At 43.3% G+C, this 144,179-nt stretch overlaps 2 protein-coding genes and 1 pseudogene across 7 annotated transcripts; 1 reads left to right on the top strand and 2 right to left on the bottom strand.

The window, feature by feature from the left end:
- Positions 1–26,856: 26,856 nt before the first annotated feature.
- Positions 26,857–27,082, bottom strand: LOC144502111 (U2 spliceosomal RNA; annotated as a pseudogene).
- Positions 27,083–74,272: 47,190 nt separating this feature from the next.
- On the bottom strand, positions 74,273–94,107 carry LOC144501709 (soluble calcium-activated nucleotidase 1-like). 4 transcript variants are annotated; one of them, XM_078225660.1, is made up of 5 exons: positions 93,136–93,331; positions 82,235–82,280; positions 79,424–80,080; positions 77,004–77,207; positions 74,273–75,106 (listed from the first exon to the last, which is right to left on the bottom strand). In XM_078225660.1, exons 3-5 carry the CDS (start codon positions 80,055–80,057, stop codon positions 74,736–74,738), a joined length of 1,209 nt encoding a protein of 402 aa, XP_078081786.1. In that variant the 5' UTR covers positions 80,058–80,080; positions 82,235–82,280; positions 93,136–93,331; the 3' UTR covers positions 74,273–74,735. The 4 variants fall into 4 exon arrangements, with proteins under 4 accessions (XP_078081786.1, XP_078081787.1, XP_078081785.1 ...); XM_078225661.1 differs by lacking the exons at positions 82,235–82,280; positions 93,136–93,331 and adding an exon at positions 93,682–94,107; XM_078225659.1 differs by lacking the exon at positions 82,235–82,280.
- Positions 93,579–140,869, top strand: cog1 (component of oligomeric golgi complex 1). Of its 3 annotated transcripts, XM_078225657.1 has the most exons (15): positions 93,666–94,122; positions 97,030–97,274; positions 101,616–101,797; positions 102,023–102,193; positions 103,444–103,600; positions 112,256–112,466; positions 117,604–118,404; positions 121,450–121,596; positions 125,391–125,552; positions 126,761–126,888; positions 126,999–127,107; positions 128,714–128,823; positions 130,138–130,216; positions 135,059–135,115; positions 138,280–138,418. In XM_078225657.1, the coding sequence occupies exons 1-14, from the start codon at positions 93,808–93,810 to the stop codon at positions 135,074–135,076; spliced, it is 2,835 nt and encodes a 944-aa protein (XP_078081783.1). In that variant the 5' UTR covers positions 93,666–93,807; the 3' UTR covers positions 135,077–135,115; positions 138,280–138,418. The 3 variants fall into 3 exon arrangements, with proteins under 3 accessions (XP_078081781.1, XP_078081782.1, XP_078081783.1); XM_078225655.1 differs by lacking the exon at positions 135,059–135,115 and having other exon boundaries at positions 93,579–94,122; positions 138,280–140,869; XM_078225656.1 differs by lacking the exon at positions 135,059–135,115 and having other exon boundaries at positions 93,594–94,122; positions 102,023–102,178; positions 138,280–140,869.
- Positions 140,870–144,179: the final 3,310 nt, after the last annotated feature.

Genomic DNA, 144,179 nt, shown 5'->3' with positions numbered 1-144,179 from the left:
AATGTATTGTAGTTAATCTTTTCTTGTTTAATAAATGTTTTATTCTTTCATCAAAAGTTAATTGGCAGTCTTGGGACTCTGTTGATCCACATCTCTAAAAAAAATAAAAGTTATGTGGTGGAATCGTAGTGGATGGGACACAGACCATGCAAAGGTGCATTGGCCTCAGGCGGGATTTTCCAGTCTTGCGGCAAACAGAAAATTGCACCCATGATCTATCGAACTAGAATTCTCTTCTGGGACCTGACTGTTCAGTAATAGCGTCGAGTGGCTCTATCCGTTCTAAGACTTGCAGCACAAAGAGAGCAGAGATATTTGGCCAGTGGCTTGAAGGTAATTGTGGTTCTTTGCCTGGTTTTGGAAGGCTGATGACTTTGGACATACACCAGGGTTTAGACAGTGTTCCTTCACAGATAATTGCCCTTGAGAAGCTGCCTTCTTGAACTGCTACCGCCCTTACAGTGAAGATAAGTGCTGTCAGGTATGGTGTACTCGGACTTTGGCTCAGCGATAATTAAAGAATGGGAATGTATTTCCAAGTTCAGATGGTGAGTGACTTGGAGGGGAAGTTGGAGATAGTCATGTGCCCATTGTCTTTGTCTTTGTCCTTCTGGGTGGTGAGGTTGTGAGTTTGGAGGAGCTGTTGAAGAAGCCTTGGCAAGTTGCTTTGTCTTACAGATGGTGACAGAGTGAATTTGAAGGCACATGGAGCTGTTTTTAAATTCTTAAAGAAGAATTGGCTTGAAGTTGAACCTCAGTGCACCTGTTTAACTAGACATTACTGCATGGTGGCACAGTGGTTGGCACTGCGCTGCACAATGCCAGAGACCCAGGCTCAATTCTGACATTGGGTCAATGTCTGTGTGGAGCTTACACGTTCTCCCTGTGTCTGTGTGAGTTTCTTCCAGGTTCTCTGGTTCCTCCCACAGTGCAAAGATGGGTTTGGTTAATTGACCATGATAAATTGCCCCTTAGTGTCAAGGGGACAAGCAGGGTAAATATTTGGGATTATGGGGATAGGGCCTGGGTGGGATTGTCATTGATGCAGGCTCGATAGGCTAAATGGTCTCTTCTGCACTGTAGGGAATCTATGATAATACAGTCAGTATGTATGATTTTAATAATCTGGAATTACACCAACATTTTTTATCCCATTGGTATTTTAGCTGCACTCAATTAATAGCTCACATCAGCGAGAGTGAAAGCAATATTCCATATGTTTTTAATGTTACTCAACCATAATTGCGGCATTGTGGATTGAGACATTAGAGTGTTCCTATTTTATTGTGTTTATGAAAAAGTTCTTTGAAACCCACTCATGTTTTGTCTCTGCGACTTGGGAAAAACCGTGGGAATGAATTACCAGGAATGTCTCATCCATATTTATAATAGACATGCAGATAAAGAAATATCAGTTTAGAAAAATCTAACACTGTACAAAGACAGGCTGCAAATGTCACAGCTAATAGCAGCAGTGATAAATAGTCATAGGGTCATAGAGATTTACAGCATGGAAACAGGCCCTTCAGCCCAACTTGTCCATGCCACTCTTTTTTTTTAAACCCCGAAGCTCGTCCCAATTGCCTGCATTTGGCCCATGTCCTTCAGTACGCATCTTACCCACGTAACTCTAAACACTTTTTAAAAGACAAAATTGTACCCACCTTTACTACTACCTCTGGCAGCTTGTTCCAGACACTCACCATCCTCTGCGTGAAAAAATTGCCCCTCTGGACACTTTTGTATCTCTCTCCTCTCACCTTAAACCTAGTTTTAGACTCACCTACCTTTGGGAAAAGATATTGACTATCTAGCTGATCTGTGCCCCTCATTATTTTATAGACCTCTATAAGATCACCCCTCAGCCTTTTACGCTCCAGAGAAAAAAGTCCCATTCTATCCAGCCTCTCCTTATAACTCAATTCATCAAGTCCCGGTAGCATCCTAGTAAATTTCTTCTGCACTCTTTCTAGTTTAATAATATCCTTTCTACAATAGGATGACCAGAACTGTACACAGTATTCCAAGTGTGGCCTTACCAATGTCTTGTACAACTTCAACAAGATGTCCCAATTCCTGTATTCAATGTTCTGACCAATGAAGTCAAGCATGCTGAATGCCTTCTTCACCACTCTGTCCACCTGTGATTCCACTTTCAAGGAGCTATGAACCAGGACCCCTACCATTAACTGAGTAAGTCCTGCCCTGGTTCAATCTACCAAAATGGATCACCTCGCATTTATCTAAATTAAACTCCATCTGCCACTCGTCAGCCCACTGGCCCAATTGATCAAGATCCCGTTGCAATCTGAGATAACTTTCTTCACTGTCCATTGTAACACCAATCTTAGTGTCATCTGCAAACTTACTAACCATGCCTCCTATATTCTCATCCAAATCATTGATATAAATGACAAATAACAGTGGACCCGACACTGATCCCTGAGGCGCACTGCTGGTCACAGGCCTCCAGTTTGAAAAACAACCCTCTACAACAACCCTCTGGCTTCTGTCATAGACTGTACTAGCTGCAAAAACATCCTCAAATTTATATCCAGAACTACACACATGCCACGTTGGATTTTACCCACTCAGGTTGAGAGACAGAGAAGGGAAGGCATTTATGAAGTATTGAGAGAAAGCAGTGGGTACCGTGCCCATCAGCTTCCTGCTGCCATAGAGTTCTGTCAGTGCCTGGAAAGGGGGAGGACAGCCTTTCCATCCTGTGGCCAATTGTGCCACTGAATTGGCTAATTAATGGCCCATTCCCACTACCAGTGGCCTTCTGTTGCTTGAGGTAACCGCTTGGTAAACTCTGGCAACTTCCCTTTGGGCTCAGTTGGGTGGGTGGGTGGGTGGACGGAGCTTCTAATCTGGCACTCCATGGGTCACAGAAGGCATTGGCTGCTCTCATGGTAATGCTGCCCTTTCCCTCATCAATTCCCCTCCTCAACCTAGCCAGGGCTGCCTGACTGACCCCAGCAAACCACTAGGGTGGCCGGTGGCACAGTGGTTAGCACTGCTGCCTCACAGCACCAGGGACCTGGGTTCAATTCCTGGCTTGGGTCACTGTCTGTGTGGAGTTTGCACATTGTCTGTGTGGGTTTCCTCCGGTGCTCCGGTTTCCTTCCACATTGACCGTGCTAAATTCTCTCTCAGTGTATCTGAACAGGTGCCAAAGTGTGGCGACGAGGGGATTTTCACAGTAACTCCATTGCAGTATTAATGTAAGCCAACCTGTGACACTAATAAATAAACTTTAAAATAATGATCTGAATATTCCTAAAAATTCCAATGTTACTGAGGAGTAGGACTGCAATAAAATATCCTCTAAATGGCTTGAAGCTACTGAGAATATGCAACTAAGAAGCTTTCAAAGGCATGACATCAAAGCATATTGCCTTTATATTAGAGATTTATGGCTATTTTCCACAATTAACATCATTCTACATATATATCATCTCTTTTCCTTGCTTATAGCTCTCATCCTATTAAATACTGAAAGTATTCTGGCAGATTAGCTTTAGTGCTTGAGATGGTACTGATCTCATTTGTTAGATCTCAAATTTCTTCTACATGTTTTTGTTCCATTTTTGTCTTTCATCCCTAAACCCCAACCTGAACTATTTAAAGTTGGCGTGCAGCCACTTTTTAAAAGCTCCTTTTTTCTCTGTCTTTGTGATAAAGAGAGGACCCTCCTTTGCTATTTTGAGAACCACAGACTGTCTGCTTTAAGTTGTAAAATGTAAAGGCAATTATTACTATGTTCCTATCAGGTAATATAATAGTTATTACAATAATGGTATGGCGCTCTATCTGACGGGGACCCGTTCACAGAGGGAGAGACCCTGGATGTCTTTGTAAGAATACAAATCTACAATTCAAATGTCAATGAGGGAAGGTAGACCTGAATTAAGTGGCTCACAAAAGATAACTACCAGGAGACTTTACATTTATACTATTATAGAATCCCTACAGTACAGAAGGAAGCCATTCAGCCCACTGAGCCTGCACTAACAACAACCCCATATATTTACCCTGACACTAAAGCACAATGTAGCATGGCCAATCAACCTAACCTGCATATCTTTGGAGTGTGGGAGGAAACCAGGGCACCTGGAAGAAACCCATGCAGACACGGGGAAAATGTGTAAACTCCGTACAATTACCCAACACCAGAATTGAACCCGGGTCCCTGGCACAGTGAAGCAGCAGTACTAACCACTGTGCTACCGTGTCACCCTTGTTTTAAACCTTGTGGGCGGCACGGTAGCACAGTGGTTAGCACTGCTGCTTCACAGCTCCAGGGATCTGGGTTCGATTCCCGGCTTGGGTCACTGTCTGTGTGGAGTTTGCACATTCTCCCCGTGTTTGCGTGGGTTTTCTCCAGGTGCTCCGGTTTCCTCCCACAGTCCAAAGATGTGCGGGTTAGGTTGATTGGCCATGCTAAAATTGCCCCTTAGTGTCCTGAGATGCGTAGGTTAGAGGGATTAGCGGGTAAATATGTAGGGATATTGGGGTGGGGCCTGGGTGGGATTGTGATCGGTGCAGACTCGATGGGCCAAATGGCCTCTTTCTGCACTGTAGGGTTTCTATGATTTCTAACCTGTAATGGCACCTTATATCAAATACCCACAAATCTTGCTTGACCATTGTAGGTTTCAACAAATGTGATAATATAAATTAGAGAAACATTTGCAAATTGACAATTAGATCAGAATATCAGAATGAAAGTTTCTGTGGTTAAGTGGCTTGAATCCTCAGTATTGGCTCACCTTAATTCATAATTGACCGACTCCCATCTGTGGAATTAATTGACATCAGGTGCCTCATTTGCCACAAGAGGAGTAAACAGCATTTGTCATTTAACGCAAGTATCACATCAATGCTAATAATGTTTTTGAAGTTTTTTTGAAGTTGCCAAGGATTTTGTTGCCGTGAGGCCTGATTTACGGTTAAGAAATGTGACAGGAATGATTAAAAAAAGGAAGAAAAACAAAAATGTGGTTATCTGATAGTTGAATAAATTGAATGTGTATATTTTGGAAGGGAAATAGTCACATTGCTAAAGGATTAATCCTTCAGATCAAATTATTCTTTGCACCCACAACTTATGTGCAATACTGATGATGTCGATACTAAAGAATTGTTATGAGGGTAATGAGTCAAATCAATTAGATTATTATCCAGAGTTACAGCATGGCAATGCCATTGCAAGTAAGCTGATCTCTCATTTTAATTTAAATGCAAAATTATCTGTGGTGAACGTTGCTGTCCACTTCATTTTCATTCCATGCCTGATGATTGTACTTTTCACTTGGTTATTTGTTACATCCTTTTAATTATTTCCCCCTGCTTTCAGGTTCCTTGGCATGAATCTCCAAGAGGAGACTTCAGCCCTCTGTCAATGGAAGGTAGTGGGCTGGCACCCATCATATTTTGTGTACCCCAACCCCCCCTCCCCCCACGCCCAGCCGAAAATATGTCTGATTAGGGGGCCATATGATCTATAGAACTGTTTGTGTAACATTCATGAGAACATTAGAAGTAGAAGCAGGAGGAGACTATAAAACTCTTTGACCCTGCATCGCCATTCAACAAGACATGGGCTGAACTTTGACCTCAATTCCACTTTCCTGCAAGATTGTCTGATCTCATTCTTCTGAACTCCAGAGAGTATACGCCCAGTCTCTTCATTTCTCATCAAAGGACAATGCTCCTTTCTATATTTACCGTCACCTGAACTCCTCCCACAATTTTTCTAAAGCCTTCTCTACAACTTGAGTTATTTAATTTGCTAGGACCCTGGTCCCAGTGCAGTTCAAGTGACATAACATAACATAGAACATAGAAACCCTACAGTGCAGAAGGAGGCCATTCGGCCCATCGAGTCTGCACCGACCACAATCCCACCCAGGCCCTACCCCCACATATTTTACCCGCTAATCCCTCTAACCTACACATCCCAGGACTCTAAGGGGCAATTTTTAACCTGGCCAATCAACCTAACCCGCACATCTTTGGACTGTGGGAGGAAACCGGAGCACCCGGAGGAAACCCACGCAGACACGAGGAGAATGTGCAAACTCCACTCAGACAGTGACCCGAGCCGGGAATCGAACTCAGGACCCTGGAGCTGTGAAGCAGCAGTGCTAACCACTGTGCTACCGTGCCGCCCTCTGTGCTACCGTGCCGCCCTAGTGACGGTTTCACTATCCCCAGCACAGTTCTCAGTGCCCCCATGAATTCATAGAATCCTACAGTATAGAAGGAGGCCATTCGGCCCATCGACTCTGCACCAACCACAATCCTACCCAGGCCCTATCCGCATAACCCCATGCATTTATCCTAACCAGTTCCCCTGTCACTAAGGGGCAATTTAGCATGGCCAGTCAACCTAACCTGGACTGGACATGAATTCTCCCACACCAATTTTTGAACCACACTTTCAACTCTTTGATATTATTCATCCTATGCCAATTTGTTCATGACAACCAATATACTCTCAAAGCAGGTCGGATATTGAAATATTTAAGGAGGCACTGTTCCTTCACTTTAGGAAGATTTTTATGGTTAACTCATGGAGGCCAGGTTTTTGTGGCCTCAAAAGAAGTATATGATTCGAAGAGTATGAGGCAAACTGAATCCATCAGATACGTGTCTTAGCAACAATGCTTGTGGGTTAGGAAGAGCAGGATTGCTTCCTCCCTGCCCAACAAGCTAATTCTATCCCCCCACAATCTCCCTCTAACACGGTCATCAATACCCACCTCCCCATCAATCACTACCTCCCCCGATGACTGATTCAGCTGAATGATTTCCGACTCTCTATCTTTATGTCCCCCATTTCTTCGCAACCTCTGAACTCCTCTCTGATCTCTCTTTCACATTGCCTCCCCACCTGATTATCATTCCCCAATCCTCCCTACCAACACTCCACCACAACTATCCCCAACCACTACCACTGTCTACAAGTGCCTGGGCTGTGCCCTTTTCTGGAGCCATATCCCGAACAGGCAATGGAGTTTGTCAATCAGATTGACTTCAAGGTGAGGATTCTTCCACACCCTGGAGTTAAAACTCCATAGCATTGAGAGAACCTGAACTACAGGTTTCCTAACCATAACATTATGGGCAGCACAGCAGCACAGTGGATAGCACTGCTGCCTCACAGCCTGGGACCTGGGTTCAATTCCAGCCTTGGGTGATTGTCTGTGTGGAGTTTGCACGTTCTCCCAATGTCTGCATGGGTTTCCTCTGGGTGCTCTGGTTTACTCCCACAGTTCAGAGATATGCTGATTAGGTAGATTTGCCATGCTAAATTGTCCCTTAGTGTCGGGGGGATTAGCAGGATAAATATGTGGGATTACAGGGATAGGGCCTGGGTGGGAATGTTGTCGGTGCAGGCTTGATGGGCCGAATAGCCTCCTTCTGCACTGTAGCGATTCTATGATTTTATAACTCCTCCCTGCCTCCTTCCCCCATCTCAGTAAATATCAAGGGCATTGTGCTGGTAAAGAATGGAAGAAAACATGCAAGTGATTAGAATGTTGATTTTAAAACCAAGATCGTGGAACTAAGTATAAAAGAAGACAAAACCATACCACATGTATTTTTCTGTAACATTTTAATGAGTACTGTAGTGGGGTAAATAGCGCTGGTTATTATGAAAAAGCAAAGTGAACCAGTCGAGTTGGAAGTGGGGGAACTTCAGCTAAATGAGAACCATGTTGAAAATGATGAAAAGGATAATCTGTGTGGTGACTATTCATAAAGATACCAATCAACAATTCCTCAGGGGCTCCACTAAGTGCAGTAAGGACAGTGTCTGGAACAGTTGAAAAGATAGAGATTGAGCTTGTGCCATCATCATGATAAGCATGAACGGAAATCCACGGCAAAGAAATTATTTTTGGAATGAGCACTGAAGGTACTTCAGAATAATGGCAGTAATTTTACAGACTGAAGATGGAAAAGCAAACTGTACTGTTTAGAGAGGTAATTGTTGGACATTCTCTTCAGTAAAAGCATCGTTTCAATTATTTACGTCTGATTAGATTTCATGGATTTACAATGATCATCTCCATTTTGGATTGAATGGTCCGTGATACTAAGAAAGGAACTTGCATTTCTATAGTGCCTTATACGTTTCTAGGATATCCCAAAATGCTTTTCAACCAATGGGTCACTTTTGAAATAAAATCCGTGTTGTGCAGGCAAACTTAGCAGCCATTTTGACACAGCGAGGTCCAATGTATGGCAAAATAATGATTGATCTATTGATGTTGGTTGAGAGAGGAATGTTGATCAGGACACCAGGAGAGCTCTTTGCTTTTCTTCAAATGGTGCAGTGGATCCTCTGCGCCAGGCTTGTCCAACCTGTTCATAGAATCGTAGAATCCCTACATTGCAGAAGGTGGCCATTTGGCCCATCAAGCCCGCACCAACACACCCAGGTCCTATCCCCGTAACATCACTTATTTACCCTACTAGTCCTCCTGACACTAAGAGAGAATTTAGCGTGGCCGATCAATCTAACATAAGAACATAAGAACATAAGAAATAGGAGCAGGAGTAGGCCATCTAGCCCCTCGAACCTGCCCCGCCATTCAATAAGATCATGGCTGATCTGACGTGGATCAGTACCACTTACCCGCCTGATCCCCATAACCCTTAATTCCCTTACCGATCAGGAATCCATCCATCCGCGCCTTAAACATATTCAGCGAGGTAGCCTCCACCACCTCAGTGGGCAGAGAATTCCAGAGATTCACCACCCTCTGGGAGAAGAAGTTCCTCCTCAACTCTGTCTTAAACCGACCCCCCTTTATTTTGAGGCTGTGTCCTCTAGTTTTAACTTCCTTACTAAATGGAAAGAATCTCTCCGCCTCCACTCTATCCAGCCCCCGCATTATCTTATAAGTCTCCATAAGATCCCCCCTCATCCTTCTAAACTCCAACGAGTACAAACCCAATCTCCTCAGCCTCTCCTCATAATCCAAACCCCTCATCTCCGGTATCAACCTGGTGAACCTTCTCTGCACTCCCTCCAATGCCAATATATCCTTCCTCATATAAGGGGACCAATACTGCACACAGTATTCCAGCTGCGGCCTCACCAATGCCCTGTACAGGTGCATCAAGACATCCCTGCTTTTATATTCTATCCCCCTCGCAATATAGGCCAACATCCCATTTGCCTTCTTGATCACCTGTTGTACCTGCAGACGGGCTTTTGCGTCTCATGCACAAGGACCCCCAGGTCCCTTTGCACGGTAGCATGTTTTAATTTGTTTCCATTGAGATAGTAATCCCATTTGTTATTATTTCCTCCAAAGTGTATAACCTCGCATTTCTCAACGTTATACTCCATTTGCCATATCCTCGCCCACTCACTCAGCCTGTCCAAATCTCTCTGCAGATCTTCTCCGTCCTCCACACGATTCACTTTTCCACTTATCTTTGTGTCGTCTGCAAACTTCGTTACCCTACACTCCGTCCCCTCCTCCAGATCATCTATATAAATGGTAAACAGTTGCGGCCCGAGTACCGATCCCTGCGGCACGCCACTAGTTACCTTCCTCCAACCGGAAAAACACCCATTTATTCCGACTCTTTGCTTCCTGTCGGATAGCCAGTCCCCAATCCACTTTAACACACTACCCCCAACTCCGTGTGCCCTAATCTTCTTCAGCAGCCTTTTATGGGGCACCTTATCAAACGCCTTTTGGAAATCCAAAAACACCGCATCCACCGGTTCTCCTCCATCAACCGCCCTAGTCACATCTTCATAAAAATCCAACATGTTCGTCAAGCACGACTTTCCCCTCATGAATCCATGCTGCGTCTGATTGATCGAACCATTTCTATCCAGATGCCCTGCTATCTCCTCTTTAATAATGGATTCCAGACCAGCATGTCTTTCGGGAGAAAACTGGAGCATCTGGAGACAATCCACATAGACATGGGGAGAACATGCAGACTCCACACAGACAGTCACCCAAGGCTGGGATTGAACCCGGGTCCCTGGCGCTGTGAGGCAGCAGTGCTAACCACTGTGCCACCAAGCCGCTCGGTGTGGGGGGATAAGGGGGGCACATTTGCACATTTTTCTCAGTCAGTGAGAACATTTCAGAAGATAAGGTTTGGTGGAACAATAAGCAAAATTTCAAAAAAAGGTTGGGGTTGTAAGGAAATAAATAAGGAATAATTGATCAAAAGTACATCAATGTCACACAATGTCACATAAATTAAGTTGAAATAGAGTAAGGCAGACTCATACTCACCTGATACATTGGGTGGGATTCTACGGCCTCGCTTGGGCGAGATCAATGGATCTATGCATCAATTCTGCTGTCGGACGCTCACTTGCACCGATTCCGTGACGGGTGAGGTGGTAGAGTTCCGGCCATTCACTCAGTCTATTGCACTCACCCCCACTTCCCCCTCACGCACTCACTCTCACTCCCCCACACACACACTGTCACACCCTCACTCTCACTCCCACACACACACACACTGTCACACCCTCACTCTCACACACTATCACACCCTCACTCTCAATCCCCCACACACACTGTCACACACTCACTCTCAATCCCCCACACACATTGTCACACACTGGACACAATTTTCCCAAAAAATGACTAGGTGTCATAACGGCGAGAAAACCGGAGCGATCCGCGCTCTCATTGGGGCGGCACAGTGGCACAATGGTTAGCACTGCTGCTTCACAGCGCCAGGGACCCGGGTTTGATTCCCGGCTTGGATCACTGTCTGTGTGGAGTCTGCTTGTTCTCTCTGTGTCTGGATGGGTTTCCTCCAGGTGCTCCGGTTTCCTCCCACAGCCCGAAAGACGTGCTGGTTAGGTGCATTGGCCATGCAAAATTCCCTCTCAGTATCCTGAACAAGCATCGGAGTGTGGTGACTAGGGAATTTTCACAGTAACTTCATTACAGTGTTAATGTAAGCCTACTTGTGACTAATAAATAAACTTTAATTTAAACTTTTTTAACATTGTCACTCCAAGCAAATGAACTAGCCTGTGATTGATTGAGCGAGCCCTGAACATTTTTAAAAGCATTTTTAAAAGTTCTGTCAGGGAAGTTTTGGAGTTGAACGGTTGTCTACATGACAACAGTGAAGCAGGCCACATGAAAAGGTCAAGCAGGCCAAATCCTCAGACAAGCCTGCTCCACATCCATCTGAGCAGGTAGACACAGATTTAGTTTAGAATCTAATTTGAAAGATGGCACATCGGACCATGCAGCACTCTCACAGTAGTGTATTTTAGTGTCAGCCTAGATCATGTGCTCAAATGCAATAACAGCTTACATTTAGACACCGCCTTAGACAAAGGGAAATCTCCCAAGGCACTTTACAGTAGATTTGGCACCGGGTCAAAGAAAAGGGAACTAAAAGTTTGTCCACAGAGACAGATCTGAAAGGATGAGAGAGAGAGGCTTAGAGAGGGAATACCAGAGTTTAAGGCCTGGTCACTGAAGGCATGGCTACCAACAGTGGGGGCAAAGGGAGTGGGGTTGCATAAAGACCAGAGTTGAAGGAACGCAGAGTTCTCAGAAAGCTATAACATTGGAAGAGGTTGCAGCAACAAAGAGGAGAGAAGTTATAAAGTCATGAGAATTTAAATTGGATGTATTTGAGGTCATAAATGAGACCATTACTCGTGCATTTAATAGAAGCTAAGTTTCAAGAGAAATTTTCAACAAACTGTTGACTTGTGATCCTTAAAATACTCCTTGGGTTTTAAAACTTGACATTGCAGTCTGACATTTTGCAATGCATTATAAATATAGTTTGTCTGCGAATGAATTATAGTAGAAATTGGAGTAAAAATATTTTTTTTGTACAATGTCCATCACATTGTTGTCAGAAATATAGGTAAAACAGAGATATGAAATATTGATAGAATCGTAAGAGTTTAGTGCAGAGGGGAGAATATTCAACCCATTGTATCTGGGGCAGGTATCTGAAAGATCTCATTCCCCTGACCTGACCATAACCTTTTAAATAGTTACTCAAATATTTATCCACTTCTTTACGAAAAAGCTATGATGAATTTTATTTTCATCACTCTCTCTACTGGATCGTATCCTATCCTAAAGGACCTTCTGAGTAACTGTTTCCATTACGAGTCAATATTGCCAGTAGGGGGGTGAACATTGCAGGGGGTGTGGTGAACATTGTTGGTAGGGAGGGGGATGGGTGAACGTTGCCGGGGCTGGGGGACAGCGAACATTGCTGGATTACTTGGCGGGGAGGGGGGGGGGGGGGGGGAGGTGTGAACACTGCTAGGGGGGCTAACAAAAGTGGCTAGGGTGGCAACATTGTTGGGGTGGAGTGGTGAAGCATTGAGGGGAGCAGCACAGGAATATTGCCAGCTCTGCCGTTGTGCTTTGCAAGTCCAGCTGATTTGCTTAGAGCTACAAAAAACAGGGTGAGTGCAGCACCAACAGCTCAAGTCTCCGTGGCTCTGACCATCTTATTCCACGGTCGTTGCAATTACAGAGCAAACCAGGCAAGGTAAAACTGGCAGTCAGAAGTTTAAACTTCCTGCGTAAGGACCCAGATGTGCACACTTTGGAACTTCTTCAGGTCTCAATGCGCATCAGTGATATAAGTTGAGTCAGAGGCCTCTCCTCATGTTGGAAAATTTAGGGCACTGTCTGTGTGTCTGATCCCTGAAGTTTCCATTCTTTTTAAAGCTCTATTCATTGGATGAAATTACAGATATGTCTGTTCTCTCTGACACTAGTTAAGCTTGATTTTTCAGGCTTAATTAATTTCCCCGGCTGAAGGTCAGTTAACCTTCTCGTAGACAGACAGCTACATCTGTGGTATTATCAATAGGTACATTAAAGGAATTCATCTTGAACCCATGAGTGCTATCAAAATGATATGTAGGAGCTGCGTTTATGTTTATGCTATTAACAAACAGCAAAGTCATCCCCAAGGGTTTGTGGTTATGAGCTACCCTGAGACTCAAGCTGAAGAATGACTCAGTTCCTTTAAAGATTACATAAGTTTTTCCAACAGATTTTGATGATCATGAGCATAGTTGGCAAGAGTTACTAGTTGTCACATCTGGGCTATGTGCAAGATTGATTTGAACTAACAAATGGCTCCCCTGGAAGATAAACAAATTATACAGAATCTGCACTGATAGAGAAATAACTGTGCTTAAAGTAACACGATGTGGAGATGCCAACGTTGGACTGGGGTAAACACAGTAAGAAGTCTCACAACACCAGGTTAAAGTCCAACAGATTTATTTGGTAGCAAAAGCCACTAGCTTTCGGAGCGCTGCCCCTTCGAAGGGGCAGCGCTCCGAAAGCTAGTGGCTTTTGCTACCAAATAAATCTGTTGGACTTTAACCTGGTGTTGTGAGACTTCTTACTTAAAGTAACACCTCAGCTAAATATATCAATTCGAGCAACCATAGATGTTTAATATGCCTCCATTATAATTTATTTAATCAAGGCTTCAGAGAAACACCATGCGTTCTCACAAGTTCTGTTCCAACTATGAGGACATGTATCCTCATAAATGCTAACATTTTTTGATTGTGATAAACAGTGCAATATTTGGAAATTAAAATCAACAAATTTTCCACATTAAATCCCTATTTTCAATGCATTCAAGGGAAAGGCTTGTGTGCCATATGACCCTGAAACCACATTAGAATATCATAGAATCCCTACAGTGCAGAAGGAGATCATTTGGCCCATTGAGTCTGCACTGATAACAACCCCACCCTGGCCCTATCCCCATAACCACATGTATTTACCCTGCTAATCCCCTGACACTAAGGGGTAATTCAGCATGGCCAATCCATCTAACCCACTCATCTTTGTACTGTGGGAAGAAGCGGGAGCACCCGGAGGAAACACACGCAGACATGAGGAGAACATACAAACTCCACACAGATAGTGACCTGAGGCAGGAATTGAACCCGAGTCCCTGGCACTGTGAGACAGCAGTGCTAACCACTGTGCCACCGTGAGGCCCTTATATTTGGCATGGTGTACAGGGACTTCCAAAATAAATTTGATAAAGTGCCACAAAACAGACTCCTGAGCAAGCTATGAGCTCATGAAATAAAAGAGACAGGAGCAACATAAATACAAAGAGGTGCTGCGTGACAGAAAACAATGAGTCATGGTTAATGGATGTTTTTGAGACTGGAGGAAGGTGGAGTTCCGCAGGAGTCTTTGCTTGGAGCCCTGCTTTTCCTGATATATATTAATTACCTAGATCTTGGTGTACAGGGTCACAAATTCAAAACTTGTGGAAAGTACAAAATTTGGTACCATTCTGAACTGTGAGGATGTGTTGTAAACTTCAAAGGACATAGAGAGGTTGATGGAATGGACAGAATGCATTGAAAATAGGGATTTAATGTGGAAAATTTGTTGATTTTAATTTCCAAATATTGCACTGTTTATCACAATCAAAAAGTGTCAGCATTTATGAGGATACATGTCCTCATAGTTGGAATAGAACTTGTGAGAATGCATGGTGTTTCTCTGAAGCCTTGATTAAATAAATTATAATGGAGGCACATTAAACATCTACGGTTGCTCGAATTCATGTATTTAGCTGGGGTGTTACTTTAAGCACAGTTATTTCTCGATCAGTGCAGATTCGGTATAATTTGTTTATCTTCCAGACATTGGCAGATGAAACTTAATGCAAAGAATTGTGAAGTGGTTCATTTTAGTCACAGGTAGACAGGGTGGTGAAGAAGGCGTTTGGCACACTTACCTTCATTGGTCAGAGCATTGACTACAGTTAGGACATTATGTTACAAATGTAAAAGACATTGGTAAGGCCACATTTGGAGTACTGTGTTCAATTCTGGCTGCCCTGCTATAGGAAGAATGTTGTTAAAAAGGGTGCAAAAAAGAATTACAAGGATGTTACCGGGATTGGAAGGTTTGAATTATAACAAGAGGCTGGATAGGCTGGGACGTTTTTCCCTGGAGTGAAGGAGGATGAGGGGGTGGCCTTATAGAGGTTTATAAAATCATGAGGGGCATAGATAAGGTGAATAGCCAAGGCCTTTTCCCCATGGTAGGGGGGTCCAAAACCAGAGAGCATAGGTTTAAGGTGAGAGGGGAAAGTTTTAAAAAGGACCTGAGGGGTAACTTTCTCACACAGAGGGTGGTTCATATATGGAATGAGCTGCCAGAGTAGGTGGTAGAGGCAGGTACAATTACATTATTTAAAATACATTTGGACAGGTACACGGATAGGAAAGGGTTGGAGGGATATGGGCCAAACGCAGGCAAATGGGACTAGTTCAGTTTTGGAAACCTGGTCGGCATAGATGAGTTGAGCCGAAGGGCCTGTGTCCGTTCTGTATATCTCTATCTCCATCTCTAGTGGGAAGAACGTGGAGAGGCAAAATAAAACAAAGGGTACAATTCTAAAAGAGACATAGGTGTAAAAGTGCAGAAACCATTGAGGATGGTAGGACAGGTAGAGAGATTGGCTAATAATGCATTAAGTAAATAGGCTTAGTAGGAGTATAGAGTACAAAAACAAAGAAGTTTTGTTAAAGTTGTCTGGAATACTGGTTCAGCATCAAGCGCAGGATTGCTTCAGGTTCTGGGTACCATACTTTAGAAACAATGTTAAGGCATTAGAGTGCAGGAAAAAAAATCACGAGAATGGTTTCAGAGGTGACAAATATCAGTTATGTAGATAGATTGGAGAAGAGCAGTTGGGAGAAGGCTGAAAAGAGATTTGATGGAGGTATTCAAATTCATGAGGAGTCTGGGCAGAGTGGAAAAAGAAGAACTGTTTCCATTGGTGGAAGGATTGAGGACAAGATGGGACAGTTTTAAGGAAAATAGCAAAAGAAGCAATGACGACATGAGGAACAGGATCGAGCATGCAATACCTAAGGGTTCAGTGAAAGCAGGTTCAACTGAGGCATTTAAAAGGGAATTGGCTTATTATACAAAAAAGGAGGATATGCAGGGCTATGGGACGAATGTGGTAGAGTGGCACTAGGTGAGTGGCTTCTTGGGAGAGCCAGCACAGACATGAAGGGCTCAATGGTCTCATTCTGTGCTGATGTAAGCTGTGAAACAGAGCAGGATTGTCCTGAAAGGCACCCCCAGAGAAGTGACTTTCTGGAAGGAGACCTCCTGCATCACGAGGGGTCACGGGCTCAAGCTGAGAGGGGCGAAGTATAACTCAGTTATCAGAGGGACGTTTTTTACACAGAGGGTGGTGGGGGCCTGGAATGCGCTGCCAAGTAGGGTGGTGGAGGCAGGCACGCTGACATCGTTTAAGACTTACCTGGATAGTCACATGAGCAGCCTGGGAATGGAGGGATACAAACGATTGGTCTAGTTGGACAAAGGAGCGGCACAGGCTTGGAGGGCCGAAGGGCCTGTTTCCTGTGCTGTACTGTTCTTTGTTCTTTGTTATCTGACTACAAAGATATAGGATGGTAGACTTGGAAAAGGTGTATATTTATCTAGCAGGTTCCTATGGCAGCTATTTGTCCCAAGTCTGCCAGCCACAAAGTACTTCTTCAGAACACATTACTGCTGTACAGCTCATTCATCAAACCTTCCACTCTTGGAAAGCTTTAACATACAAGATCATACAAAAGTACAGCAAGTACATAGAAAATGCACCTTACTTATGAAGCTGCTGTCATACTAAAATTGTAATGCAGCAAATCTTTCCAATGCAGGGTGCCACCATCCTGCATTTTGCAAAATGCAGCACCGTGGCGAAATTTGACAGCAGTGCCACATTGCTATTCAACGCCATTTGTTTAGTATGCCTTTGGGAAGTGAGATTTCCTTACTCAAATCTATAAAAAGGCAAAGGTGGAAACCTCTGTTGGCAGAACCACTTCTGTCAAGTTGAATTTATTAACTCCATAATGTGTAAAATATGTAAGTATGGTTGTAGGAATACATGGTCAATGATGATGCATTGTGGAGCATTTCACCATTATCCCTCATATTGATATCTGTGTTTTTCTTTAAAATGTTGCAGCATATGATTTATTTTGTCCGTGTGGAATTCAATTAGTAGTATAGCACTCTATATAATTAATTAGTTTCTTCCTTCTTTGAATGCATTAACAGTACGCTGTCAATGACAGCACAATACCTAATGTGTAATCCACCAACTGAATGAACATTTTTTTCCCAAATAGATTAACCTTTTACCACTATCATAGGATTTAAGATTTGCATCTATCCTGCAAAGTGCCTATTTTGCATGACTTTAAGAAAAGTCTGGAAGTCACCAAACAGAGTGTTTGAAAATTATCGCTAAGCAGGTAATGAATTAAATAGCAAAATATGAGCCAAAGTAGCATTCCAACATTTGAAAGGGACGCTGGGGGCGATTCTCCCAAAAAGGTTCTAAGTGCTGAATTCGCGGAAAAACTAGTGTAAATCACAATTGTTTATTCAGTGGGAGTTCAGACTCAAATCTCCCACACTCTGTGCAATGCAGAGATCACAATCGTGAATATCATTAAAAGCTCGGGGGGCGGGGCCTATTCACGCCAGAGTCTGAGCATGTGCAGTGGCCCCGAACTTGTCAGCCTGCACTTTGCTGGCCAGCTCAATCGTTGGCCAGCCCGGGACCCCAGCAGTGCTGCCCCTCCCAACACCCCCACGGCCCGATCGCGGCCCCGAAGCTAGCCCTGATCCCCCCATCCAGGAGCGCCCCAATCTTCAGCACCCCCTCCTCTCAGCAGCGACAATGCCCCCAACCCCTCCCCCACCCTGGTAGACCCCCCTACCCCCTGGAAGCAGACCTTCCCCACCCCAGCAGACCCCTTTACCCTGGCAGACCCCTCCCCCACAGGGGGCAGATTACCCCCAGCAAACCATCCCCCCAGTCTGCACCAATCGCTGGCCTCCCTCCAGTACTAACCGATCCCCATGCAGAGTGGCAGCGGGACCCTGCGCCCCCACCAATTGCCCCTAGGCCCTGCCCCCTTGGCACTGGCCCCGAGGCCCTACCCCCTTGGCACTGTCCCATGCCCAGTGGGCAGTGCGAGGGTGTACCCTGGGCATGGGCTCTTTGCATCTTGTGCAGTGCTGGGGGCACAGGCTGGCACTGCCAGGGTACTCATGCCCAGGGGGTACCACCCCCTCAACCGCCAGATCCCCTGGGGGGCTCCGATTGCCCCCCCTTCACTCCATTGGGGTGTCCCGCTAGTTCTCCTAAAGTGGTGAGCTACTCTAAACCCCGCCGGAGTGAAATTGTACTGGCGGAGTGGGAGATGCTATGGGGCCTGGGCCCAATAATGACATTTAAATTACATTCAAATAAGATCAAAATAACTTACGTGTTGTTCCCGCCGGTTTCCAGTGTGGTCCCAACCACGCCGGATATCCGTCACTGGGAGGTGCGCGTGCATCGGGAACGCATGCGTGAATCCCACGAATCAGCGCTCGCGCGATTCTTCCAGCTCGACCTGCCAAAAAATTAATGGGTCGGGGTGGGAGAATTGCGGCCACTGTCTCCCTTTCAGAACTTGCCATTACGAATAAACACCTCAGTCGTGATCTTACCACCTTGCCCCACCCATCGATTAATGTGGTGAGGCTAGAAAATAGCATGCGATTCTAAAACCAAATTCGTGCCCGGCAGTTCACTATCTTCCCAGCCACCTTCCTCCTGGCGTGAACCACTTTGTGCTCAAAATGGGCGCAAAACTTATTAACATGCATTTGAATGGATTTCAATGTCATTAGCAAGCTCAGCATGGCTGCGCCACCCCTCCTCGATGCTTCCTACCTCATCGGCGTGACGTCACGCCGGTGCACGTCATTACTGCTCTATAAAAGTGTGGTTCAGGCACAGCATTAGCGAGCAGGAATGGAAGGTGAGCATCACTGAGCACCAACTCCTCGGGTGCAGGGAGGGTCTCAGCCACTGTCAATTTGCGGGGTGGGATGGGGGCTTGCATGGGTGCAGAGGTTTGGGGGCCTCATGTTGGTCTGGGGGTCCTTAGATCGGGTGTCAGCGTTGGCTTGTGGCTTGTGTTGCGCTCATTCCCCCGGCTGTTGAGCGACCCTGAGGTGTTTCACATGCGTTCGAGTCCCAACCACACGAATGTCGTAATGGTCGCCCTGCCATCTGTCTGCTAGACAGGCTCTGTGATTTATTGAGGACATTCCATCGCAGGCCCCACTAACAGTTACAAACAGCAGCTCTGTCTCCTGGGCGAAAGGCCCTGGCATTGGCTCCAGCGCCTCCTCTCTTGGGGTGGCAGTGCGCCCCTGGGACACTCCAGGGACGGCGAGGCATCTGGAGTGAGACCGATACTACATCCACCCAATGGTGTGCAAGTTCCTAGCGATAGCACTCTGAGACTGGACCAAGCTCTGGAGCTCCTCAGCTATGACCCGCTGTGCCTTGAGCATGCTCCTGAGATCCTCAGTCATGGTCCTCAGCGACTTGACCATTCCTTGGACCCTGCCACTCATGGCGACCATTTCCTGCCCCAGGCTTTCCACTGCGATGCTACCCTTCCTGTGTTGACCTGGGTGCCACACAATGTCAGCACCATCTCCTGAACCTGAAGGCTGTGGGACTCCTCCAAACAGTTTTGAAGTTGCTGGAATGTTGCTGGCAGTCCTTCCTGCAATCCTGGCTCTGCCTCTGCATCTCCAGCAGCTTTGGGAGAATGAATCCCAGTGGCCTAGCACCTGGCTGAAGGCCAGTTGATTCTTTGCCTCCAGCAGACCTCCGCCTGCCCAATCCCTCGGACATTCTGGCCTCCATGTGATGCGCGTCTACGGCTGTGTTGTGCACACCAAGACATGACTCTGAAGCCTTGGCTGAACCCATATCGGAGGTCACCATTGCCGACGTCAGATCAGCCTTCTCGAAAGTCAACCCACGGAAAGCGACTGGCCTGGATGGGGTACCCGGATGAGTACTCAGATCCTGTGCGGACCAGCTGGCAGGGGTATTTGCAGACATCGTTAACCTCTCTTTACACCAATCTGAGGCCTCTAACTGCTTCAAAAGAAGATAATTATTATCCCGTACCAAAGAAAAACCAGGCAGCGTGCCTTAACGACTATCGCTCAGTGGCTCTGACATCCATCATTATGAAGTTCTTCAAAAGGTTAGTCATGGCACAAATCAATTCCGGCCTTCCAGATTGCCCAGATCCACTACAGTTCGCCTATTGCCACATGGTTTCCTTCCACAGTTTGAAAGACGTGTTGGTCAGGCGCATTGACCCAAACAGGCACCGGATTGTGGCGACTGGGGAAATTTCTCAGTAACTTCATTGCAGTGTTAACGTCGGACTACTTGTGTCACCAATAAATAAACTTAAACTTTAAACAGGTCCACAGCAGATTTTTTAAAAATACTTTTCCAATTCAATCAAATCAAATCCAATTCAGAGTCTCAACAAGTTGAGACATTTCAGATCCAGGCTGACAAGACAGGGCGAGCGACCAAACCACCCTGTCCTGGGCCTGATCTACATGAGCCAAGCTGATTGGAGAAGGGGGAGGTTCCTCCTCCAAGACTTGAGCTCATTTGCATCTTAGCCAAAAGGCCGAGATGCCGCTTTTAAAAATTGCTTCACAGCAGATGCCATCTCCCTGGCCCTGCACTCAACCATGGAACATCTAGATAACAAAAACAGACTCCTATTTATCAACTACAGCTCAGCCTTCAACGTCATTATTTCTACAAAACTCATCTCCAAACTCCGTGACCTGGGCTCGGCTCCTACCTCTGTGACTAGATCCTGAAGTTCCTAACCCACGGAACATGGATCCTGAGCTTCCTAACCAAAACCAGTAAGGATAGGCAACAACACCTCCTCCATGATTATCCTCAACACCAGTGCCTCACATGGCTGTGTCCTCAGGGCACATACCAATCGACTCAAGAACAGTTTCTTCCCCACTGCCATCAGACTTTTGAATGGACCTACCTTGCATTAAGTTGATCTTTCTCTACACTCTAGCTATGATTGTAACATTACATTTTGCACTCTATCCTTTCCTTTTCTAAGAACGATATGCATTGTCTGTAAAGCGCGCAAGAAACAATATTTTTCACTGTGTACTAATACATGTGACAATAATAAATCAAATCAAATCAAATCAATTCACAAGGCTGCGTCCTCAGTCCTTTACTATACTCCTTATATACCTATGACTGTGCTGCCAAATTCCCCCCAACTCGATTTTCAAGTTTGCTGATGACACCACCATAATGGGTTGGATCTGAAACAATGACAAGAGTACAGGAATGAGATAGAGCATCTGGTGAACTGGTCTGACAACAATAATCTCTCCCTCAATGTCAACAAAACAATAGAGATGGTCATCGACTTCAGGAACGCAGTGGAGGTCATGCCCCTGTCTACATCAATGGGAACAAAGTGGAAATGGTTGAGAGCTTCAAGTTTTTAGGTGTCCAGATCACCAGCAACCTGTCCTGGTCCCCCCATGCCGACTCTATCGTTAAGAAAGCCCACCAACATCTCTACTTTCTCAGGAGGCTAAGGAAATTTGGCATGTCTGTTATGACTCTCACCAACTTTTACAGGTTCACTGTAGAAAGCATTCTTTCTGGTTGTATCACTGCTTGGTATGGCTCCTGCTCTGTCAAAGACTGCAAGAAACTATAAAGGATCGTAAGCGAAGCCCAGTCCATCACTCAAACCAGCCTCCCATCCATTGACTCTGTCTACGCTTCCCCGGCAAAGCAGCCAACATAACCAAGGACCCCATGCACTCCGGATATTCTCTCTTCCACGGGCACTGACTGCCGCTTCCACCATCTCCCAGGTAGCCTGTCGTCGCCCATCCCGGAGGAAGTGAATGGCCTTTCTCTCCTCAACAGTATCCAGCAGACGGCCCAGCTATCCCTCTGTGAAGCTTTGGGCTGCTCTTTGTGGTGCCATCTTCCTGGCATGACTGGCTATGAATCCATTGTTAGGGTTTAAATGCAGCTCACTATTGTTAGCGCTGCACAGCTGTGGCCACTTTGTGTGAGTCATGTGCCTGGGGGCTGTGGATGGGGGGGAGGGGGGCAGGGTGGGGGGGTGTCCATGCCAGTGTGATTCACAGCAAGGTTCTTTCATTGCTCTAAATGTTGGAAGATTGAAGTGTGGGGTGCGGCAAAAAGACCGGTGTGTAGGACTCCCACTTTCAAACTTTTATGACTCTGAGAAAATCCCACACCACGAGTTTCAGCACAGGAAAAGTGTTTGGGCTTATCCAGCTCTCCTTTGTTTGAATAAGACTAATTTGAACTATTTTTAAAGGGAAGTATTCCATTTAGATAGCGCCTCTCAGGATATTCCAATACATCCAGTGAAATATTTCTGAAGTGTCGTCACTGTTGTAATGTAAGGAACATGGTAGCCAGTTTGAACTCAGCAAGCTCCCACAAGTAGAAATGTGATGACCAGATAATCTGTTTGCGTGACGTTGATTGAAGGATTAATATTGGCTGGGACGTCAGAGATATTGTGCTGATTCCTCTTCAAAATAGTGTCCGTGAATCTTTAATGTACACTCCAAAGAAGAGACAAAGCCTTAGTTTAATATCTCAAAAAAAGTCACAACTTAATTGATACAGTTTTAACAAGTTAATTCTCAGGCTATGGATATTGCTGGTGAAGTTTCAATTTATTGCCCAAGCTTAGAAGGTGTGGTAGACTTCCTTCTTGATTAGCTGCAATCCTTGTGGCAGCATGGTGGCACAGTGCTTAACACTGCTGCCTCACAGCTTCAGGGACCCGAGTTCAATTCCAGCCTTGGGTCACAGTCTGTGTGGAGTTTGCACATTCTCCCCATATCTGCGTGGGTTTCCTCTGGGTGCTCTGGTTTCCTCCCACAGTCGAAAGATGTGCAAGCTAGGTGGATTGCCCATGTTAAACTGCCCCTTAGTGTCCCAAGTTGTGTAGATTAGATGGATTAGCTGTGGGAAATGTGTGGGATTGCGGGGATAGGGCGGGGGAGAGGGCCTGGGTAAGAGAGTTGGTGCAGACCCAATGGGCCAAATGGCCTCTTCTGCACTGTGGGGATTCTATTATTGTGTGAATGTATTTGTACAATGCTGCTATGTGAGGAGACCAGCTGTCGATTTAACCCAGGACTGATGAAGGAATGGAAATATGTTTATTTCAAGTCAGGATGGGCTGTGACCTGGAGGTGATGATGTTGCCATGGTCGCCTTTGTCCTTCCAAACGAGACATGCAGGTCAACAAGTCTTGTTGACCTGCTGCAGAACATTGTGTAGATGGTACACACAGCTGCCACTGTGCACGGTTATGGATGGAATGGCATTTATTCAATGAGTCAGAGCATTACAGTGATGAAACCTTTTGATAAAAATGAAGATAAGCAGGTCATTTTACTTGCAGTGAGCACTTGGAAATATCATTACCAAATGTACAAGCCTCCAACCAAGACGGGTTTCTCTTTTCCCTTAAATGATGAGAATAAAGTACTTAAAATAATTAATTCTGGGTGAATTGAAAACTTTAATCAGAATCAATACATGGAGAGAAATGGGATTAAGAGTTATGGAGATATTTATAGATATATTTGATTTACATGGAAGGAATTTTTAATATTCTAATCGGCTTATGACAATGTTGCTTTTTATAGAATGATGTATTTTATGACATTGGAAAGAGGAAGTCTTACTTCAGGACTGTACTGTTGGGTTCTTTGCAAGTGTTTCATCACAAACCACCAGCTATGCTGACTCACACAAAAGTCAAAGATGTATTCTCTGTTTGCCTTGTAACTGGTTAGCTCAAGTTCACATCCCAATGATGGGATGGTGGTGTGAGATAGGATTGAGATCAGGTTGACTCAAAAAAATTGAGTGTACCGGTTGTGATGACTTTAATGAGGCCCATGATGTGGACCTCTTAGAATACAAGCTCCCTGACTGAGGGAGTAATGGCTTGTCGAATCAGGGAGCCCTGCATGTGTATCAAGGTTACTGGCACTCTGAATTTATATTCTGTGCGAGGAAGTACCTGTCTGAGTGATGATGACTATATCAGAGAATCATAGAATCCTTACAGTGCAGAAAGAGGCCATTCGGCCCACCAAGCCTGCACCGACAACAATCCCACCCAGGCCCTAGTCCGGTAACCCCACACATTTCCCCTGCTAACCCCCCTGACACTAAGGGGCAATTTAGCATGGCCAACCAATCTAACATCTTTGGACTGTGGAAGGAAACCAGGGCACCCGAAGGAAACCCATGCAGACACGGGGAGAACATGCAAACTCCTCACAGACAGTGACCCGAGGCCAGAATTGAACCCAGGTCACTGGCGCTGTGAGGCAGCAGTGCTAACCACTGCCACTGTGTCGCCCATATCAATAAATCTAAATTTGTTGAAGGGACACTAGATTTGGAGGAGTTATTTTGCTCTTCCAAAAGCAGCAGTCAGATGATAAAGTCAACAGCTGATTTTAATTTCTGTTAAACAGTTGAGTATGGACAAAATACTCTCTGTTAACAGTGAGAGATGATTCATGAATCATGTGGCTGATTCAATCATTCAGTAGTTGTTAGAGGTTACAGGGTGACGATGTCCATGAGTTGGGATGAATATGAATCATCAGATGGATCGATCTTTAGGAGGGTAATGTGCAATGAAGGAGCTCCCTCACTGGACGAGTTCTCCCCATAGCGACCCCCTTCATCATCTCAGCATTGCTCAGTGCGGCAGTGGAAAGTCAGCCTGGAAATTGTGCCAAAATTTCAAGAGTGGACTTTGGACCCACAGAGGCAAAACTACTACCACTCAGTCCTGGCGAATGTACCTCCGAAAGGAAAATTCTGAAGATAGTGGGCCAAACTATTCCAGCCTTCCAGTCCGCATTCAACTTTTGACCTTGTTTTTTGGAAGGGTGTTCTTGGACTCCGGCTTCTATTTTGGGACAATTTAGAACTGAACTTGAACTGTGGAATCAATGAAAATAACTTTTCTTCTGTATTTATCAAAAGACCTCATTATTTGAAACATCTGATCCGATTCCTTCATGTCCTTCTTTGTCCCAATGAAAAGTGCAACCAGTTTTTAAGTCTCACCCTCGACTGGAATAGAATCTTTTGATTTTCTTTATGAGGCTGAAGTTCAATGCAGCAGAAGTCAGAAAATCATTTCTCTCAATCATCTGACTGGGATGGTGGCACAGTGGTTAGCACTGCTACCTCACAGTGGCAGGGACCTGGGCTCGATTCCAGGCTTGGGTTACTGTCTGTGCGGAGTCTGCATGTGCTCCCCCTGTCTGCTTGGGTTTCCTCTAAGTGCTCCGGTTTCCTCCCACACTCTGAAAGACATGCTGGTTAGGTGCATTGGCCATGCTAAATTCTCCCTCAGTGTACCCGAACAGGCGGCGGAGTGTGGCGACTAGGGGATTTTCACAGTAACTTCATTGCAGTGTTAATGTACGCCTACTTGTGACACTAGTCGCCACATTCTGGCGCCTGTTCGGTTACATTGAGAGAGAATTTAGCATGGCCAATGCACCTGACTAGCATGTCTTTTGGACTGTGGGAGGAAACACCTGGAGGAAACCCACACAGACATGGGAAGAACATGCAAACTCCACACAGACAGTGACCCAAGCCGCGAATTGAACCCAAGTCCCTGGCGTTGTGAGACAGCAGTGCTAACCACTGTGCCACCATGCCGCCCACCTGTATGTATAACAGGTCTGTGTGCTCACCATGTGCAAGAGATGGCATTCTTTCATCCTCAGATAGTAATATTTTTGTGATGTTTCAGTGTGATAATTTCATTTATATTCTTTAACATTAGATAACACATTATTTTAAAAGATTTTACTCTCACCGTCCTGTGTAAGTGAAGTTAATGTACAGTAAATAAATATTATTGGTAAGGATCTAATGCACATGACTGGAGTTTGATAATTAATTTAATCAACCATGAACAAAAAAGGGAGAAAGAAATGAATGAATAGCCTTGGCTCTATGGGTTGGTTCAGTTTGATCAAAATCCAGCCAAGTCCGTAGAATCCAAACAAAATTTGAGCAGCTAACACTCTCAGCCTCTAATCCAGCTCAGTGACTAAGTGAAAACTTGAATCAATTCCAAGTTTCCATCTCATGACTGTAAACAAATCCAAACCTATCCAAGCCTGCTGAACTGCAAGCTCAGATTTTAAACCAAGTTTTGTCCCTATTGTCACAAAAAAGATTCAGCTTTGAGGAAACAAATCAGGTTTAACTGGGAGTGGTTTAAGACTGCAGTGTGTTGAATTGATCTGACTTTTTTTTGCACCAAAGATTTGTCCGACCAATATCCGTGATGGCCAGAAACCAATGAATGCCAGCAGTTCTAGCCTTTGGATACTAGAGCTTTGAACACGTTCATGTTTCTCGGTCTGTGTAAGGTACACAAAGAAGGCTTTAAACTGCATTCGAGGTAATGGCAACCTCAGTCTCAGCTGGATTGATTCTATCAGAGAAAGCAAATAGAAGATAGCTGAGCCTGCAGACCAGAGAACGGCATTGTGGGTCAACCCACCGCTCGTGGACTGCAGCGTTTCAAGAAGGCAGCTCACCACCTTCTCAAGGGCAACTAGGAATGGGCAATAAATGCTGGCCAGCCAGCGATGCCCATTGCCCACGAATAAATAGAAAAAAGAGAAATGAGCAGCGCTGGACCATTGCAGGCCCTCAATGGCTGCAACTAAAATGAAAGCTGAATGAGGGCCAATAATTAGAGATGCTGATAGTATTGAACTGAGTGAAGGACAAGGTTGATGTCAATGGTTGTTCACGCTTCCATGCTTATTTTTAATAAAATTCTTTACTCTATCCTTAAAGTGACAAAGCCAATGCTCAGAATGGACTGGGCAAACCCAAATCCATTCCTTGCTTGCTCCAAAAACCAAATTCAAAGTCCATTTGAATCCAATTCAAGATCCCCATAAAAGGGACAAACAAGATCCAAGCTGACAAGATGAGGCACTGCACCCCATCTTGGGCTCGATCTGACACTTGATCTGCGCCAAAAGGCCGAGAAGCGATTGCAGGCATAGGCATACTCCAATCATGCTTGAGTTGTCTCAATATTTGTTTTCTTTAACAGAATGATGACATTGTGTAACTAGCTCCTCTGAAAGGTAGACTAGACCAATGCCCTGCCGATACCATCTTGATTGGGTATTCAGTCGAAGTGACAATCTGTTGGCAGACAGTATGAAGAACCCAATGGATAAGACAGAAAAAGAGATGGCAGGATGACTAATGTCCTTTAGGGAAGGAAATCTGCCGTCCTTACCTGGTTTGGCCTACACTCCAGAGCCACAGCAATGTGGTTGACTCTCAACTGCCCTCAGGCAAATAGGGATGGGTAATAAATGCTGGCCAGCCAGCGACACCCATGTCCCATGAATGAATTATTTTAAAAATTCACCATTGTCGGATTCAGTCACAGCTAATTTATGGTTTTTGTCATTGGAATATTGTACTTCCAAGCAACAGTAGCCACACTTTCATTTTACAATTATCAGTCTTTTTAATATTTTCCAACAAGTGTCACGTTGCTAGTTTTGTTATTGGGCATTAACATCACACAGTTTTTTTGTGGCACAGTGGTTAGCACTGCTGCCTCACAGAGCCAGGGACCCAGGTTTGATTCTGACTTCGGATGACTGTCTGTGTGAAGTTTGCGCATTCTCCCCATGTCTGCGTGGGTTTCCTCCGGGTGTTCCGGTTTCCTCCCACAGCCCAAAGACGAGTGGGTTAGATTGATTGGTCACTTCTCCCTCAGTGTACTTGAACAAGCGCTCGGAGTGTGGCGACTGGAGGATTTTCACAGTAACTTCATTGCAGTGTTAATGTAAGCCTTCTTGTGACACTAATAAATAAACTTTTTAAGATTCACCTCAATTAGATGAAAATCCCCTGTCCTTGACATACTTTCTCCTGTGTTGTGTGAAGGTCAGTGCAAAAGTTTTACCCAATTTCTAATTTACTTTTTTCCATTATAACTCTGTGGTGCATTTAACTAAACTATTGTTTTCTGGGTAATCATTTATTAATGCACATGAACAGCTAGTCTTTAAGGAAACAATGGGTTAAATTCAGTTTGTAATTTTAAAAAGTCAATTCTGAAATTGTCCGTTTGTATATTAATTTGCAAGCTGCACATTTTTATTAGACTAAAGCGAAGTACATTATTGATGTACCAAAGGCGGGTAATATTGATAAAAATGTTTTATAATGTTCTGTATACTCTCTGCACGAGGACTTAGATCATTTACTTGGCATTAGAAAGTTGCTTATTTTCTCCCCAGTCATTTATTTCCACTGCACACATCGGGTTTTGTTCTTTAAAGCACATTTTCTCCATAAAAAAGTTGCTTGTTTTGGCTTTGAGTGGCCAACAGCAAAAGCCTGATTTCAACCGTAAAAGGAGCTGAAATTGTCGACAGAGTGAGCAGAATTATCTCCAGCTGCAACTTATTACAGGGATTGGGGGAGCAGGCTTGGCGTAATTGCTTTTTGTCAGGCTGCATTATGTGCATCAGTGCTGGAAGTACTTAATTGTAAGGGAAACAATTGGGTCTACAGAAATACAGTGCACATTAAAACTCAGAAACACTGGCCAATAAGCAGGGCAAAAAAACAGTTTCAGCAATGGAAAAAAAATCACTGTTGCACCCAATCCAGCCATGTGATCATTGCAAAGCATTCTGCCAAACTGGAACTATATCAGCTCATTGGCACAAACTCTCTCCAAACTTTCAAAATGGGGTGTTCTCAATGCCCACTGTTCTTTCAGCTGACTCATTTTAATCGGTTTATTTTCATTTGGCTGTTTGAAAGTTTATAAACCAGCTGCAAAACGTCCACAACGTCCTTAAAGGACTCGCCTTAAACAATGCAACTGCGACCGCTTACATAAAGCAGTACGTGTGAAAAGCAACCACCTGACTGTCTCTGTTTAAAAAGCTGAGTTACGAACACCATGGCACTTTACCTCATAGGTGCTGGCATGCAAAGGGACTGAGGTTACGCCCCAGTTACACAAGGCTCTGATTCGATCCCGTTTGGGATACTGTGCCCAAGTTCTGGGTACAGCGCCTCAGATAGGATGGGGTTGCATTGCAGACTCACCGTCATGATACCGGGCCACAGAAACATTGGATTATAAGGACTGGTTGCATAAACTAGGCATGAAGAGGAAGTACTGACCTAATTGAGATGTTTAAGTTGACTAAAAGGAATTGATTGGGTAGATAGAAATAAAGGAGGTCATGAAACAGGCTCATAGCAAATCAGCAGTTGGTTTCTCCCCACATCCGATCTTCTTTTCAGCAATCTTCTTCACAGAACAATACCTCAAACTCTTTTTGGAAATTCGCTTCTACACCTCGCTATAACTTGACTTATTTTGAAATTAAAAACCTTTGCAATGATTTTCAAGTCAATGGAAAATAAAAACGAGTGTGGTGAAAAATTGGCTGCTGATTCATTATGAGATGGTTTTGTGCTGGTACCAGAGCCCGATTTTACCTCCAAACTATTTCCTCTGATGAAGAGATTCAAGAACAAGAAGCAAAACCTCAACATTAGAGCGAGATAATTCAGGAGCGATATTAGAAAGCATTTATTCACACAAAGGGTGGTGGGAATCTGGAACTGTCTTCCTTCACAATGTTCCTAAGACTAGACCAGTTAAGAATATCAAGACTGAGATTGATATGTTTTTAATTAGGTTATTAAAGGTCATGGAATCAGTCAGGTATAGTAATCATATTTCAAATGTTGTGCCTTTGTTTAAAAAGGGTTGCAGGGAAAAGCCTGGGAACTACAGGCCAGTGAGCCTCACATCTGTGGTGGGTAAATTGTTGGAAGGTATTTTGAGAGACAGGATCTACAGGCATTTAGAGATGCAAGGACTGATTAGGGACAGTCAGCATGGCTTTGTGAGTGAAAAATCATGTCTCACAAATTTGATTGAGTTTTCTGAAGGGGTAACCAAGAAGATAGATGAGGGCAGTGCAGTTGATGTTGCCTACATGGGCTTTAGCAAGGCCTTTGACAAGGTACCGCATGGTAGGTTGTTGCATAAAGTTAAATCCCACGGGATCCAGGGTGAGGTATCTAAATGGATACAAAATTGGCTTCTTGACAGAAGCCAGAGGGTGGTTGGAGAGAGTTGTTTTTCAAACTGGAGGCCTGTGACCAGCGGTGTGCCTCAGGGATCAGTGCTGGGCCCACTGTTATTTTTCATTTATATTAATGATTTGGATGAGAATATAGGGGGCATGGTTAGTAAGTTTGCAGATGACACCAAGATTGGTGGCATAGTGGACAGTGAAGAAAGTTATCTCCAATTGCAATGGGATCTTGATCAATTGGGCCAGTGGGCTGATGAATGTCTGATGGAGTTTAATTTAGACAAATGCATTTTGGTAGATTGAACCAGGGCAGGACTTATTCAGTTAATGGTAGGGCATTGGGGAGAGTTACAGAACAAAGAGATCTAGGGGTACATGTTCATAGCTCACATCTGTGGTGGGTAAATTGTTGGAAGTGGAGTCACAGGTGGACAGAGTGGTGAAGAAGGCATTCGGCATGCTTGGTTTCATTGGTCAGAACATTGAATACAGGAGTTGGGATGTCTTGTTGAAGTTGTACAAGATATTGGTAAGGCCACACTTGGATAACTGTGTGCAATTCTGGTCACCCTATTATAGAAAGGATATTATTAAACTAGAAAGAGTGCAGAAAAGATTTACTAGGATGCTACCGGGACTTGATGGATTGAGTTATAAGGAGAGGCTGAATAGACTGGGACTTTTTTCTCTGGAGCGTAGGAGGCTGGAGGGTGACCTTATAGAGTTCTATAAAATAATGAGGGGCATAGACAAGGTAGATAGTCAATATCTTTTCCCAAAGGTAGGGGAGTCTAAAACTAGAGGGCATAGGTTTAAGGTGAGAGGGGAGAGATACAAAATTGCCCCAGAGGGGCAATTTTTTCACACAGAGGGTGGTGAGTGTCTGGAACAAGCTACCAGAGGTAGTAGTAGAGGCGGGTACAATTTTATCTTTTAAAAAGCATTTAGATAGTTACATGGGTACGATGGGTATAGAAGGATATGGGCCAAATGCAGGCAATTGGGATTAGCTTAGGGGTTTTAAAAAAAAAAGGGCGGCATTGACAAGTTGGGCCGAAGGGCCTGTTTCCATGCTGTAAACCTCTATGACTTTATATTTAATGTTGGAATAGACTCAATAATGGCGAGAAAACAGGAGTGATCCACGCCGGTCTTTCCAACGTGCACTGCACTGCAATTCTCCATCACTCAGTGCACTGAGCGAGTCTCCCCGTGTAACAAGTGGCCGCAGCTGTAAACTGATAACCGAGTGGAGCTGTATTTAAACAATCCCCCGAGAGAGAAGATAGTCCAGGAGCCGGGACTCCAATGCAGCCTAGGATGTGGTGATCACGGCAGTCAGTGCTCACAGCCTGTCACTGAGGGCTGGCACCCAATGCTGGAAGAAGGTGAATGACCTGACTCGAGCTGCAAGGATGAGTGTCCATCTATTTCATCCTGGCATCAGCCCTGTCCATCGCACCTGGAATGTCCACCTCCAACCACTGCCGGACACCCTGCAGCAGGGGGTCCAGCACTCAACCCCCAGCATTGCCAAATCCGTCTGGCACTCCCACATCACAACTTCTGCCTGGTGAGGCATAGTGACGACCTACGCCACCTGTTTCCCCCCTCTGCCGCCCAGGCCCACCAGCTATCAAGCTCTCAGTCATCCCCCTTTGTCTCCATAGAGGGAGATGGCCAATAACTGAAGGAAGCGGGAGAAGGCAGGAGGTGGAATTCCTGAGTTGTGACCCCTGACCTCCTTCAAGGAGTGCATGATGGAGCTCTAAGGGGAACCACCCGAGGTTCTAAGTGACAGTGAGTTTGGTGTGTGTCGCGGAAGTGAGAATCCACAAAACCTTCATCCATGTGACCTTTCTCAAGTAAGTTCCAAGCTGCCCAGATACCTGTCCTTCCCTTTCACTGAACCATGTGTCTTGTCTTCCAGGAGCGACAGCCAATGAGGCTGGGCCCTCAGGGGTCAGTGCCCTCTCATGACCCTCGGAGCACCTCGGAGGAAAGCTCTGAGGAAAGCACCGACAAGGCGTCACAAGAATCCCCACATCATCCACCAGAGCAGAAATACAGAACTCAGTGAGTCTTGTTAGCGGTCAGGCACTTTCTGGGGCACGCCACACAGTTGCTGATGCAAATCAGGTGGAGGCGGGAACGTCCAAGGGATTGGGCAGGCGGAGGTCCGCTGGATCCAAGGGAACAGCTGGCATCCAGGCTGCTGACAGGCCGCTGGAAAAATGGTCCTCAGAGCTGCTGGAGATGCAGAAGTAGAGCCTGAGAATGCAGGAAGAGGTGTCCATGACATTACTCCCATTGCGAGGCTGTCTGGAGGCGGCCCGCAGGCTTCAGACGCAGGAGATGGTGCCGGCATTGTGTGGCACCTAGGCCAACACTGCAAAGATGGCAACTACGGTGGACAGTCTGGAGCAGGAAATGGTAGCCATGGGTGGCAGGGTCCAAGCAATGGCTGAGTCCTTGAGGACCATGGCTGAGGGTCTCGCTACCATGCTCAAGACACAGTGGGCAATTACAGAGGGGCTCCAGGGCTTGGTCCAGACTCAGAGGGCTCTGACTGAGGGCTCACGCAACGTGGTGCAGAAATGTTGGACCTCCACGGCTGGCAGTGACAGTTGACACAGAGGCTTCTGGAGCTCATTCCAGCTGCCCCTCTGTCCCCTGAAGAGTCCCAGGGGCCCATGGGTGCCCCAAAGGAGGAGGAAGCGCTGGAGCCCAAGCTGGGGCTTCCACCAGGAAGCCCTTCTGAATCCACCATTTCGGCACGTCTCAAGGGCAGCAGGCTGAAATTGGGTGGCACTGCTTCTCTGAAACCTGCTATCAAATTCATCAGCATTGCCTTCCCCTTCCAAAGCCATGCTGCCTGTCCCGAAGCACGCCTCTCCAAGTGAGGCCTCACACTCCCCTTCTGAATCTTTGCCAACAGTGCCCCACTGCTGAAGTACGGCACACTGGTCTGTGATCCTCTGGTTCACCCCCCCGCCGCTCCCCCCCACCCCCTCCCCCGCCCACCCCTGATCCCCTACCCTTGGAACATTGGACCGCACAGTGGTGTCATTGCCGACTCTTGCTGAGACATGGGACCAGGCATCTGTGTGCAGTCAGAGGACAGATAGGTGTTCGACTTTGGCAATACGAGGGCAGCATCACAGCTTGCCACACAGCCTGGACAAGTCACCCACTGGCACAGCTCACCCAGGCCCATCACCCTGGGTGATGTTGATGCGACACTCAGGAGTGATCAGTGAGTGCGGACTAGGGGTCTGGGTGGAGGGTGGGGGGGTTTAAAGCTTCCTGTGGGGGGGTGGAGCTGGAGGGGGGTCAGACATCACACCTGTTAATTGGTGGACCTTGCAGCAGTCAGGGCTTCCCTGGCCTGCCTAACTCTTGCCACTGCCGCCGGTTCCCCATCCTTCAGATCCTCCTTGGCCTCATCCTCTACACCCTCCCTCTAGTTCTCTTTGGAATCCACTTGCTCCTGCGCTCCACGATGTCGCCCCGTTGCTGTGCCAGGTTGCGGAGCACACAGCAGCACACCACACTGCGGGAGACCCTCTGGGGCACTGCCAGAGCGGCCCAGATAGCAGAATTTCAGCAGGCTGATACATCGCTCAATGATGGACTGGGTGGCAGTGTGGGCCTCATTGTAACCGGTCTGCACCTCGATCTCAGGCCTTCGCACTGACGTCATCAGTTATGATCTCAGCGGGTAGCCGTTGACCCTCATGAGCCACCCCGGCAGCACAGGGCATCCATGACCTCCCAGATGCATCAGTGGGCTGACAACACAGGTCCTGCTTGAGCCCTGGAATGACCGGTGGCGTAGACGTTCAGGGCTGCCATCACCTTCACTGCCACCAGGAGCAGGTGTGCTCCTCCGCCAGAGGCACCAGGTCCATGAGGATGTGGCATAGGTGTCGCACTGTCACCATGCTCAGGCGGAGTCATCTGCGGCACATGGTGTCTGGCAGCCCGCTGTAGGGCTTGCGTTTCCTTTACAGCTGGGGTCCTCCTCTCTGCTGTCTTCTTGGCCCCTCCACCCAGGGCCAGTGGGCATTGTGGTTCTGGCCCTGCCCAGCAACCCCCCGTTGTTTTGGTGCAGTCTCCGGCCCGGATTGGCCTTGTTGTGGGCGATGTCTGTCGACAAGGCTGCGACAGCAACAATGAATGCTGCCACCTCTGCTGGCTCGATACTAAGGCTCATGGTTGCTCTGCAGAGGGAGGAGGGGGAGAGGAGAGAGGGGAGACAGTCTCTGAGGTTATCCATCCCAGTGCCCCATGCCCCATGACTCTGGACGCTGCCAACCCTACACCATCCCCGGTACCATGTGTCATCTCAATTGACTGCCAACCATTACCACATCATCACCTCAGTGGTCACTGACACTCATCATGCCCCCCGCAAGGTCGCCAAAGGCATCACACATGGCTGCATCCTCCCTTCACATGTTGCAGCATGATGCCTCCTACACCCCCCAGTGCTTTATCGTGGTTACTGGTGTGAGGCACAAAGCTGCCCTTCCGGCTAGCCAGCCCCACTAGATACAGACCCTTGCTACCACAGGCCATTGACAGCAGCATGTGGCAGGCTGGTCTTAGGGATCAGATCAGAAACTCCAAGGTATATTATGAACTTAGCCTAGATCTCAATTTTTTTTTGATTTTGGCATTAGGAGAGCATAAGGTGTTTCACTCCAGGTATGATTCGATTGACCCACTAGGAAGCTTTTATTAAAACAAACTTTATTTAACAACACAGTTAAAATATAACAAAAAGAATTAGCATAACTTTTATCAGTTGAAATATTTAAACATGACAAGGTATACTTCATAATAGCTAACTATCTCTATCGTTCCAATTTAAGCAATATCCCCACAGACACATATTATTCTTCAGAATCAATTAGCACAAAACATATAGCTCACATGGATGTTAGGTTTCCAGCCTTTTCCCACCTCTGGAAAGAGATCGAGAAAGACACCTGTCCTCTGGCTCCCATACAGCAGTCTCCAGAGAAAGATTTAACTTCAAACAGCAGAACTTCAGACAAAGAGAACTGTTTTCTGGAAGATTCCAAACTGCAATCTTCAGAGAGAGAAAGAGCTACTTCTTTCTATAGCCCAAGCAGCAAATAAGTTTGTTTCTCTCTGTGATCCTAGCCCCACCCAGTTTCATGACATTACCTGTCAATCAAGCTCCACTCTGAAAAACCCCAGGGGCAATCACTAATGGAACAAATCTGCATTAGCCCAGATTAAAAACAAACATTCCAGCAATTAGGACCAATTATGCTTCTGCAGCATCAACATGTAGGCTGCCAGTTATAGACAAAGCGGCACCAGTCAATAGAACTGACTGCTCCGGTTGGGCACCATAAGTGTGCCATAGGCAGTGCCAAAGCGATGGGGCCTGAGTGGAGGTGCAGCCTGAGCAGAGGTGAGGCCTGAGCATGGTGGGGCTATGATGGGTGTGTTTGCACAATGACGTGGTGGGGGGGATTTTGCGGGGGGGGATGGTACTATGCAAGGAGGGTGCACCTGGCGTACTTAGGCTTCCCACCAACTCCCCCCCCTACCCCCCCACCCCGCCACTGACGCAAAGCTCTCAGCTGACAGAAAAACTGACAAGAGTGTTGGAAGATTGCAATGCCTAGTTCGCCCAAAAGACCGGCATGGAACACTCCCGTTTTCAAGCTGTAATCGGGAAAATTCCGTCACATATCTTCAAAAATAAAGGACCTTGAGCCTGGCACCAATATAACAATTCATATCTATGCTCATTTCATGCAGTAGTATTATAGGTTTAAAGAGTAGAAATTTGTGTGTGAAAGATGCAATATTGAGTTCAAATCACAAGGTGACACCAAGGCTACAGTCATCACAAGTCATGGGCTGGAATGCTATGGCTGTTCATGCCGGTGGGATTTTCCCATCCCGCTGTAGAGATTTGGCTGGCCATCAGATTTTCTCTGACCTCGCTGCAGCGGGAGTGTGGCATGGGTGGCCGATAAGATCGCACCCATGGTGTTCTATGATAAGATCTTGAAAGTACAAGCGCACTCCTAAATGTGAGATAAAGGGATTGCTTATCAATATGACCACCAGCTCCCCCAACTGAGTAACTAAAGAGACCTGAAAATTGTAACACACAAATAGAAAGATATAAAAGAATGGAACAAAGTAATAAATTTACTTTTCATGAACGTCATCAGCTGCATCATATTTTGCTAATTAATAATTGTTCCTTTCAAATTTTCAATTATAATGCTAATACCCATCTTTCCCCGTGCTGTTCCATTAAAACTTTATAATTTTCCTGAGTTGATCTCTTGTGGCCCAAATGATGGAACTCCCTTATTTTCTGCCTCATGTACATCCCTTGAAGCTCCCACAGATTAAAACATGATACCCCAGATCGTGTTCATAGAAATCATAGAAACCCTACAGTGCAGAAAGAGGCCATTTGGCCCATCGAGTCTGCACCGACCACAATCCCACCCAGGCCCTACCCCCATATCCCTACATATTTACCCACTAATCCCTCTAACCTACGGACACTGAGGGGCAATTTTTTAGCTTGGCCAATCAACCTAACCCACACATCTTTGGACTGTGGGAGGAAACCAGAGCACCCAGAGAAAACCCACGCAGACACGAGGAGAATATGCAAACTCCACACAGATAGTGATCCAAGCCGGGAATCGAACCCACGTCCCTGGAGCTGTGAAGCAGCAGTGCTAACCACTGTGCCACTGTGCCGCCCATGCTGTGTTGTTTCATCTTTGTGGTATTCAGTATGTTTACTCCTTCAATATGAAGAATTCCATTTTTGCATTGCTGGACCTTGGTATTGTTCAGCAGAAATATCATTTATTTTTTATTCTTCCAAAACTAAATAAACTTGACCTAAAACTGATATGTCTGTTCAATGGTTAGCACTGCTGCCTCACAGCGCCAGAGGCCTGGGTTCGATTCCCGGTTTGGTCACTGTCTGTGTGGAGTTTGCATGTTCTCCCTGTATCTTCATGGGTTTCCTTTGGGTGCTCCAGTTTCTTCCCACTGTCCGAAAGACGTGCTAGTTAGGTGCATTGGCCATGCTAAATTCTCCCTCAGTGTACCCGAACAGGTGCCGGAGAGTGGTGACTGGGGGATTTTCACAGTAAGTTCATTGCAGTGTGAATGTAAGCCTACTTGTGACTAATAACTAAACTCTCTGTAACCCCAAACATTTTATTATTGCTCACCCATCTAGCTTACATATCTTGGGATACTAAGGGACATCTAACCTGCACACATTTGGACTGTGGTTGGAAACCGGAGCACCCGGAGGGAACCCACACAGACACGGGAAGAACATGCAAACTCCACACAGTCACCCGAGGTCAAAATTAAACCTGGGTCCCTGGAGTTGTAAGGCAGCAGTGCTAACCATTGTGCCACCATGCCACCCCTTATTGAGAATCTCCCTCAATTCTTTTCATTTTAAAACTTCTTTTGAGTGATCAAGGTATCTTCCTCTCATAATTATGGTATTAAATGTTGGTGATATTCTCCTTTGCAATTTGGACATGTGAGATTAAAGCTTGCCCTGAAATTGGAATACCAATAGAACATGTCGCACTGATGTTCAGAAGTTGCAGCCTACCTGCAGATCTGTTCTGGGACCCTTGCTGTTTGTCATTTTCATAAATGACCTGGATGAGGAAGTGGAGGGATGGGTTGGTAAGTTTGCTGACGACACCAAGGTAGGTGGTGTTGTGGATAGTTTGGAGGGATGTCAGAAGTTGCAGCGAGACATAGATAGAATGCAAGACTGGGCGGAGAAGTGGCAGATGGACTTCAACCCGGATAAGTGTGTGGTGATCCATTTTGGCAGATCCAATGGGATGAAGCAGCAGTATAATATGAAGGGTACCATTCTTAGCAGTGTAGAGGATCAGAAGGACCTTGGGGTCCGGGTCCATAGGACTCTTAAATCGGCCTCGCAGGTGGAGGATGCGGTCAAGAAGGCGTACGGCGTACTGGCCTTCATTAATCGAGGGATTGAGTTTAGGAGTCGGGAGATAATGCTGCAGCTTTATAGGACCCTGGTTAGACCCCACTTGGAGTACTGCGCGCAGTTCTGGTCACCTCATTACAGGAAAGATGTTGAAGCCATTGAAAGGGTGCAGAGGAGATTTACAAGGATGTTGCCTGGATTGGGGGGCATGCCTTATGAGGATAGGTTGAGGGAGCTTGGTCTCTTCTCCCTGGAGAGACGAAGGATGAGAGGTGACCTGATAGAGGTTTACAAGATGTTGAGAGGTCTGGATAGGGTAGACTCTCAGAGGCTATTTCCAAGGGCTGAAATGGTTGCTACGAGAGGACACAGGTTTAAGGTGCTGGGGGGTAGGTACAGAGGAGATGTCAGGGGTAAGTTTTTCACTCAGAGGGTGGTGGGTGAGTGGAATCGGCTGACGTCGGTGGTGGTGGAGGCAAACTCGTTGGGGTCTTTTAAGAGACTTCTGGATGAGTACATGGGATTTAATGGGATTGAGGGCTATAGATAGGCCTAGAGGTGGGGATGTGATCGGCGCAACTTGTGGGCCGAAGGGCCTGTTTGTGCTGTGGCTTTCTATGTTCTACCCTAATTGGATCCACCACCGACAATTGAGGGAATTACAGTTTTCACTCAGGCAGCATTACGGTCGTATTCAATCTGTCAGAATCTGTAAAAGAATGAATCCTGAATAATGCCAGACTTTCACTCTCTGGTGCATGAGAGCAGGTCAGGATATTGATCCCTCTGATTTTCCTTCACTCCTTTAGGAAATTGAACAATTCTTTCCTCCAAGTTGAATTGAGGTCCCATCTGTCCAGCTGGGCGTAAAAGGTCCCATGCCTCTTTGAAGGACAGTAAAGCAGTTCTCCCTGCTATCCTGGCCGATATTCAGCTCTTGGCGAACAACTTAAGAAAAATCAGATTATCTGGTCACGATGACATTTTGCCTTTGGCATCTTGCTGTGTGCCATTTGGCTGCCTCCTGTCTGCATTAGAACAGTGACTACAGTTTTGTTACATTAGAGGTGCTACATCAATGCAAGCAGTTGTTATTGAAATTACTCAAAAATTAAAACATCTTGCTGCCAGCTGGGCCTAAGATGTTCAACCTTCTCAATAACTCAAGAAACCCATGATGTCTGAAAAGTGTCTGTGTGTAATTAGGGTCTGTTAGAGATGGTGATGAGAAACAGAATAAAAAGCATATGTGGTTTTAAAAAAATCACGGAGCGCAGCTCATGTAGCCCAACCAGGAGATACATATGTAACATACCATGCTGAAGAAGTTAATGATAGCATTGTTATAAAGTTCAGACTACACATGGTTCCAGTTAGTACATCACATGTCGACTGACTGGCTCAGCAATTTAGACCAGCTGTTTTATTCTGTTGAAATATGCATTCTCATATAGTTCTTCTTTTGGTCAGCTGAATTATGGAGGTTTAGCAGATACACCCATTTGCTTTATTTTTTCCCCCTTGTTAGTTTCCTCATTCTTCCTCCTTTCTCTTGCTGGAGTCTGTTTCATGATTGTTGGATGCTCAGGTCTGGTAAGCCGCCCAAGAGTTAAGCTGCAAGGTCAGATTGCACAAACTGGTGTTGCATTTCCTGAAATTTTGAAGGTTAAGGGGTGATTTGGAAGTAGACTCAATAGTAACTTTCAAGAGGGAATTGGATCAATACTCATAAAGAGAAACAATTCCAGGGCAATGGGGATTGAGCAGAGGAGTGGGACTATTTGAATAGTTCTCTCAAAAAGCCAAAGGAATAATGGGTGAGTGGCTTCAAAGAAAAAAGAAAAGAACAGGAACAGGCCCTTCGGCCCTCCAAGCCGTGCTGTACAATTCCATGATTTAAAAAAAATTCTCCTGTTTGCTTGAGGTAAACAAAACCTCCTTTTCCGGATTGTGAAGTTACTCCTTTCCAGCTGGGAATCAGCTTGCCATTGCGCTGATAAAATGCTGTGGATTCTGCAAAACAATATTGATGGGTTGGTGCAGTAGGAGGTAAAGTGGCAGATGGATTTTAACATAGAGAAGTGTGAGGTAATGCATTTAGGGAGGTCAAACAGTTGTAGGTAATACACAATAATGGATTATACTAAGGGGGGTAAATGAAGTGAGAGATCTTGGCGTACAAGTACACAGGTCCCGAAAGGCAGAATTTCAAGTAGACAAGGTTATAAAGAAGGCATGTGCAATGTTCTCCCTCATTGGCAGAGGTTTATATTGGTATTGCATACAACACTGGTGAGGCCACAACTGGAGTATTGTATGTGAGATAACTCCTCAGAGGCCGGTGTCCCTTCACCAGGTTCCCTTTATTTACCAACTCTATTCCACTCCGAGAGTGCTTCAGGTACAAAGCCAGAATCACGAGTGCTCCCATATTTATATACAGGTGAGGCTTCCTGATTGGGCAGGCAATGATGACTGCAATCAGGGAGCTCATACTCGAAGAGGCCAACCTCATGGACCCCACTGAAGTCATTACAGTGTGCAGTTCTGATCACCTTCTGGAAGGACATAATTACTCTGGAAAGCGTGCAGAGGAGGTTTACAAAAATGTTGCCGGGCAGAAAAGTGTAGCTATGAGGAGAGTATGGATAAATTGGGGTTATTTTCCTTGGAATAAAGAAGGTTGAGGGGTGACATGATTGAGGTATACAAAATTATGAGGGGAAGAGAGAGTGGACAGGAGAAAATTGTTTCCCTTGATGGAGAATTCTAGAAACAGGGAACATAGATTCAAGACAAGTGGCAGTAGGTGTAGAGGGGACATGAGGAAGAATCTTTTTTATGTAGAGGGTAGTGGGTGTCTGGGATTTACTGGTGGTCAAGGCAGAGACTCTAAACTCTTTTAAAAAGTACCTGGATCTGCATCTTAAGTGCTGTAAGCTACAGGGCTATGGGCCGGCTGCAGGAAGGTGGGATTAGCAAGGGCACCTGGGTGGCCTCAGGCTGACATAGACATAGGCTAAATGGCCTCCTTCTGTGCTGTAAGTTTTTTAAGGTTCTATGGATGTGTAAAGAGTAATTACACTGTGTCATCCGCTATCTCCACAAAAGGGACAAAGTGCTAGATGTTATACAGAGTCTGATTCCTCCATATAAAGACATTGATGAAACTATTCAGATAACAACTTCATTGGTGATTTTGATCATGTTCTAGGGAAATATTTCATTGTGCTAAAAGGCTCAGCCTTGAAACTAAGGTGGTAATTTCATCACAACAGGAGTAAAGGGGCAGGAATTTTGGTGAACCCCCCTGGCTGGCTTCAGAGAAATTCCACCGGTGCTTTTGGAGAAGAGCTGACAAGATAGGATGCCTGCATTCCCTGGAAATAGCAAACCTACTTAAATGGGTGTCATAAGAGAACATCACAATGCCCTATCCATATGGAAAGTGTTCTGAAATCCTGCTGGCTCTGCAAAACACCCACTATTATTTTATTGACCCTGTCCCAGAGCTTTGGATGTTTTTTTTTGGATGGTATCAGGATGAGGGCCAAACTTCTACTCTTTTATTTTTAGTCCATGCCAGTTGTTTGAATGATTTGATTGTTTTGTCTTCTTCTTTCATTGGTACGTTTGTCCAACCAGGCATTCAGGATTGGTTGTTTTTGAAAGTCTTTGGTAGCTTCTCATGCTGGCAGTTTTCCACACCCTTCGGTTAGTACATCCCTTAACTCCTTCATCTAATTAGCTCAAAGTACAACTGCAGCTAATCAAGAAACAAACATGACAGGAAATGGGTATCGCACTGAAGGTAAGACTCTTAATATATTAAACAAAATAGATAAAAGGAAGATTCCTATTTCTAAATAGTGAATCAACAGCTGTACACTATAGTTTCTTTTGTAGCTCATGCCAGTTTCAGAAGCTGGGCACATTTTGTTTCCTCTATCTGCTGTAACCTGCCAATATTTCTTCCACAGATCCTTGTTGAGATGTATTATTAATACAATACACAATAGTAGTCCATTTCATAGGAACCTAAACCTATTCCAAATATACTTATTTAAATTAATTTAATTTCTTTCCCTTCCTTTTGTTGCTCCCCCCTCTTGCATCTTGTGCTTAACCAGCCAGTGGGATGGAACAGTTTATAAACTTTGCCCGGATTGTCCTTAATGGCAACTTTGTAGTCAGTGGCTGGAGATAGGCTTTGTGGGTGGGATGGAATCTTTTGCCAATTTTTCATCCCCTGGAGATGAAGTACTCCTTTGCACTAAGATGCTTGATCAAGAATCTGGCTGAATGCTATTGAAACTTGTCTGTAGAGGTTCGCCAAATCTGAATGTTAGTGGAGGCTCTGATTCAAACCGAAGCACTTTGAATAGAATTCCCTGACTCTACTGTTGGAGGTACTGGGCTTTCTTCCAAATACATAGGGAAGATGCAGGATGGAGTGAATGTGGGACAAATTAATTATGAAATGACTTGGAAAGTATAATCTCCAGTGAGAAAGGGCTGGATTTTATAAATCCCCCCCCCCCCCCCCCCCCCCCCCCCCCCCCCCACTCCCACCGGCCATGTTTTCAGCAAGGGGAGTACGGTAAATAAAATACAAGGAGTAGCTCGCCCACCACCTTCCTGCCTACCCCTAAGCTGTCCCCTATAGCATGGCCCTGCTGCCTTTTTTAAATAAGTAATTAATAGCCACCAAGCCAATTGAACACAATAATATGCAGCACATTATGTGTGTTGGGACATGCCCCTTTAAGAGAATGGGTCAGGTGACCCAGGACTCAAGCTCTACCCTGTCTTGTGCTGGCTGTGCTAGGATTAAGACGTATTAATAAACTGTTCCAGTTAGTTTACTACAACTGACCTCGTGGTTTATTATTAGTCTCAATATCAGACCTCAAATATAATACAGCCCATGCCATAGAATGGTTGGTGTGGGCAGGAGTGGGTGGGTCATTTCCGTACAGAAACTGCTCAAAAGGCAGGGAGGAAGGGGAGTATATCCTTTGGAGGATGCCCTGTGAACCCACAACACCCCCCTCCTCCCAATGATGAGAACCCACTTTGTTTTTCCATGCCTCAAAAAGTTACCCCACCCCACCCCCAATTGCACACAACCTCCTTACTGGGCTCCTCAATCCTTCCTCACCCATACCAGACATACTCCTCTCCGGGATCCATGCCCTCTTCATCCATGTGCCTCCTTTCAGTTCCTGCAGAGCTAACTATTGACTATTGCGTTTTGACAAGCTGGGACTGCTAGGTCTATCAGCCAATCTGATTGGCCTGCAGGTCTTGAGAATGGGACTTCTTTCCACAGAGGGGCCGAAGTCCCACTTTCTGCTTGTTTAGCCCGTCAGCGTGTCATTATAGCTGCCGGGTGACTTTCTTTCAGATGCATCAACTGCTGGCCAACTTGTACAATGGGAGGGTGGGCAATATACCACCCCAGCCCCCCCAACCCTCCATGAAATCCAGTTCATAGTCTAAAAATTTAACTTCAGTTATTAAACAATATCAGTCATTAACTGAAAATTAAATGCTTTTCTGTAAATTGTCATTGTGATGAATTTCAACATTTTTAAATTTATAACAATCAGCATGCCGATAAATGATTAAAAACCTGGATAATGTATTATTTACAGTATGTTAAAAAATACAAATGCATTTAACAAGCACACTTTTAAAACAAATGCCATCTGCAGTATAGACTAAAAGCTATTGTAGCCCTTCAGCAAGTTACAGTGCCAAGTTTTTATTTTCACAAGAAAAGCTTTAAACTACTTTGTCTTGGATGCATTTCCATATCATTATTATTTATGTAATTGCCCTGGTTGTGAAGCAGTCAGACTACAGAAATCATCCCTGAATGGGGATAAATAAAATTGGAGAAATATCCATAAATGCATCAGTGGGGTAATTTTGACTTTAGGTGATCATGCCAAATGGGTGATGTTGATATAAACACCCACTGTATACCTCTGCACATTTCTACACCCACCTTACCACTTCACTCTTCTACTGAAAGCTCACCACCGTAACAAATCTCATGGTCTCCCCTCCTAATTTCTTTTTCCTTTGGCTTGGTGTCCAATTTTACCTGGCATTTTTGTGAAATTGTTTGTGCCATTTTTATATATTAAATATCTTATATTATTGCAAGCATTTATTACAAATGCGGGACTTCCTGAAGGAATATTGAATGCTTTGGAATCCTATCTGTTAAATAAAAATGGATCACACATATATCTATGGGCCATAACTTCCTGGCTCCTCAGTGTCACATTTGAGGGGTACCCCAAATTTGGAACCCTCTCCCCCACATTCCTTTCGCTGTCCTTCTCTCACCTGCTTTACGAGAGCCATAAAAAGGGGGTCTGCCCTCCTTCAGTCAGTCCTTTTGCACTTCGTCACTGTAGCCAGGGAGACGCCTCTTCAGTCTCATCAAGCCTGAGTCAGGGAGGTTGGGCAAGACAGCTGTTTTCCATTTTAAATGCAGGTAAGTCACTACAATCGCTGCTGATTGCCACTCCGAGGAAGTTACAAGCCGTTTTATGAAACTGCACCTTGCCTTATTTTTCAGATAGAGCACTTTACAAGTTAGCCAACAAGTGCTTACGACGTCTGCCCTGTAAAATAAGTTCCCTGATCTCCCCCCCCCCCCTTCTCAACATCATGTGGGAATAAGTTTAGGAAAGCAAAGAAGCAGGTGTTAATGTTTCAGTTTTAAGATGCTGCAATAATAACCACTTCCTGGAGTAAATATAATCCCTCTGCATAAAAACTGGCCCTGAGAAACCGAATACTGTACTCACTTCAGTTTGCAGTATGTGGGATATAGAGCCACCTGGTGCCAGCAGAAAGGAGCAACAGTGACTGAGAACTTATTTTGGTAACTGAAGCAACTCAGGCTCATGACTGCAATCCTGCTGCTGGAACTATTTTTGGGGTGGGGGGGGGGGAAAGGCAGGGTCAGGTGTCTGGCGCATGCAAAATACCCATGATCATGTTTAACAGCTTCCAAACAAAACTATGAAGAAATCTATCCTAATATTGAGTACATACCCTTGCCTTACCCCCGATGGAAGAAGTACTGAAGGTTGCAAGGTCACAAAATGCACTCTGGGTGGGGAAACTTGAGTGTCCATCAATTAGTCGAGCAGGCTGGAGAGTCCGGAAGAACATAGTTGCAAGATTGGGGTTTTAAAAAATTATCTCACCGGATGTGGACATTGCTGGCTGGATCCGCATTTTTATTACCCATCCTAACTGCACTTGAGATGTGGAGATGTGGAGAGCCGCCTTCTTGAACTACTACAGTCCATGTGGTGTAGGTACACCCCCAGTGCTGTTAGGGAGGGAGTTCCAAGATTTAGACGTGGCAACAGTGAAAGAAAGGAGATAATAGTTCCATTCAGGAAGGTGAGTGGCTAAGAACTTCCATGTTCCTGTGTATCTGCTGCCCTAGTCCTTCTAGATGGTAGAGATTGCAGATTTGGAAGATGCTGTGGAAAGAGCCTTGGTGAGTTGCTCCAATTCATCTTGTAGATGGTACACACTGTTGCCATTGTGATGGAGTGAATGTAAAGTAAAGGTAAAGTTTATTCATTTGTCACAAGTAAGGCTTACATTAACACTGTGAAATTCCCCGAGTCACCACAGTCTGGCACCTGTTCGGGTCAATGCACTTAACCAGTATGTCTTTCAGAATGTGGGAGAAAACCGGAGCACCCAGAGGAAACCCATACAGACACAGGGAGAATATGCAAATTCCACACAGACAATGACCCAAGCCGGGAATTGAACCCAGGTCCCTGGTGCTGTGAAGTAGCAGTGCTAACCATTGTGCCACCGTGAATGTTAAAGTTGGTGGATGGTCCTGGATGGTGTCAAACTTCTTGAGTGTTGTTGAAGCTGCACTCATCCAGGCAAGCAGGAAGTATTCCATCACACTCCTGACAGGTGTCTTGTAGATAGTGCTCAGGCTTTGGGAAATCAGGAGGTGAGTAACTCTCTGCAGAATTCCCAGCCTCTGACTGGCTTTTGCAGCCACAGTATTTATGTGGCTGGTCTCGTTCAGTTTCTGGTCAATGGTAACCCCCAGGAGGTTGATAGTGCGGGATTCGGCAATGGCAGTGCCGCTAAATGGCAAGGGGAGTTGGTTGGATTCTCTCTTGTTGGAGACAATTTGGCTAGAATGTTACCACCATTCACACCGCTAGGATTTTCCCATCCTGCTGCAGTGACCGGAGATTAGGCAGAGAGCCAAATTCTCCGGCCTCGCTGCAGCGGTAGCATGGCATGAACAGCCGGTAAGATCATGCCTGTTGTTTTGTGGCAGATAGTGAGACAAACAATGGGAGAGAAAACCTCATCTTCATCAATCATCCTGTCATTGATGCATCTGTCCACATATTAACAGGGGAGTCCACTGCTCAAACCTCTTGGAGATAAGTTCTGTTTTCATCATTGTGTGACACAATGTTAAATGAGATAGATTTCAGAACAAATCTAGCAGTTCAAAACTGGGCATCCATAAAGATCTGTGGGCTATCGGCAGAATTGCATTCCGCCAGAATTTTTAACTCAATGACCTGCCTCAGCCAGGCAACCAACACTGGTTCAATGAGGAGTGTGGAAGAACATTCCAGGAGCAGCTTCTGAAAATGAGGAATCCGCAAAACATGCATGCTAAACAACAGAGACCAGCACATGGTAGGCAAAGCTAAGTGCTACCACAGGCAACAGATCAGATGAAAGCTCTGCAATCCTACCACCTCTAGCCAGGAATGATAATGGGTAATTAAACAACTAAGAAGGGGAGTAAGTTCCACGTAGAACCCCCATCCCCAACAATAGCAAAAGACAACACTGAAGAGTTTGCAACCATCCTCCGTCCAAGGGCCCAAGCATCACAGATATCAGTCTCTTCAGCCAGTCTGATTCATTCTACGTGATATGGAGAAACAGCCCAGTGCACCTGGTAAGCAAAAGCTATAGACACTGAGATCTCAACTGAAGTGCTGAAGATGTGACCCATAACTAGTCTTAAAAGACAAGTAGGAGGTGGAGAGTTTTAGGGAAGGAATTCCTGAGGTTGAGGCTTAGGCTATTAAAAGCCTGGGCGTCAGTGGTGGAGCAAAGGGAGGAGAAGATGTGCAAAAGGCCAATCAGATTTAAACATGAGAACAATAAATTTACATTTAAAACACGATGAGATTGGGAGCCAATGTTAGTCAGGAAGGAGAGGAGTGATGAATGAATGGCAATTGATTTGGAATTGGATATTGGTGCCAAATTTGGATGTGGAAATTTGCAGAAGAGAGAGAACATCAGCCAAGGAGCATCGGAAAAGCTTTGTGTGCAGAAGAGAAATACACAGATGAAGATTTCAGCAGAAGATGCATTCTGAGGCAAGGGCATGCAATAAAATGGAGATGGGAGGCAATTTTTGTGATGGAGCCTATACAGGTAGGATGCCCAGCTCTGGGCTGCAGACTGGCAAAGGTTGCTCATCCTGAGGTATTGGGTTGGGTACGGGATGGAATCCATGGCAAGGTTACATCATTTGTAATCAGGGCAAAGACAACAACTTCAGTCAAAGGTGAAATGTTGCCCCATCATCCGCACCTATGTCCTTCATCTTTATAAGCAGAGACATTGTCCTCCACAAAATATAAAATAAATGTAACGTGAATGAAAATAAAGAGTTCTTGCCCCACATTTGGGCTTTATTATATCTTTAACTATGTACAATAGTTAGTTACAAAATGAAATACTAGATCTAATTATGCTATATTTAAAACAGCGACAATTTTCAGATGGAAGACCATCAATGGTCTCGTTATTGTATTTACCAACACAGGGAATTGCTGCTCCTAGAACATAAACTTTATAGGTTTTCAGACCATTACAAATTGACTCATTATAACAGACTAAGTTCTAATACTCGGGCAGTAATGTTTTAAAAAAAAGAATGAAGAACAAAGAAAATTACAGCATAGGAACAGGCCCTTTGGCCTTCCAAAGCTGCAACGACAATGCTGCCCGACTGAACTAAAGCCCCCTACCCTTCCGGGGACTATATCCCTCCATTCCCATCCTATTCATGTATTTGTCAAGACGCCCCTTAAAAGTCACTTGAGTACTTGCTTCCACTACCTCCCCCAGCAGCGTGTTCAAGGTATCCACCACCCTCTGGATAAAAAAATTGCCTCGTACATCTCCTTTAAATCTTGCCCCTCGCACCTCAAACCTATGCCCTCCAGTAATTGACTCTTCAACCCTGGGAAAAAGCTTCTGACTATCCACTCTGTCCAGGTCCTCCATAATCTTGTATCTTCTATCAGATAGCCCTTCAACCTCCGTTGTTCCAGTGAGAACAAACCAAGTTTAAGAACATAAGAACTAGGAGCAGGAATAGGCCATCTGGCCCTTGAGCCTGCTCCGCCATTCAATAAGATCATGGCTGATCTTTTCTTGAAGTCAGCTCCACTTACCTGCCCATTCACCTTAATCCTTAATTCCTTTACTGTTCAAAAATTTATCTATCCATGCCTTAAAAACATTCAATGAGGTAGCCTCAACTGCTTCACTGGGCAGGGAATTCCACAAATTCACAACCCTCTGTGTGAAGAAGTTCCTCCTCAACTCAGTCCTAAATCTGCTTTCCCTTATTTTGAGGCTATGCCCCCTAGTTCTAGTTTCACCCGCCAGTGGAAACAACTTCCCTGCTTCTATCTTTTCTATTCCCTTCATAATCTTATATGTTTCTATAAGATCTCCCCTCATTCTTCTGAATTCCAATGAGTATAGCCCCAGTCTACTCAGTCTTTCCTCATAAGCCAACCGTCTCAACTCCGGAATCAACCAAGTGAATTTCCTCTGCACCCCCTCCAGTGCCAGTATATCCTTTCTCAAGTAACCTCTCCTCATAGGTAATGCCCTCCATGCCACGCAACATCCTGGTAAATATTTTCTGTACCCTCTCCAAAACCTCCATATCCTTTTGGTAGTGTGGCGACCAGAATTGAACACTATATTCCAAGTGCGGTCCAACTAAGGTTCTATAAAGCTGCAACATGACTTGCCAATTTTTAAACTCAATGCCCTGGCTGATGAAGGCAAGCATGCCATATGCCTTCTTGACTACCTTCTCCACCTGCGTTGCCACTTTCAGTGACCTGTGTATCTGTACACCCAGATGCCTCTGCCTATCAATACTCTTAAGGATTCTGCCATTTACTGTATATTTCCTATATGTATTTAACCTTCCAAAATGCATTACCTCACATTTGTCCGGATTAAACTCCATCTGCCATCTCTCCGCCTTAGTCTCCAACCGATCTATATTCTGCTGTATCCTCTGATGGTCCTCATCGCTATCCACAATTCCACCAACCTTTGTGTTATCCACAAACTTACTAATCAAACCAGTTACATTTTCCTCCAAATCATTTATATATATTACAAACAGCAAAGGTCCCAGCACTGATCCCTGAGAAACACCACTTGTCATATCCCTCCATTCAGAAATGCACCCTTCCACTGCTACCCTCTGTCTTCTATGACCGATGTGGAGATGCCGGCGTTGGACTGGGGTAAACACAGTAAGAAGTTTAACAACACCAGGTTAAAGTCCAACAGGTTTATTTGGTAGCAAAAGCCACACAAGCTTTCGGAGCTGCAAGCCCCTTCTTCAGGTGAGTGGGAATTCTGTTCACAAACAGAGCATATAAAGACACAAACTCAATTTACATGAATAATGGTTGGAATGCGAATACTTACAACTAATCAAGTCTTTAAGAAACAAAACAACGTGAGTGGAGAGAGCATCAAGACAGGCTAAAAAGATGTGTATTGTCTCCAGACAAGACAGCCAGTGAACCTCTGTGGGGGTTACAAATAGTGTGACATGAACCCAATATCCCGGTTGAGGCCGTCCTCGTGTGTGCGGAACTTGGCTATCAGTTTCTGCTCAGCGACTCTGCGCCGTCGTGTGTCGCGAAGGCCGCCTTGGAGAACGCTTACCCAAATATCAGAGGCCGAATGCCCGTGACCGCTGAAGTGCTCCCCAACAGGAAGAGAACAGTCTTGCCTGGTGATTGTCGAGCAGTGTTCATTCATCCGTTGTCGCAGCGTCTGCATAGTTTCCCCAATGTACCATGCCTCGGGACATCCTTTCTATCTCCACTCACGTTGTTTTGTTTCTTAAAGACTTGATTAGTTGTAAGTATTCGCATTCCAACCATTATTCATGTAAATTGAGTTTGTGTCTTTATATGCTCTGTTTGTGAACAGAATTCCCACTCACCTGAAGAAGGGGCTTGGGGCTCCGAAAGCTTGTGTGGCTTTTGCTACCAAATAAACCTGTTGGACTTTAACCTGGTGTTGTTAAACTTCTTTCTATGACCGAGCCAGTCTTGTATCCACCTTGCCAACAAAGAACAAAGATCAAAGAAAATTACAGCACAGGAACAGGCCCTCCGGCCCTCCAAGCCTGCACCTACCATGCTGCCCGACTGAACTAAAACCCCCTACCCTTCCGGCGACCGTATCCCTCTATTCCCATCTTATTTGTGTACTTGTCAAGATGCCCTTTAAAAGTCATTACCGTATCCGCTGCCACTACCTCCCCCAGCAACGAGTTCCAGGCACCCACTACTCTCTGTATAAAAAGTCTGCCTCGTACATCTCCTTTAAACCTTGCCCCTCGCACCTTAAACCTGTTGTGGTGGACCTCAGTTGTGCCTTTGTCCTATATGGACCACCGTTGTGTGTGTTTGTCATACCTGGACACATCCCCTTCCAGTTTGGTTCCTCCCCTCAGCACCTAGTATAAAGGTGGCTGTCTCCTCCCCCTTGTTCAGTCCAGGTCGGTTATTTGTTGGGATCTGCTCCTGATTCTGTTGTGAATAAAAGCCTACACTTATATTGGCATATCGGTAGTCTTTCGCCTTATTGATAGCGCATCAATTTTGTTCACAACAGTTACTAGTATGGAGCAGTTTCTAAAACCCGACAAGTTAGCATTAGACCCTCAAGAGGTTGGAGCCTCTGATAAATTTGATCATTGGTTGGACTGCTTCGAAGCATTCGTCGACACCGCTACGGCCATCGACACCGACGCTGCTAAACTCCACGTGCTCCGCGCCCGGGTAAGCGAAACTGTCTATGGAATCTTCCGGGACGCTGCTACTTACGCGGACGCTATCGAACTCCTAAAAGGGCAGTTCCGAAAGAGCCCTAACGTGGTTTACGCCAGACACCTCCTAACTACCCGCAAACAGCAGCCAGGAGAATCGTGCGCCCAATTTCTGCGCGCCCTGCGAGTCCTCGCCCGAGAATGCGACTGTAAGGCTGTTTCAGCAGCTCAGAACACGGAGGATCTGATCCGCGACGCCTACGTTGCGGGCATTGAGTCTACATACATCCAGCAGCGTCTGCTGGAACAAGATGACCTAGACCTCCGGAAAACGGCCACGATGGCTGAAACGTTAGAAGCAGCCTCCCATAATCTCGGGTCTTACCTTGGATCCCGTTCCACCGACGGCTCCACTGCGACGGCTGCTCCAGCAGGGCCCAAATGTTACTTTTGTGGCCTCCCTAAGCACCCTCGGCGTCACTGCCCGGCAAAGGACGCGATTTGCTCCGGATGCGGTAAGCTAGGCCACTTTGTTAAAGTCTGCCGAGCAAAGCCGCTTCTGAAGGCTCGTGGAGCCATGTGTGCTCCGAGGGCGTGGCCATCTTTGATGCAGGCGGCGGCTGCGCGCGAATCGCCATCCTTGATGCGGTCACCGGAAGTGCGGGAATCGCCATCTTTGATGCGGTCACCGGAAGTGCGGGAGTCGCCATCTTTGAGACTGGCATCAAGGCAAGCTGAGCAGGAAGCTTCATCCGTAACGTCATCAGACGGCGACGAAGATGGATTCTTCTTTAATTCAACAGTGGCATCGATTTGCCTGGACCAGTCGCAGCCACATCAACTCTCCAAGTCCATAATGGAGATCAAGGTAAATGGTTATGCAGAAAACTGCCTGTTTGACTGTGGGAGCACGGAAAGTTTTATACACCCTCGCACAGTGCGTCAATATGCCCTTCCCGTGCGACCCTGGAGCCAGACCATCTCCATGGCCTCGAATCCTCACTCAGTGGAGGTCCTCGGGTGCTGCTTGGTGACGCTGACGGTACAGGGCACAGTCTACGAGCGTTTTCGGCTCCTCGTGCTGCCGCGACTCTGCGCAGCTGTACTGTTGGGGTTAGATTTCCTCAGCCATCATAGAAGCGTCATCCTGCAGTACGATGGCCCTTATCCCCCGCTCTCCGTCTGCAAGGCGCCGTCACGGCAGCGCCCCTCGCGCACCACCTGCAGTCTCTCGACCCTCAAGATCACCCCCCCCCCCGTTATTTGATAACCTCACCCCGGATTGTAGGCCTATAGCCACCAAGAGTAGGCGCTATAGTGCGGATGACCGGGCCTTCATTCGGTCCGAGGTACAACGTTTGCTCCAGGAAGGGATTATCCAGGCCAGCACCAGCCCCTGGAGGGCGCAAGTGGTCGTAGTTAAATCGGGGGAGAAACACCGCATGGTGATTGACTACAGCCAGACCATAAACAGGTATACCCAACTAGATGCGTATCCTCTTCCCCGTATCGCGGACATAGTCAACCGCATCGCGCACTATAGGGTTTTTTCAACGATCGATTTGAAATCGGCTTACCACCAGCTCCCTATCCGCTCGGAGGATCGCCCATACACTGCCTTTGAGGCGGATGGCCGCCTCTACCAGTTCCTCCGAGTCCCCTTTGGTGTCACCAATGGGGTCTCAGTCTTCCAACGGGCCATGGATCAAATAGTGGACCAGTAGGGACTACGGGCCACTTTCCCGTATCTGGATAACGTCACCATCTGCGGCCATGACCTGCAGGACCATGATGCCAACCTACAAAAATTCCTTCGTACGGCCACTCTCCTGAACCTCACATACAATGAGGCGAAGTGTGTTTTCCGGACACGCCGCCTCGCCATCCTTGGGTACGTGATAGAAAATGGTGTCCTTGGCCCCGACCCAGCCCGTATGCGTCCCCTTATGCAGCTTCCCCTCCCTACTACCCTCAAAGCACTGAGGAGATGCCTGGGCTTCTTCTCCTATTATGCCCAGTGGGTTCCCCGTTACGCAGATAAAGCCCGTCCGCTCCTAAAATCGACCTCTTTTCCCCTGGCGGAGGAGGCCTGTCGGGCCTTCGATGACATCAAAGCGGACATCGCGAAGGCCGCGATGCACGCTGTGGACGAATCCATCCCATTCCAAGTGGAAAGTGATGCGTCTGACTTTGCCCTAGCTGCCACCCTTAACCAGAGGGGCCGTCCGGTGGCCTTCTTTTCCCGGACCTTACAAGGCCCTGAGATTCGACACTCCTCGGTCGAGAAGGAGGCCCAGGCCATCGTGGAAGCCGTCCGGCACTGGCGCCATTATCTCGCGGGCCAACGATTCACCTTAATTACGGACCAGCGGTCAGTTGCCTTCCTGTTTAACACCAGGCAAAAGGGCAAGATTAAGAATGACAAGATCTTGCGGTGGAGGATTGAGCTCTCCACCTACAGATATGACATCATGTACCGGCCCGGGAAGCTCAATGAGCCCCCAGACGCCCTGTCCCATGGATCATGTGCCAGTGCCCAACTAGACCAGCTACAGTCCCTCCATAACGACCTCTGTCACCCGGGTGTCACCAGATTTTTCCATTTTGTCAAGTCCCGTAACCTGCCCTTCTCCCTTGAGGAAGTCCGGACGATTACCAGGCAATGCAGGGTCTGCGCTGAGTGCAAACCGCAGTTCTACCGGCCAGGTAGGGCGCACCTTGTAAAGGCCACTCGCGCGTTCGAGTGCCTTAGCGTTGATTTTAAAGGCCCCCTCCCCTCCTCTAACCGCAATGTTTATTTCCTGAATATCATTGACGAATACTCACGTTTCCCTTTTGCCTTCCCCTGCTCGGACATGACCACGGCTACAGTGATTCGGACCCTGAACAAGCTCTTCACCCTGTTCGGCTTCCCAGCCTATATTCATAGCGACCGTGGGTCCTCTTTCATGAGTGACGAGCTGAGGCAGTACCTGCTCGCCAAAGGCGTTGCCTCCAGCCGCACCACTAGCTATAACCCCAGGGGCAATGGTCAAGTAGAGCGGGAGAACGCAACCGTCTGGAAGGCCGTTCTATTAGCGTTACGGTCTAGGGGCCTTCCAGTCAGCCGTTGGCAAGACGTCCTTCCGGACGCATTACATTCCATTAGGTCACTCTTGTGCACAGCGACCAATACGACCCCTCACGAGCAGATGTTTTCATTTCCCAGGAAGTCCTCCTCGGGTACTTCGCTCCCGGATTGGCTGATGTCCCCGGGACCCGTCCTGCTTCGGAAGCATGTCCGGACCCATAAGGCAGATCCCTTGGTCGAGGAGGTCCAACTGCTCCATGCTAATCCCCAATATGCTTATGTAGCGTACCCTGATGGGCGGGAGGACACGGTTTCTGTCCGTGACTTGGCACCCGCGGGTGCCCCGGAGGTCACCACGTCCTTCCGCCCCACGGTCCCTGGTGTCGTCCATTCGGAGACTGCTACGCCTCTTCCTCCCTCAGTCCCTGTCCCCAATGTAGTGTGCCCAGAGCCTGTTGCAGCCCCCCACCCCCCAGCTCCGGTTCCCACTGTTCCCCATACGCCACCAGGGCCACTGCTCATTCCTCTCGCCCCTATGTACAGCTCGCTTGAGTCGCCGGAGCCGTCGCCACGCAGTACCCGACGACTGGACGGGACGACGGATCGGTCTGCTTCACACCACCCAGCGCCTTCTCTCGACGCTCACTGTACGGAGCCTGGGCCGACATCGCTCCCTGCTCAGACGACTCTGCGACCTGCACTACGACGATCGCGACGACGGATCAAGCCACCGGTTCGTCTGGACTTGTGATATTGTTTCCGCTTCACCCCCGTGTTGTTTTTTTTAAAAGGAAGGGGTGAATGTGGTGGACCTCAGTTGTGCCTTTGTCCTATATGGACCACCGTTGTGTGTGTTTGTCATACCTGGACACATCCCCTTCCAGTTTGGTTCCTCCCCTCAGCACCTAGTATAAAGGTGGCTGTCTCCTCCCCCTTGTTCAGTCCAGGTCGGTTATTTGTTGGGATCTGCTCCTGATTCTGTTGTGAATAAAAGCCTACACTTATATTGGCATATCGGTAGTCTTTCGCCTTATTGATAGCGCATCACCTGTGCCCCCTAGTAATTGACTCTTCCACCCTGGGGAAAAGCTTCTGACTATCTACTCTGTCCATGCCTCTCATAACCTTGTAGACTTTTATCAGGTCGCCCCTCAACCTCCGTCGCTCCAGTGAGAACAAACCAAGTTTCTCCAACCTCTCCTCATAGCTAATGCCCTCCATACCAGGCAACATCCTGGTAAATCTTTTCTGTACCCTCTCCAAAGCCTCCACATCCTTCTGATAGTGTGGCGGCCAGAATTGAACACTATATTCCAAGTGCGGCCTAACTGAGGTTCTATAAAGCTGCAACATGACTTGCCAATTTTTAAACTCAATACCCCGGCCGATGAAGGAAAGCATGCTGTATGCCTTCTTGACTAACTTCTCTACCTGCATTGCCACTTTCAGTGACCTGTGTACACCCAGATCCCTCTGCCTATCAATACTCTTAAGGGTTCTGCCATTTACTGTATATTTCCTATCTGTATTCGACCTTCCAAAATGCATTACCTCACATTTGTCCGGATTAAACTCCATCTGCCATCTCTCCACCCAAGTTTCCAACTGATCTATATCCTGCGGTATCTTCTGATAGTCCTCATCGCTATCCGCAAATCCACCAACCTTTGTGTCGTCCGCAAACTTACTAATCAATCCAGTTACATTTTCCTCCAAATCATTTATATATATTACAAACAGCAAAGGTCCCAGCACTGATCCCTGAGGAATGCCACTCGTCACAGCCCTCCATTCAGAAACACACCCTTCCACTGCTACCCTCTGTCTTCTTTGATCGAGCCAGTTTTGTATCCACCTTGCCAGCACCTCTGATCCCATGCAACTTCACCTTCTGCACCAGTCTGCCATGTTCATGAGTCTGAACACTCAAGATCAATCTGAAGAGCTCTGTGAAAGCAAACACTGGGTTTCCTGAATACACTGAAACATGGGCCAAAGGAGGAAGTGTAATGACATCTGGGAAGAGAGCAAATGGAGATGCATCATGATACTGAAAGAAGCATTGTAATGTTGCAGTTCAGAGCACATAGCAATCACATGCAATGGTAATATCTTAATTCAAAACTTGAGGCTTTGGAAAATGTAGTTAGAAATTCTCAATGCAAATGCTGAGTATCAGAAATGAGAAACTCTGGTATTCTTATGGAAAAAAGATCTGAATTTACAACAGAGTTTCATAGAATCCCTACAGTGCAGAATGAGGCAATTCGGCCCATCAAGGCTGCACCAACAACAATCCCACCCAGGTCCTATCCCCGTAACCCCATGTATTTAACCTTTTAACCCCCCTGACATGAAGGGCAATTTAGCATGGCCAGTCAATCTAACATGCGCACCTTTGACTGTGGGAGGAAACCGGAGCACCTGGAGGAAACCCACGCAGACACGGGGAGATTGTGCAAACTCCACACAGGCAGTCACCCAGACCGGAATTGAACCCAGGTCCCTGGCACTGTGAGGCAGCAGTGCTAACCACTGTGCCACCCAATTATATACCAATTACATTATCCAATAGCACATATTGAAAGGGAAACGTATGAAATGTATATATTTTCAAGGTGATCCTCAGAGCAAATAAATGGGAGAGTTGGGTCACAAGTCTATCATTTGGCTTGACATTCTCCAATATTCAATCCAATTTTCTCTATTGTAATGGGGTATTGAAGCTTTGGGTATCATCTGGTCAACATTCTCCAATTTGGTGCAGTTTTGTAAAGATGCAGTCTAATCACGTTGAGATGTAACCATTCTTTGAAAGTAAAATGTATCTTACAATACCCAAAATCTAAAGCTAGGAAAACGAGGGGAACCTATATGCCTCTTCCAGGCAGGTAAACTAGGTGACTAAGGGATCTTCACAGTAACTTTATTGCAGTGATAATGTAAGCCTACTTACGGCACTAATAAATAAGCATTTAAACATTTAAACAAAATCGTAAGCCTTAATGTAAGATTGTAACCTCAGAAAAGGGTAATTCAATTTTTTGCATGAAGAAATTGATCTTACACCTAAGATCCAAACACTCATCTATTTACCACTGCATTAATCTATTAAATGTTGAGACAGGAACAGATGTGATAAGAAACGGGTTCGATTCCCGGCTTGGGTCACTGTCTGTGTGGAGTTTGCACATTCTCCTCGTGTCTGCGTGGGTTTCCTCCGGGTGCTCCGGTTTCCTCCCACAGTCCAAAGATGTGCGGGTTAGGTTGATTGGCCATGCTAAAAAAATTGCCCTTAGTGTCCTGAGATGCATCGGTTGGAGGGATTAGTGGGTAGATATGGGGGTCGGGCCTGGGTGGGATTGTGGTCGGTGCAGACTCGATGGGCCGAATGGCCTCTTTCTGTACTGTAGGGTTTCTATGATTTCTATGAAACTCAGGAGAGACTTCATTCCACAAAATGGTTAGAATGTGGAACTCGTTAACACATGAAGTAGTTGAAGTGCAGAGTGTAGCTGCTCTTAAAGAGGAAGCTGGTTTGAGTTATATGAGGGAGAAAGGAATAAAACGAAATGCTGACTGAATGAGATGAAGTAAGGTGGGAAGATGCTTGTGTGGAGCAAAAATACCAGTCTGACCTGTTGGGCCAAATGGCCCGTTTCTGTTCCATAAATGCTCCATAATTCTATTCCACATATTGTTCAATGTGTGAAGAATAAATTACTGATCTCTGTTGTAAAGTTACCTTTTTATTCGTCTGAACCTGTATCCGCTGAAATTAAAAATATTCCGGATTTACTGTTTCCACACCCTGCATTATCTCGTGCACCTCAAAGGTGATCGCTTGGGCTCAAAGCTAAAGTTTCTTTAGTTTTTCCTTTGTGCACACACATTTTGCAATACAGATCAACCTGATGACTCATCTCCACACAACCTCCAGCACTTGAATGCATCTCTTTTTTCTTGCCATCTGGAATTGGACAGTTCTCAAGATGTGAACTGATCAGACCACTATAGTTTAATCATGACTTCCTCAGATTTATATTCTACTGTTTCAGCTTTGTATTTCAGTATTCTGCTGGTTTTGCTGATTGCTTCTACGCATTAGTTGGACACAATGTCTACTAAGGTGGCGCAGTGGCACAGTGGCCAGCATTGCTGACTCACCATGCCAAAGACAAGGGATTGATTCGAGCCTTGGGTGACTGTGTGGAGTTTGCATGTTCTCCCCCTGTCTACGTGGGTTTCCTCCGGGTGCTCCGGTTTCCTCCCACAGATGTGCAGGTTAGGTGGATTGGCCAAGCTAAATTGTCTTTTGGTGTCCAAAGATGGTTAGGTGTATTAGCTCATGGTAAATGTGCAGGGTTACGTGAATAGGGCGGGGAGGGGGTAAGATGATTTTTCAGAGAGTCAGTATAGACTCAGATGGGCCAACTAGCCTCCTTCTGCACTGTAGAGATTCTATGAGTCTTTGGATTCTACAGCTCCTAGCGTTTTCACACCATTGCCGGAATTCTACCGCCCCGCCTGCCGCAGGAGTTGGAGCGGGTAAGGGGTGGACAATGAGAAGGTCCGTTGACCTCAGGCGGGATTTTACGGTCCCGGGTCGAGCGAGGCTATAAAATCCCGCCCCATATGTGGTATTATATATTTACCTAGATTTAAAAATCTACAACCTTTATCCCCACTTACACAAGTCTTTTTCTAATTTGTGAATTGCGTTCTCCTTTCCATTTCTCTTCCTAGATTTGTATTGTTTACAAATGTGACTAATTTCTGAACTTCTGAATCCAAATTAATGAAACAGTAGCTTGGGGCACTCACTCAGAACTTTCCCTACCTTATTATTACGCTAATATATACATATTGTTTTCTACATTTCAGAATATATCTCATTCGATCTCAAGATTTACCCTGAAATCTAATTTTGGAGATTAGCCTTTTACCTTCAACCTTATTAAATGCCTTTTGGAAGTCTAATGGCACCAAACAGTTTGGTTTCCTGGTCAATGTATGTATTCACTTTCTCAAAGTCAATTAAATTAAGTGCCAGGAGTTTCCACTTCTGAAGAAAAAAATGATTACTGTTTATTAGATTGCTGCTGTATGTAATCCTCTATTTAACTCCTGATAATTCTATTATTTTGACAATGTAAGTAAAAGATCAAGAGAAATTGTTGATCCTGGTAAGATCAAGTGTAGTATGGATCGGATGCTGCGCTTGGTTGAGGTCATTAGGTTACATTTAAGCTTCATTTGAAGCTATTTTTAAAAGCGGCATCTCGGCCTTTTGGCTAAGATGCAAATGAGATCAAGCCTTGGAGATGGAGAGTCTCCAATCAGCTTGGCTCATGTAGATCAGGCCCAAGACAGGAGTGGAGGCCCTGTGTTGTCAGCTTGGATCAGAAATGTCTCAACTTGTTGAGACTCTGAATTGGACTTGATTTGATTGAATTGGAGAAGTATTAAAAAAAATTTTTAAAAAGAGAATGAAAATGACAAGAACAATTGAACACGATTTACCAAAGGGGAAGGGCAGGTGGTTTGTTTGAATACCTTACTCAGTGTATGCACTACATAAAAGCAAAGCAAATATTCACAACACATAATCAAATACAATAGAAACATGAATCAACCCTTGGTCAATTAGTCAGAGGCTCTCTGGGGGTGAAAATGGTCTATGTTAGCACTTTAAACCACACTCCTAGTGACTCGGCAGCCTGTTATACATGGTGCCAGTTTTGATTTTCCATTCACTTTGGAATACATTGTCAAGAGTTGGAGTCTGCACGTTCTCCCCGTGTCTGCTTTTGTTTCCTCCGGGTGCTCCGGTTTCCTCCCACAGTCTGAAAGACGTGCTGGTTAGGTGCACTGGCCATGCAAAATTCTCCCTCCATGTACCTGAACAGATGCTGGAGTGTGGCGACTAGGGGATTTTCACAGTAACTTCATTGCAATGTTAAGGTAAGCCTACTTGTGACACTAATAATTAATAAATAGAGAAGACTTTTTATAGTTCAAACTAAGCAAAAGCAATGAGACTAGGAAATGAGTGTGCAAAGAGAGTTTGAACTATTGTTCAATGACCTTCAGTGGAAAAGATGAGAGGTCACACGACACCAGGTTATACTCCAACAGGTTTATTTGAAATCAATAAATGACCTCTTGTCTTGTCCACCCCAGTCCAACACCGGCATCTCCACACCATGGCTTTCAGTGGAAAGATTGGGCGAGTAAAAATTGGTTGCTGCTTCGCTGCAAGCCCGTTTCACATTGCTTGTGTAAACCAATTTCAACTTTTCTGTTCATTCAATCTACGCAACCTCCAACAGCAAGAGGAAAAGGCCATTAGCTTTCTGTGTTGTACTGAAAGTGGCAGCATTTGAATATTATGTGGCTAATTTAGACTTTCTTTTACCCTGTTCAATTGTGCAGTATTGAATTTAAAACAGGAAAAACAGGCTGCACACTTTATATAGAAATGATGCATTAATATTTTGTTCTTGTTCGCATTTTATTGAAGGGAATCAAGAGATTTAGAGCCAATATCAAAAAATATTGTATGATTTTACCAGCAATTGGAGTTAACTTTTTGAAACTAAACTGTACCAATCTAGAGCTGGCATATTAAATACAAAAAATCATCCTATGTGAAAGCAGCAAATCAAAGTTTGAAACAGTTTAAGAATATAGTACAGAGTTGATTGTGGCCATTACAAGCATCTTGGTTCACTCCTAGTGCCTAAAGGTGGTTAAAAACATCAAAAGAACTGCATTTCATAGGTAAAAGCCATACATTTATGAATTTAAGTTGTTTTAACACAGTTGAGGAATGCCAATTTAAAAATATGGTTTCTGCAAGGAATACAAGTTCGAGAAAATTCTGCAATCATGTCCTCGTACACTTATAAAGACTGCATTACATTTACAAACATGCTGAATGCCACTGCATCCATGTACACCCATATTATTCAATCTTAGAACATAGAACATAGAACATTACAGCGCAGAACAGGCCCTTCGGCCCACGATGTTGCACCGACCAGTTAAAAAAAAAACATAACTGTGACCCTCCAACCTAAACCAATTTCTTTTCGTCCATGAACCTATCTACGGATCTCTTAAACGCCCCCAAACTAGGCGCATTTACAACTGATGCTGGCAGGGCATTCCAATCCCTCACCACCCTCTGGGTAAAGAACCTACCCCTGACATCGGTTCTATAACTACCCCCCCTCAATTTAAAGCCATGCCCCCTCGTGCTGGATTTCTCCATCAGAGGAAAAAGGCTATCACTATCCACCCTATCTAAACCTCTAATCATCTTATATGTTTCAATAAGATCCCCTCTTAGCCACCGCCTTTCCAGCGAAAACAATCCCAAATCCCTCAGCCTCTCCTCATAGGATCTCCCCTCCATACCAGGCAACATCCTGGTAAACCTCCTCTGCACCCTCTCCAAAGCCTCCACATCCTTCCTGTAATGTGGGGACCAGAACTGCACACAGTACTCCAAGTGCGGCCGCACCAGAGTTGTGTACAGTTGCAACATAACGCTACGACTCCTAAATTCAATCCCCCTACCAATAAACGCCAAGACACCATATGCCTTCTTAACAACCTTATCTACTTGATTCCCAACTTTCAGGGATCTATGCACACATACACCTAGATCCCTCTGCTCCTCCACACTATTCAAAGTCCTCCCGTTAGCCCTATACTCAACACATCTGTTATTCCTACCAAAGTGAATTACCTCACACTTCTCCGCATTAAACTCCATCCGCCACCTCTCGGCCCAACTTTGCAACCTGTCTAAGTCTTCCTGCAAACTACGACACCCTTCCTCACTGTCTACCACACCACCGACTTTGGTGTCATCAGCAAATTTGCTAATCCACCCAACTATACCCTCATCCAGATCATTAATAAATATTACAAACAGCAGTGGCCCCAAAACAGATCCCTGAGGTACACCACTTGTAACCGCACTCCATGATGAATATTTACTATCAACCACCACCCTCTGTTTCCTATCCGCTAGCCAATTCCTGATCCAATTTCCTAGATCACCCCCAATCCCATACATCTGCATTTTCTGCAGAAGCCTACCATGGTGAACCTTATCAAACGCCTTACTAAAATCCATATATACCACGTCCACTGCCTTGCCCCCATCCACCTCCTTGGTCACTTTCTCAAAAAACTCAATAAGGTTAGTAGGTAGGCCTCAGTGTTCCTCTGGGAGCGGACCTGCGGGGTGGAGACTGTGAGCGGTGAGAGAGAGAGCGCGGACTGTGAGTAAATTCTGGGGTTTTTTTTGTCTAATTTTCGGGAGGTTTTTTGTAATTAACGGAAACCGGAAGGCCGCATCGCGAAGCCTGCCGGTAGCTGTAGTTTTTTTTTTTCTCTCACGGGTGTTCTCTCTTACGGGTGGGATTTTACATGCAACCTGCCGTGTGTTTCACGGTCCACCTTTGGCCAATGGCGGAATCTTCTGGTCCCACCACTGTCAACAGGGTTTCCCGTTCAATGCACCCTTCACCGCCGGGATCTTGGATGGCCAGAAAATTCCAGCTTACATGTCCCAATGGGCCCTGAATGTCAATACCTAAATCCATAAGAGCTGCTAATACATTTCCATTCAAATGAAAGCAGAGATAGTCCAATCTGAAGTTTAATTTCAAAAATTCTAACAAGAAAAATTAACTAATTCCCATATATGATTTCAGTAATTAGATAAAATGGCAGTACAATGAATAAAGAGACAGGTGCAATTAAGCAAAGAAAGATTCCCTATGTCAAGTTATCTGGGATTAAAAAACTACAGAAGAAAAGACTTGCATTATTGTACTGTTTTTCATAATCACCTCATGTCTAAAGTGGTTTACAGCCAATGAAATACTTTTGAAATATATTCACTTTTGTAATGTTTGTGCTCAAACAGCAATGTGACAATGACCAGATAATCTGTTTTTGTGATCTTGATTGAGGAATAAAATATCAGTCTGGACACTGGCGACACATCTCCTACTCTTCTTCAAAATCGTGCCATGGGATCATTTACATCCACTCGACCAAGCAGATGGGGTTTTGGTTTCAACATCTCACCTGCAAGACAGCACCTCTGACAGTGCAGCACTTCTTCAGTACTGCATTGGCGTTTCATAGAATCCCTGCAGTGCAGAAGGAGGCTATTCAGCCCATCAAGTCTGCACCAACAACAATCCCACCCAGCCCTAGCCCCGTAACCCCACATATTTACCCCGCTAATCCCACTATTTTACGCATCCCGGGACACTAATTTATCATGGCCAGTGCACCTAACCCACAGATCTTTGGAATGTGGGAGGAAACTGGAGCACCCGGAGGAAACCCACGCAGACACAGAGAACGTGCAAACTCCACACAGGCAGTGACCCAAGCCAGGAATCGAGTTCAGCCTGTAATTTTGTGCTCAAACTCTGGAGTTGGACTTGAACCTTGAACCCAAGTACTCTTTGTGATCCAGTTATCAATTTAATTCGGTATCTTGTGAGCGTTCCCACAAAAGTTGTTGATGTCTGAAGACATGTTGTGTATTTGACTGAATCCTTAGAAATGGATCTGTTGTTAAATTGACTTTTAATTCCCCAAATAATGTGAGGTTGCATTCTCCTCTTATTAGCTTAATTTTAAACGCCATTCAAAAATAACTTATTGAATCTGTTTTGTCTGCCGGGATACAAGATGATCTAGAGTCCATATGACAGTCATGGATATCACAAAAAAACTTATTCTTTTGATGCTATCATTTGTGAGAGCTTGCTGGGCATAGATTTATTGCCATATTTCAAGTATTTCAGCAGTGACCTCATTTCAATAAAGTGTTTCATTGGTTATAATGCATTTTGAGGTGTCTGTGCTTATAAAAATGCAAGTCTGTTTTCAAAGTTGTTCCAAGTTCTCTCTGCAATACTTCCCTTTGTTCACCCGGTGGCGCTGTGCTCAGTTTCTATTGGTTGGTTGAGCTGGACAGCAAGGACATTCCTAGGTGAATGAGAATTCACATTTGAGGATTGAACCTTGTAAAACTAAACCTTGCCTGTCAAAATTTACCCCTGAAGAATGGGTGTTTATGTGGGTAACAGAGGGTTGCAGGTATCCACATGTCAGCCATGACTCAATGGGTTACACTTACACCTCAGAGTCAGAAGGTTATGGACTCAGATCCCATGCCAGAACCCAAGTTCATAATAAATGAAGATTAGGCCTTTTGCAGTGCTGAGGAGACGCTGCACTGTTCTGAAGCATTGTCTCTCAGCTGAGCCATTGGACTGGATTTTGTGGCCCTCTGTGGCATGTTTAAGTGGGAATGCAGTGGGGTGTGAGGGCAGGTGTGAGGGCCGGTCAGGGCAGGCTGCCCTGACCGGCCTCTCATTGTCCGGTGGGTGGTGAATGCATCTGGTGGCATGTAACGCCCTTAGGGTCACTGCCTCATTCTGCCCCCAATGCTATTTTACCCTCTGCATGGGGAAGCCCAAGCCAAGCAGGGATCCTTGTAGCTTTTATCTTGTGAACTTGTGTCAGGCAAGAAGGGCATGGTGGAGGAATATATTTTTGGGGGAGACCGTTATGCCCATTGGAGGCGTTCCATCTCCCCTGCAACAAGTTCATTTACCCCCCTCCCCCTTACCCTTGGTCCAGCTTCCATAGCCTCCTTTTCCTTGAGTACAGATTGTAGTCACAGCAGTGGCCATTGTTCAAACCTGGCATTGAGGGACTATATAGCTGTTGGTCAATGAGATTGCTAACAGCGCTCTAACGTGGGACTTCCTCCCCAGATGGAGGCAGAAGTCTTGAGGCTGAGCTCCTAGTCCCTCATCCCACTAAACATAAAATGGCTGCAGGAGAGCCGCTTTATTCACGGGCAGTAAATTCTTAATTCCAAACAGCCTCCTTCTGCACTGTAGGGATTCTATGATTTTTTTATTGAATTCAAGTTCCACCATCTGCCGTGGTGGGATTCGAACCCAGGTCCCCCGAACGTTAGCTGAGTTTCTGGACTAATAGTCTAGCGATAATACCATCAGACCATCGCCTCCCCACGGGAAGCCCCTGGGATAATATGAATCATTTCCCAAACCTCGGGGGCTTCCTCTCGGCGCAAGCAGACATCGACAATGAAATCCAACATCGACTCCAAAGCGCCAGTGCAGTCTTTGGACGTCTGAGGAACAGAGTGTTCGAAGCCTGAGACCTCAAATCAAGCATCAAGCTCGTGGTCTACAGAGCAGCCGTGGTCCCTGCCGTCCTGTATACATCAGAAGCATGAATAATGTGCAACCGATATCTCAAATCCCTGGAGACGTATCACCAACTTTACCTCCGCAAAATCCTGCAAATCCACTGGCAGGATTGGGGGCGGCACGGTAGCACAGTGGTTAGCACTGCTGCTTCATGGCTCCAGGGACCTGGGTTCGAATCCCGGCTCGGGTCGCTGTCTGTGTGGAGTTTGCACATTCTCCCTGTGTCTGCGTGGGTTTCCTCCAGGTGCTCCGGTTTCCTCCCACAGTCCAAAGATGTGCGGGTTAGGTTGATTGGCCATTCTAAATTGCCCCTTAGTGTCCCGGGATGCATAGGTTAGAGGGATTAGTGGGTAAATATGTAGGGATATGTGGATAGGGCCTGGGTGGGATTGTGGTTGGTGCAGACTCGATGGGCCGAATGGCCTCTTTCTGCACTGTAGGATTCTATGATTGTATAGGCGCACCAATGTGTGTGTCCATTCCCAGGCCGATATCCCCAGCATCGAGGCACAGGTCACACTCGACCAGCTGCAATGGGTGGGTGACATTGTCCATATGTCCAACACAAGATTCCCGAAACAAGTGCTCTACTCCGAGCTCCGCAATGGCAAGTGATCATGAGGAGGGCAGAGGAAACATTGCAAGGACACTCTGAAAACTTCCCTAAATAAATGCAACATCCCATCAACACGTGGAAATCACTTGCCTTAGAATGCACAAACTGGAGAAGAAGCATCTGTGAAGCTGCCAATCACCTTGAGCGTCACTGGAGCACGTGGATGTCAAGCTTTAACAGTGGAAAGAGCGCGCAAAATCCAGAACGTCTAACACACCGACCCCATCAAACACCACCTGCCAAACCTGTGGCAGAGTCTGCGGCTCCAGGATTGAACTATTCAGCTTCCGCAGAACCCACCTCCCCAGAATGGAAGCAAATATTACTTAATCCTGAGAGACTGACAAGAAGAGTGAAGTGTCAGGTTTACTTCTCGTCTGGGTGGTCGCAGGGTGTGTGGGGGAGGAGAGATTGATACTTTGTAGAAATGAGGCAATTGGAGCTTGTTTAAGTGACCCTGGTGAAGGAGCACATGGTGACACCCCATTCACTGCTGTGTAGTATCACCGGAACTGAAGTGTATTATAGATATTTAATCTGATAAATTCCTTTTACTTCTTGTAAATATTCTTCTGCCTCTTTGGGGACAATAGAAACAGAAAATGTGAGAACAACTCAGTGAGTTTGGCAGCATGTGAAGAGGAAGAAAAAGAGTTAACATTTTCAGTATGTTATGGTTCTTCTGAACGACTTTCTCCCCTTTTAATGTTGTTTCCAAATTAGGATAATTCCTGATGAAGGAACTACATGGGAAGATGCTCCTGTCCCTTGCTCCCCATTGCAGCCTTCAGTTTGTTCCCAGGAACAGGAGTCACTCATTCAGACACTCAAGTCCCCCTCCAACAATTTGTCTTTCTCTGGAGCTGTTCACAGCTGTCCCTGGAAATCCCAGTGACCCTGGATCACACTGGATCCTCACAGTAAACAGCGCACTGTTTAACTCTTCAATTCCCACTCCAGTAACTAACCACTCAGCGTGTTAACAATTTGGAGGGAAATTAACACCTTGTTATCTTCCAGTCACTACAGTTAGACAGTGTAAATATCAGGCTTGGACTCTCTCATATCTCATTAACGATCCAGATGTGAATGTGCAAGGAGGAAAGCTTTGGATTACAGGATGATATGGACTGGCTGATCAGATGGGCAGAACAGCGGCAAATGCAATTTAACCCTGAAAAGTGTGAGGCGATGCATTCTGGGAGGACTAACAAGGCAAGGAAAAACATAATGAACAATAGGAAGTACAGAGGACCAGAGAGTCATTGCAGTGCGCGTCCAAAGACCCCTGAAGGCAGGAGGTTGGTAGATAAGGTGGTTAAAAAAGCATATAGGATATTTGCCTTTATTAACTGAGGCAAAGAATATAAGAGCCCCTTGAGATTATGATGGAGCTGTATAAAGTGCTTGTTAAGCCACAGCTAGAGTAATGTGTCTAGATTTGGTCAGCACACGATAGGAAGGATGTGATTGTATGAGAGAGATTCCCCTCCCCCTTCCCTCCCATCTCCATGGTTCCTATATTAGAAGGATCCAGTCAGATAAAACCAGAGTCTGGTTCCTGTATTAAAGGGGTTCAATCAGTAGATGGTGCTGTGTTACAGCCAATAGAAAAGATGCACACCGCCACAAGGTGGCCATGTGCTGGTATTGCAAGATGTTGGAACAACTTTGAAACAGGATCTGTATTTATATAGCGCCTTTCACAACAGGACTTTGCAAACAAATCAGTTAAGATTTACCTTGCAAAATTAGACCTTCATTATGAAAACTCACATGTGAAGATGCCCCTTGAGAAGATGGTTATGGACATTCTTTTTGAGTTGTTGGTTGGGGGTCCCTCCTTGTGTTGGCATCCACACTTTAGGATAAACCAGACCTTCCTCATTGTTGTGATCAAGTTTACATCAGTACCCAAGACATATTGATCACTCTGTTTAGTCATTGTTGGTCGTCTTTCAGTGTCCACAGTGGTGATGGGCCTTTTTCTTGAATGCTTTCAGTTCCGTGTGGTGAAGGTGCTCCTATGGGTGCTATTAGGGAGGGAGTTTCAGGATTTTGACCCAGTGACGATGAAGGAACAGCTGATATATCTCCAAGTCAGGACAGTGTGTCAGCAACTTGGAGAGGAAGTTGGAGGTGATGGTGTTCCCCATGTTCCTGCTGCCCTTGTCTTTCCAGGGGAGGCTGGAGGTTGTGAGTTTGAGAAGTTTTATTGAAGAATGTGGTACTGGGAACAGAAGAGAAAGAAGACTTGTTCTCGTCCTTGTCCTGCCACCCTCCTCTCGGAAGATTCAATTCCAGACAATAGGGGCGGCACGGTGGCAAGCACTGCTGCCTCACAGCAGCAGGGACCTGGGTTCGATTCCCGGCTTGGGTCACTGTCCGTGTGGAGTTTGCACATTCTCCTTGTGTGTGCGTGGGTTTCTTCCGGGTGCTCCGGTTTCCTCCCACAGTCCAAAGATGTGCGGGTTAGGTTGATTGGCTATGCTAAATTGACTCTAGTGTCAGGGGGATTGGCAGGTAAATATGTGGGGTTACAGGAATAGGGCCTGGGTGAGATTGTGGTCAGTGCTGACTCGCTGGGCCGAATGGCCTCCTTCTGCACTGTAGGGATTCTAGGATTCTAAGAATAAATTCATTCTTTAAATTAAAAACCTCCTTTAGAATAAATCCAATTGCTTATTCCATCCCATTGAACATTTTCACCCTAAACAATTCTTCTCTGAGCTTCCTTAATATAATTTTCCCTTCAATAAACTGAATAGATACCAGATACCTTTCAGACTGAACATGTGGTATTCAAATTTAGACATTGCATATCAATCTCAAACATGTAGTTAAATCTTGGCAGTGGACATAGTCGCAGATATATGATGCTCTTTTGCTGTTAGATGCAATAATACATAGACTCCAAGGTCTGGCATTCCCTCCCGACATCTCTAACTCTTTGGCCAAAGTTTTCGTCACCTGACCCAATATTTCCTTGTTTCATAATGCGCTCCTGTGAAACACCTTGTGACCTTTCATTACCTTAAAGGAATTATATACAAGCTGTTGTTGATCTTTCTCTACATCCTAGCTATGACTGTAATACTACATTCTGCACTCTTGTTTCCTTCTCTATGAACAGTATGTTTTGTCTGTACAGCACACAAGAAACAATACTTTTCACTGTATGTTAATACGTGACAATAATAAATCAAATCAAAGTCATTTGTCAATAGTGGAGATTGTACAGGAATGTGGTCTGTCTACACTGCAAAATGTTTTAGTTTTACAAACTGACTTGAGACTGGTAATACAAGTAATACTCTGCACCTGGAGTATTGTGTGCAGTTTTTGTCTTCTTTTCTGAGGAAGGATGTTCTTGCTCTCGAGTAAATGCAGCGAAGGTTTACCAGGCTGATTCCGGGAAGGGTGGGACTGATGTATCAGGAGAAATTGACTAGGTTAGGACTGTTTTTGCTGGAGTTCAGACGAATGAGGGGAGATCTCATAGAGACTTATAAAATCTAACAGGTCTAAACAGGATAGACACAGTAAGAAGTCTCACAACACCAGATTAAAGTCCAACAGGTTTATTTGGTAGCAAAAGCCACTCGCTTTTGGAGCGCTGCTCCTTTGTCAGGTAAGTGGGAGTTCTGTTCACAAACAGTGCATATAAAGACACAAACTCAATTTACAAAATAATGGTTGGAATGCGAGTCTTTACAGGTAATCAAGTCTTAAAGATACAGACAATGTGAGTGGAGAGAGGGTTAAGCACAGGTTAGAGAGATGTGTATTGTCTCCAGCCTGGACAGTTAGTGAGATTTTGCAAGCCCAGGCAAGTCATGGGGGTTATAGGTAGTGTGACATGAACCCAAGATCTCGGTTGAGGCCGTCCTCATGTGTGTAGAACTTGGTTATCAGTCTCTGCTCAGCGACTCTGCGTTGTCGTGTGTCGTGAAGGCCGCCTTGGAGAATGCTTACCCAAAGATCAGAGGCCGAATGCCCGTGACCGCTGAAGTGTTCCCCAACAGGAAGAGAACACTCTTGCCTGGTGATTGTCGAGCGGTGTTCATTCATCCGTTGTCATAGCGTCTGCACGGTCTCACCAATGTACCATGCCTCGGGACATCCTTTCCTGCAGCGTATCAGGTAGACAACGTTGGCCGAGTTGCAAGAGTATGTACCGTGTACCTGGTGGATGGTGTTCTCACGTGAGATGATGGCATCTGTGTCGATGATCCGGCATGTCTTGCAGAGGTTGCTGTGGCAGGGTTGTGTGGTGTCATGGTCACTGTTCTCCTGAAGGCTGGGTAGTTTGCTGCGGACAATGGTCTGTTTGAGGTTGTGCGGTTGTTTGAAGGCAAGAAGTGGGTGTGTGGGGATGGCCTTGGTGACATGTTCATCTCCATCAATGACATGTTGAAGGCTCCGGAGAAGATGTCATAGCTTCTCAGCTCCGGGAAAGTACTGGACGACGAAGGGTACTTTGTCCGCCGTGTCTCATGTTTGTCTTTTGAGGAGGTCGGTGTGGTTTTTCGCTGTGGTGTGTCGGAACTGTTGATCGATGAGCCGAGTGCTATATCCTGTTTTTATGAGGGCATCTTTCAGCGTCTGGAGGTGTCTGTTGCGATCCTCCTCATCTGAGCAGATCCTGTGTATACGGAGGGCTTGTCCAGACTTCCTACCAAATAAACCTGTTGGACTTTAACCTGGTGTTGTGAGACCTCTTACTGTGTTTACCCCAGTCCAACGCCGGCATCTCCAGATCATAGACAGGATAGATACAGGGAGGATGTTCCCGATGGTGGGGGAGTTCAGAACCAGGGGTCACAGTCTGAGGCTTCAAGGTAGACCATTTAGGATGGAGATGAGGAAACATTTCTTGACCCAAAGAGTGGTGAAATAGTGTAATTAATTACCACAGGAAGTAATTGATGCCAAAACGTTGAATGTATTCAAGAGACGGCTGGATATCGCACTTGGGGCAAATGGGGTCAAAGGTTATGGGGAAAAAGCAGGATTAGGCTTTGAGTTGGATGATCAGCCATGATTGTAATGAATGGTGGAGCAGGCTCGAAGCGCCCAATGACCTCCTCCTATCTCCTATGTGCTTTCCAAAGAATAATTAGTAGAAACACAAAGGGCAATCTTAATGATCAGTGGTTGTATGCCTACTGCTCACACCCATGTGAGGCCCAAGGCATTTGGAGATCAAGGCATCAATTGCAGTCTGTGGCGACCAGCTGAGCGTGCCGCACAGGTTCTGGGAGAGTGGGAAATTGGCCGGCACTCAAGTCAAAGCCTGGGAGTGGAGGGAGAGACTTTGGACAGGCCAAAAGCCTTTTGAGTTTTTTTGTTGGTCCATGAGAATATTTTCTGGGATGTTGTATGAGTAGATTTCAGCAATCCCTGTAAGAGTTGCCCATCATTTATAAATGGGCAAATCACACATGGTTTAACCCCCACCCATTTGTATCTTGAAATTGCAAGCAGGGTTCTAAGTAGGTCATATGTCTGGGCAACCAGTCTGGTATCATGATCATTACATTACTGTGCTCATTGTAGCAGGTCACGCTAGAGGGTTCAGGCTTCTAATAATAATAATATTTACCAGAATTATATATACCAGGAGTAGAAAATCTGGGATTCTTCTCCTCCAAACAGAGAAGGTTAAGATAATTTTTATTTTAGAATTTTAATTTCAGATTTATAGCATCTGTCGCATTTTGTTTTTCTTTAAAGTTAAGGGAAGCTTGAATAGAGCTGTACAAAATTGTCAGTAAGGAAAACCCGTTTCACTGGTCTGTAATCAGGATACAATTGACAAAGGAGATGCGTAGCAAGTTATGATCTGGAATGCACTATCTGAAGCAGAAGCAATTAGTGGGTATATACTTGGAAAAATAACTATGCAGGGATACGGGTAAAGAGCAGAATAGACACAACTTTATAAAACGATAACCCTTATGCAAGATGAAAACTCAGAGGGAAACCAAAGATCAAAACATATAGACGATAAGCTCAAATATGGCAACTTACCAGTCCTTCTTTCCGATTTACTGATTTGAGGGGTATTCAATTTTGTTTCTAATTAACAAAATTACTGTCTTGCAGGCCACAGATATCTGGTGTGATTACCTAATAGACCAAAAATATGTTCTCTAACAGCATAACATAATTTCTAGATGATGGAACTCACTCAATCATGAATGAATTGACATCCCTTTGCCAGTTTAAATGTGCAGCAACAGTCAGAGTTTGAAATGTTGAAACCTCGCAGTTTGGTTGAAGGTTTTATGAACAAAATACATAATTGACAGAGGTGTTGCTTAAATACTTGGGTGATGTAATTGTATCACGGTGGTACAGTGGTTAGCACTGCTGCCTCACAACGCCAGGAACCCGGGTTTGATTCCCGGCTTGGGTCACTGTCTGTGTGGGAGTTTGCACGTTCTCCCCGCATCTGCCTGGGTTTCCTCTGGGTGTTCCGGTTTCCTCCCACAGTCCGAAAGATGTGCTGGTTTGGTGCATTGGCCATGATAAATTCTCCCTCAGTGTACCCGAACAGGCGTCGGAATGTGCTGACTGGGGGATTTTCACAGTAACTTCATTGCAGTGTGAATGTAAGCCTACTTGTAACACTAAAAACAAATAAACTTGTATTGGGTCAGTGTAACTCCGGGAACCTCTTGCACATAGTTAACTGGGGCTTCGCTACTACTGACAAAATTAGTTGCATTTTCTCCAAATCAGGCACAGTGATTAAATGGAATGTGCCTATTTTGTTGTCTTTAGTACATTTCCCTCTTCCACCTTTATCTAAGCATGAAAGCAACCTGTAACCAGATAAGGAACAAAACTTAGTTTTCATGTGCTCTTTCCCACCACATGGTGCTAACGTTTCTTGAAAGATAAACGACAGAGAATTCTGAGGGTAGAGTTTACCCTTTGGGTGCAATCGACAATCCAGGTGCAAATTGCACTCAAAATTACATTACTCTTCCAAAATGAAATTAGATTCCTGTTTCCACTCCCTTAGTTGCATAATCATAAATGGAAAATCTTCAATAAAGCAAAATTGGGCAGCATTTTAGAATGTAATTGTTTATTGTTTCTCCTTGCATTAAAAAACATCCTTTAATATATATATATATATATATATATATATATATATGGCAATCTAGTGCAGTTTTATTGACATCTGAAAAGGTATTCAGCACAAAAAGCAGGTTTTTTTTTTCAATTTCTAGTCCACCTTCTAAGCAAACCCTATTTTTAATAAGATCAGAAGAAATAGGAGCAGGAGTGGGCCATACAACCCCTCATAGAAAAGGGACTTAAATAGTCAGATCCATTTCCCAGTTTCATTGGTGTATCCTAGTAAATTTCATAATCAAATTAAAGGTGTACATGAGTGCAAAATCTGTTTGAAAGAGCTTGCAGTTTGGGTTGAAAATGAGCATAAATTAACAGAGACCTGCCACTGTGATTAGTTTGATCTGGGGTTTGTGAACAGGGATGGCTTTTAGCATGATTTGCTTTAGATCAGCGATAAAAGATCATGAAAGCTGTATGTAACTTGCACTTGAAATTCAGCAAACTTTTGGCCAATTTTGGATGAACCGTGCTGTAAACACTAGTGCAGTCTAGCAAAAACTCCACACTAGTATATGTCACATTTGCCTGCTCCCCCCAACATGACACAGAATAATTAATTAATTGCTGCTTCAAGATCAGTTGTGCCAGTCAAGTTTGGGATATCTTTTAGAAAATCAGTGACATTGACCAAATTCTACCCTGGTAATTACTTTAGTACGCAACCCTTGTGAGATGACCGGTTTATAATACTTTCTAGTTCTCAGCTACGCAAATTCAGGAAGTGCAAAGTCAACAAGTTCATAAACAGAATCGGTATTGATTTACATTTAAAGAAAAAGGCATACAGTTTTTTTTTGGACTGGTTGTAGACTTTACGATGTGGAGATGCCGGCGTTGGACTGGGGTAAGCACAGTAAGAAGTCTCACAACACCAGGTTAAAGTCCAACAGGTTTATTTGGTAGCAAAGCTTATGGTATTTGCTACCAAATAAACCTGTTGGACTTTAACCTGGTGTTGTGAGACTTCTTACTGTAGACTTTACACCACATAAGCATGAGACAACATTCCCAGAAATTGTTTTATCCAACAAAATTAATTGTTTGATCAATGTTTGAAAGAAGAAAAGTGTGAATCTTGCAACTTCTTGTATTCAGTTCCTTACATGTAAACATGAGGGAGGATATTACACAAAGACGTTACTTCAGATTAATGGTGATCAAAATTCATTTTAACAGATGATACCAACACTAGGAACTGTCCTTCTGAATATTCTTGGAAACAGTAGTACTTGAATTCAGATCTGTGCACTTGTAATGGCTTATATAAATTCTATTCCTTCATATTTTATATCCCCCACTTTTGTTTCCTCTAAAAGGAAGCGTCCATCTAAAGTAAAAGCCATAATATAAGTCGCTACTTTCCCATTATCTTCCTCAGATTTCAGTGATACAATGATCTGATCGTCCGTATCTGGAATAAATTTAAAGGAAGAGAACCCATGAGTAGGGTTAACCACTCCAATCTTGCTCACCAGGATCTCCTTAAAATCTTGAGTACTTTTAATAATGAGGTTTGTTCCCCTGTGCTCATCATCTTTCTCATTATAACGCTCACTGCTTGCTCGCCGTGGCAGAAAAAACCAGCGCTGTAGTCGATCACTCCAGGCCGCAGATTCATGAATGAGGTATCCTATGTCGTGGAAAATGAAAAGGCTTAATTTTCAGTCAAGGCAAATCATGATAACTCAAATTACACTGAATCCTTGTCTTTCAGCTTCCTGTATAAAATCTTCCCGAATTGCACTTACTTTAATGGCTAAGCAGTCATTTAACAAAAGGAAAACTGCATTTAGTTAATGAAATATTAACTCTGATCAAAAGGAACACGGAATGCTAACAACTGATACAACATATTATAAAGTGCAGCTTTAAAAAAAGGCCTCCTGACTTCAGACATGGTATGTTAATAATACAAAAACACAATAAAACCATTGAGAATGCTAACAAGGTAAACATAACTAAATGATATTATAATTCTAATAAATAGACTGAATCTTGATTTCAGTAGACTGGAAGCGAAGGTGACAAAGGCAGCATCAGGTAATTGGCTAACAATAGTATCAATGACCACACTGAGGTAGTCTGAAACTACACAATTTTGATAGATTAAATCAAAATTACGCACATAATCGATAGCTGCACCCGTAGCAGACCCTTCCATGCTGAAAGCACACTACGATTACAAATTAAAGGCTTTGAAAATGGCACCTTTTAAATGAAAGCCAATAACCACTGACATTATTTGCATTCTCTTAAACCTTATTTTAAAAGCCTTGGTACTTTGTGGTTAATCAATAAAAATTAATGTTTTTGGTTATCCGGTTAACTGGTCATCCAATTAACTGATTGGTGTAATTCCAAACTGATTATCCAGTTCATTAACTGTGTTACCAGTTCCAGGCGTATTTGGCATGGTCCTTACATTAAAATATAACTCCAAGTTGTATACTTGCAGTATAAAGCAGTAAAGCCAAGAGAGTTAGCATTCAAAGTGCATGTGGCAATAAATCTAGGCCAGCAGTGCCAATGGCAATGTTCTAAAGGTTTCCTCTTGACAAAAACAAATTGCAATGTAGGCTATAGTTAAAGAAAATCAGAATCTGATTTTTAAAAGCACAATGGGAATAAAGTAATTAATTGCTTAATTAATAGGATTGGCTAATATTTTATTACCAAACTAAATGCATAGCTGCAATGGAATCCATTGGCTCTGACAGTCCCATATGCCAGAGCTCTAAAGAAGAAAGTTGAGGGTTATGGTGAACACTTATTACAATTTAAGTCTGACAATATTACAAAAACAAGATTACACACAAAAAGATCCGATTTCTGGATTGTTCTTCCGGAGTAAAGTGGATTCTCTGTATCTTGTCTTTGTTAAGGCCAGCACTAAATTCCAGAGAGTTAAAAAGCATTTTCATGGAAGAATCATAGAATCCCTATGTGGGGAAGGAGGCCATTTGGCCCATCGCGACTACACCGACCACAATCCACCCAGACCGTAATTCCGTAACCCCACATATTTACTCTGCTAATCCCCTGACACTCGGGTCAATTTAGCTTGGTCAATCAACCTAATCCATACATCTTTGGACTGTGGAAGGAAACCGGAGCACCTAGAGGAAACCCACGCGGACACGGGGAGAATGTGCAAACTCCACACAGACAGTGACCTGAAACGAGAATTGAACCCGGGTCCCTGCTCAGTTAGCACTGAGGTAACAGTGCTAACCACCATGCCGCCTCATTTTAATGTAGGTTGAGCGGAGCTAAAGAAAACTGCAGATGTTTTTTTTTAGCTAAATCAATGGGAGCAATGGGAGGGTGGCAGTGGGGGGCGGGGGGGGGGCAGTGGAGTAAGAGGAGAAAAGGATCACGATCATACAGTCAGGGTAATCAGTAACACTAAAGCACTAAAAGCTGCACTGGGGCATTCACCTGAGTAATTCTGTTATTAATGTATAATGCAAGTTTTCTTCAAGCACATGCAACAACAAAGCATCTTTCCTTCTCCAACAGTTTCTTACCTGGGGCTTTGATTCCAGAAGCGGTGCGGAGTGCATTGTAGTGAGACACCCAGTTTTCATGATTTACATCACCTTTGTAACCAATAACTTTCACCCACTCTGGGTTTTCATTGACTACCTCTCCCGTGGTGGTAGTCCATTCCTTACCAAGTCCACCCACATAAAGGTGCTCGTCTTTTACTGCCAACCATTCAGCTTTGAAACCTTAAGAAATAGCGGAAGAAAGTAAAGTCTGAGTGAAGGTATTCCAGAATAATGTAATGGGATGAAGGGCACACATCTGAAACATCAGCTAGTCCTTTGCTTTTACAAAAACTGACTGACCTGCGTATATCCAACACATTCTGTTTTTTGTGTAATGCAGATACATCACAGCACTGATATAATGAAGTAAAATAGCATGCAACTAAAATATACATCTTCAATACCAAGGGATGATTATCCTGCACTTGAAGATTCACTCAGGTTATTTGCCTTTGGTAGTTGTAGAGGGCTGCTGTGCTTGTAGTTCCAACCACTGTTTCAACAGTACTATCCTTACATAGCTACAACAGGAAAGCTTTGGTTTCAGTGTGTTCAACAAAGTGCCTCAAATAATAGTTCTTAAAAGTCTCCCACGGAGCTGTACAGGATAAACTCCTCTGTACTCCTTTCTCCACAGTATTTTAATTTTATTAGAACAACTTATTTGGTATAGATTAACCCATTTGGTAGATAATAGACAGAATTCTCCGGCCGTTCATCCTGGCGGGATTCTCTGGTCCCACCAGCAGCACACTCCCTGCTACAGGTTTCCCAGCGGCATGGGATGGCTTCATTGACAGCAGCAGGACCAGAGGATCCCGCCATCAGCGAACGACACACCGCCTTCCGACACCAAGAAAAAGGCTGAGAGGAGGCCAGAAAATCTCACCCATAGAATTTCAACATGTTGGGGAAGTGGTTTTGGGGACGAATAGAGTGTGAAGGGAGAAAACATCATACACTCAAGAGTAAAATTCTAAATCCAAGAGCTAGTTTATTGGCAATGACAATGATTAAGAAGGGGAAGATAGAGTACAAGAGCAAAGGTCAAGTCACCATAGTGTGACAATACTGTGCCTTTAAGAAATGAAATTTTATCATATGTCTTGTGAGGGGTGTGTTTAAAATTCAGCTCTGTTTATGGTGCCGATTTGTCTGTTCCAGGCAGCCCACATGCAGAGAATGCAAATGAATAATCGATCCTTGATAATAGGGTCTTTATTTTAATCTGAACTCATTCATTTTTTGTTATTCTCCTGGAGTTTCAGAGTAGGGTTTAGTTAGGTTGATTTACAAGAGGCAGAGCCATGTGACTGGGCAGAGCTAAGCTTGCAGAGATAAGCAGGCAAATTCTGCTTGGGTCTGCAAGAAGGGTTTCTCTCTCGCTCTCTGGAGGCTGCTGTTTGAGTGTCAGAAGACAGGTGTCTCTCTGTACATCTCTCTCTGGGGGTGTTCAAATGCTCTAGGGGCTGGTAATAAGTAAAAGCACACAAGCCTGTGTTGTTTGCCAACTGGATTTTGAACGGGAGTTTGAGTCTATGAGGAATATTGCTGAAATTGGAACTAAGAGATAGATTAGCAGTTAACAATTGTGAGCGGTTTTGGGCTCCTTGTCAGAGGAAAGATGTTCTTGCTATAGAGGGAGTGGAATGAAGGTCTACCAGACTGAATCCTGGGATGGTGGAGACTGAAGTATGAGGAGAGATTGAGTCGGTTAGGATTATATTCGCTGGAGTTCAGAAGAATGAGGGGAAAATCTCATGGAAACCTATAGAAGTCTAACTAGGCAGGGTAGGTGCCAGAAGCACGTGATGGCAAGAGTGTTCAGAAGCAGGGGTCACAGTCTGAGGCTACGGGGTAGACCATTTAGGACTGAGATGAGGAGAAATTTCTTCACCCTTGAGGGCGGTGAGCCTGTGGAATTGTCCAGCACTGAGGCCAAAACATTGCTTGTTTTCAAGGAGTTAGATATAGCTTTTGGGACTAAAGGGATCAAACGATATGGGGAGAAAGTGGGAATAGGTTACTGAGATCACATGATACGGGGGGAAAGTGAGAACAGGTTACTGAATTGGATGGTCAGCCATGGTCACAATGAATGGTGTAGCAGGCTTGAAAGGCCAAAGGGCCTACTCCTGTTCCTATTTTCTATGTTTCTATGGATTGGAAGCAGATCACCTTCCCATCCTTTAAGAGGGTCAAAAAAATGTTACAGTAACTAACATGCATATAAATAACAATTTTAGTTTAACAGAATAATAAAATGTGTTTAATAATCCAAGAATTTACTACTGGTAAAAGCTATCATAATTTAAAGTGATTGACAAACTACAATATTCCATAAGACCATAGAAATTACTTGTGCAAACTAAAAATAAAACAAATTACTATGGTACCTTTCTCAACAGTTCCATCTCCATCTGATAGAATTACCCAAGGGACTGCTTTATCGCCATCAATATCATATACCACTCCTGTCCTATCATCCACAGTGTAAAGCTTTCCATTAAATGCTATGAGTTCTGACAACTCCATGCCACGTCCCTTTTCTGACAAATGTGTTTTGAGAATGGACACATTTTTGTCCCATTCTAGAGTCACTTTGTCACCACTGTTTGATAATATCAAGTATCCTTTCTTTAAGTAACTAAACCAAGTGTCACTGTTCAGTTCATTCTTTGAGTTGGTGTCCAGGTCGGCGATCAGCCCAATACGGTATCGGATACCTTCCAGGGTCTTCTGTGGGGGTGAAAGAGGGTAGGTGTCATTGTATCTGTCCCTTGGAAAATTATCAATCTGCCAGTTGTGGACATTTCGTGGATGAGGGCTAGTTGGGGAACTCTTGTGAAAATATAGCATGTATAGTACGAAGAGAGCTATAGCAGCTACTAGTATAGTCTTCCATTTCAGGTGAAAACGTGAATCTCTTGTTTTTGTCATGGAAGCTATAACAGGAAGACCACCAATAGATATGTGAAGGGAGCTCATAGAATCATTTCCATTGGATAAACCATAAAGGCGTACAGGCATGAAGCTGCAGCAGAAGAAGAAACCTACATGAAAGAAAAACAAGGATTAAACAAAATACTTTCAGAAACATTACAGTCAAAAAGTGTGAAGAATATCTTGTACAATGGTTATATGTGATAATTGTATGTAATTTCAGCACAATTATAGTATTCAAAAAAAGACATTGCTATCGTGGTTTCGGTGCAAATAAGTTACTTATACAATAATTGGCACTACTGTATGTCACAAATGGAAATCTTTACCGCATAGCATAAGTCTATAATAAAACATAGATGATATGCATGTTAATCCAGATAGCAGCAACTACAATCAGGTAATTTGAAACATCCTAAAGGGCTTTACACTTTAGTTGACACTGAAGCAAAGCCTAATATTATACCAACATACTCAAATGCAAAATATAATGTTCTAAAGTTAATTTATTTATAAATAAACTTTAGTTTAGAAAATTATATTTTTATAATTATAATTTTCTTGCTGTAATCTTGACCTTCCACAAGAACACTTACATTTATGACTACTATAAATTGCTTAAAACTCTCTTTCCTGCTCACCCTATATCTTCTCCTGTTCTGATTTACTTTTGTTGTGCAAAACCAAAGTGAATGCTTCACTGCAAAATTTGCATTGAATTTCAGAATCTAATCCAACATGTGGTGTAAAGTATGAACGGCATCAGTAGCAACACTTGAGTCACACAACGAGTTCTCCCCTCTAACCCTGCCTTGATATTAGCCCATTGATCAGTTCTTACTATTTTTAGCCAGTTTCTTAACCATAACTTTAACTAAGTGTAAAAAAACTCCAAATTATTTTAAGACATTTTATTAGACATATATGGTTTACCACAGTCAACTTGAGTTGTCATTTTCTCAAATCAAGGAGGTTAGAGTTGCTGTTTATTACTGCACAGATAAACCCTCAACATTGCCTCAGATGATCTCAAACTTACTCCCACTAAATTATTTTGCTTGGACTAGATGTTTGGATGCTTGCATCGGTTTTGGCACACTTTTTGAATTAGGACATTATGTTAGCCTGATTACAATCTATTGTGATTTCCCCAGTGTTCATTGGCTCCATTAAAATGCTGGTCAGCACTTTGTAAATCTCCTTGCTAGTTTCAACATTTTAAGTTAAATATCATGTAAACCTGGGGAAATATATGATGTATATATATTTTTTGCAGGCCTTGTTATAACTTTCCCAATGAATGTTTTGAGAAAGTGGTCACTCAGAATATTCATTATCACTTACTTAACAGATTCAAGTATATTTGCATCTTTCAGTATTTTCACTTCTGTTCTTGCTCTTGTGTTACTGAAACCTTTTACTTATCTATTTTGCATATACAGCTGTGTTTTTTCAGCATTATGGTTCCTCTTCTGATCAACCTTTTAACTTCTTTCTACACAATCCTACATTAATCAGTGACTGCTTTCTCATTTCTCACTGAAGGATTTTTGGAGGTCACTTTTCCATTATTTTACTTTTGCTTTGTTTGTTACCCATTTAGAATCATACTTATTTAATCTGAGCTTTAGATTTTAGAAGCAACCAAACTTGCCCAGCTGCTTCTTCAGTACACCTCTGTAAATCCAGTTCACATTCTATCACAGTGGAGTCCCAGCAATACCTTTAATTTCTCATTCAAGCTTTTCCAAATAACGTTATAGACACAGGTCTCATTTTAGATTGCATTAGGAAACATTAAAGTATTGTCCTGTCTTGTTCAGAAAACAAGAAAGATTCAAAATTTTAGATTATTTACTTGTGACGCATTATATCCTTAAAGGTGTGGCATTTACTTTCTACTGAAATGCTAACAAACCACCTCCTCAAATCCATTTATCTCAATTCACACTCACCTATTTGCATTTACCCTTCTAAAAACCATAAATCAGGCTCCTGGTCTCCCACATTATTGGGTCCCTGGAGGTGCAGGGCTGCCATGATTTCCATTTTAAAAAAAATAAGTGTATGTTATTTCTTTACCTAGACAAGGCAAGTTAAGATATGTAGCAATGTATTATATTTACCAATACTCACTCGTACCCACTTGTATTTCCTCATTTAAATTATGCTGAATGAAGTATTTCAAGTAACTAAAAATTCAAGCTAACTAGAATAATTCTTCCCAAAGCTTTATTCCCTCGATTTAAATCAACTTCATTTACCTTCCAGTTGTTCATGAGATAAGTGATCAGCACTTTTTCTTCGCTTCTGGAATACATAATTGCCCCAAATATTGAAACAGATTCTATCTTCTCGGTTCATTGATGCTTTAGATGTTCCCACATTTATAAATTTTGTACAATGGCCTCCCAGTTCTATTCTGTTATTCTTACTTCTTTCAGTGTTCATATATAAGCACCTGAAGTTTATTTATTAGTCACAAGTAGGCTTACATTAACACTGCAATCAAGTTACTGTGAAAATCTTCTAGCTGCCACACTCTGGCGCCTGTTCAGGTACACTGAGGGAGAATTTGGCATGGCCAATTCACCTAACCTGCACATCTTTGGACTGTGGGAGGAAACCGGAGCACCCGAAGGAAATCCACACGGACACGGGAAGAATGTGCAAACTCCACACAGACAGTGACCCAAGCTGGGAATCGAACCTGTGAGGCAGCAGTGCTAATCACTGTGCAACCTTACTGTAGATTTAGCAGAGAGCTGAAGATATATTTCTGTAACTTTGAAGCACAAACGGAATTCTTTGAAGAATAAATTCACGCTCATAATCACAGAGATACCTTTTTACCATTTCTAATGCTTAGGTTAATGGTTCCTTGACATTTTTACCCTAAAGGTACTTGGAAGTTTGCAAACTTACAAAACCTTAGGAAATAACCAATTAAAGTTGATCAACTCAATTAGTCAAACAAAAACTTTGAGGAAATTAAATTTCAATTTAAAAATAATTATTAGAATTCAAATTGTTTGTCCGTATTCCAGCTGAACAGAAAACCTGGGTTTGCAGTGAGACCTGATGGAGGTTTGTATTGGAAAAGATTACTCTTCAAGATAGTTTCTATTGCTTGTGAAGTCCAATTGTCTTTGAAATATTTCTGAAATTAATCAAGTACCTGTATTATGGTTGGTTTTGCTTTTTGAATTCCTTGTATAAATCTGCAAGTATTCTAAGGATCCACTTTAATTTTTGGGAGGAAACTAAACTTAGAACATATATGAATTTTTTCAGACTATTCTAGTACGTTGACTTTTGACCCCCAATGCCTTTAACTTAAGCTTCTTATCGTGGTATTGAAATCCGTATACAGCCTTGCCCCTCCCAGCACTGTAACTTCGTGCAGCTCTACAACCATAAAAATTATTTGTAATCTTGCTTACTGTGCATCTGCCCAACTTGTCATCCCCCCATTGGTGGCTGAGCCTTTAACACAATTATTCAGACACACCTTAAATAAAGAATGCTGCTGTTGCCACACTTTTCTAGTGTAGAGGGCAAAGGTCGTCAATTGTATGATGGATAGAACCAACCAAACTTGACCAGCTGCTTCTTCAGTACGACCTGTAAATCCAGTTCACATTCCACCAGGGTGGAGTCCCTGTGATACCTTTAATTTCTCATTCAAGCTTTTCCAAGTAATGTTAAAGATACAGGTCTCATTTTCGAATGCATTAACAAACATTAAAGAATTGTCCTGTCTTGTTCATAAAACAAAAAAAATTCAAATTTTCATGGACTTTTTTTAAAAACTGCGATTTCCACTTCTGGTTGGGGTCTGATGGAGAATTGGGTGGGAATGGAAAATGCCTAGAGCAAAGGACAAAAATTGCAAAAGGTGCTAGTATGGTGCTAGTATTCAAATATCAGAACAGACAAATAAAAGTGCCAAGGTGACTGACTATGACTCCTACTATAGAAACTGGTGATCTTGACAATTTTTAAACGTTCCAGTATCAATGCAGATAAAATTTGCTACGCCTATTACTATTTAATAATGTATTCTTTGTAATCCTGTGAAAGCACAAGGAGATCCAAGTGTACTTCAAAATCTTTCCAATATGCATATAAATTGTGAAAAACTTCTGTTGAGCATCATGAGTAATTTATATATGCTTGGTAACCAGTAATTTCAATGAAGACAGTGTTCAGCTACTTCAATTTAAAAATATATTATTCGGTCACTTCATGAATTAATCAAAATATTGCATTGCGTTGTTTAATTTTTCTCTGGCAAGAGTTTAAACCTGGCACATTGCAAACGGCTTTGCCCTTTTCAGCAAATTTCCATTCTTTTATGAGCTAATCCTATCAGATGTTAATTCTGTATGTAACTGCTTGCAGCTTAAGTAGAAAAAGTGAAAATAACTGAGGATTGGAGAGCCAGAAGAAATTAACTGATGGCTCAACACCTCATATATTGAGGGTAAAATAACTTTGATAGTTTTAGATCAATTCACAGTTAAAGAAAACCCTGCATAAATTACTGTATATAGTTATGCAGGGCCATAATAGTCAAGCATCATGACTCAAGTTGGATCATTAGCCTTGGCATCAGATACATTGATGTTGAAAAAACAGTATTCAAGTATAATAGCAAAGTGTTCACGATATACTCAAGGCACCAGTTTCTAAAAACCTAAGAAGGTGCTTTAGAATCAGTGACACATACAGCTTAGACGAGCACTGCCTTCAGATCTAAACAAGCAAACTACAGATATTACCACGTTTGGCTGTTTGCCAGACGGTATCGACTTACAGAAAAAAACCCCACTCCAGCAGACTATACCTGTCTACAAATAAGACACAGATTTCTCTAACACCGCATTTACCCAACAGCAACTAATAAAGAGCTCATTATTCACTACTCCAGCGGGGTTTCAGCTTCAGCATTTGATTTTTTTGAAATAAATGCCTTAGTTGTGAGCTCTTTGCTTCTCCCTACGCCACAACTATGACCAGGAACTTACTTTGGGAGGCTCATATAAGGAAACTTGCATTCTAATGGTTTCAGCTCATGAAGCACTTATATGTTACCTCAACTTTTCTATTTAAAATGATTAAGAATAACAGTAGTACATTTACTAAAATATGCTTATTCTGAGAACAATAGCGAATGATATATTCGCTGGTTAAGTTCTTGGTTCAATGGATGGCTGGTTTGTGATGCAGTGACACCAAAGCGCGAGTTTAATTCCCATACTAGTTGAGGTTATTCATAAAGGCTTGCCTTCTCAATCTCGTCCCTCGCCTGAGGCATGGTGATCCTCAGGTTCAGTCACCACCAGTTAGCTCTTCCCCTCAAAGGGGATAAAAGCCTATGGTCATCTGGGACTATGGCAAATTTACTTTACTTTACTCTTGGTTCAACTATACAACATCTAGTAATAGGAAATTACAGCTAATTTAATCTCTGGGTGCTGAGTTGTCCCAATTCTGCTTATATTATGGGCAATATAGGCAGAATGTGGCAACATTGCACATGGGCAACAGTCAACAAAATATCTAGTGGCCCATCACTGCTCTGGGTGAAGAATATCAGTCTGATCCTCTGAGGGATTCACTTAACCACTCTCTTACTTGGAAAAAAACTTCCTCTTTATTCTTATATTTTTGCGAGTTTACTTTCAATCTATTTTTTCCCTCTTTACAAATTTGTAGTCATAGTTTTTTGGAGTGGCAGCTGTAACAAGTAAAGGAGAACTGGAGAAGAATTTATTCTATTTTTGCAGACTTATTGTCAGCATTGTTTGGTGAGCAATTTTAGGACCTAACCTGGAATAGTTTGAGACTGATGATATAATCAATAACATTTATTTTATCCTTATATGCAGAGTCAGGCTCCAGTTCAAAACGACTGATTCGCTTTATTTCTTCCGAAGATTGGGGATAGCTAAAGAGATGCGAACTGTTTACTGACAATGCACCCATTAGCATGAGAAAAAATTAATGGGTGGAGATACAAAATTTTAATTATGTTCAGCTAACTTAATTGAACTCAAGTAGCTAGGCAAATAGGAGGTAGTGAATCAAAATCCCTATAGTGCAGAAGGTGGCCATTTGGTCCATCACGTCTGCACCGACTCTCCGACAGAGCATATTACCCAGGCCCTAACTCCGTAACGCCACGTATTCACCCCACTAATCCCCCTAACCTACACATCTTGGGACACTAAGGGGCAATCAACCTAACCTGCACATCTTTGGACTGTGGGAGGAAATCGGAGTACCTGGAGGAAACCCACGCAGACATGGGGAAAATGGGCAAACTCCACACAGATAGTCACCCAAGGCCAAAATTGAACCCAAGTCCTTGGTGCTGCCAGGTTCTTGTGCTAACCACTGTGCTGCAGAAAACTAGAAAGGTTAGACAGAGCCTGAATAAACAGAATGGTTGAAATTAGAGAATAACGGACACCTTTTTTATTCATTCATGGAATGTGAGATTCAGTGGCAAAACCAGCATTTATTCCCCTTTAGAAATTGCGAGTGAGCCACTGCTGCAGTCCAAGTGGTGTTGGAACACCCATAGTGCTGGTAAGAAGAGGAGAATTCTAGAATTTTGACCCCATGACAGTGAAAGAACTACAATATACCTCCAAGTCACAATGGTTTGTGACTTTGAGGGGAGCTTGCAGAGGATGGTGCCTGCTTGCTTGTTCTTATAGGTAGTAGAGATTTGGAAGGTGCCATTAAAGAAGAGTTGGCGAGTTACTGCAGTGCATCTTGTAGCGGCATAACTGCTGCTATGATGCACTGGTGACGGATGAGATCTCAATCAAGCTGAAAGACCAGAACTGCAAATGGTTGCAACCAATCAAGTGTATCAAAATGAACATATTCAGCAAAAACCTATTTGCAGGGAGTGGAGACTCTCTGCTTGATCCCATGCATGAGGAATGGTTGCTGCCAAGGTTCAGTGGGTCCTTGTCTAGAAGGTCCTTGTCTATTCTCTGACTTACTAACAAATAATTTAATGTTGGTGAAACCCTTTGTATATTTGAAAAGTTTGATGAAATGCTCTTTTACAAAGTCTATTTATTCTTCATCATCTACCCACACCATGGGTCTTCGATTGTCCTTTTCAATTCAACAATACATGAGCACTAAACAAGCCCACTTTTCTCTCCAATCAAATAAATGCCAATACAATAAATCTCATAGTCAGAAATTTCCAACATTTCATTGGGAAAATAATTAATTGCTTTGAAAAATTATGTCCTCTAGTTTAAGAATCTACACTGAACTCAATCACCTTACCTTTAACCACCATTTTAATGGGGACATTAGTCCTATGAAAATAAATCTAGGCACCTCTTTTTAGATGGAGAGGAATTGAATGGGAATATTATGCAGCAAGTTGCTCACAGTGATGTTAAGCCCAGGGTTTCATTCCCTGAGGTACTTGTTGTTCATCAAAAACTAAAACTTTTTAGTTTAAGTATGAATCATCAATTGATTCTTTAAAAGGTCTTCCTTTATCTATGTCTTCTGGGCCACACTCAGAACCCAGATGGGCCGCACGTGGCCCTGGGCCACAGATTGCCCATCACTGACTTAAAGACCGAGTCATTAAATATATTCAAGCCTGAGATAGTCAGACTTGAAGATCAGCCATGATCTTAGTGAATGACAGAGCAGGCTCAAGGAGGCATATGACCTACCCCTGCTCCTATTTCCTATGTTCTTTTGTGTAATAGTAACTAATATATTTTCCCCCCATTTTTTGTCTCATTCCCCAATCCCCACCCCACAACTCAGGGCCAAGTACCCCTGCTTGGAAACCAATCAATTAAACATTAATGGATTACAATCAGTCAAATTCTTGGTTCTATTGCCTCAACCATTGCTACACAAATATCAAAAATGCCTGCCGCTCTGTCGCCCGCCCACACTTTGGTAAATCAGACCACAAGGCTGTGCTCCTGCTCCCGGTTTACAAGCAAAAACTCAAATGGGAGAATCCATCAAAGAAAGTTGTGCAATGTTAGTCTAAGGAATCAGATGATCTCCTGAGGGATGGCTTAGAGTCAGAAGATTAGTCAGCACTTAAAAACTCTGTGACCAGCCTGAATGACTACGCTACTACGCCAGTACTAACTGACTTCATTAGTAAGTGTATAGAAGACCATGTTTCCCAACCGGAAACCATGGATGCACAGGGATATTCACTGCCTGCTGAAGTCCAGGTCTGAGGCATTCCTTCCTTTGTCGTCCAGTACTTCCCCGGAGCGGAGAAGCTATGACATCTTCTCCAGAGGCTTCAACATGTCATTAATGAAGACGAACATCTTGCCAAGGTCATCCCCACAGCCCCACTTCTTGCCTTCAAACAACTGCACAACCTCAAACAGACCATTGTCCGCAGCAAACTACCCAGCCTTCAGGAGAACAGTGACCACGACACCACACAACCCTGCCACAGCAACCTCTGCAAGACGTGCCAGATCATCGACAAGGATGCCATCATCTCACGTGAGAACACCATCCACCAGGTACACGGTACGTACTCTTGCGACTCGGCCAACGTTGTCTACCTGATACGCTGCAGGAAAGGATGTTCCGAGACATGGTACATTGGGGAGACCATGCAGATGCTACGACAACGGATGAATGAACACCGCTCGACAATCACCAGGCAAGAGTGTTCTCTTCCTGTTGGAGAACACCAGCGGTCACAGGCATTCGGCCTCTGATCTTCGGGTAAGCATTCTCCAAGGCGACCTTCACGACACACGACAACGCAGAGTCGCTGAGCAGAGACTGATAGCCAAGTTTCGCACACATGAGGACGGCCTCAACCGGGATCTTGAGTTCATGTCACATTATCTGTAACCCCCACGACTTGCCTGGGCTTGCAAAATCTCACTAACTGTCCTGTCTAGAGACAATACACATCTCTTTAACCTGTGCTTAACGCTCTCTCCACTCACATTGTCTGTACCTTTAAGACTTGATTACCTGTAAAGATTCGCATTCCAACCATTATTTTGTAAATTGAGTTTGTGTCTTTATATGCCCTGTTTGTGAACAGAACTCCCAGTTACCTGATGAAGGAGCAGCGCTCCGAAAGCTCGTGGATTTTGCTACCAAATAAACCTGTTGGACTTTAACCTGGTGTTGTGAGACTTCTTACTGTGTTTACCCCAGTCCAACGCTGGCATCTCCACATCATGACTATACAAGAAAGCCAGATATGATCTGAGATCCAGGAAAGGTGCCAAAAAACAGTCCCGGACCAAGCTAGGAACCCAGGCTAGCTACACAGATTCCTACCTACTATAACAAGGTCTGCAAGACATAACAGGCTACAAGATGAAGGCATGTCTGCTAAGACTCTCACCAACTTTTATAGATGCACCATAGAAAGCATCCCTTCTGGCTGTATCACAGCTTGATATGGCTCCTGCTCTGTCTAAGACCGCAATAAACTACAAAGGGTCGTCAAGTGTGGCGCGCCACATTGGTGCGGTGAGAGAGGATGGCGGGAAGATTCAAGGACAATCAAAGAAACATTTTAACGTTCATGTATAGAAGTAGAAGTTTCCAGATTTCATGCCATCTCTCTTTGTGTTAAGACTTTACACCAGTGTGGCGCGCCGTATCCTTTGGGAACCACTCTAGTCCATCATTCAAACCAGCCTTCCATCCATTGACTCTGTCTACACTTCCCGCTACCTTGGAAAAGCAGCCAGCATAATCAAGGATCCCATGCACCCCGGACATACTCTCTTGCACCTTCTTCCATTGGGAAAAAGATACAAAAGTCTGAGGACATGTACTAACCAACTGAAAAACAGCTTCTTCCCTGCTGCCATCAGACATTTGAATGGACCTACCTCGCATTAAGTTGATCTTTCTCTACATATTAGCTTTGACTGTAACATTACATGCTGCACTCTCTCCTTTCCTTGCCTATCTATGGTATGCTTTGTTTGTATAGCGTGCAAGAAACAATACTTTTCACTGTATACTAAAACATGTGACAATAATAAATCAAATCCTATAAAATTAATGTGAATTACCTTTGACCAATGTTGCCAGATTTAATCACTATAGATGAACCACAGTTGAAGTATGATGAAACCTTGGCAATACAAATTGGCCAACAGATCCAATTCCTTACTTTGAAGTTACAGCTGGGCAAAGTTTGAACAACTGACCCTAGCTCCGGTAGGCCACCAGCCAATTTCTCAGAAGCTTTAGTTTGGTTTTCTCTTAAACTTTAGCTCAGATGTTGAACCTGCAGCATCACCAGCAGATATTTGTGAACAACACATCCTACAAGATAGTTCACTTGACAAACATGACTCCAAGTGGCTTACAATAAATGGTCATAAAATTAACAAAACAAACAACCTTGTTACAACTTGCCTCAGGTATCTCATATCAGTAATTTCCCAAATTCTTGTGGAAGGCTTAACGAATCAGGATGTTGTAATTAGGATTTTGTGTGGGAGAAAACAACATAGTTTTAAACTATACACTAAGTGAATAGTCTCCCATAAATCAGAGAAATAATGTTCAAATTACTGTAAATAATTCCAACCATCAACAATAGGCTGCTCAACTGTTGGTAGGATTAGAGTAACTCAATCGACTGTTAAGGGCCACTTAAATGGCTGGTTGAAGGTCAGAATGGTTGCATATCAACCCTAGTCACTTCATCTTAAAATGAAACTAAATGTACCCATGTTGAGAAACATTAACATTTTAGCTTTCTCATAGATGCATCCCAGTTTTCTCATAGATGCATGACAGCTTAAGAAGTTACAATCCTTTAGTAGTGTCATTAAAATAGGCTACAGTATAATTGGAATGCTACTCATGTATTGCGATGTTACATTTTTCACTTTGCTCTGATGCACAATCAATTTTCGGTTCAGGAATGAAGCTCCACAAGTGGATGCACACCTCCCCTGATTTGGACATGGGATGGGGGAAACGGAGAGAGATAGAGAAATACAAGTGAGTAGGATTGATTGAGATTAATTTCAGTCAGTATGAAACACAATATGACGACAGCAAAATAACTCAGTAGTTACCAAGCTACAGAAGCCCACAAACATCTCCACAGGCCAGAAGAGGTTGGCAAGAAATTGAGTCTTCCCAGAGACACCCACAGTCCAAAACAAAAAGTGTAGTTTATTTATCAGGTAGCCAACAGTTACAGTAACCATACATATTACTTCTAAACTTCAAATCATATTTAAATATACAGAAATTTACACAGTGGGACCAATCATGACAGAATCACAATTAAAATCCATGCCCAGTATTTGATAGTAAGAAGTCTCACAACACCAGGTTAGAGTCCAACAGGTTTATTTGGTTGCAAAAGCCACTAGCTTTCGGAGCGCTGCCCCTTCGTCAGGTGAGTGGGAGTTCTATTCATAAACAGGGCATATAAAGACACAAACTCAATTGAGTTTGTGTCTTTAGATGCCCTGTTTGTGAATAGAACTCCCACTCACCCGACGAAGGGGAAGCGCTCCGAAAGCTAGTGGCTTTTGCTAACAAATAAACCTGTTGGACTTTAACCTGGTGTTGTGAGACTTCTTAATGTGTTCACCCCAGTCCAACGCCGGCATCTCCACATCAGTATTTGATACCCACTCTTGCAGGAAATAGATTTATTTTAGTCGTAATATATAGAAACATAGAAACAGAAAAACGACAGCACAAAAACAGGCCCTTCAGCCCCACAAGTTGTGCCGAACATATCCCTACCTTCTAGGCCTACCTATAACCCTCCATCCTATTAAGTCCCATGTACTCATCCCTAAGACCCTATTGAGTTTGCCTCCACCACCACTGACAGCAGCCGATTCCACTCGCCCACCACCCTCTGTGTGAAAAACTTCCCCCTAACATTTCCCCTGTACCTACCCCCCAGCACCATAAACCCGTGTCCTCTCGTAGCAGCCATTTCCACCCTGGGAAAAAGCCTCCGAGAGTCCACCCGATATATGCCTCTCAACATCTTATATACCTCTATTAAGTCTTCTCTCATCCTACGTCTCTCCAAGGAGAAAAGACCGAGCTCCCTCAGCCTATCCTCATAAGGCATGCCACTCAATCTAGGCAACATCCTTGTAAATCTCCTCTGCACCCTTTCAATCTTTTCCACATCCTTCCTGTAATGAGGCGACCAGAACTGAGCACAGTACTCCAAGTGGGGTCTGACGAGGGTCTTATGAGCTGCATCATTATCCCCTGACTCCTAAACTCAATCCCTCGATTGAGAAAGGCCATTAATACATGCCCCAATTTCTAACAGGAAACATCACTAAGGTTTAGTAACTGAATAAAATTGTACTCTTCCTAAATTCAAAAGGAAAGGACAAGATTGCACGATATAAAATGGGGGGAGGGGGAGGAAACTGATTTCAAACTGGGTGCAGATTGGGTGCAAAACTATGTCACAAATTGTGGCAGGTGCCATGAATTTACAGGATCTGTGGGTGTAATAATGATTGATAATATGGGCATCATGGTGGCACAGTGGTTAGCACCGCTGCCTCACAGCATCAGGGACCTGGGTTCGATTCCCGGCTTGGGTCACTGTGTGGAGTTTGCACGTTCTCCCCGTGTCTGCATGGGTTTCCTCCGGGTGCTCCGGTTTCCTCCCACAGTCTGAAAGATGTGCCGGTTAGGTGGATTGGCCATGCTAAATTGCCCCTTCATGTCTGGGGGACTAGCTTGGGTAAATATATGGGGATAGGGCCTGGGTGGGATTGTGGGCAGTGCAGACTTGATGGGCCGAATGGCCTCCTCTGCACTGTTTCTACGATGATCAGATCTTCGTGCTTTTCCAGATCACTTCATATACAGACCACTTCATATTCCTTTGATCATTAACCTGATCTGTCAACTGCAGTGACACAGGAATTGGGCCAGACCACAGATAAGATTTTTTTACAGCTGGACTTCCTGATAGAAGCAGCCTTGTTCCTCATGGGCACAAGTACTGGTTCCGGGAGGGGAGGGGGTGGAGGGGGTCCATTGCCCTGGTAACGCCGACCGGGCTCCATGGCATGGAACCCTCGCCCTGCGGAAAACACCAGGGAATCCAGAGAGCCATTCCAGAGCTGGTAACACTTACCGATCGAGCGAGCCGAGTGTCGCCACCGTTCCAGGGTTCACTCTCACATTACAGCCAGGGGTGGAGAGCTGCCACACCGCTCACTCACACCTGTGAACTTCCGCTGGGAGACAGCCGCCCCGCCCCCCCTCATTCCCCCATCACTGCCAAGAGAGGGGAGGGGGAACGAATGGCGCAGACTCAACTGCACCGCGACAAACACGCATGCGTTGGCCTGGGGCCAGGCTCCATCAGGGCGCAGGCGTCAGCCGGAATGGTTCGACTGGTGCGCATGCGTCGGCCGGGGTCGGTTCCATCAATGCAATGGTTGGGGCAGGGACAGATTCGACCAGGGCGCAGGCGTCAGCCGGAATGCTTCCAATAGTGCGCATGCGTCCGCCCGGCAGCTGCAATCAGCGTGCGTGCGCTTGTCAAGTCAACTACTGCGCATGCTTCATTCCTCTGCGCAAGCGCATTATGCTCCCCATCGAATGAAGGCCACGTCTGTTTAGAGAGAGCGAGCGAGTTGTTGTTGAAGGGAAAACCGCCACTTCAGGCATTGCTTACCGGTTACCCCATTCGCAATCCTCTGGTAGATTTTCCCCCTTTAAATCGGAAGGTTGGATTGTGCGAGGCCTGGGTTTGCCCAGCGGGGTGGAAGAGCGGCGATTTGCCTCCCGGGTCGCCGGCGACATGGCCGTGCCCGCCAGGAACCTGCGGATCAGCGACATCCAGGACCCCAGCTCCCTCTTCGAGCGCTATGGCACCGAGGAGATCCGGCAGGTGGAGCGGAGGGTCCGCGCCGAGATCGAGCAGAAGAAGGAGGAGCTGCGCCAGATGGTAGGCGAGAGGTACCGCGACCTGATCGAGGCGGCCGACACCATCACCGACATGAGGCTGTGCTCCGAGAAGGTGGTCAGCTCGGTGTGGGACATGTACGAGTACTGCAGCCGAATCAAACCGTCCGCCGCCGGCAGAGCGGCTCCTCTCAGCGCCAAGCGCAGTCAGGTGTGTGCCTGCTAGCCAGTCCCTGTCTGCCCAGGGTGTCTTCATCACAGGGAAACCTTCACTGCCGAAAGAGGGGAAGAGCTATTATACTGTGCTATTCCTTATTGCAGCTTATTTACTATTCTTATACTGTGCCATTCCTTATTGCAGCTTATTTATTATTCTTGTACTGTGCATTCCTTATTGCAGCTTATTTATTCTTGTACTGTGCATTCCTTATTGCAGCTTATTTACTATTGTGCCATTCCTTGTTGCAGCTTATTTACTATTCTTATACTGTGCATTCCTTATTGCAGCTTATTTATTATTCTTGTACTGTGCATTCCTTATTGCAGCTTATTTACTATTGTGCCATTCCTTGTTGCAGCTTATTTATTATTCTTGTACTGTGTATTCCTTATTGCAGCTTATTTACTATTGTGCCATTCCTTGTTGCAGCTTATTTACTATTCTTATACTGTGCCATTCCTTATTGCAGCTTATTTACTATTGTGCCATTCCTTGTTGCAGCTTATTTACTATTCTTATACTGTGCCATTCCTTATTGCAGCTTATTTACTATTGTGCCATTCCTTGTTGCAGCTTATTTTTCTACTAAGTTTTGACAGGGTAGATGCTGAGGGGCTATTTCCCCGGCATGAGAATCTAGAACTAGGCGGCCAGAAGCAAAACACTGCGAATGCTGGAAATCTGGAATATAAACAAAAAAAGGCTCGACGTGCACACAGGATTTGGCAGCATCTGTGACCTTTCATCTGGTCTAAGGGACATAGTCTTTGGATAAGGGTCAATTGTTATTCTTTGGAACTCTCTATGCAAAGAGCTGTGGATTCTCAATTGAGTGTTTTTAGATGTTTGGGGAAAAGTTAAAGTTTATTTACTAGTCACAAGTAAGGCTTACATTAACACTGCAATGAAGTTACTATGAAATTCCCCTGGTCGCCACACTCTGGCGCCTGTTCGGGTCAATGCACCTAACCAGCACGTCTTTCAGACAGTGGAAGGAAACCGGAGCATCTGGAGGAAACCCAGGAGAATGTGCAAACTCTAAAGTTGAAGAATGTTGGAAAAGTGAAGATGAGACAAAAGATCAACCATAATTTTATTGAAGGACGTACCAGGCTCAAGGGTCTCTCTGGCTTACTCCAGCTCCCTATTTCTTCTTTTCTCTCCACCCTCCATCCCACTTGTCTCTTCTTCGTTCTGGTGCAATTTTGACTTGTGTCTAAAGCATATAGGCTATTACATTTTTTGTATTCATCAATTTTCAGCTAAAATGTTTTTAGTGTTTTATTATGACATTAGCAAACACCTATCTCATCCAGCATTTACAAATTGTTTTAATACTGTACTTATAGCATTGTTATGTTCTTGGTTAAACGTCTCATGCTATTTAACTGACCAAAAGAACAGTATATTAGTTGTACAGTCAGGGGAGGTAACCTGATTAATGTATGGCCAAAGAGATTAGCTTTTGGGATGCTTTTGAAAGAAGAACAAGGCATACTAATGTGAGTGGAGTTGAGGGAGAGGATCCTAATTTATAGTATAAAGAATGCTGTGGATGATAGATCCTTGGGAGTTAATATGAGTTTGGATGCAGGCAGCAGTGTTTTAGGCGTGTTTGTGTTTTATGTAGAGCGATCCTCAAAATATTGGCAAAGTTGATCTGACTGACCATAATGTTGATTTCAGGAGGTGGTATGGGCAGAGGTGGATATTTAAAGCTAACAGTGCATGAAATTGGATTTATAAAGCAACTTTTAACGTAGAAAAACCCGACCAGTGTAATTATTTTTAAAAATTGTACCAGATAAGGAAACATTAAAAGAAGTGAACAAATGCTTTGACCAAGATTTATGAAAGGAATTCCAGTATGTTGCTTTGGTGGTGGAAGGCATAGGAAAGGGGGAGACGTACAAGGAGTTGGCATCAAAAAATTTCTGAAAGGCTGCTGCAGGGCTGGACAATGTTAGAGTTCAAGAGTGAGGACATGGAGGGATTTAAACGCGAGTTTAAGTTTTTTTTTGTAGGTTGACGGGAAAGGGTATGGGCAGCATAGTTTGGGATGGGCTTAAGTTAATGACAAGTAGGAAGAGTAGTAAATTGACCAAGATGCTTTGGAACAGTTGAGTCTGGAACTAGCAGGTGCATAGATGAAGGTTTTGAAATTGGATGGAGTGTAGTTGGTGTTATGAAGGTGATGTACGTAGTCTATGGGAGAGATTACATGGGGTTGGAAGCTCGCTGATGGGGTGGGATGGTTGTTGTTGAAGGTTGAGAATGGAAGTGAATCAAATTGCAAAGGAGAAGGACCAGGTGGACAACTGTCATTAGGGAGTCATCTTTCACTGCCATGGTATATAGTTTGATGTTTTAGGTTATCAATGCATACGTAGAGTTCAGAAATAAACTCCAAGGGAAGGGTGGATTTAGGATCGAAGCTGCATATTTTATGGGAGGAACTGAAAAGGCATCGGTTTTGCTGTTTAATTGGAGAACATTCTGGACTATTTATGACTTAATGTGGGAGAAAAAGGCAGCAAATAATAGTGGTGGTAGCTGGAAACAGAATCCATCAACATGAGTAGAGTTTAGAGGGACAGCACGTTGCTGAGGTAGGGGAGGGGAAGCCAGCCAAGGCACCTTGGACCATGGGAAGTAATCAGACTCCAATGAAAAACAAGTGCAGGATATGTCCTGATGATGAGACAGGTCAGGGGAAAACTGAGCAAAAGTAAAAACAACCTGTGATACACAACAGATCAGTCAGTGTCTCTGAAGGGACAAGGCAGGCTGTAAATATGACCAAGGCAGGCTGTAAATATGACCTGGGCAGACTTAATCTTTAAACAATGTTACTGAGTTAAATGGAGACAGTGATTTTTTTTTGTATTTCTGCTTCAGGCTCAGCAACAATCCCAGGAGAAATTCTACAATATGGCAGCACAGATCAAACTCCTTCTGAATATGCCAGAGAAAATTTGGAGTGCCTTAGAGTCATCACAATATCTCCATGCTACTCAGATGTATCTGCTGTGCTGTCACATTCATAGTATTCTCCAGTTGGACTCCTCGGGTTCCTATTACAGTCCGGTCCTGGCCCGCTTTCCCATCCTTGTTCGACAGGTAGCAGCAGCAAGTCACTTCAGGTTAGTTGGTCATGAATAAAAAGTAACTATCTTTGGCAGTCACATACAATTTTAATATATTTGCATTGTTTTAATACCAATTTTAAAAGGTTTGAGTAGGAGTGCTGCTGTGTTTTTAAAATCACCTTTTAGATGTTTCTGCATCTTTCCAGTTTTGGCTGTATAAGTGTGAAATTGTCTCCCTTAGAAGATTATCATAGTTTAAAGTCAGGTTTGTTAAATGACAGCAATGTGCAATTGGAATTAATCTTGTTGGTTGTTGAAAGCATTTAGAAAGCCCAGGCAATGTTTACATATGTCAGCGACAGGTCTAAGCTTTCTCATGGGTGGCACAGTGGTTAGCACTGCTGCCTCACAGCGCCAAGGACCTGGGTTCAGTTCCCAGCTTGGGTCACTGTCTGTGCGGAGTCTGCACGTTCTCCCCGTGTCTGCGTGGGTTTCCTCTGGGTGCTCCGGTTTCCTCCCCCAGTCCAAAGATGTGCGGGTTGGGTTGATTGGCCATGCTCAATTGCCTCTTAGTGTCAGGGGAACTAGCTAGAGTAAATGCATGGGGTTATGGGGATAGGGCCTGGGAGGGTTTGTGGTCAGTGCAGACTCGATGGGCTGAATGGCCTCTTGCACTGTAGGATTCTATGAAATGTCTTGTTCTAACGGTCTTTTTGAAAAGACGGTGGCAAATTCTGTACTTGAACTTCATGGATCAAAAAGGCAGAGTTTCGGACACAACACAAGTTTGCAAAAGCTTCCACAAAACAGGACAAGAGCCATTGCCAGAGTTCAATTAATACAGAATACTGAGGTCTGACTCTGGCATTTAACTCCTTGTATTGTGAATACAAACTGAAGAACTGTGATGTTGTGATGTTGAAGGTGGCTTCTATTGTTAAGTAGTTATTAAATCATAGAATCTCTACAGTGCAGAAGGAGGCCATTCGGCCCATCGAACCTGCATCATTGACAATCCCATCCAGGCCCTATCCCCATATCTTCACATATTTACCCCGCTAATCGCCCTGACGCTAAGGGGCAATTTAGCATGACTGTTGGACCTAACCTGCACATCTTTGGACTGTGGGAGCACTCGGAAGAAACCCATGCAGACATGGGAAGAATGTGCAAACTCCATACAGACGGTCATCCATGGCCAGAATTGAACCCAGGTCCCTGGCACTGAGAGTTAGCAGTGCTAACCACTGTGCCACCCAAATCACTGACTGAAAAGTAGTTTTTGACAAACTTCAGTAATCTCTCTCTTCTAAGATTACTGATTTTCAGTCACCATCAATTACTTTACCTAGTGGGATAGATCTGCAACTACAGAAATAAAGACGGGCTTATCAACAATGTCAGTTCTATGATGGAGCATCTAACTCCATCCAACTGATTTGAGACACCCGTATCTGGAGTTAGATATTTGTGACTGAAGAGAGCATGGTACATTTGTGGAGAGGCGATTGTGCAATTTGTTACCATAGTTCTCAACCGCATTGTATAACATTGAAAATACTGTGATTTTTCCCACAAAGTTTCCAATTCTGCGATGTACTTGCAATGCTTTGGTTGCTTCTCTTTCAAACAATGAGTTAACTGCTGTAGAAAGTTGCATCATGCTCCTGTGAAGCAGCAAGGACTATTTTTACTATTTTGAAGGTGCTATCTAATTCATCTTTGTGGTGTTTTTATTATCTACCACACTGATGTGAGATTATTCATGTCATTCTATACTGAAAAGTCATCATCAAGTTAGGCTTCCCCATCTCTTTGTTCACCTAAACGTTCCCATTTACGAAGGCATTATGTTGATTTACTGCAGAACTGGCAAATAAGGACTGTAAGACAGGGCCAATCTGTAATTTGTTTCAGGATGTAGTGCTGTGCAGCATTAGATAGGATCTTGCTATTCTGAGCTCATATTGATCTTTGGATTGATGTTTTCTATTGATTGATGGAGTGCCAGGCAGAGGCAGCAACTTCCTGAACAAGGCTGTTCCTGTTTTTTTGCTCTGTATTGAAGCCAAACATCACGCTTGGCAATTTTCTCGAGGTGCTGTTACGGCCAATATGGGAGGAGTGCACAGTTTCTCGAGCCCCACTACTCCACAGGTCGCACCATAAGTGTAAATGTTAAATTCACTCACTACATTGGCCGGTTGTTTACCTTTGCTGTTGTTAGACCCAGAATAAAAGAGACCTTAATCAGGCTTCTTGCTAACAAACTCAAAATAATAGGATTTTTATGAAACGAAAAAATTTTTAATGAACAAATTGCAAAACTGATTAACATACAGTTTGTAATCCAGAAGTGTAGTGATTTGCCCATTTTACTATCCCAATGAACATGCAAAGGACAAGACAAATTGGGTCTCTGCAGAGGTTGGAGTCAGGGAACACTTTATGAAAAAGGGTAAAGTTCAAAAAGGTCTTGACCCTGTTGGATTTTGTGTTCCTGTTTGCAAAGATGGTGCACTAGTCACAGTAGTTGTCTGGAAGCCCTTTCCAAAGAATCCTCGGTGCAACACGGTCTTTGTTATTTCTTTCTTGTCGCAGTTCCACAGGCTGCCAAATGCGGACAAGTTATTCTAAGATGAGAATTTTCTGGCTGAAGGTGAATACCCACTCTGGACTGCAGGCAATACAGGGAGAGAGGAGCAAACTTTCTTCACAGTTTGCTCTCAAGACACAGAGTTTTAAGAAGAATGTTCAGTCTGTTTATTCAACCAATCAGCAGGAGCCAACAGCCGTTTTTAAAAATGTTAACTCCAGTATTAGCTCTTATCTGCCTAGGTGTCTTGGTCTTTGGATTTAGCTGAAGTCATGTGGTTTATTTGGTGGAGGATGGTGGTAAAATAGCTCAGACCCAAGTGAACTTGTAACCTTTTTAAGAAAAGCCCTTAGGGGAGTGTCCAAATAACTCGCTGTCCTTTTTTTTTTACAGCATATAGTTCTTGGAGATGTAGATTCCTAACAATACCAACAAGTAACTGCACAGATGTGAATGAGATGTGCCAGATACTTCTTTGAGTGCTTTCAGAAGATTGGGAAACATAGCTAACTTTGGATCTAAGTAGATGTTACTTCACAAAGAATGACTGGTTTCTCTCTTTATGCTTCCTGGTTACTCAGAACTGATCAGAATTATTCGTCTTGGTTTAGATGATGTGGCAAGAATTTTAAAGTTGTGCGAAAAAAAATTCAGATATGAATGGTGAACAATTGTCGGGAAAACTTTCCTTTCTTTGTCAAGTCACTAGGCCCAGCAGTCTTCAAGGCACTTAATTGCAAACCCCAAATATTAAAAAATATACTAAGCCATGCTTGGGTTTTGAACTGTACTTCTGTAAAAGTAGCTGTGATGGGTAAGGTTACATTCATTTCAGGACTTTCAGAGGCTTTATGAACAGAAAGGAATCACACGAAAGGCCATAAATAAAGCTATAATGTAAACATTCAACATATATGCAGAAATGATGCTGCTGACTGACATGGCTACCTGTTTCCAAAGCCAGATCATGGAGAATTTATGTTCTTTCCTTCTGTATATTAAAAATTATCAGGTTACAGGGTTCTTAAGATAAACACAAGTTCTCATTCCTTGGCTGATCCAGTTAGTGGGGTTATTTCTTCATCAACCAGAAATCCACAGTAGGATGCTGAATGAAGTTCACTTGGGTTGTACAATTCACTTAATATCGGGCACAAATCTCTTCACCAGCCCCACAACTAGTGTGACACACTATACCGGACTGGGTGAAAATTATATTCCCATCTTTTAGTGCAGCATTCTAGTAACTGCACGTATAGGTGTACCCATTAGTTTACCAATTTTGCAGTGATATTACAGCTGAATAAAATAAATAATTTCCTTTTGAATTTAAAGAAGCTATAGCACACAGCTGCCTTTTGAATCAGTTGTCGTTAGTTTGAATTTGACATTCTCAGTCAGAGCGATCACAAAGATTGTTGGTACAAAGCAGCAGTAGACAGTTTCGAACTCCTGATGGTGGCATTAAAGTTACTAATATAGAAGAGTTGTAGTTTTATAGGTCACAAGTGGAACTTGAAGTGGTTTAATTATTGAATGCAAAGTGCAGATATTCATGACCTTTCCATTACATGATCAGAAATGAGCACAGTCTTAAGATCTTACATTTCATTGCTTCTTAATTATTCAGTTCTGCTTCTTCATGGGAATAACTTAGCCTTGGTCTTGCTAAATCACAAAACAACCCCTCTGGTTTTTAGTGAGAGCTGGCATGCCAGCGTTAATTATTTGTGAAATGAAATGTTCATTCTATTATGAAATGGAAAGAATACAGTTTCTAAGTCTATTTTTTTTTCTAGGGCATCCATTTTACAAGAGAGTAAAACACTTCTGAAGGGCCGAGCAGTATCAGACCAAGCTATTGCAGAGGCTCTTTGTTCCATTATGCTCCTGGAAGACAGTTCACCCCGCCAAGCTCTTGCTGATTTCCTTCTAGCGAGGAAATCAGCAATTCAGCAGTTACTTAGCCAACCCCATCATGGTGAGCACTGGACCTTGTCCTGTTTCTGTAAACAAAAAAGGAGTCATTGTGTTTGAAACTAACCTTTGGATAAATGAAAAAGCAAAACTGTGTGTTTATTGTAATCAATTATTAGAGTTGATCCTCATGGATTAAGAAGTTCTATCTTAATGGTACTTTTTAAAGATTGAAAGGCTAATTCACATTTTGAAGCTTGCAGAAATTAAATCGTGTTGTGTCTTTTAGGTGCTGGTATTAAGGCACAGGTATGTTCACTTGTTGAACTGTTAGCCACCACGTTGTATCAGGCTCAAGCTGTATTTTATACACCGACTGAAGGAAAAGTGCCAGATACAACACTGACCTGCAGCCTTCTCTTCACTACTTTGGCATCCATCACAAGTGAGTCTCCAGCAGGTATGTGGGGGGGGGGGGGGTCTCCTTGTCATTTGCTATTAAAAATTGTTTCTAAACTTGTAAAATGCCTACAGAATTTTTCCAAAACTTATCCTTTTTGATCACTGACTGACACCTCTTTAGTAATTGACATCAGAAGTGGATGACAAATGGAATAAACACCGGCTGGGGTGTGGTGACTAGCATTGTTCTCGAGGGTCCCATAGGGTGGCACGATGGCAGAGTGGTTAGCACTGCTCCCTCACAACGACAGAGATCCGGGTTCGATTCCTGGCTTGGGTCATTGTCTGTGTGGCGATTACACGGTCTCCCTGTGTCTGCTAGGGATTTCCTCTGGGTGCTCCGGTTTCCTTCTACAGTCCCAAGATGTGCAGGTTAGGTGAATTGTCCATGCTATATTCTCCCTCCGTGTACCCGAACAGGCGTCGGAACGTGATGGAATTTTCACAGTAACTTGATTGCGAGTAGGGGATTTTCACAGTAACTTCATTGCAGTGTGAATGTAAGCCTACTTGTGACTAATAAATAAACTTTACTTTTTACTTTATTTTCTGTTATTTCCTCTTTTTGTAAATATGTAACTACTTTTTGTAATGTAAAATTCTTGAATACGTTTTGCTGTCTGGTCAAATAGTGAGCATAAACTCACTTTCCCAAAGGATTGCTGTTTTGTATCACATTGGATAGAGATAACCATACAGACTAGGTTGGATTATGATCTGGGCTGAATCAGTTGATAATTCTTGGTGGGAATGGGAATGAGTTGTACAATTGGACCCTGGGAAGGGAAAAACAGATTTGGTTCAAGCTCATGATCATTATCCAGTGACTCCTTTTGAAAAAGCTTGCATGTTGGTCACTTGGCTTTTTGGCATGGTTGGACTTGGGTATTAAGCCTCCTGTGGTCCATTGTATGGTTTCTGTCAAGAATGATTGCTCACATGAGATATTAGAGGGATACGAGAAATCTTAGAAAGATACTGCAGCCTTACTTAGCACATAAGTCTACCAGGGTTTAAAAGTGGCCGTATAACTCGGAGCTGATTGTTCCTGCTGCACTGCAGAAAACACTGCTGTATAACAATAGCATTGATTCTGTGTCTCGTCGCAAATCCCAGTCATGTGAGAGTAAATCCAGTTCCCTGAGGTAGAAGATCACTGCTTTCAGGCAGAATGGGTTTGGAAATACAGGAGAGAATATTTGTTTGTATGCACAGGTAACTAAACACCTCTTTGTTTGACCATTGCAGATAGAGGAATCTCAGTGTTAAAAGAAGAGATGAAATCTGAGACCTGGTTCAAATATTTACCACCTTCTATTGTGGATTTTCAGCCTCCTCTGAGGACTCTTGCTCATCCAATAAACCGTGATTACCTGAGAGACACTCTTCAGCAGTGGATCAACATGTAAGCAACTGGATTTTATTTAGATGTTGATGAACACCAAAGAGCAGAAACCAGTGACATTAAAATGAAACACTGGATTAACTGCCAAAAATACTTTTAACAAGAAATGTAAAGAGCTTGTGCATTTCTTCAATTCCAAGATTAAGGCCAATGAACAGTTTTTACTGGCTTCTCCTGTCTTTTCTCCTTGTTGCTCTTTACTCTGAACTTCCAGCAATGTCTGGTTGCTTTTCTAAATTATTTAAAGAAAAGCTAGAGTAAAAATATATTCAGATGAAGTCAGTATTGGGCCTTTTAAAACTGAAGAGCTGTCCATGTGTTTGTGTGTATGCATTGATTTGATTTATTATTGTCACATGTACTGGGATAGAGTGAAAAATATTGTTTATTGCGTGCTATACAGGCAAAACGTACTGTTCATAGAGTACATTGGGGAGAAGGTGCAGGCTGTAGTGTTGTAGTTACAGGTAGGGTGAAGAGAAAGATTGGCTTAATATATGACTACTAATTACACAATTGTTTAGTGCTCCCTCTAAGATGCACTTGTGCGTGTGGTCATGTAGCAATCTGGAATGTGTCTCAAATTGAAATAAACAGACTGCTGTGTTCTTCAGGAGAAATTCCAGCATTATGTCTCATGAATTTGTTAAAAGTGCAAATTGCCCAAGGACAGAAAGTCCTGTACAGAGGAGTTTGTAGCCTGCACAATGCAAAGAAAATGTAGAGGAACATTATACTTGCAACAATTTTTATTTATGCGAAAATTTTACTGGAGAAATCCAATTCTGCTTCACCCTACAGAAGTAAAACATTTTTTACTTATTCTATTTATTAAGTTTTAACAACAATCATAATGAATAACAGTGCAGAAAATAGCTTAATGTACCGCAATGATTTGGACGAGAAGTGGGAGGAAGAAGGATAAAAGGTGGAAGAAAACTCCCTTAAAGGTAAATAATGAGAAAGTTAACAACAACCATAGAACAGATGTTTTCATATGAAATAATATGTACAATCTCATTGGGGTCAGTTTTATATGAAAGTAGAGAGCTGTAGTTCCTCAAAATAATCTAGGAAAGATTGCCAAGCTACCTAAAATCCACCAGTGGAACCTTTTATAGTGAACTTTATTTTCTCAAGTTTAAGATCAGGTATCCAATTAGTAAAAGAGGATGGGGCAGGCTGCTTCCAATTTAATAGCATAATGTACCTAGCCAGTACCATTGAAAAGGCGAGTCTGAATTTTTGTAAGAGGAATGCCATTTGGTTCCATTCCAAAGAGTGCTGTAATAGGAAAAGAATCAATGTTTGTGTTAAAAATATGAGAGAGTGATTTAAAAGTGTTTGTCTAAAACAAAACCAATTTAGGAAATGACTAGTATATTTGAAGTAGAGGTGCTGGGGCAGTATGACACTTAACACAAGTTTGATCAAAATTTGGATGGATCTTAGATAATTTAACTTTGGAAAGATGGATACGATATAAGATTTTAAATTATAGCAAGCCATATCTTTAGATACAGATGAGAAATGTACACGAGGAAGAATAGACTGCAAGTTTTCTTCTAAGACTGAATCAATGGCAACAATTCTCCCCAAAAAATTCTAAGTGTACAATTCGTGTAAAAACTGGAGTTAATCCCATTGGTTTTTTTTCAGCGGGGTTTTTTAAATGAATAGCCACACTGCACTGCAGAGTGCCTCAGCGTGAATCATGCTAAAAAGCTGTGGGTGGGGCCTGTTCCAGCTGGAGAGGCTGGCATTATAGCGCTGAGTGGGCCACTGCACATGTGCCGATCTGCCAGAGCCGAGATTGGCGCATGCGCAGAAGCCCGCACTGCCAGCCTCCTGATTGCTGGCCAGCTCACTGGCTGCGCCTCTGGGCATGTCTGGGCCAGCCTCTATCTCCCCCTACCCCCTTGGCAGTCCTGATGCTCTGACCCTCGGGGAAGAATGGACCCCAATATCTTGCTCCTAAAGCGGCATGGTGGCACAGTGGTTAGCACTGCTGCCTCACAGCGCCAAGGACCCGGGTTCAGTTCCCGGCTTGGGTCACTGCCTGTGCAGACTCTGCACGTTCTCCCCATGTTTGCGTGGGTTTCCTCCGGGTGCACTGGTTTCCTCCCACGTCCAAATGGACGTACTGGTTAGGTGCATTAACCATGCTAAATTCTCCCTCAGTGTTCCCCATCATGTGCCGAAGTGTGCGACATGGGGATTTTCACAGTAACTTCATTGCAGTGTTAATCAAAGCTTACTTGTGACACTAATAAATAAACTTCTAAAAAAGAGTTTTTAAGGTAGAAAGCAAATGGCAGTGCAGTGAACAAATTAGAGAATATAATTTGAAAATGAACATCCTAACAAAAGGATTTAATTTTAATATATCGAGCTGTGAGTTCGGGGGCAAAGAAAGAAACTGAGCAATTTTTTTTGCGCTGAAAATCTCTGATTTGTGAGTAACGGAAGAAGTGTGTGGGGGCAGGTCAGATTTCTAAAAGAGAGTCACAAGAAACAAGGCTGTTATCAATGGGTAAGTTTCTTTTTTAATATGATCTGAATACAAACTGGCATTTAGTTATGAAAATATATCAGCATTTAGTCTTACTAGATCACCACATGTGGGAGGCTATAGTTCATTCAGTTGGAAAGCCCAAAAGTTCTTCCTTCCAACATCCATTTATAGAACATTACAGCGCAGAACAGGCCCTTCGGCCCACGATGTTGCACCGACCAGTTAAAAAAAAACTGTGACCCTCCAACCTAAACCAATTTCTTTTCGTCCATGAACCTATCTACGGATCTCTTAAACGCCCCCAAACTAGGCGCATTTACTACTGATGCTGGCAGGGCATTCCAATCCCTCACCACCCTCTGGGTAAAGAACCTACCCCTGACATCGGTTCTATAACTACCCCCCCTCAATTTAAAGCCATGCCCCCTCGTGCTGGATTTCTCCATCAGAGGAAAAAGGCTATCACTATCCACCCTATCTAAACCTCTAATCATCTTATATGTTTCAATAAGATCCCCTCTTAGCCGCCGCCTTTCCAGCGAAAACAATCCCAAATCCCTCAGCCTCTCCTCATAGGATCTCCCCTCCATACCAGGCAACATCCTGGTAAACCTCCTCTGCACCCTCTCCAAAGCCTCCACATCCTTCCTGTAATGTGGGGACCAGAACTGCACACAGTACTCCAAGTGCGGCCGCACCAGAGTTGTGTACAGTTGCAACATAACGCTACGACTCCTAAATTCAATCCCCCTACCAATAAACGCCAAGACACCATATGCCTTCTTAACAACCTTATCTACTTGATTCCCAACTTTCAGGGATCTATGCACACATACACCTAGATCCCTCTGCTCCTCCACACTATTCAAAGTCCTCCCGTTAGCCCTATACTCAACACATCTGTTATTCCTACCAAAGTGAATTACCTCACACTTCTCCGCATTAAACTCCATCCGCCACCTCTCGGCCCAACTTTGCAACCTGTCTAAGTCTTCCTGCAAACTACGACACCCTTCCTCACGGTCTACCACACCACCGACTTTGGTGTCATCAGCAAATTTGCTAATCCACCCAACTATACCCTCATCCAGATCATTAATAAATATTACAAACAGCAGTGGCCCCAAAACAGATCCCTGAGGTACACCACTTGTAACCGCACTCCATGATGAATATTTACTATCAACCACCACCCTCTGTTTCCTATCCGCTAGCCAATTCCTGATCCAATTTCCTAGATCACCCCCAATCCCATACATCTGCATTTTCTGCAGAAGCCTACCATGGTGAACCTTATCAAACGCCTTACTAAAATCCATATATACCACGTCCACTGCCTTGCCCCCATCCACCTCCTTGGTCACTTTCTCAAAAAACTCAATAAGGTTAGTAAGGCACGACCTACCTGCCACAAAACCATGCTGACTATCACCTATCAATTCATTACTCTCCAAATAACTATAAATCCTATCCCTTATAATTTTTTCCAACATCTTGCCGACAACAGAAGTGAGACTCACCGGTCTATAATTCCCGGGGAAGTCTCTGTTCCCCTTCTTAAACAATGGGACAACATTCGCTAACCTCCAATCTTCTGGTACTATACCAGAGGCCAACGACGACCTGAAGATCAGAGCCAGAGGCTCTGCAATCACTTCTCTTGCCTCCCAGAGAATCCTTGGATAAATCCCATCCGGACCAGGGGATTTATCTATTTTCAGACCCTCCAGAATATCCTGCACATCCTCCTTATCAACTGTAATACTGTCTATTCTACTCCCTTGCAACCCAGTGTCCTCCTCAGCTATATTCATGTCCCCTTGCGTGAACACCGAAGAGAAATATTGGTTCAATGCTTCACCAATCTCCTCCGGTTCCACACATAACTTCCCTCTACCATCTATAACTGGCCCTAAACTTGCCCTAACCAACCTTCTGTTCTTGACATACCTATAGAACGCCTTAGGATTCTCTTTAACCCTATCCGCCAAAGTCTTCTCATGTCCCCTTTTAGCCCTTCTAAGCTCGCTCTTCAACTCCCTCTTAGCCAATCTAAAGCTTTCTCGTGCACTACCCGAGTGCTCACGTCTCATCCGAACATAAGCCTCCTTTTTCTTTTTAACCAACAAAGAAACTTTTTTGGTGCACCACGGTTCCCTAGCCCTACCAATTCCTCCTTGCCTGACAGGGACATACCTATCACAGACTCGCAGTAGCTGCTCCTTGAAAAAACTCCACATGTCGGACGTTCCCAGTCCCTGTAATCTCCTAGTCCAACCTATGTTTCCTAATTCTCTCCTAATAGCCTCATAATTACCCTTCCCCCAGCTAAAACCACTGGCCCGAGGTTCATGCCTATCCCTTTCCATCACTAAGGTGAACGTAACCGAATTGTGGTCACTATCACCAAAATGCACACCAACTTCCAAGTCTAGCACCTGGTCTGGCTCATTTCCCAGCACCAGATCCAATATAGCCTCACCTCTAGTTGGCCTGTCTACATACTGAGTCAAAAAACCTTCCTGCACGCTTTGAACAAAAACTGACCCCTCTAACGAGCTAGAGCTATAACAATTCCAGTCAATATTAGTCAAGTTAAAATCCCCCATAACAATTGCCCTATTACTTTCACTCCTAAGCAGGATTGACTCCGCAATCCTTTCCTCAACCTCTCTAGAACTTTTAGGAGGTCTATAAAAGACTCCCAACAGGGTGACCTCTCCTCTCCTATTTCTAATCTCCGCCCATACTACCTCAACAGATAAGTCCTCATCAAACCTCCTCTCTGACACTGTGATACAATCTCTGACCAATAATGCTACCCCTCCCCCTCTTCTACCTCCTTCCCTACTTCGACTAAAACATTTGAACCCCGGGACCTGCAGCATCCATTCCTGCCCCTGCTCTATCCATGTCTCTGAAATAGCCACAACATCGAAGTCCCAGGTACTGATCCACGCTGCAAGTTCACCCACTTTATTGCGAATACTCCTGGCATTGAAGTATACACATTTCAAACCCTGCTCCACCCCACCTCTGCAATGCCGTGCATTGCAGTCCCCATCCATGCATCCCTCACTTTCAGCCCCACTACTCAGGATCCCTCCCCCCCCCCGAATCAGTTTAAACCTCCCTGCATGGCCTTAGCAAATTTACCCCCCAGGATATTGGTCCCCTTCTGATTAAGGTGTAGACCATCCTTCTCATAGAGGTCACACCTTCCCCAGTACGAGCCCCAATTGCTTAAGTACCTGAACCCCTCCCTCCTGCACCATCCCCTCAGCCATGAATTCAAACCTTCCCTCTCCCTATTCCTCTCTAAACTATCCCGTGGTACAGGCAAGAGTCCAGAGATAACCACTCTGTCAGTCTTGGCCTTTAGTTTCCACCCCAACTCCATAAATCCCTGCCTAATATCCCCTTCCCCTATCCTCCCTATGTCGTGTGTCCCCACATGTACAATAACTTGTGGTTTATCTCCCTCCCCCCTAAGAGTCCTGAATACCCTGTCAGACACATCCCGGACCCCAGCCCCTGGTAGGCAACACACCAACCCTGAGTCCCTACCTTTAGTTCCGACCCTCCTATCTGTCCCCTTAATTGTGGAGTCCCCAATCACAAGGCCCAGTCTTTTACAGCCCCTAACCACCTGAGCTTTCTCACTCGGCTCACCCCCAGAGATCTGCTCTCTATGCTCAGTTGATTCCTCCTCAACTGTAGCCTCCAGCACCGAAAACCTATTATGGAGGGGAACCGCCCCAGGGGATTGTCTTCCCGATTGCTTCTTACCCCTCCTCCTGGCATTGACCCAAGCCTCATTTCTAGGAGTTACTATTTCTCTATAACTCCTATCAACTTCCACCTCCGCCTCCCGAATTATGCGGAGTTCCTCTACCTCCCCCTCCAGCTCCTTTACACGCTCCTCCAGAAGCTGCAATCTAATGCACTTCTTACAACTAAAATCTCCTGAAACACTACTGGATTTCCTCACCACATACATCCCACAGGAGATGCAGCATACTGCCTGAACTGCCATCCCTGAAGCCATTACCAGCAAGAAAAAAAGAAAACAAAAAACTTCCCCACACTTATAATTAGGTTAGAGGAGGATGGAAGGGTGGGATCCTCTACCAGTGTAGAGGATCGGGTATCTCCTCTGCACCAATTTATAGGGCTAGGGGCGCGAGAGAAAAAAAAAAACTACTACTGAGGGGGAACCACCCAGGTAACTGACTTTTAAAGTTAAAATAAAAACCCTTCCCAGACTCCTTTGCTGCCCACTTCTAGTTTTCACTTTAAACTTGAAAAACTGCTGTTAAAGTAAAGGCCAAAAAAATACACACACTAGCTGACTAATTAAATAAATAAACAATTCAATTAATCCAATTAATCTCTTACCAGCACTGCTGCTTTTCAATCACCCCTCTCAGCTTGCTCCAGTGGATCAATGAGGGGGAACCTCCCAGGTAATTTGGTTCACCCTATGTTACATCCCCTCATCAACTTAAGCCCATAACCTCTGGCACAGAATATAAAGAGGATTGCATATTCTGCCAACGCGGTGCATGCACAGTTGCACCGATATGATGTCATTGCAAGTAATGGGTTCCATTTATTGGTGATGTCTGTGGATAGCATACTTCTGATTTCACTATTTTTCAGTGAAGCGACCTAATCTATTTGCAATTATTTAATTTTAAGTTGTCTAATCTTGGTCAAAAGTTCATACAATTACTTCACGGGATTCTAATTTTCATTGATTCTCTCTAGCAATGCAGTATCAAGCTGCTGTCTTATGCATCACAAGAGGCTGACAAATAAAAGCAAGCAAAGACAGAATGCAGGGTTATTTTCCCCTCGCAAACTCCAAAATGTCTCCTATTCTTTCCCATTGAACATAAGAGATAAAGTTGATAGTATACTGTTAGATAGATGTCTGAAGCTGGTGACAATGGAAAAATTGATTATTCCAGAAAGTGGTGAAGCTCCGGCACAATTGGATTGTGAAACAGTCCTCTGTGGTTTGTTTGGCACTACACTGCTTTAATTGTACTATATATTTCATTGCATTGGGAGTTTCATTTTTTGAAAGAAAAATAAGGTGGACTTTTTGAACTTGACTGGTTTCTATGAATGTGTGGCAAAATACAGCTTTAATCACCCTGGTACAAAACAAGAATCTGCAACAAATGAACACTGGCTCCTGTCCTTAAATCAAAGCTATACACTGGGATCCAGTGTCACTAGTTTTCTGCTCGTGCGCAGGTGTGTATCAGTGGCCATCTTTGTGGGGGCAGACAGTGTATAAAGAATGCTGCCATTGAATCAAGTTGATGAAAACTAATGCTATTGTAACAATGAAATGTAACACTGCAAGAAACTAAGTTGGAAATTTTATTCACAGATACATTTTATCTCAATCCTCCCTCCGGTACCATGCCCTAAGAAGGTATTAGCGACCATGAATTTCCATTAGATTGGTTCATGATTATGCTTGGCAAAGTACTGCAGTGATTTGCCATTGCCTTCTGCAGAATGGCTGAGCAGCTGACTCTCCCACTCTTACTGCTTACCTTCAGGCGTATTGGAAAGATTTACAGACTTAATTAAACTTTTGGCCACATTACAAACTCTCCTTCCATAGCCATCAAGTTTGAAGTGGGCCTTGAAGCTGGAGTTTCTAGCCCTGGGACATAGATCGTACCTGCTGTGCCAAAAGGCCTCCCATTATCCTATCCCAATAGTAAATTACATGCTTGGCTGGTCCTTGGGCTCAGCTTTATTGGATAAGACCATGAATTTCTGTAATGTTGGGACTATAGATGATTATAAATTCTATTTTGTTCAAGCTGGCAATGGATTTGGGAGGGATTTTCGAGTTTTGTCCTCCAGAGCCACCGAGTAGTCAGACGTGTATTTACATCATGATAGTCAAAATGGTAAAATAGAGTGGGGAATATTAGTGCAGTATAGCAATTGAAAAAGTTAGATGTAGACAGAAATGAATAGCTAAGGATCATGCAAACAGGAAGTAAAATTTGTGGAAGTGTGTCTCCTATACTCAATTTTTAACAATATTTGGATTTAGTGCAATGATTTAATTTTTTAATTCTGATTTAGACTTTAACTTTTTTTTAAAGGTGTAAGGAAGACATAAAGATGGGAATTGGAAACCTGTTGGTCTATGTGAAAAGTCTGAAGGGTCTTGCTGGAATTCGAGATGCAGTGTGGGAACTCCTGACGAGTGAATCAATAAGTCAGAACTGGGAAACTGTGTGTTACCGTCTACTGGAGAAACCTTTCTCCTTCTGGGAGGACTTCCTTCAGCAGCTCTTCCTTGACAGACTGCAGGTAGATAACATCAAGCCATATCAGAATAAATGCAAATGACTTTTGTGCTTTTTGGTGGTTTAGGTTCTTTCTCAAACTGGTTGTAACCTGCAGCTAGTGATTTCTGAAGTTTTCAGTTTTATAGATAAGTCCCCTGGGCTGGATGGGATTTATCCTAGGATTCTCTGGGAGGCTAGGGAGGAGATTGCAGAGCCTTTGGCCTTGATCTTTATGTCGTCATTGTCTACAGGAATAGTGCCAGAAGACTGGAGGATAGCAAATGTTGTCCCCTTGTTCAAGAAGGGGAGTAGAGACAACCCTGGTAATTATAGACCAGTGAGCCTTACTTCTGTTGTGGGCAAGGTTTTGGAAAGAATTATGAGAGAGGATTTATAATCATCTAGAAAGGAATAATTTGATTAGGGATAGTCAATACGGTTTTGTGAAGGGTAGGTCATGCCTCTCAAACCTTATTGAGTTCTTTGAGAAGGTGACCAAAGAGGTGGATATGGGTAAAGCAGTTGATGTGGTGTATATGGATTTCAGTAAAGCGTTTGATAACGTTCCCCACGGTAGGCTATTGCAGAAAATATGGAGGCATGGGATTGAGGGTGATTTAGCGGTTTGGATCAGGAATTGGCTAGCTGTAAGAAGACAGAGGGTGGTGGTTGACGGGAAATGTTCATCCTGGAGTTCAGTTACTAGTGGTGTACCGCAAGAATCTGTTTTGGGGCCACTGCTGTTTGTCATTTTTATAAATGACCTGGATGAGGGCATAGAAGGATGAGTTAGTAAATTTGCGGATGACACTAAAGTCGGTGGAGTTGTGCACAGTGCGGAAGGATGTTGCAGGTTACAGAGGGACATAGATAAGCTGCAGAGCTGGACTGAGAGGTGGCAAATGGAGTTTAATGCGGAAAAGTGTGAGGTGATTCACTTTGGAAGGAGTAACAGGAATACAGAGTACTGGGCTAACGGTAAGATACTTGGTGGATGAGCAGAGAGATCTCGGTGTCCATGTGCATAGATCCCTGAAAGTTGGCACCCAGGTTGATAGGATTGTTAAGAAGGCGTACGGAGTGTTAGCTTTTATTGGTAGAGGGATCGAGTTTCGGAGCCATGAGGTCATGTTGCAGCTGTACAAAACTCTGGTGCGGCCGCACTTGGAGTATTGCGTACGGTTCTGGTCGCCGTATTATAGAAAGGATGTGGATGCATTGGAAAGGGTGCAGAGGAGATTTACCAGGATGTTGCCTGGTATGGTGGGAAGGTCTTATGAGGAAAGGCTGAGGGACTTGAGGCTGTTTTCGCTAGAAAGAAGAAGGTTAAGAGGTGACTTAATAGAGGCATACAAGATGATCAGAGGATTAGATAGGGTGGACAGTGAGAGCCTTTTTCCTCAGATGGTGATGGCTTGCACGAGGGGACATAGCTTTAAAGTGAGGGGTGATAGATATAGGACAGATGTCAGAGGTATGTTCTTTACTCCGAGAGTAGTAAGGGCGTGGAATGCCCTGCCTGCAACAGTAGTGGACTCGCCAACATTAAGGGCATTTAAATGGTCATTGGATAAACATATGGATGATATTGGAATCGTGTAGGTTAGATGGGCTTTAGATTGGTTTCACAGGTCGGCGCAACATCGAGGGCCGAAGGGCCTGTACGGCGCTGTAATGTTCTATGTTCTAACTCAGCACTACAGCCCATCGTGTTAACATGCCAATTTAAAATTAGACCCAGCCCCTACTTAACAAAAAAATCACCAGAAGCCATATATTAAAAAAAGAATCAACAAACTTGATGAACCCTTTAAGTGAGTCACAACCCTGGCTGTCTGATCGAAGACAGAGGGTGGTGGTCGATGGAAAATTTTCGGATTGGAGGCAGGTTGCTAGCGGAGTGCCGCAGGGATCAGTGCTTGGTCCTCTGCTCTTTGTGATTTTTATTAATGACTTAGAGGAGGGGGCTGAAGGGTGGATCAGTAAATTTGCTGATGACACCAAGATTGGTGGAGTAGTGGATGAGGTGGAGGGCTGTTGTAGGCTGCAAAGAGACATCGGATGCAAAGCTGGGCTGAAAAATGGCAAATGGAGTTTAACCCTGATAAATGTGGATTACAGGGTCAAAGGTAGGGTTCTGAAGACTGGAGGAACAGAGAGATCTTGGGGTCCATATCCACAGATCTCTGAAGGTTGCCACTCAAGTGGATAGAGCTGTGAAGAAGGCCTATAGTGTGTTAGCTTTTATTAACAGGGGGTTGGAGTTTAAGAGCCGTGGGGTTATGCTGCAACTGTACAGGACCTTGGTGAGACCACATTTGGAATATTGTGTGCAGTTCTGGTCACCTCACTATAAGAAGGATGTGGAAGCACTGGAAAGAGTGCAGAGGAGATTTACCAGGATGCTGCCTGGTTTGGAGGGTAGGTCTTATGAGGAAAGGTTGAGGGAGCTAGGGCTGTTCTCTCTGGAGCAGAGGAGGCTGAGGGGAGACTTAATAGAGGTTTATAAAATGATGAAGGGGATAGATAGAGTGAACGTTCAAAGACTATTTCCTCGGGTGGATGGAGCTATTACAAGGGGGTATAACTACAAGGTTCGTGGTGGGAGATACAGGAAGGATATCAGAGGTAGGTTCTTTACGCAGAGAGTGGTTGGGGTGTGGAATGGACTGCCTGCAGTGATAGTGGAGTCAGACACTTTAGGAACATTTAAGTGGTTATTGGATAGGCACATGGAGCACACCAGGATGATAGGGAGTGGGATAGCTTGATCTTGGTTTCAGATAAAGCTCGGCACAACATCGTGGGCCGAAGGGCCTGTTCTGTGCTGTACTGTTCTATGTTCTATGTTCTAACCATTGCTCGGCTAACTATAGTTTCTGTTTGTTTGGTACAGGATAAAGGTTAATACCCATCAAAATGCCACATTAAGAAACAGCTTTAATGCATTTAAATGTGCAAAGTTGCCACAAATTGAGAAGTTTTATTAAATGAGCTGAACCAAATAATTCTGATTTATTGCGTTTGTTACCTCCTAACCTTCAATTTTGTAAAATGAATCTTCACCCTACTTGAAATGTAATATGATGCCCCGATGTGCAGTGCTGATTACGTCAAAAATCTTACGCTCGGAGAGGTGCGGACGCTGTGCCACCCTGCGGGAACCTCACTAAATGGCTGTCGGTGATGTCTCCCGGCCTGCTGCACTACTGCAGTGGGCTGGGAGAATCGCCCCCATAGAGTATCTGATTCATCAGAGAACTCCTTGCCATATTTTGTGAAGTTACAGAACAAATCTCTTCTTTGTTCAAGATTATTAGATAGATCATCAGTCTCATCCTGAGCCATTGATGTCACTTTATTGAGCTGTTCCAGATTGTTTGCAGCCTTGGTGTCATATCTGAGATTTGAGATTTAGCTGAGCTTCCAACTTTAAACCTTTTTTATTTTCAAGAACATCTGCTTGCACATCTGTAACATTTACTGTTTCTGCCTCTGCTTTAACACATCTGCTGAAACACTCACTCATTCCACCACGACTTCCTACCTCAACTATTCAGTGTTTTCTTAACTGACCTTTGTATCCCTCCCCCTCTATAAACTTTAACTCATCCTTAACTCTGCTGACTATATCCTTCCTTGTGCCAGGTCTTGCTCTACCGTTGCCTCTATTCACACACACCTACACTGCCTCCCCGTCTTCTCAAGCTCTCAAATATGAAAATTTTATCCTCATTTTTAAATTCTATCCAGAGCCTCATTCCTCCCTATCTCTGAAACTTTCTCCAATGTTGCAACTTTCCTCCATCCCCTTCCTCTCCAAAGCTTTGTTCTACCGATGCTGCTGATTTATACACCTTTTCTGTTGTCTCGCCAGTAGTGGCTTTCTCTTCCACATCCTAGTCCCATGATTTGAACTCTCCATAAACTTATTTAACTTCCTTTCCTCTGTTAAGATCACTTGTAAAACCTTTGACCAAGCTTTTGGTCACTGCTGCAACATCTCCTTTGTTGGCCTGGTATTCATTTCATCCTTCAGGTTTTTATAAATCCTTTGTGAAGTTATTCTGTTAAAGGTATTGTAGTTGTTCAGTAGTACAGAACTTTGCTGTCAAAGCTTTTTGCCTTGCACTCATTAGGACAGAATCACAAGAATACCAAATTTCAAAGGAACAAGAAACTTGTACGGCATGTGAAGAGGGTGGTGATTGGTTGGGAGGTGGGTCCTGATTGGTTGTGATGTTGCCATGGAGAACGCACGAGGGAACCACTATCCCAAAGATTTTTAAATTCGAAACAGGCAGGTGAACTCTGGTCGAGACATTGCACCAGAGAATAGCTTTCGTTTAGTTGAAAATGGTGCAATGCCAGGACATGTTCTACTTGTTTGCAGAGGATAGTGCCCTGAGTATGAATCTATGTAGCATATAGCAGACGTAAGTGAGCCGTATTGCGATCCCGACTGATGGTTTTAAATTGATAATGTAATTCGTAGCACACTTGGCATTGTTGTTCAACTGTGGCCACATCTGCTAGAATCTACACAGTAAGAAGTTTAACAACACCAGGTTAAAGTCCAACAGGTTTATTTGGTGTGTGGCTTTTGCTACCAAATAAACCTGTTGGACTTTAACCTGGTGTTGTTAAACTTCTTACTGTGTTTACCCCAGTCCAAGGCCGGCATCTCCACATCAGAATCTACACATTCATACACAGGACCCTGTCTGTCCTCTTGCAAATAAAAATAACATGTCCAGGCATTGCACCTTTTTCAACTAAACAAAGGCTTTGGGGTGCAACTGTCCCTTGGTGCATTCCCCAGGGCAACACCTTGATCAATCAAAATCCATTTGTCAACCAATCTGCACCCTTTTATGTAGTATAAATTACTTGTTCTGTTTTGAAATTTGGTATTTTTGTGATTTCTGTCCTGATGGGCGCAAAATGAAGCTTCAACAGCATGTATCTTTTTTCTGCAATAAAGGTATGATTATAAATGCCTATTGTCACATTGAGAAGAAAATCAAGGAGGTCTGTATCTTATTTTATAAAATTTAAAATGTAAGTATAGAATATCGACAAAAGTTTCATCGTGGGTGGTATCTGGGGACCTTTGTTCTATTAAGACATATTTAATAAAAGTCCTTTTTTCTCTCTAGGCACTGACAAAAGAAGGTTTAGAATCCATCTCAAACAGTTCCAAACAGCTCTTGGTTTCGGCACTACAGGAACTTCAGGTCAAGAACTCCAGCACTGCTCCGAACAAACCTGTTCAGTTTGAGTACAATGTTGCTGCATTTCTATGGTCAGAGAGCAGCAATGATCTTTTAGCAGACACTGCCTGGGTCAGTGTAACAAATCGTAGCCAGTTTGTAAAGAGTGGACTCTCTATGAAGGCCCAAGCTCTCACACTTTGTGTTCAAAGTTTCTGTACTGCACTTGACTCCAAATTAAAAGTTAAATTGGATGATTTGGTTACATACCTTCCACCTGATTCTTCTTCTGTTAAGGACAGTTTAAATGAACACTCATCCTCACAGCTACAGAGTTCAGCGTTTGATAGGTATGCTGATACAGCTAAGGTTGAAGAAATGCTACGGACACATTGCCTTTCTTGTGTACTGTACATCCTGGACTGTGTGAAAGCAGAGCTTAAAATGGCAGAAGAGAAATTACAAAATTGCACATACTCTCCTAATGATTGCAATCTCAGTGCTGTCCTTTTCATGGCAAGGTTATGCCAATCTATAGGAGAACTCTGCCCTCATTTAAAGCAGTGTATTTTGGGTAAATCAAGTGGTAATGATGTGCTCATACGTGAGCCTCGTCCTGTCAAGAAGCTGGGTAAAGGGAAGCTGCAAGAAGTGAAACCAACGCAAGCTAAGTGGCAGGAAGTGAAGGATCAGCTGTTGCAACAGAGCACGAGTGCTTATAGGATTTGGAATGTTACCATATCAAAGGTCAGTGACCAATTTACCTGATATTTGCTTATAAATAGTTTTTTTTTACAATGCTTTTATGCTACAGAATTGTTCTGCGAATTCAGATTTTCACCTTTTTGCTTATAAAGGTAACCCAAAGGTTAAAAATCCAGAGCAGAAAAAATGCTAAACAGTTGCAGGGTAATGTGATTGATTTATTTTCCCTTCTGGAAAATATGTTTGTCCTCCGAGTGTACTCCAGTCAGCTGTTGCTCCACTTCCCCAGTTCACTGATTCTCCCTTCCAATTCCAGTTCAGTCTTGCATTGCTGATTTATAGTCTCATAGCCCTGTATATCCTTCTGGGCTACCTCCAATTTTAGATTGGCATTATGAATCCGAATTGAAGGTTGGAGGAAGGGGTTGTCGCATTGTTTCACTGAAGGACGTTTCTGTCTGTTGTTGCTCTACATTGGGGGCTGCAGTTTTCCGATCATAACGTTTCCTTTTGCCTTCAGCCCAGGTTCCTGCTACTTATTTAAAATTAAATAGATACAGTGGGAGCTGAACCTGGTGGTTGAATGAAGAGTTGTCATTTAAATGTAAGAACTGGAAGAATGGATTGTATATAATGCAAATAATCAGGCTTGTTATTATAAAAAGTCCTGTTGGATTTATGACTGTGTAAATCTCAGTCACAGAGAGGCACTTTCTTCTTATCTGATTTAAGTTCATACTTTTACCATATATAATAGATTTTTGTTTAATTGGGACAATTCCACTTGAACCTAATCCACTATGTGTTATCACATCCTAATAGGACCTCCTATTCAACGCTGGACTTGCGGATAGCGAAGAGCATTGTCGGGCAATACAGCAGGATATAGATAGGCTGGAAAATTGGGCGGAGAGGTGGCAGATGGAGTTTAATCCGGATAAATGCGAAGTGATGCATTTTGGAAGAAATAATGTAGGGAGGAGTTATACAATAAATGGCAGAGTCATCAGGAGTATAGAAACACAGAGGGACCTAGGTGTGCAAGTCCACAAATCCTTGAAGGTGGCAACACAGGTGGAGAAGGTGGTGAAGAAGGCATATGGTATGCTTGCCTTTATAGGACGGGCTATAGAGTATAAAAGCTGGAGTCTGATGATGCAGCTGTATAGAACGCTGGTTAGGCCACATTTGGAGTACTGCGTCCAGTTCTGGTCGCCGCACTACCAGAAGGACGTGGAGGCGTTAGAGAGAGTGCAGAGAAGGTTTACCAGGATGTTGCCTGGTATGGAGGGTCTTAGCTATGAGGAGAGATTGGGTAAACTGGGGTTATTCTCCCTGGAAAGACGGAGAATGAGGGGAGATCTAATAGAGGTGTACAAGATTATGAAGGGTATAGATAGGGTGAACAGTGGGAAGCTTTTTCCCAGATCAGAAGTGACGATCACGAGGGGTCACGGGCTCAAGGTGAGAGGGGCGAAGTATAACTCAGATATCAGAGGGACGTTTTTTACACACAGGGTGGTGGGGGCCTGGAATGCGCTGCCAAGTAGGGTGGTGGAGGCGGGCACGCTGACATCGTTTAAGACTTACCTGGATAGTCACATGAGCAGCCTGGGAATGGAGGGATACAAACGATTGGTCTAGTTGGACCAAGGAGCGGCACAGGCTTGGAGGGCCGAAGGGCCTGTTTCCTGTGCTGTACTGTTCTTTGTTCTTTGTTCCTGGTGATTTTTGCTAGACTGTGCCTGGAATTCTTTTTCACAGCAAAAACTGCATTTTATAGCCCATCATACAAATCTGCTGTTGGTTTAACTGCTAATACAAGTGGTGGATTTGTATTAGAAACATGGTGATTTTATTGCCCCTGACTTCACAAGGCCTTTGGCCTGAACAGCATTATAAATCGATAACAAAAATTCATGGTTTCCCTGGAGCAGAGCTCCCAGTGATTGCCAGAGCTGTGGGAAGAATTTTCTTCAATTTTACCCAAAACATTGGCCTCGTCACTTCTCATCGCTGAGGGTTCCCAGTGCAGCTGAATGTCACATAGAGAGAGAGATATAGGAGGAGGAAGGTTTCAACCACATGTACTAACAGCTGTACATTTTCCTTTTGCTATATGTTTCGTCTCTATTTCCAAAATCATACTGCAATGTAAATGAGAGCATCTTAACAAGAGTTTGAGAACTCAAGCCATTGAAAATCTTTGTCCCATGTTTTATTCTGTTAATATACCCACAGACTTTCATGCAAAAATGGAATTAAGCTTTACATGAAGAAATCCGACTCAAATGTGTAAAGTCTAAAGTTTAATTACACTGACCTGTTCACTGTGATATAAGTGCCTTTTTGAGAATTACGTTAAATTGCAACTTTCACCTCCAGAACTACCAGCTGATTGAATAATTTGCTGAGATTAGAAGCAAATGGTACTGTAGCTTTAATTTCCATTTCATTTGAGGATGCCCAGTAGGGCAAGGAAAAGTTCTGCTTAATGATTGGTTTAAAATCATTGTGTGGTCCTGCAATCAATGTGCTATGAAAAGTGATTGGTTTCTACAATGTTCACCTGATTTAAAAAAGGTAGGTGTGACCTTGCATTGCTGAGTTCAGGACTGTTCAGCCAAATCCTCAGATGCCACTGAAATGAATTGTTGCCTTGCAAAGCCAATGACCGTGCAGGCTGACTTGTGACACACAAGGGCTCCTACACATAGGGGTTTTGATTAATTATAGCTCAGTCTGAGCAACATTTGTGAGATGAAATGATTTTTACATTATGTTTGTAGCTTGGCTGCAGTTATTGGTAATGACCGAAGGCCACATATCTTGTAAAATAGAGATGCTTTACATGTGCTACAAACTGTTTGGACATATGATTGGCGGCATGCCTTATTGGATTGGATGCCTATTTAAAAGTATGAACATTGTAAATTTAACCTTCAGTGAAATTGAGATCTCATATTTTTTACAATTATTGTTGTGACTGGAAACAGAAGCTCCCAATTTACTTTAGGAATGATGTAAAGACTAGCCATCGTTTTTTCATTCCTTTATAACTAGATATTTTTGATTTCTTTCTTTAAGGCCCTTGTTGATCATTTCACTCGAACATTGCACTCTCATACAGCTGGAGCTATTTTATCTACAGCCACCAACTGGGATGAAATTGAAATTCAAGAGGAAACAGAAGCTGGAAATAGTGTTACGTCCAAAATTCGTCTTCCTGTTCAGGTTCGAACGATTGTTTTTTTTTCTGTGTTGTAACTCTTCGGATCATTTTTACTATATTTATGCCCCCCACCCCCAAAACTGTGAAAACCCTTCACCACCTCCCTATATTTGTTGCACTAATTGTAGGATTGCTAGTCGTTAGGGTAATTTCCAAACTACTCTCAGTTGTTGCTGTGGTGAGGAGATAGTGGCTGCTGATGGTAACAACTCTTTGTATGAAGAATTACAATTGTCATAAAAATCTTCTTCCATGTATGACTAAATAAATCCAGACATTTTCACAAGAAGATAAACTATAGCCTCAGCTTTTAGTACTGTTGAATTAAAACATTTACCTTTATAAAATTTGCAAATAATGTTAACCCATGGCACTTTGCACCATAGTTAGCTCAGAATTTAGAATAATTGCAGAAAGCAGCAAGAAGTGTGGAACATTCATCAGTTCACGTGTGCATAATTATTCCTACTGTTATTTATAGTAAAGTACAACTGCTGCTGGAATTTGCTGGGCTATTTCTGAGGCAATAAAAGTAGTGCTCATAGTAATGTGAAGCCACAGATGTCTGTAATCTAATCTAATCATGTGGCAAGAACATAAACCCTGACTATATACAATACAGAACTGAAATGTAAAATTCTATTGATAGTTGCAATACTACCACTGAAACATTCAATCTGATGATAGTAATGGAATGGAAATTCTGTTTCTTGGAAGGCTTCTTTTGCATGGTTGTACTGATTTAATGCTTGGAGAAAATGGGCCCTGATGTGATTAAGGTAGGCTAAAAATGAGAGTTTAAAAAAATATATATATATTTTTTTTAACTTTCATTATGTCTTACTGACAGACTACAGTTCCATCCAGCCAGGCTTTTTCTTTCCTCCTGAGGTCTGATCAGTACTGATATGATTTTTATTAATTAGTCATAGAGAAGGAAAAAAAGAAATGGACATGTGAACATATGTTCTTTTGTTCCCTCGGCCAAGCTTAACCTGAATGTCCAAGTCTGTTCATTAGGTCATTGATGCTTCCATATGTAGGGAAGCTTTTCCAACACATCCGTACGTGCGAAGATTAATGCAGAAATTTAGAAGGTGTCTGCAGTTATTCTACACTCTTCCAGAGTGCACTGTGGAGGTTCCAACAGCCTGCAATCCCAAAGTAGACAATGAATTGACAGAATACTCTTGCTTTTAAACTGTTCGTTTTGCTATGAAAACCCTCGAAAAATGTACATCTTTCAAATGAGATGTAACTGGGTTTCTAAAGGATTACCAAGTTCATGCTTATTGCTGTAAACTCCAACTGTTTGGAAGAGCTGATTTTATATTTGTGAATGATCACACTTCTCCATTATGACAACATTTCATTTCAGTTTGTTCATAATATTTTAGTTTCTAAATCCAATCATCATTTATTTCACTATTTGAAAATGTCAATTAAAAGTGAAGGATAATAAATGCTTTTAGCTTCCTAGTTTGTTGTCTTTGAAAATACTTGAATGTGATTGACTGCCTACTGCCCTTAAAATCTCTACAGAGATTGCTAGATCTTTCAGGGTAGTTTTCTTAAGGTCAGCAGCCACCATTTAAAGTAATATTCCTGGTTGACTTCCTGTATATCCTTAACAATTTTACCTACATCTAAATTGACCTCTTAGATGCTTTTTTGACAAGCTGAAAAGCACAAATTTTGCCTCCTAATCAGACCACAGTTACTTGGGATTAGCCTTATGACCCTTCACTGCATTGCTTCCAGTCCTTGAATCTCCCTCTATTTCCTTGGGATCTAGAACTGAATGGAATAATAAGGTGCAATCGATTTATTTCAGCTCTAGTTTAACATTCTTTTGGCTTTGTTGATTGCTGTTGCACATTGATTGATTGGTTAATGCCAAGTCTTTGAGGGTTACTTCCATTTCATCCGTACCCATTTCCACCCCATTGATGTTGTATGCCTGTTGTTCTTTTTCTTCAGATGTGCAACATTCTATAATAGACTACATTAAGTTACTTCTCTTTGTTTTACCTATTTGCACATTTTGTTCAATTCATTTTGTAATTTGAGCTGCTTCCTCCAATTCCAGTTCTGCACCTAGTTATGTCCAGGTCATTAGTGTAAATGAATTTTCTGTCTTGCTGAATTTATGTCCAGCTGCCAGAGGTGCAAAAATTATTCTTAATCTGCAATGCAATCCAATCCCTTTATCAGAATCTATATTTAAAAAAAGTTGTGTCAAAAAATTGTGCTATCTTTGAAAATTGTGTCCATGTTTTTGGACTATCGTATTTCATATGCACCGCTGATAATGAGATTTCCAGGTGTTGCAGGCCCAACTGAAGGAGCTGAATTAATATTTGTGGTTGATATGAAAATACTTTGAGGCACCTCAGATCAAATTATCGTTAGAACCATAGAAAATTACAGCTCAGAAACAGGCCTTTTGGCCCTTCTTGTCTGTGCCGAACCATTTTTTGCCTAGTCCCACTGACCTGCACTTGGACCATATCCCTCCACACCCCTCTCATCCGTGAACCCGCCCAAGTTTTTCTTAAATGTTAAAAGTTGGGCATTTACCACTTTATCCGGCAGCTCATTCCACACTCCCACCACTCTCTGCGTGAAGAAGCCCCCCCTAATATTCCCTTTAAACTTTTCTCCTTTCACCCTTAACCCATGCCCTCTGGTCTTTTTCTCCCCTAGCCTCAGCAGAAAAAGCCTGCTTGCATTCACTCTATCTATACCCATCAAAATCTTATACACCTCTATCAAATCTCCCCTCAATCTTCTACGCTCCAGGGAATAAAGTCCCAACCTATTCAATCTCTCTCTGTAACTCAGCTTCTCAAGTCCCGGCAACATCCTTGTGAACCTTCTCTGCACTCTTTTTCAACCTTATTTACATCCTTCCTGTAACTAGGTGACCAAAACTGTACACAATACTCCAAATTTGGCCTCACCAATGTCTTATATAACCTTACCATAACACTCCCAACCTTTATACTCGATACTCCGATTTATAAAGGCCAATGTACCAAAGGCACTCTTTACGACCCTATCCACCTGTGACGTCACTTTTAGGGAATTCTGTACCTGTATTCCCAGATCCCTCTGTTCAACTGCACTCTTCAGAGTCCTACCATTTACCCTGTACGTTGTTGAAGTTCACTCAGCTTCTTTGTGTCAATTGCAGTGGGACAGCATGATGGCACAGTGGTTAGCACTGCTGCCTCACAGCACCAGGGACCTGGGTTCATTTCCTGGCTTGGGTAACTGTGTGGAGTTTGCATGTTTTCCCTGTGTCTGCATGGGTTTCCTCCGGGTGCTCTGGTTTCCTCCCAAAGATGTGCAGGTTAGGTGCATTGGCCTTGCTAAATTGTCCCTCAGTGTACCTGAACAGGTGTCAGCCGGACTGTGGCAACTAGGGTATCATTCACAGTAACTTCATTGCAGTGCTAATGTAAGCCTACTTGTGACACTAATAAATAAACTTAAAACAGTAACTTCTCTGAACTAGCATTTTGAATGCTAGCAATCTGCTCTCTAAAAATAGTTTTCTTAAAGCTTAACTTGAGAGGCTTCTCAAAGAGACCACAGTTCCTTTGTTTTTGCTAAAAGTGATATTAGTGGCAAGATTCCATTATATAATTGAGAAAATTCAAAGTTGCTTTCGCAATTTGTATTAATTGTTTTATAATTACTAAACCACATGTTTATCATATTAATTTCAATAACATTCAATTATTATTCCAGCACTTAATTTATTTTGTGTTTTTGATTTTTCTTTTGATAGCCATCTTGGTACGTCCAGTCACTGTTATTTAACTTGTGTCAAGAAGTAAACCGGGTTGGAGGTCATGCTCTTCCTAAGGTCACGCTTCAGGAGTTGCTGAAGACTTGTTTGGATGAGGTGCTTACCGGTTATGAAACATTATGTTCCGTAAAACAAGATAAGGTGCGTATTTATATATTTTTAAAAACTTGTCAGGGCATTCTTGGTGTGTCTCTAACTAATACTGTAATTCCACAAAATGGTCAAAGAAAATCCCAAGTAGTGAATTGTACTTCAAAAATTAATAATTGCAAGTTTGATTGAAAGCTATTCATCAGTGTCTGTAATTCCTCTCCAGCCCATTCTTTGCTATTTATTCAAATCAGTTTGTTTACTCATGAGGAATTGTGTCCTTCGCTTCATATTAATACATAAACAAATCTACATGAATTGACTTGTTAATGGATAAAAAAGTATGACAGGATGTCTTTAATTTCAGTGGGATAGTGGAATTCTTTTGGCTCTGTCTCCTGTGTTGCCTAGGAAACTATGTGTAGCCATGGTTATCTATGTAGACCATGTTCACAATGGTGATGAGCAGCTCTCATCAATTTGCAATATGTTTTTTATTTGATTAGTTGTTGATGGCATCTGTAATCCTTTAAATAAAAATGATTGCTAGTTCCTGATTACACTTGCAGATCCTGCTTACATTGGGAGCACCTCCCCCCCCCCCCCCGCCCCCTTCTCCAGTTACAGTCTGATCTCTGAGCATTTGGAAGATACTGAAGTCAACAATGCATCTTGTATGAGCCAGCAGCAACATTGGCAGGGCAGGTGCAGGGAGAGAACTTGTGACTTTATTTGTTTTGTTTCTATTGCAGCTTATCTTCTGTTTTAGATCCCCATTGCTCCAAATTATTTCTCATTCAAGGGGTAGACAGGTAACCAGCTGAATTACCTTTGACAAATTTATAGAGGATAAAAGTGTCTCCTGGACTGTAACCTTCTGTTATAACTTATTGCCGTTTCATGCCTGTTTTTTGTTTGTTGGCCAAAATTGGTGACCTTTTGATGCATATGCTGAGCTCTTCATTAAAAGACAGGTTGTCTGTCGGCATAGATCTATGATAACAGAATTTGCTGAGTGGTATATTGTAAATTTACCTTGTAGGGAATTACTGGAACTTTGCTAATTTTAGCAACAAGGTGTGATGGCGAAGTTTTAAAGAAGATCCACTGTACTTAAGGGTCAGAAGTCCATCATTCAAGAACTTTTTTCTTTGACTCAGAGGCACCTTGGAATGAAAGATTACTGAACTAACTTCCTTGGAACGTGATTGCTAAATGTGACATTAACATTTTGATATTCAATTTGTGTTCTGTTTCAGATCGATTCTGCGTTCCCTTTAACCCAAAATAGAGCTCTGCAACTGCTTTTCGATCTTAGGTACCTTGGTTCAATTTTAACAGCCAGAAATGAAGAGGTAAAAAGCAGCAGAATCCAGCAGGACCCCAGGTACTGAATATTTGTTAAGTAGAAAAGTTGTTCAGATTCATAGTTTTTATAGACCTGATATCGGAGATACAAATGTTATGGTTGATATTCTTCTGTGTTTTTTGAATCAGGGTTCAGAATGTGGCAGATGCTCTGGAAAGCCATATTGATCCATTTGATTTGGATGTTTTTACTCCACACCTTAACAACAATCTGAACAAACTTTCTCAAAGAACCTCAGTAAGTACAACATCCATATGCAAAACAAATTTATCCTGTGTTTTTTCAAGTTGCAACCTTGGCTGGAATATTGGGCCAATATTTAATTAAACTGAGCTGATGTGAGGAAGGAAAGTTACTGGAGTATTACCTTTCTTGTGTGCGGCTGGCCCCAGAACCACAGCTTTGTCCATTTTATATAGATATCTAAGGTTGCCGCCTTTTATGCTTTTCTCCTGACTTGCGGTACAGATAAAGTAAAAATAAAACACACACGTTACTAGAAACGTACATACTTTCCAGGTTAAAACAATGTATAAGTGCTCATTTAACTCTTTGCAAGCTTTGCAGTATATTTACCATTGCCCAATTGAGATTTTACAAATGCCATTATGATTTATAACCTACCATTATTTAAATGGTGTATATATAGGTCGAGTATCCTTTATCCATAAATCTGAAAGCCGAACACACCCAAAAACAACTAATTTTAAAGCTCATTGAGTGTGGGTAGTCTGGTTGTTTGTCTGCATTATTTAGCTTGCAATTTTTATGGTGAACATGTCAAAAGGAAGCCTTTTCAGGTACCCTGTACTACTTATTCACTGATACATCTTAATTTTCTAGCCATTTTGTTGAGAGCATAGCTAGCCTAAACTTAAGCTATTGTAATCTGAAAACCAAAATGATCTGAAATCCAAAATACAATTAGTCCTGAGGGTTTTAGATAAAGGATACTTTATCTGTACCCTGAGAAAGACTCATAGAAAATCCTTTTTATAAGCCTTTCTGTACTGGTAGATCCTTATGTAAATTAAAGCATATTAACTACTATCTCCTTAAGCTAATCAGTTTTGATGTACTGTATGACTGAAGTAAATCATTGTCATGCATAATAAAACAACTCTGTGTTAATTTTCACCTCATAACTATATTGCTAACCATACTAAATTTAAAAATAACCCTAAAACCTAGAATCATAGGTTCCTACAGCGCAGAACGATGCCATTCGTCTCATCTGGTTTGCACCGACTTTCCATCAGAGCATCCGATCCAGGCCCTATCCCCGTAGTCCCATGTGTTTATCCCACTAATTCCCCTAACCTACACATCCTGCGACACTAATGGGCAATTTAGCATGGCCAATCCATCTTTGGATGATGGGAGGGAATCGGAGCACCCAGAGGAAACCGACACAAACACAGGGAGAATGTGCAAACTCGACACTGACAGTCACCCAAAGCTGAAATTGAACCCAGGTCCCTGGCACTGTGGGGCAGCAGTGCTTGCCACTGTGCTGCCCCAACTGTATCTTATACTGTATCAATCCTGCTCACGTATCACTCCTATTCTTACTGATATAAATTGGTTTCCTATCCTTCAATACTTTAAATCTCAAGTCTTCATCTTTAAATTCCTAATTCCAAAAAATGTCCTTCACTGCCTTAAAGTGTTTTCCCAGAATTGGAAGTTCAAGTTCTTCAAACACATCAGACTTCGAAATGTAAGACTTGCTGACGAAAGGCTTTGAGCCAGAGCTTTTCAGCAGCCCGTAGCATTTGGTAGGAAAAGTATTGTATTGATGTAGAAAGGCATACTGTAAATATACATATTTCTGTCCTTTTAGGTGCTGTTTGGGTTATTAACAGGCACAGAGAAACAATACACCAGCAGAAGTGCACCTTTTAATTCACAAGAACCTCATAACATCTTGCCACTGGCTTCTAGTCAGATCCGGTAAATGAATTCTCGTCGTATTTCTGCAGCAGTAAGCTTGAAAGGATTATATTGAAGTAAACTTGTGCGCATGTTGATGTGGTCTGACAAGAATTGCAATACCGTCCAAGCTTGATCATTAGATGCTATTGGTCTGTTTTCCCTGCAAATGGCAAACGGGTGATACTAGGTGGCTCTATGTACCAAAATCATTTTGCTTTGATAATAATAGGAATTTAACAATTATGGAAACCAGAAGATCTCCATCCTAAAGGATTCCTCACCAAATGTTCTTCAATGACAGTCCTGTGAAGGGCCTTGGGATGCTTTACAACATTAAAGGTGCTATGTAAATGCAAGATCTTGTACAAAATTTAATTTGCTCGATTGGACACCCACTGCCTCCCCCTCCCCAATTTTAACTATGCTTCATAATATTGTAACAATTTCAGGCAGGTGGAGCTCTTCAGTCCATCTCGCCTACATAGCCACAATATTTCCTTGGTCTATTTGTTTATAATCCTGAAAATCATCAATTAGAATCCTTCTTGAAACCCACTAAGGTTGAAATACATCAGCCGGCACAGTAATTCTGCTTCAGCACCTTACAAGCATTGGGTGGCTCATTTATCATGCAGACTGTGGTTCTCAGGTCAAATCTTCCCACCAGAAAATAATTCCTTTAGAAGTGGTCCAGCAAGATGGTAAAAGAAAAATACTAATTTTGGTTGAGCAATGCTGCTAATGTTCAAGTATATGTAGGCCACCTGGGTTTATGGTAACAGTAAAACAGTATGTTTTTGAGAAGTTCTGTGTCAGCTTGCCACACAGCCTTGGTAAAAAGTAAAGAAGTGTGCGCAGCTGATGCACCAAAGCAAATTGCAATTTTTGCTTTGACGCTGACCTTATTGCATACTGTTATGTTTATCAGAGAATCTCTACAGTGCAGAAGGAGGCCATTCGGCCCATCGAGTCTGCACCGACCATGATCCCATCCAGGCCCTATTCCCATAATCCCACAAATTTGCCCTTCGATTTCCCCTGTCACTCAGGTCAATTTAGCATAGCCAATCAACCTAACCCACACATCTTTGGACAGTGGGAGGAAACCCACGCAGACATGGGGAGAATGTGCAAACTCCACACAGACAGTCACCCGAGACTGGAATTGAACCCGGGTACTTGGCACTGTGAGGCAGCAGAATTAACCACTGTCTCACCGTGCCGTTATGAGGTTATGTAGCTAATTTTCTCACCTGCTTGGATCCATAATAATTTGTCACCTAGTGGTCAACTAATCTACATGACGTCAATATTGTGAATCTTTGTTTCCAGATTTGGCTTGTTGCCTCTTAGTATGTCAAGTTCACGAAAGCCTAAATTATCTGTCCAGGGAAATGAAGTTAAGAATCAGGTTAGTGTAATCCTGCTCATGCATCACTCTTATTCTTACTGATATTACTTGTTTCTTTTAGTATTATTGAGATGTATAATATAGACTTGATTTAAAATATAACTCTAGTACCATTTTTAAAAAAGTTTAAATCTTTTGGTTTTTCCAAACTGTGTTTATTTATATCTTATTGAAGTTTACATTATACAATGACCTGTTTTTCCTCTAAAATGATAGCAAGGTGGGATTCTGACAAAATTAGCATTGCTTGTTAATTGCAGTTACGTCTTTCGCAGCCTTCCACCTCATGAGAAGATGGTGGCCAGTTTCTGTTAAACATGAAGCTCAGGCACCCCATTCTGTCATGGCAGCCACTGCTGCATTTGCTGCAGGAGAAGACAAGTTTGTGGAAAGGGTGCAGGATTTGCTGGTCCCTGGTTTTCCCTAGGCCTTTTTCTTGGCCAGCAGAGCTTTCCATTTCACCTCGCCTCTTCCAAACAGTCAGCCTTCAGCGGTCATGGATGTCGACAACTGTGTCCTATTTGTTCATGTTAAATGTCAGCCATCTTTATAATTCGCTTCCATATATCCTTTTTAATGGAGGTTTGGTTGTCCAGCAGATCATGACTATGTCAAGTTCACCATACAGAATATCTTTACACATAAAGCTTGTCATCCATCCAATGAAAATGACCAAGTGAGCGCAGATGTCTTGGCTCAACAATAACTGCATGCTGATGGAATTAACATGCTCCAGGATCTCCGAGCTGGTGACTTTGACCTGCCAAGAGACTTTGAGGATATATCAGAGACAGCAAAGATGGAAACTGTTTAGCTTTTTTTCCTGCTAGTCTTGTAAAGGAGTGTGTTGAAGACGCAGGCTTAGTAGACCAGCAGTTTGATGTTCCCAATCAGGTTGCTGTTATTGCGCACACTCTTCCTCCGCTTAGACATAACAGCTGCACCTTTTACAATGCTTGTATCGATTTTGGCATCAAGGGACACATTGCTACTGATTGTAGAGCCTAAATACATGAAACAACCGCCAGTGTCATCTTGTCAGTGCTGATTGGTGGCAATAAGGTAACATCTACACAATGACACATGTCTTTCTGATGCTGATGGGCAAACCAAACTCTTTGCTTAAGGTTTACGAAAGCCTGCTAATTTTCTGCTGAAGGTGTTCCTTGATCAGGAATGCATGTGCGGTATTATCAGCATAGAACAACTGTTTCAGGACTTGGGGCATTTTTGTCTTGGATCCAGTAGGGCAAAGTTGAACAGCTTACCATCAGTTCTGGTATGTAAGTAGACATGCCTTCGAGGTGAACTGAAAGAATATGACCACAGCAAAGAGAAAAAATATGCCAAAGATTGTTGATACCGGAACACAATCCTGTTTGACCCCTCTATGGATATCAGTGGGTTCCAATACTGCCTCGTCATAGCTGACCTTACCCATCATGTTGTCACGGAAAGAGGAGATCATACTAAGCTTCAGGGGTAGTCCGTATCCTCCAGCAGATTAGACACTGTCCGCTCAAAGAGCACCGTCTTTGCCACAGTGGTTGGCACTGCTGCCTCAAAGCGCCAGGGACCCGGGTTCAATTCTGGCCTCGGGTCACTGTCTGTGTAGAGTTTGCACATTCTCTCCTTGTCTGCGTAGCTTTCCTCCAGATGCTCCGGTTTTCTCCCACAGTCTGATAGACGTGCTGCGTAGGTGGATTGGCCATGCTAAATTGCCCCTTGGTGCCAGGGAGATGAGCAGGATAAATACTTGGGGTTACGGGGATAGAACCTGGGTGGGATTGTTGTCACTGCAGGCTCGATGGGCCAAATGACCACCTTCTGCACTGTAGGGATTTTATTCTATGATTGAAATGGTTGAATGCCTTGGTGAGATTGATGAAGGGTAATATATCACAAAGTTGTAACAGTGCACAAGGCTTTTTGGCCCATTATGACTGCACAGCTCACCGAATGAGTAATTCCCTTAGTGCCATTCTCCTGCCTCCACCTCATTACCCATCACATTCCTCCTCCTCCTCAACTAACAGTCCAATTGCCTTTTCAGTGCCTCACTTGAGCCTTCCTCCACCACTATCTCGGGCAGCACTGTTGCACAAAAAAGTTTTTCTTCACGTTGCTTTTGCTTCTTTTGCCAGTTGGTTTTAATATGGACTCTTGTTCTTGATTCTTTCACAAGGAATTTGTCCAGACCCCTCATGATAGTGATCATCTTTGTTGATGGAATTTCTCTTGCAGCTGCAGACACGGAAGATCATGTCAATTGTGATCTTCCAATTGTGAAACCACACTGAGTATCGGGGTTCAGCCAGGATCTGCAGTCTGATGAGGGGAACGTGGACAAATACCTTTCCCATGATGCTCAGCAGGGAGATGCCTTTTTTTGCATTCACTCTGGTGGCCCTTGTTCTTGTACAGAGTTTCAGACTTTGCATCATGCATTTCCTGAGGCATTGCGCCCTCCTCCAGCAGAGATGGAGAAGTTTGTGCGGATGCTGCAGGTGTGCCGGCTTCTTGTACTTGATGAGTTCAGATGGTATAGCATCAGCACCTGGAGCTTTATCAATGGTAAGTGAGTCAATTGCTTTGCCAAGCTCCTCCACTGTGGGTTCGATATCCAGCTCTGCCATGACAGGCAGGTTTCCTGTGGTTTTCCTCAGTGACTGTGTTCTGCCTAAGGTACAATTCCAGATTATGTTACACCCATTTCTCCCACTGCTTTTCACAGTCAGTGATGACCTCTCCTGCCTTTGTTTCCATTGGAGCCGTTTTCTTTGGACCTGTTACCTTTTTGATCCCATTATACTTGTGTTGAAAGATATCTGTATAATCTGACGAAGTTGCAACCAGTAGTCATTGGTGCACACCCAGCAAACTGTTGGACTTTACTTTGAGCAGCTCATAATACATTCTCCCCCAAATCTCTCATAACTAATGAGGTTTGATCATTTTGCTTGAATAAAAGATTTCATCGCAAGTGAAGTTAGCCTCAAACCAGTCAGTGTTTTCTGGTCTTGCTTTCCATATGTTGAGAGTATGGTATTGGTCCATCGTGTCGCCAAGTGTGTTCCATTTTGCTTCTGCCTTTGGGGGAAAACTGTTCAATCGAATTGAGGAACTGTTAGTTCTTATCTGGGAAGACAGTATGGCAGATGTTGATACAAATATGACTTTTCTGTTTTAAATAAAGAAGCTTCAAGGATTGCATGCTAACTGATACACACCACAGTCAGTGCTGTGTTCAGAATGCTGTTGAGAGAGAGTTGTGTCTGGTGATCAATTCTAGTTGGTGCCAATGCCTCCAAGACACTTTGTGGCATGGTTTGTTCTGAAAGAAAATGTTGGGTACGCAAAGCTTGTAGTAGCAGTAAAGCTTGAGTAGTCTCTGCTGTTCTCATTTATCTTTCCCAGCTATGACTTCTGAGGCAGGAGGACCATTTTTGCATTGAAATCCCCAGTAGGTGAAATGTTCTGACCTGGGAATTCTGCTGATAGTGTCAATCTCCTCATAAAACTGGTCTTTTGCCTCTGAAGTGGAGCACAGCATTGGAGCATAAATACTTTTGAGGTTAATTGCCCCAGTTTGAGTTGAGAGGCAAATGGAGAGAACACGTTCTGGATGATTTGTAGAGGGTTCTATTGTCAAGATGCAGTGAACTCCACACAGTGAAGCCTACACACGTTTCCTCTCCACTCTTTCCCCTGGCAGATTAATGTATAATGTTTCTCTGAGCAGTGAGCCACGTTGGAAAGCTAACCAGTGTTCATCCTAATGACTTGATGACAGGAGTTGCTGTAAAAGATGAACTATTTAGACATATGTCTGTCTTTGGGCTCCAACTCCCTTAAAATTTAACCCTCCCGAGGTGTCGTCAAGGCAATGGAAGTATTCACCCTAACAGAGCTTGGCTTATGAGTGCAATCCGAGGGCCAGAATCCTTCAAAAGTTTTAGCCTTAGACCACAAGGGACCCAATTTCTGTATGTTGCCAGGAGCGGAGAATTTGTCGATGGAGAGTCTGTGAACGTACCAGGAGAGACTCATGCATTTGCCTCTTTCTTTCACATCGCTGATAGACAGTAACATAGGCTGAAAATGAGAAGAAAACTAGCGCCCAAAAAGCAGAAAGTACTCTTCACTCTCAAACTCAATGCATCACATAGACTTATTGGACACATACCATACCAGAGCCAAATATAGTGCTTTGCAAAGCTTTGGATCCAGTCGGGAAGGTGAAGAGGGGGGCCCCTGACCTCTGGGCAACCCAAACATTTTGCCTTGGCCTGCACCCTGGAGAGGACACTCTAGTTTTTCTGCATACTTAGTGTATCAGTCAGTTGGCTGGATGGCTGATTTGTGATGCAGAGTGACGCCAACAGTGCAGGTTGAATTTCCATACCGGCTGAGGTTATTATTGAAGGCCCTGCCTTCTCAGTCTTGCCCCTCACCTGAGATGTGGTGATCCTCAGGTTAAATCACAAATCAAAAGGGGAGAGCAGCCTATGGTCATCTGGAACTAGGCAACTTTACTTAACTTTATTCATCATTATTATAAAGTTTATTCATATTGCTCTTTTATAATGTATACAGATACTGATAATTAAATACATTGTCTGCACATACCAAACACTGACTCATTGGAACAAGTGCATCATTTTGACAAAAACAACCCTTGGCTCTTCACTCATCCCACATACCAAGACGGTAGACAATTATGATTGTTAAATTGGTGCTGTGTATAGTTGGTATTACACTACATATTCTTATGGTATGACACTTAAGTAAAAATTACATTTTGTAAAATGAGTATGATTTAACTGCTTTCTGTAACTTCAGTTTCAGTTGACACATTGAGCTGTCACAGCTGCAACCTTCATGATGAAGCTTCACTGGGTATTTCATTGTCCTGTGTGCAGTGTACTTGGCTTTGCATTGCAGTTTGAGTAACTATATACAGTAGATAGTATTATGATCAGGTAACAATCAGTACCAGTGTACTTGTAGTGAGTGAGTAGTGGTAGAGTGAAGCTGAATTCAAGCATATTTAAGACCAACTTTGCGGATATCAAATTTTTCTTTGAACCAGCAGAATTCTTTGAATTTTCACTAAAAATAGATGAGAAATCTAATTTCAATAGACATAGAATCCCATGATCTCTTCAAAGTAACCAAGGAATAATATGATCTTCATAAAGCTCAGAGCTATCTGTTTCTCTAGTAGACTGGCATTGAGTTTTCAGTTGAAACCAAATAAACACAATGGCCGGGATTCTCCCAAAAAAATTCTGTTTGTTCTTGGGTAAATTGAAGTTTATCTTACCGGAGCCTCTGATGCTCCAAAATCTGATATTCTACTAAACTCAAATGCACTGGTTTTATAGTTGCCTGATTGTAATAATTTATCCCTTGTTCCCCAGTTGATATTTTTCTGTGATTTGTGAGTGTTCTTAGTATCCAACAATTGAGTTGCCTAGCTGAAGCTGTGAATAATCATCGGAATACAGCAAGATTGACTTGTAATCTACTGATTACTCATATGTTTTATAAGTTGCTGTAGAATTCGGCAGCCCAGGTGCAAGAGGCATTTTTTTCTCCCTCCCTTTGGCTACCACAGTTGAAGACGTTATGACTTTAATATTTGGCTATGCATGAATATGTAATATCCTTTGAGGACTGAGTTTTTTTTAAGTAGTTTTCAAATTGCATAAGTAGCAACAAGTAAAATCAAATTTGAGCAACACAAGATTATACTTTATCATATTGAAGAATCAGCTGAAAACCGGAGTGTAAAATATTTCCATCGTTCTCAGAGGGTTAAATAGTCTTTATCTGTGATACTCACTGTATACAACCTATACATTTCTATTCCAAATGTACTAACTTAATTTACTGCTATGGGAAAGAAGTTTGCACTGCAGTGCTTTTGTTCTTCGAAGCATTGCTGTTGAACCATTCAGCTTGTTTCCTTGTCTATCAATGTGCATGCTACAGATATGGAAGTGATTTCTAACACAAAACAAATAAGAATCTATGTTGATTTTGTCCAGAGCCATTTTATTAAGGCATTCTTAATTATTGATGATGATAGGCATTCAATGAGTGCCTGTGTAATGGGGAACTTTTGGATAGAGTTTACCGCTGGCACAGTGGTTAGCACTGCTGCTTCACAGCACCAGAGACCAGGGTTCAATTCCAGCCTCGGGTGACTGTCTAGTGGAATTTGCACGTTCTTCCTGTGCGGATTTCCTCCCACAGTCCAAAGATGTGCAGGTTAGGTTGATTGGCCATGCTAAATTGCCCCTTAGTGTCAGGGGGATTAGCAGGGTAAATATGTGCGGTTACGGAGATGTGGCCTGGGTGGGATTGTGGTCAATGCAGGCTCAATGGGCTGAATGGCCTCCTTCTGCACTGTAGGGATTCTACGTTGTAAATTCAGATCTTCTTTCTCCTATCAGTAGTCTACAAAGAGAATGACCATCTCCATATTGGGAATTCCGGATTTGCTATGCCACTGAAGGTTTTCACCCCTGTTAGTCGGTTGTTCTGTGAACAATATACCTGAAAAGCTAATGGATGTATTTCAACAAAACTTTATACCAAGATAGGATATGGCTCAAGGAAGAGCTGCTTAGTTTTTGGCAAAGATGAGGATTCTGATCCTGGAATTTTTTTAAAGGATTCATTAACATTGGGAGATGGGGTAAACTGACTTTTGATTTCGAATGTAGTGCATTGTCTCAGCCACTGTGGTGAAATTTGTCATAACTGTCAAAATATGAGCAGAGTTTTCAGAGCTGGTTGTTGGATGTAGATTAGCCTGAGGCAGCTTCAATGAGATAGAAGCTCTTAATAAAAATATTTATTTTTACACCTTAGTAGTTAGAGCATTAACCAGATAGGGAACAGCTGTGCAATTTAGTAATGTTGAGTTAACACAGTGTGGAGGAGATGTGCGCTAGTGGCCTTCACTTGTTAGTATTGTGCTTGTGTACAAATGGGACAAAGGAAATGTGTCATAATGTGAACTGTTGGCACACAGCCCTTCAGCGTTATTCAAATGAGCAACTGATTTTACCAAATATTATTGCAAATGCTTCATAGTTGTTTCCAATGTATTTTTCCTGGGTGAGTTACTCTTGTACTGTTGTGGCTGATTGTGTTATCAAGAAGACTGTATGTCACAGCTTTTTTGATTTGGTAGAAAGGAGAGGATGAGGTGAAATGTATACAAATGCACTGAGCGACATTAAATCCAAACATTGAAAGGAGTTTGGCTCCAAAGATTAGCTATTCTCTATTTAGTACCTTGAGCCAATGGAAATTTCAACTTGGAGCCAAAACTGGTCCCATGGATCTAGTTTGCTGTCAGGTGGACAGCTGTGTGACTGACCAGAACTAATCCAAACTTATTGGTACTTAAGGCTTTCACTCTCAGCTTCTAAAAACAATGTTATAATTTAGTCACAGTTAATTGAAGAGACTACCACATCAGTATCATCCGTTTACTTGTGTGATTCATGTTACTCAAAAAAAAATGACGGCACCGAATCACGCCAAATCAGCTTGATTTCTGGTTTCCATAGTTTAATTCATCAACTGTGATCACAGATTATGTAATCTTGACAATTCACAGTGGAAAGCCTACATAGGATAATGTGCTTTGAAGCATATGGTCCACCTGAACTCCAAGAGAAATCTCTTGCAGTTTACCGATAAGGGATTATTCTGGGAGAATTCCACCTTGTTTCTGTGGGGACAGAAAGGGAGCACTTTGGGAATGCTGTCATTTTCTCTTTGGATTTTGGGGGAGTGAGGATGGGTGGCTGTGAGTTCATGCAATTAGTGTTGAGTTAGTTGACTTGATAAGGAAGCCAAAATGTTCTTCTTAGAGTTACAAGTGTATAATTATTGCAAACCACATTGTTGCTTAGCTGCAAATAATGAAATGGCTTACAAGGAGCTCTGCTGTTTCATTATAGCATTCCGTTTAGTGAATTGTAAATGTATCCAGAATATAGCAATTAAAACTATTTCTTTTTGGTCTTTTTTTGGTACAGATGCTTCCCACGTTGGTCACAGAAGATGCAAATCAGGGGCCTGGCTCCTTATTTCGGCAGCTCGCGGCTTTTCAAGAAGACGATGCATCATCGTCATCATCCCTCTTTAAACTAGGGTGGCTTTCGAGCATGACAAAGTGATAATGTCATCTTTCAAAACAAAAATGGTGGATGTAAAGTGTAATGTAGCTGCAAATTAATAAATACTGTGCAATAATACCAACTGCCATCTAAATGTAAATGTTATTGCCATTGTAACTTACAGATGCACTAATGATGCATTTGTAACCATGGGCAGCCACTTTAATATAGCTTTAACTTTAATATTGCCATTATTAGGATGCATATTTTCTAGAAAAAGTATATCACTATCATCTGGCCCACAGTATGTCAACTTGGGCCTTTATTGAATTGAAATATGGATTCATTCCTAATGAAATTGAACTAGTTAACCATGATTGGTAACATGAGTGTGTCTCTCGGGTGCAGGAGCAGCATTCAATGAATTCATTCTTCAGCTGTTCACGCATGCAGCCATTATCTGTCAGTACAGATCTATCAATTAGCAAACTGCCATTCCATTAGCACTATGGGATATGTAGTCTTATTTTGATGATGAAGTCTCAAACAATATCTCTCAATATCTTCCATTTAATAGGACACAGATGTAACTAAAACATTACGGGGAGACTTCCTGTTTCTTCTTCTTGAACTGGAACATCAAATTTATTTCAAGATTTCAGTCCAAACAGAGAACAGATTGCCTTCTTTTCAAATCACAAAATGGCATCTCCCTCCTGTAAAATCAGTTCCCTCAGCTGGATTGAAGCATTATCTTAAAAGCAAAATACTGCAAATGCTGGAATCTGAAACAGAAAATGCTGGAAAATCTCAGCATGTTTGACAGTATCTTTGGGGAGAGAATAGAGCCAAAGTTTTGAGTCTCGATGACCCTTCATCAGATGAAGATGTTCCAGCATTTTCTCTTTGTTGTTGAAGCATTATCTATTTTATGAATGCTCATGGAAATGGATAGTTGGATTACTACTATATGATAATAGAAACCCTGCAGTGCAGGAGGAAACCATTTAGCCCATAGAGTCTGCATTGACTGACAGAGCATCTTATCCGGGCCCTATCCCCATAACTCCATGCATTTACCATGGCTAATTTATCTAACCTTGCACATCTTGGGACACTCTGGGGCAATTTAGCATAGCCAATCCACCTAACCCACACATCTTTGGACTGTGGGAAGAAACCGGAGCACCCAGAGGAAACCCACACACACACCCAAACGGAATGTGCAAACTGCACACAGTCACCCAAAGCTGAATTGAACCTGGGTCCCTGCCAAGCAGTGCTAACCATTATGCCACGTAGGTGCCTCTCTCAACCTCAGGACGTCGACTCTCCAAAGGAGCATCCTATCCCCACTTTCTAGTCTCATAACCCCTCAAATGAAGCTGCAATTTCTAACATAGCAGTAATAGTTTTTCCCTGAGCATTACGTTTTACTGGAATTTCATGTCTCAAGGTTGTAAATGGTTTAGCACTTGAGTTTACAGTCTCTGTAACAGATGGATAAATGTTCAAGATACATTGCTGTTGAGGGCCTCCTGTAATATTGAAATTTTGCTTAAAGTTATTAAACACCTTTTTCTGATTGTAGCATTATGATTTGACCGTGAAAACTGCTGTAATTTAAGATAGGTTTACTAATCTAATCTTGATATGACATTGTGGAGTTTCTTGATTGATTAGTCTTAAATATAGCTCAAGATATAATCAGGGCCAAATTATTTATTGGTATGTGTTCCCCATTTGATATTGGGCAAATATGTACTCAGCCAGAAACCTAATGATCTGAAACATATTTATTTTGTATCTGAATCATAAGATACCTTTTGATTTTCCTGGTAAATAGGAATATGTTGGGTAAATGTGAACTTGCAGAGAGGCATTACATCCAAATCTTGAATTGATTAGCTTGAGCCAATGGAAATTTAAGTTTGAATCAAGACTGATACCAATCTGTATTTGCCTTGTCTGGTGAACAGGCATGTTATTGACTAGAACTAATTAAAACTTCATAATGTGTGAGCTGTCACCAGAAGCTGAAACCTTTGGTACTGATTGTGATAAATGAAAGGCATCGTTCCAATTTATGTTTTATTCCTAAAGTGATAATGAAACAGGGCATCTATATTATTATTAATAATAAATGACAAAAATTCTACTCCTTTTCACAATGTCAAATATGGGGACGGTGGACGTTTGAAACATGAGCAGAAAAAACGTCTCTACCCAGTTTCGAGCCGTGTGGGGTCTGTGAGAGGGAAGAGAAGAGAGAGAGTTGTGGCCACAACTCTGTCTGAACTGAGATGTCTGAAACCAGCCTGAAATTCTGAGTACATTTTAAATTCAGGAGGTACTTGAATTGCACACTCAGCTACTTTTATCTACTCCAGCGTTCTTAGTAAGATTAAATAAAATCTCATGCTTACTAAGAACAAAGCATCTTGGAAGTACAAGGAGTCTAAAATAAAAATGTTTTCTCAGTGGAATAAAAAATAATTTGTTCACTTTTCCCATTTTTGCAAATAATGGCTATCATTGCTTTGTAGTTCCCTTTGAAGTTTGTTCTAATCCGATTTCCCATTGAAGAAGAACTTTCTCCAGTTGCGCATCGATGAATTGATATCAGGCAATATGCCAACACAAATGGTGAAATAAAGGTAGTACTGAAATTATCAGCGAATTAAAAACTTGTTCAATTATAATGTCTCCTAGGAGCAGCATGTAAACTGGGGAGGGTAGAGATGGGGTGTGTGGCGGACAATGATGGAACCTTGTGATACTCTGGAGGTGACTGCAATAAGGTATTGCTGGAGATGTTTGGGGCACATATCCTAATCTGCAATCAGGAATTTAAGGGTTAGACATGTCCTATGTGTCTTCAGAGATCCAAGTTTCTGAGTGCCACAGTTCATCATTTCACCTTGACTGCATTGACAAAATATGAGAAAGCAACTGAGTCAGATTGAGGAAATGATCGGGCAAAGTCTCAAATGCAGGTGTATGAGGATGAGACAGGAGGAAGAAATGGCAGCTTGATTTTTGTGACAGGAAGGACCATAGGCTCCTTGCATTTGGTTTTGAAGCTAAGGATGTATGATGCAGGGAGTAGGAAGTCAGGAGGTTGTTGGTCTTTGAGGAGTCCATGGTTTTGCTTAGTCTTAGGGATGATTCCCAATAAGTAGGACAATTTAGGCTTGAAGTTTAGGCGTAATGAAGAAACATTTAAGCTGACGTCTTTGTCTTGCAAGTTTCTCCATGTTCAAATTCTTTCAGTGGTGTGCACATTATAATGACACAATACATGAGTAGAAAAGCAATCATAAAAAACATGAAACAATGGCATTTCCTCTAACTCAGTTTGTCAGCTTTCTCAGTTACTTACCCCTACCCAATAAAATTCTGAAACACCCTAACAGCACTTTGGGTGTATATGCAGCGGTTCAAGAAGACAACGCCCCACCACCTCAAGGGCAACTGGGGATAGGCACATATCCACAGCTAAAACCAGTATCACATCCTCCATCAAAAATCTCTAACCTCCCTGACTTAACTATGTTCATTTTCCAAAATTTATTCTGAAAATCTTGACATCCGGTTTCTGTTTTATCCATGAAGCTATGACGTTGTTAACCATCATGATCTTTCTGGACCTTTTCAGATTACTTAGCAATGAGCTTTTTCCTTGATTGATTTCCCCTCTCTGTGCATCCCCAACTCTTCCTCCTGTCTACCATTCAACCAAGGCTACCACCTACTCTTTTAAAAAACATGAGAAATAGTAGTAGGTCATTTGGCCCCTCATGGATGCCCTGCATCAACAAAATCGTTACTGATCATCTACTTCAACTCCACATTCCCAATCTATCACCATACCTATTCCCTACCTGTGGAGTGTGTGATGTTTAATAAGCATAAAAATGGGAATGCTTTATAAAGCATAAAATGCCTTCAAAACATTATTCAGTTAATATTTTTAGTCACAAGTTGCAGTAAAAATCTTGTCTTGGCATCTTTTTCAGCTGTTAACTTGAAAGTTTTAATTTATTTTTAAACATCAGCCTCTATGGGGATCATAGCGATTGCTCTATCAACCTTTCCAAATTAGTAAAGTGTGTTGTTGTCTTGCATTTATGCTTCCACACACACAATGATATCTAACTTTATCTCTCTGCCTCGACAATCAATACAAAGACTGTTGCGATAAAGTCCGACTGCCTAACTGGTGTTCAGATCTAAATTCCTCAAGGTGCTTCCAGCTCAAACTTGGCAAAACTGAAGCTATCCTTTTTGATTCTAAAATATATTTCTTGTTGGCCTTGATTTCCGAGTTGGCAATGCAAGGCAATTGAGGAGATGCAGAAACTTGGCATGCTGCTTGACTTTGAGTTCATTTTCTTATTCCACATCTTTATTACTAAGATCACATTCATCTTTGCAAGATTATCTGCCTCCAGCCTCATGATGAAATCTCAGTCCTTGTTTACATCATCTGGTGGCTTGATATTTTTTTAATGCACTCCTTGCATGTCTCCCTGCATCAGCATTCCCTCAACTCATGCAAAATATCATGGCTGTTGTTCACTCACACCTTCCAATGCCCTTCCCCTCTAATCTCTGCACCTAAATTGTTTTCAAACTTTGTTCTCATGTTTTAATCTCACCAACTCCCTGTGTCACACTAATTCAGTGATTACCATCCTGCCTTACATGTTCCTAACAATAGGTTTCTCCTTATCACCACTGTACTAGTGGTGACTCTTATTCAGCCTTTTTTCCTTGGCCTTGCCTCTACTTTATGCATGCCTGAAAACATTCTCAATATTTCTCAATCATCCCTTTGGTTCCTTTCCGATTTGTCCCTCTCCTGCCGTGTAGTGTCAGTTTCTGGTCCATCTCATGCTCAGGTGTTATAAAGCATTTTTTTGTAAGGAGCAGGAAAGAAATGAAAGATGTTGTTCAGAAGAGAACAGCAAAAATGAACCAAAAAAACAATACGTTTCTTCTGACAAATACCATCTGCATGTCCTCCAAGTGTAGGGAGTAAAAGATCAGTTGCATCAGATTCATCTCAATTTATTATTTTCATGAGATGTGGGTGTCGCTGCTGAGAGCAGCATTTGTTTCCCAACCCTAATTGCCCTTGAGAAGCCATTGGTGAGCCAAACTATATTGCCTACATTTGCCTTTGGTAAAGTTCATGTTCTGCTATGCAAAAGGCAAAATGTCTCCCCCTTGTGCTTCTCTGAACATAGTGCATGGTGTTTCCCCCCCTCCCCCCCAGATTGGTGCCTGGATAGTGCTTGTGACAGTGGAAGAGGTTTATCTAGTGGCATTATCTTAAATTACATCTGGTTTATAGCTTAGACAGCCAACTTGTTTTTACAAGATCTGCACATTGTATACCAGTTCTTTGTTAACTTATTCTCACCTAGTCTTTTTCATTTCTTTGCTTTGCCCCGAGTACTCCCAAGATCCTTAACAGAAAATTGTCTCATTTATACTTCCCTATATTTTTTTGTGCCTCTTCTTTCCTATGTGCATCTACTTTTACATGCAATCACTTCACCTTTATTGTTTTTCTCATACATCTTTTTTTGGGTGGGAAGATGCTGTTCTCCTTTATTTCTAATGTAAACAGACTCAGTTAAAATCTGAAATTGTCAACATTTGCTCTGTGTAGACTGTGTTCTTGCTACTGTTCACATTTTGGTTCCCATGGCCTTTCTGCATCACAGAACTATTCCCTGCAGGATTGGTGGCTAACAGGCACCAGCTGCCAGCTCTCCCAAGTGCTGGTCTTGATTTATGCCACTAGGAGG

Source organism: Mustelus asterias, chromosome 12 (genome assembly GCF_964213995.1).
Source record: "Mustelus asterias chromosome 12, sMusAst1.hap1.1, whole genome shotgun sequence".
NCBI classification, from domain to species: Eukaryota; Metazoa; Chordata; class Chondrichthyes; order Carcharhiniformes; family Triakidae; genus Mustelus; species Mustelus asterias.
Note: the sequence above shows the minus strand (reverse complement) of the source record. Positions and strands in the feature narration are given on the sequence as shown.

Bases quoted from the DNA above. Each gene is read 5' to 3' on its own strand.
- LOC144501709 (XM_078225658.1), bottom strand. The intron at 77,208-79,423 runs GTACCATAGTAA...CTATTTCTTAAG, and splicing joins AGATGGAACTGTTGAGAAAG to GTTTCAAAGCTGAATGGTTG. The intron at 75,107-77,003 runs GTAAGAAACTGT...TCCACGACATAG, and splicing joins TTCTGGAATCAAAGCCCCAG to GATACCTCATTCATGAATCT.
- cog1 (XM_078225655.1), top strand. From the start codon at position 93,808: ATGGCCGTGCCCGCCAGGAACCTGCGGATCAGCGACATCCAGGACCCC. The intron at 125,553-126,760 runs GTGCGTATTTAT...GTTCTGTTTCAG, and splicing joins GTTCCGTAAAACAAGATAAG to ATCGATTCTGCGTTCCCTTT. The intron at 128,824-130,137 runs GTAAATGAATTC...CTTTGTTTCCAG, and splicing joins CTGGCTTCTAGTCAGATCCG to ATTTGGCTTGTTGCCTCTTA.